Source organism: Oryx dammah, unplaced genomic scaffold (assembly GCF_014754425.2).
Source record: "Oryx dammah isolate SB20612 unplaced genomic scaffold, SCBI_Odam_1.1 HiC_scaffold_25, whole genome shotgun sequence".
NCBI lineage: Eukaryota > Metazoa > Chordata > Mammalia > Artiodactyla > Bovidae > Oryx > Oryx dammah.
Window position 1 is genome coordinate 87,581,720 of NW_024070209.1, and position 111,370 is coordinate 87,693,089.

The window sequence follows — 111,370 nt, forward strand, 5'->3', positions numbered from 1 at the left end:
TGGTCAAGGAAACTGTGAGTGGAAAAGCTGTCAATCACATTTGGCCGCAGGCAGGTCAGAGGTCCCTTGTGCGAAGGCCGGGGTGAGGCTGGGCTGCGGTATTGCTGAGGAGGGAAATAAGAAAGCGGTCAGGCGGTGGCTCTGGGCGCCAGGATTACAGACCCCGCAGGGGCTCTGGGTTCGGGAGGGATTTCAGCCGGCCTCCACCGGCAATGTGTTTTGAAGTTAAAGATTGCGGTTTATTTCCCTGCATGAGCTTTGATGATAATGGTGAGCAGGGATAATAAACTCGCCAAAATATGAAGAGTGACAGTGACGATGAGTTATATACTGCCTGAAGCGCTTGCCAAAATACATCTACTTGGAGGTTGGAGAGAATGTGCAGAGGGCGGCTTGCCTCTCCGGCGCCCGCAGCCCCGGCCTCCTTCAGGCTCCCGGGTCAGCTGGCAGGGGGCGTGGCCACCCGTCACCCCGCCCCGCAGCCTAGTGTCACGTGATCTGCCAGTTCTGGGCGATAGCTTGAAAATGGCCGCCGGGTGTGGTGAGGGGAACGCGCTGAAAGCCCCCGTCACCCCCTTTCTAGTCTTCTGACAGCACCTGCGGCAAAGCGGCTCCTTTACGCCTCAGCGGTGGGCGCCGTTCTGGGGCCAGGTTGTGAGACGGTCAGTGTGGTGGTCCGCGGGGAGGGGCGGTGTGTGTGTGTCTGTGTGTGTGTGTTGAGGGGAGCGAGGCCGGTAGGAAGGAAGCCCTGGTTTGTAGGGGGATGTTGCCGAGCGTGGAGAGACTGCGGCCGTCGGGCGGGGAGGGAGCGAAGGCCTGCTGAGGAAGGGTGAGGCCGGGTGTGGGGAAGGGAGGGTGGGCGGGTGAGGAGGGGGCGACGCAGGGCGCGCGGCTGGGTCGGGTAAGGTAGGGGGCGGGCAGGGGCGCGGGGCCTGGCTCTTGGGGCGGATCCGCGCCTGCCGCGGGCGCTGGGACGGTCTCGGACTTGCTGTCCCAAGTGGTCAGCCTCTCCCGGGCCTGCGATGGGGGATGTGTGTGACACAGGTGGGGTGGTTTTTTTTTTTTTTGGTTCGTTTTTCACCGGGCAGCCTCAGGCACACCCACCACCACCTCGAGAACCACCTTGGGCGGTCGCGCGAAGGCAGGCGTCCCAGGTTCCTTTTCCCTAGGCTTTCCAAGGGCGTGGTGGTTGGGTTTTCTCGTTTTTGTTTTCTCACCGGGCTCCATTACTCCATTGTCCATTGCAGGCCGTTATTTCAGCTAAGTATCAGCGAGCCATTGATTACGATGCTTCCATGATTTCTTTATAACGAAGCGACTTCTTTCTCAGCCACTGACGTTCGGTTAGTTTTCTTTCAGATTGTTTTGACACATATAAAGGTTTAAACCTATTATTATTTAAACCTCTTTTATTAATAACTATGGACCCGTCTTTGGTAGCCGCTAGGGGCACCGGTTAAAAATGTGGCTTTCTTAGCCTTACCCTCAGAATTCCCATTCAGCAGACCTGGGGTGTGGCTCAGAATTCCTACCCGCCATCTCCACCTTCCGACGGGTAATTCTAATGCGTTTTGTCAGTGCCTCAACTTGGAAGACACTGAGGGTGAGACGTCTAAATTTTTTTTAAGCTCCTGAGGTGATCTGATGCAGAGCCAAGGTTGAGAAATATGGCGGCAAGGTTGTTTTCTTTGTTCTCTAGCTTTACCAGCATGGAAACCTTCATCAGAATCATTTTGCGGTGCTTGTTAAAATTTCAGTTTCTGGGCGCCAGATCTACTGGTGGAAAAGCCCAAGGAATCTGTATATTGGCAAGCTTCCCCAGCAACTTTGCATACAAGTTTGAGAACCTTTGTTTTACACTCTGAGTGATTTCCAGATATGTTTTTCCTAATCCGACTGCAAGGAGATCCAACCAGTCCATTCTAAAGGAGATCAGTACTGAGTGTTCTTTGAAAGGAATGATGCTAAAGCTGAAGCTCCAGTACTTTGGCCACCTCATGCGAAGAGTTGACTCATTGGAAAAGACTCTAATGCTGGGAGGGATTGGGGGCAGGAGGAGAAGGGGATGACAGAGGATGAGATGGCTGGATAGCATCACCAACTCAATGGACGTGAGCCTGAGTGAACTCTGGGAGTTGGTGATCGACTGGGAGGCCTCCTCAGGGAGGCCTGGCGTGCTGCAATTCATGGGTTGCAGAGACTCGACCGAGTGATTGAACTGAATCCTAGGTGGATTCTCCCAATTGAGGTTTTTTGGAGCACCTCACATTCAGCCTGGTCTTGTTCATCTAGCAAGGGTGGTGGGGAAGGAGGAGGCAGTAACCAAGCAGAGGAAAGTCCTGAAACTTTCTCCTGATTTTGCTTTTTGTTAATGGACCACCATCTTCCCATCACCGGTGTTTGGTATCTAGTCATCTTTGACCTGGTCTTTCATTTCCAATCACATAATTTTAAAAATTTCTACATCCAGAATCTTTGTTCTAGATATTTTGGTAGGTCTAAGGGTCCAGTATGGGGGATTTTATCCTATTCAAGTTCCTGTCTCTCATTTCTCCATCCCTACTGCCTGTCCTCTCTCCTGTAGGCTGTTTTGGTGGTTCCCTGACTGTCTCTAGGGTTCTGATTCCAGGCAGCACATCCTACTGAGGGAAGCTTTTCCTGGGATCATGTGAGTGTCCATCCCCCTCTTCCCTGCTTTTGCTCAAGTTCTTTGTCAGTTTCTCTGTTACTGTGTTAGTCAGGGCTGTTTAGAAGGCAGGGAACAGAGATACACTCTTTTACCTCAGGGAAAAGGTAATTTATAGGACTGACTGAGAATCAGCAAGAAATTGGGATCTAAAGCAGCTCCCATCTTCTGTAGCTCCCTCAGCGGCCTCATTTGTTTTCTCTGGAGAAGTCTTTTTCTCAGTTCATACCTGTTGAGTCCTCTCTCTGCTGCCTGGCTGCCTCAAAACTGTAACATTTTGTTCTTGGCCTGTAATGACTGGGTATCTGGTTTCTAATTTCCAGGTTTAGAGAGAGGAATCTGATTGGCTAAGCTTATCTTTTTGAACAGTCACATGTCCTCATATGCTCATACCTGGATATGGCTGATGGTAGTAGAGAAAGGAGGGAGAGAGCAGGCCCTAAGCTGGTCTGGGAGGAGGGTGGGTGGTCAAGGAAACCTCCCTAGGGGAAGGGACTTTGAAATTGAGACGTCTAGGTTGTCTCTGGGCGGAGGCGGTGGAGGTGGGGGTGGTGGGATGAGTTGGGCAAAAGAATTTGCCTGGAGGAGGGGAAGATCCTGGTCTTCTAAAGGTGAAGGGGAGAATGGTTTGAAGCTGACAGTTAATTTCTGAGTGACAAGAGCAGAGGATGCTCTCATGGAGAATGGGGGTGTGTGTGTATGCTCTCATGTGGAGAATGGGGGTGTGTGTGTCTTGAGATAGGTGAGAATAGTGTGTATTTGAGATAGGTGAGAATAGAACCTGTTTAAAGGATTCATTTAAGAGGGAAAGCAGAGATGAAAGAAACCTCTGAGGGAGGGATGGGGCCCTTCCAAGAACATCATCTGATTTATGGGCACACTTGCGATCAAACTCTTGATTTGTTAGAAGTCTGGCTGATGGGAGTCATTTTATAACTGTCAGCTGTGGCAGATAGTTTTGTCCTGTTCAGTTAATAAAATGTGATGTGACTTGATCAAATTCAGTTCAGACAACATTTATCAGTTCTTTTCATCTGCACAAGAAACTGTTTTAGGTACTTCTGAATTTGTGAAGGTGAGGCTTGTGAAGTTACTCCTGTTAAGAAATTTAACAGTAAAGAAGCGACGTGTGGATGAATGCAGAGATTGCCAGATTTCAGGCATGTAATATTCAACGATCAGTAAGGTCTGCCCTAGTATCCGCTGTCCCCCTCCCCAATACACAAAGCAGAGCAGCATCTAATGCCCCGCTCCCCAACCTTTTTGGCACCAGGGACCAGTTTCATGGAAGACAGATTTTCCACGGACCCAGGGGGTGGGGGATGGTTTCGGGATGATTCTCATAGGGAGTCCACAACCTAGATCCCTTGTGAGCACGGTTCGCAGTAGGGTTCATGCTCCTGTCAGAATCTGATGCCCCTCCTGATCTGACGGAGGTGGAGCTCAAGTGGTAATACCAGTGCTGGGGAGTGGCCTCAAGTACAGATGAAGCTTCCTTCGCTCACCTCCTGCTGTGTGGCCTGGTTCCCAACAGGCCCCAGTATGGGGGTGAGGGACCCCTGACCTAATGAACCCTTATGTACCCACCCCCCAGGTCCAACAGTTATCAATATTTTACCAATTTTATTTTGGCTGTTTGTTCCCCCAATACCCCTTTTCTCCTCCAGTACTTTAAAGAGCGCTGAGACTCTGTAGGGCAGGAATAGTGTACTGTTCAACTTACCAGTGATAACCTGAAGCATAGTGCATTGCAGATTATAGCCTTTCAGCAGACTGCTGTTAGATCGGACTATTACTCAATTACAGTAGTGTAGAATTGCATGCATTTTCTCAGTTATATAACAAAGATCATCTTTCCTTACTAGATTTGTTTAAAGAGTATCTTTCTGATAGCTTAAGGGATGCAGCTTCAATTTCTAAGTTGGTTTTATAGAAAAATTTTATTACCATTTTCTCCTTAATCTTAGTCTGAAGGAATGTATGTCTGAAGTCTTAATCTTAGTCACTATCTATGATTGATGACTCTTTTATGTGTCTTAAAGTGATATACATGTAATCCACATAATGGATTGGGGAGAGAGGTAACAAGATTTGAAAATCTAAGATTTTCAATTTTTTAAATAATTGGTCAGTGTCTGTTACTACTTTTCTTTACTCATTCTAGTCTTGTGGGATTTTGTGCTGAGAAAAATCTTTGATCCAAATAAGGACTTTGTCAGGCATGTGTGTGTGTGTGTGTGTGTGTGTGTGTATGTGTGTTTACAAAGTAATTGCAAACTTACAGTCAACTTGTAAGAATAGTACAAAGAACTCTCTTCCATGCCTTAACCAGATTCACCAGGTGTAAAATTGAAAGTTAGGGTGCACATGGTCTCTGTAATTATATTCATATTAATTTCATGTGGGAGAAGCCTATGTGTGCAGGTCTGGTGGAGGAGGAATTTAGGCAGAAAAGCTAGCCAGAGGCCTGGACATGGCAGAGTGCTTGGTGTGTTCAAGCAGTGACGCGGTGAGGGAGAGGGGTAGGAGATGAGGTCAGCAGTGTTAACACCCTGTCACTTAAAGTCATCTAGGCCAAGGTCAGACATTTGATTTTTACCTTAAGGGCTCTAGGAAGCCACTGGAGGACTTTGAGCAAGAAAGGATGGAATCTGACTCAGTTCTGCTTAGGGTGTGGTTCTTCAGTCAGGAACCACAGTGGTAGCATCACCTGGGAGCTTGTTAAAGGTGCCGGGGCTGCATCTGGACCTACTTGTCCGAATCTCCGAGGGAAGGGCCCAAGGCGTCTGTTTCACAAGCTCTCCAGGTGATTCTGATGAATGTGATTTAAGAAGCTCTGGCCCAGCCTACATTTTCAAAAGGTATCTATGGTTGCCTTGTGGAGGACAGACCATCAGGAAGGCAAAAAGGGAGGTAGGGAGAGCAGTTGGGATTTAGGTGAGAGGTCACAGTGACTGGGCCAAGGTGGTTGTGATGGAGGTGGTGAGTAGGAATCAGATGTGAAATATATTTTATAAGTAGAACCAAAAGGTTTGCTCTTAGATTGAATGTAGAGTGTAAGAGGAGGTGATGAGTCATTCATAATTCCAAGGTTTTGGCCTTAGAAGGATGGAGCTGGAGTGGCCATTTACGGATTGGGGGAACAGTGTAGTGCTTTCTCTTGTTTGTGGGTGATGAGGGGTGGGTTTGGGGGTGTGAATGAGTTAAGGCAGGGAAGCCTGGTGTGCTGCAGTTCATGGGGTTTCAGAGTTGGACACAACTTAGTGACTGAACAGCAATAATGAGTTAAGAGTGAGATGAGTTTGAGTCTTGGGAAGAGGGGGTTGCACATTTTGACAGCTGAGCTTTGAGGTCTTGTTTTAACTCCTGCCAGTGGAGGTGTATTTGTACAAGCCTAAGGTTAGAAAAGATACAGTTAGTAGTATCTTTTTTTTTCCCAATCCCAAATTACATGTATTTTGTCTAATCTGCTTTAACAGGTATTGGAGTAAAGAAAACTATAGCTTTCTGTGAAAATGTCAGTTCTAATATCACAGAGTGTAATAAATTATGTAGAAGAAGAAAACATTCCTGCTTTGAAAGCTCTTCTTGAAAAATGCAAAGATGTTGATGAGAGAAATGAGGTAAGACCAAGATTCTAAAGTTTAATTCTTACAAATGTTTGTGGACTACCTACTAAGTAAGTACAAGGCACTGTGCTAAAAGGGTAAAGGTAAGTAAGAAATACATAGTTCTCACCCTCAGTAATATTGACATAGCTTCTCACAGTTAAAAGTACTTTGAATTCTGTACCTTTGAAATACATCTGAACTTCTATAAATGACTGAACATTGAATTAATGATTTAAATTTATGATCAAGAGTTGTGGTTGACTTTTTTTTCTGGATAGAATAATCACTGTTCAGAAATGATTCAAGAATTACTACTGAAATCAAAAGTATTTCTAGAAAACTTTAGAAGGGCTTCTAATAGCAATCTTTTTATAAAAGATGAACCAGAAAAAATAGATTAACCAGACACTATTAGGGCTTTTTGAAATATTTTCTTTATTGGAGCCTCAGCTGTCTTCCTTAGTTGTTTATTATACCCAGCTTGGGGTTTAAAAGACCTGCATCTTTAAGAGACAGCTAAATAGGTTGTGTGTTCTGTTTACTAAGATTGGGGAGTAAATATTTATTGTTTTCATTAACTTGTATTAGATATTTCTGTTCAACAATCCTAGCAGATAAAATGGTAATTTTATCATGAACAGCTGAGCTGCAACATTTTAGGGACTAATAAACTTTTTGTATGAATTTTTTAAGTGGCAAAGTATGTACGTTTTATAAAACTTAAGAAAAATAATTATTTTTATTAGAACTATAGTTTCAATACAGTATAATTTTTTTTTGCCTGTGAATAAGATGAATAAGGACTGATTTTATTTTTATAGAAATGTATATGTATGTATATATGTGACTTATGTGTTAGACCTGCAGGATTTTCTTTATGATTTTTTTTTTTACAGTGGGGAAAAAGTAAAATTTACTGTCTTAACCATAGTGTACTGTTCAGTAGTGTTTAGTAGTATTAAGTAATTCACATTGTTGTGAAATATCTCCAGAATTTTTTCAAATCTGAAACTCCATAACCATTATACAATTGCCTGTTCCCCCAACCTCAGCCCCTGGTAACCACTGTTATACTTTCTATCTCTGTGAATTTGACTATTCTAGGCACTGAATGTAAGTGGAACTGTACAGTGTTTGTCTTTTTGTGATTGAACTTCCCTCATAGCTCAGTTGGTTAAGAATCCGCTTGCAGTACAGGAGACCCCGGTTCGATTCCTGGGTTGGGAAGATCCACTGGAGAAGAGATAGGCTACACACTTCAGTATTCTTGGGCTTCCCTTGTGGCTCAGCTGGTAAAGAATCCGTCTGCAAAGTGGGAGACCTAGGTTCGATCCCTGGGTTGGGAAGATCCCCTGGAGAATGGAAAGTCTATCCACTCTAGTATTCTGGCCTGAGAAGTATAGTCCGTGGGGTCCCAAAGAGTTGGACACAGCTGAGTGACTTTCTTTTAGTATAACATCCTAAATGACATGTTGGTTCATCCATGTTGGAGTGTGTGACATGATTTCCTTCCATATTAAAGCTGAATACTATTCCATTATATGTAGAAGGGCTTCACTGATAGCTCAGTTTGTAAAGAATCTACCTGCAATGCGGAAGACCTGGGTTCAATCCCTGGGTTGGGAAGATCCTCTGGAGAAAGGAAGGGCTACCCATTCCTATAGTCTGGCTTAGAGAAGTCCATGAACTGTATAGTCTATGGGGTTGCAAAGAGTTGGACATGACTGAGCGACTTTCACTTTCATATGCAGATACCATGTTGTGTTTATACATTTATCCACTGATAGACATTCAGGTTGTTTCCTTTCCTTGGCTGTTGTGGATAGTGCTGCATGAACATGGATATGCAAATATTATAAATGTTTTCAAAGCTACTGAATCAACAGTTATTATGTTATTATTATTGACAGAGTACCTAATTTTATTAAATACTAGCTGTCATTGAAAAATCATGGTATAAAAATTTTATTAGAGTAATACAATTATGATAACTCATGTTTTATTCAGTATTATGTAAATATGGTAATGTTCTGTATACTTAGCTCATTTAATTTGCATAGCAGTTCTGTAAAGAATTATACTTACTTATCTCAACTTACAAATAAACTACTTAATCTCTCAGATTCTGCCTGAAGATACTTCCTGGTGAAATCCACATTAAATGCTGTTCTGTCTAACATCAAAGAGGCTATGATTTGTTTATGCCGTTTTGTCTTCCTTTGAGTCTTCAGAATAAGTTCATTTAATGATAATGTCTGTATTTTCAATGTTTGTATATTGCACAAATTGTATTTTGGTTAGTTTACATCATTATTCCCTTCTATGATTATGCATAGTTAACAGTTGTTACACATAAATGAGATTAAAATTTATAGTTGGAGATTGTTCATTGTTTTAAAAGAGCTGCTTATGGAAGTAGTCATTCTATTGGCATTAATTAATATATTTGGAATAATAAAATGATAGTTTAAAAAGATTAAGCTTTACCTCATAGATACTTTCTTTGGGAATAGTGAGAAAATAGCTTCACTTGCTGCTGCTACTGCTAAGTTGCTTCAGTCGTGTTCAACTCTGTGCGACCCCATAGACGGCAGCCCACCAGGCTCCCCCGTCCCTGGGATTCTCCAGGCAAGAACACTAGAGTGGGTTGCCATTTCCTTCTCCAATGCATAAAAGTGAAAAGTGAAAGTGAAGTCACTCAGTCGTATCCAACTCTTAGTGACCCCATGGACTGCAGCCCACCAGGCTCCTCCGTCCATGGGATCTTCCAGGCAAGAGTACTGGAGTGGGGTGCCATTGCCTTCTCCGAGCTTCACTTGGAAGGAGAAAAATAATATACAATAAGCACAAAATTGTATTGATCTTACACAAAGAATGAAGTGTATTTGGTAAAAAAAGTAACATGTTATCAGGCATGTAGTAACATTTAAGGAGTTTTAATGATATTTACCTCTAGTTTAGTATTATGTCAGTTAAAATTGGAGTTTTAAAACAATACTTTGAAGCAACCTGGCATTGTTAAATTATGGCTCAGTGTGAAGGTTATAGAGAAAGTAACTTTTTCAAGGCCTTTTTTTTTTTGTTTTTTAGCATTTTGCTTCTACAGCTTCTGATAAAATTTAATTTTTATAGAATTCTAAAGAGTTACTTAGACTTTCTTTCCTCCTTTCTCACCTTTAAAAAGTGAAGTACTTAATTACCTCATTTAATGTGTTTGGTTATCAGTTTTCTAAAGGTTTCTTAAATGTTATCAGTAAAAGATAATAATGTGGGGGAAATTGCCTGTTGCCGTCCTTAGCGTATAATCGGTTGCAATTAGTAAATACCAGTTTTCTCCCTTCTTTCCTTTCTACTTTATTTGTAAACTAGATAAAATTCTTGGCCTCTGAATATTGTCAATGATGGCAAGTCTTTGCCCTTTGTATGAATATTCTCTATGATGGCAAGTCTTTGCCTTTTGTAGAGTAGTGAAGGGCTTTAATTTAACTTTATTTTTGAAAAGAGCAAAAAGTCACTCTCAGCTCTTCTTGATAGGGTATAGTGTTGAGGTTGAACGTTATTCTCTTGTTGAAGAAAGTGAAATGGGACTCTTAAGTTCAAGAGATGAATTTTGTCACATGCTTATAAGTAGAGACCCTGAAGGAAAGTTCAAAGGAGATTTAAAAATGTTTTACTTTCACTATTATTATTGGAAGAAGTAGCTATCCTCAGAATGCCACCGCTTTAAAGAGCAATAGTTATTTAGGTCCAGAAAGGTGGCTAAGACAGTAAAGAATCTCCTTGCAATGTGGGAGACCTGGGTTCGATCCCTGGATTGGGAAGATCCCCTAGAGGAGGGCATGGCAACCCACTCCAATATTCTTGCTTGGAGAATCGCTGTGGCCAGAGGAGCCTGGCGGGCTACATACAGTCCATGGGGTCGCAGAGAGTTGGACATGAGTGAGCGACCGAGCACAACACAGCACAGCACACCTGAATACAAGTGGGGCTACCTAGGAACTGGGAAGACCAAAAAGATGCTGGATAGGCAATGTTTTTGCATGGTAGCTTCTCGGAAGCTGAGATAAAACATGGTACATGCTATGGGGAACTTCAGCTGGAATGGCAGTGTTCTGTTTTGGTGTGTTTTGGTTTGAGGTTCTTACCAGTAGGATAGGAGTTCTGTGAGTTATGTGATCCTATATTTTTTGGGAAAGAAATGGACTTGAGATTTGCTGAGATGTGTGTAGCGGGTTAGGTAGGGAAGGGGCTTTTAGTGATTCGCATTGAAGTAAAAGAATCAAGTTGTCATGACTGTTTGTTTCTAAGTCACCATCTCTACAACTGCAGTTACTAGATGGATTAAGCCAGAACTAATAGAATAAATATGTTTTGTGATAAGGCACAACTTACAAGGTAAATATCATTCTGTCTTTTCCAATTAATTTATGGCAGCCTTTCCTGAGAATCACTTATTTATTTGGATAGTGAAGCTACAAAAGGTTAAAGATTGCTTTTGAGTTCATATAATAGCTCCTCAAATAGTGGCTTAATCAAATTAAGGTCTTTTCTCATGTAATGACAAGCTGGAGGAGCCATTCCAAGGTCTCAGGATTCTTACCAGGCTCCTTCTGCCCTTCTGGTCACTCCACTGGGTGCCAGTTATTCCCATCAGTTGTTTTGATACAACTGCAGCATTGTGTCCACATACCAGGCAAGAAGGAAAAGGGCACAAGCCAGCTGAGTTGGTCTAATTACCAAGCTTTCCTGGGAGATCTCACTAGAGTGGTAGCCTGGATGGTTTCCAACTGCAAGTAAGGCTGAACAATGTAGGTTTTTTTCTCTGAGCAGACTGCCACCCCCAACAAAATCCTGTCGCTCTAGATATTGGGTAGACAAATGGTAGTTTCTGCAAGAGAAATTTATGACTATTCAAGTCTCATTTAGCTTGTTTATAATCACATTTATACCAACTTTTTTTTTTGTATTATGGTTTTTTAATACACATCTAATTTATTTTTTCCCTCATACTCGAAAAGCACCTTTCTTTGCAAACTATCTGAAATGTGCCTGTGACCACAGAAGGTGAACAGAAAGCACCCAAGTCTTTGGAATTGCAGTTTTGAAAACTGATGTGCAAGTCCTATATCCTTCAGTTCAGCTCAGTCGCTCAGTTGTGTCTGAATCTTTGTGACCCCATGAACTGCAGCACACCAGGCCTCCCTGTCTATCACCAACTCCTGGAGTTTACCAAAACTCATGTCCATTGAGTTGGTGATGCCATCCAACTATCATCCTCTGTCGTCCCCTTCTCCTACTGCCCTCAATCTTTCCGAGCATCAGGGTCTTTTCAAAAGAGTCAGCTTTTTGCGTCAGGTGGTCAAAGTATTGGAGTTTCAGTTTCAACATCAGTCCTTCCAATGAACACCCAGGACTGATCTCCTTTAGGATGGATTGGTTGGATCTCCTTGCAGTCCAAGGGACTCTCAAGAGTCTTCTCCAACACCACAGTTCAAAAGCATCAACTCTTCGGCACTCAGCTTTCTTTACAGTCCAACTCTCACATCCATACATGACTACTGGAAAAACCATAGCCTTGACTAGACAGACCTTTGTTGGCAAAGTAATGTCTCTGCTTTTTAATACGCTAACTAGATTGGTCATAACTTTCCTTCCAAGGAGTAAGCGTCTTTTAATTTCATGGCTGCAGTCACCATCTGCAGTGATTTTGGAGCCCCCCAAAATAAAGTCAGCCACTGTTTCCACTGTTTCCCCATCTATTTGCCATGAAGTGATGGGACCAGATGCCATGAGCTTTGTTTTCTGAATGTTGAGCTTTAAGCCAACTTTTTCACTCTCCTCTTTTACTTTCATCAGGAGGCTCTTTAGTTCTTCTTCACTTTCTGCCATAAGGGTGGTGTCATTTGCATATCTGAGGTTATTGATAGTTCTCCTGGCAGTCTTGATTCCAGCGTGTGCTTCCTCCAGCCCAGCTTTTCTCATGATGTACTCTGCATACAAGTTAAATAAGCAGGAAGACAATATATAGCCTTGACGTACTCCTTTTCCTGTTTGGAACCAGTCTGTTGTTCCATGTCCAGTTCTAACTGTTGCTTCCTGACCTGCATATAGGTTTCTCAAAAGGCAAGTCAGGTGGTCTGGTATTCCCATCTCTTTCAGAATTTTCCACAGTTTATTGTGATCCACACAATCAAAGGCTTTGGCATAGTCAATAAGGCAGAAATAGATGTTTTTCTGGAACTCTCTTGCTTTTTCCATGATCCAGCGGATGTTGGCAATTTGATCTCTGGTTCCTCTGCCTTTTCTAAAACCAGCTTGAACATCTAGAAGTTCACGGTTCACATATTGCTGAAGTCTGGCTTGGAGAAGTTTGAGCATTACTTCACTAGTGTGTGAGATGAGTGCAATTGTGTGGTAGTTTGAGCATTCTTTGGCTCAAACTAGTTTACCTTTCTTTGGGATTGGAATGAGAACTGACCTTTTCCAGTCCTGTGGCCACTGCTGAGATTTCCAAATTTGCTGACATACTGAGTGCAGCACTTTCACAGCATGATCTTTTAGGATTTGAAAGCGCTCAACTGGAATACCATCACCTCCACTAGCTTTGTTCATAATGATGCTTTCTAAGGCCCACTTGACTTCACATTCCAGGATGTCTAGCTCTAGGTGAGTGATCACACCATCCTGATTATCTGGGTCATGAAGATCTTTTTTATACAGTTCTTCTGTGTATTCTTGCCACCTCTTCTTAATACCTTCTGCTTCTGTTAATTCCATACCATTTCTGTCCTTTATTGAGCCCATCTTTGCATGAAATGTTCCCTTGGTATCTCCAGTTTTCTTGAAGAGATCTCTAGTCTTTCCCATTCTGTTGTTTTCCTCTATTTCTTTGCATTGATCACTGAGGAAGGCTTTCTTATCTCTCCTTGCTATTCTTGGGAACTCTGCATTCAAATGGTTATATCTTTCCTTTTCTCCTTTGCTTTTCGCTTCTCTTCTTTTCACAACTATTTGTAAGGACTCCTCAGACAGCCATTTTGCCTTTTTGCATTTCTTTTTCTTCAGGATGGTCTTGATCCCTGTCTCCTGTACAATGTCATGAACCTCCATACATAATTCATCAGGCACTCTATCAGATCTAGTCCCTTAAATCTATTTCTCACTTCTACTGTATAATCATAAGGGATTTGATATAGGTCATACCTGAATGGTCTAGTGGTTTTCCCTACTTTCTTCAGTTTACATCTGAATTTTGCAATAAGGAGTTCATGATCTGAGCCACAGTCAGCCTCCGGTCTTGTTTTTGCTGACTGTGTAGAGCTTCTCCGTCTTTGGCTGCAAAGAATATAATCAATCTGATTTCAGTGTTGACCATCTGGTTTGTCCATGTGTAGAGTCTTCTCTTGTGTTGTTGGTAGAGGGTGTTTGCTATGACCAGTGCGTTCTCTTGGCAAAACTCAACTAGCCTTTGCCCTGCTTCATTCTGTACTCCAAGGCCAAATTTGTCTACTACTCCAGGTGTTTCTTAACTTCCTACTTTTGCATTCCAGTCCCCTATAATGAAAAGGATATCTTTTTTGGGTGTTAGTTCTAAAAGGTCTTGTAGGTCTTCATAGAACTGTTCACCTTCAGCTTCTTCAGCGTTACTGGTTGGGGCATAGACTTGGTTCACTGTGTTATTGAATGGTTTGCCTTGGAAATGAACAGAGATCATTCTATATCCTTAGGGCCATAGATTTACCTAGTTGGCTTTAATTTATATATTATACCAATGAATTTTTTTATCCCAGTTAATTAGAAGGCAGAAACATGCTGTAGAAAGGAAGTCAGAGACATTAGCGCTGACAGAAGCAAGCCTGGTATAATGATTGATGTCGGTAGTTATGACTCAGAGTCATAAACATAATGTTTAAGTAAATCTGTTTAACAAGTAGCAATGTGCACATTACTTGAAGAAAAAAACGGCTATCATAAAGTTATAATAAAATATAATATTTAAAGGATAAACTTCTCGCCTGGAAAATCTACTTATGCATAATATCTCATTCTCTAGTGACTCTGGTTGAATGACATGTGACTACCACTTGTAATTTAGCATCCATCATTATATGAGTGTCTGTCTGTAACTCAGTTTACTTGTGTACCATAACTCAGTCTTTGTGTTTCTCTGTACTTGTATTCTTACAGTAGCATGTGTTGTTACTAGGATCATTTGCTTGTTCATATGTTGCCATTAGTAGATTTGTAAATTCTTCTGTACTTTGCTCACTCATTTACTCATTTACAAATACGTGAACACCTGTGTGGCAGTCACTGCGCCTTACGGGGGAGTTTCCATATTCAACAAAACAGGCATGCTTCCCACCCTCAGGGAGTTTAGGGCCTTTAGAGGAGAAACAATAATAGTTGTTTATCATGCAGAAATAAAAGTGTAAGTACAAACAAGGATTAGCATGGTACACGACATTAGAGTGGGTTAGCAAGGCTTCCCTGCTGGGTTGGTGTTTGACCCAAGAGATGCCAGGTGGGAAATAGTTAATTGGGTGGGGTAGAGGGATCTAGAGGTGCGAAAGAGCTTGCGTACAGTTTGAGGGCCCACGTGCGAGGAGGAAATGGCCTGGCTTAGGTTTCAAGGTAGACTTTCATGGACTGAGGCCATGTAAGGACTTCAGTTCTTACCCAGAAGAGTCTAGGAAACCATTAAGGATTTTAAGCAGTGGGATATTGTCAGATTAGCATTTAAAAAAATTACTGATGTTTTCCTGCACATTGATATACATTCAGTAAGTAGGTACTTAATCTGTCAAATGGAACTTCGGTTTTGGTGAAATTTTTTTCCTTATACCTTGGTATGTTTTGGCACCTTTAGTACTGTCACTGTTAGCCCAGAGCTTCTGGTCTGTTTCATGTCACGGCATGTACAGAAAATGATTGTGTGGGTCCCGGACTTGGGATAGACGAAGCTGACAGCTGGAGGGAACCTGTCCCAGGATCCAGCTGTCCAGGCCCTGCCCCACAGTCTAAAGGCTCGGAAGCCTGTGTCTTAACTGCCGTGACTCATTCTGGGGACAGGCTGGACAGCGCTGCTGTAGCTAGTAGGAACTTGAGTGTAATGAGTTAAGGTTATAAGGGAAGGCTTCAGAAAACTCCATGATATTGCAGCACCTGTATTGTTTTTACTGTTTTACTTTCCTCCCTCTTGTCCTGATAAAAATATCTTATACACATAGCAGAACTACATTGTGTATCATATTCTAACTGTATTGTTAGAGGATTTGGTTGCCATAGATATTCTGAGATTATTGTGGAAATTGCTTTTCAGTGCCTAGTATTATACATGTTGCTCATTTTGAATAAAATTGCAGTGCCCAAAACAGATTATGAATGCTGTTAAGGAAAAAAAAAAAGCATTTTCTCTTTGACTTTCATATTATTTGTAAACTGAAAAGTTGAATTCAGAGGTGTTTCTAAATTAAGTGCTGTAAATAGAGCTTAACATCATGGAAATGTATGGGTGGTATATTTAACTGGTGTTTCAATTAACATGCAGCATCCTGAATGTTCTCTGTGTCTCTTCTGTCTCTAGTGTGGCCAGACTCCATTGATGATAGCTGCTGAACAAGGCAATCTGGAAATAGTGAAAGAATTAATTAAGAATGGCGCTAATTGCAATCTGGAAGATTTGGTATATATTGACTTACTCATTTGCCTTTTTCGTTTCTTTAACTTTGCTGCTTGGTTTTACGAAGTGATTCAGAAGTAATAGATTACAGATTGTACTTCTGCTGTGTATCACCATTGCTCAGTAATATGCTAACTTGAGTTTTTAAAAAGGGTAATATAGAAGAGGAATTTTTACCTTCATTGAGAAGTCTCAGCTCTTTGTGTATTTTTTTATGTATAGATAGCACTCACTGAATAAGCAGCGCATGTAGCCACTCCAGTATTCTTACCTGAAAAATCCCATGTACAGAGGAGCCAGGTGGGCTACAGTCCATAGCGTTGGAAGGAGTCGGACACGACTGAGTGACTAAGCACGCACACATATACACACACTCAAAATTAAATGTCTGCCTAGAAGATATCCATGTAAGAGTCATACTGCTAAGTAACTCCCCTTAATGGTATCTTACTATTATAAACATCATTACCTAGGATAAGCCAGAAAGATGTGGTCCCTTCTGATACCATTTGTGAAGGATAAATCACTATTCGAGAGGCTTACTTCTCTGTTTTTGAGGAATTATTTTTCAGGGTCACATAGGCATATCTGTTTTTCTGTTGTCTTTATAATTCAAATTGATACTAAATTGCAATTGTAATTCAACAATCATTTAAATTAAATGACAGTACATGTGAATAAAAGGATAGGATAATTGCAGCCTTTAAAAAATAAAGGCTTTATCACATAGTTTCTGAACACATCACATGGGATGGTTTTAGTTTAATAGTTTGTAAATATGCTTTTTTATTTGATTACAGGCTCTTGAATTTCAGTTTATAATAGTGGTTGTAGCCACATGGATTAACTTTGAGGTTTTGATACTTATTTTTTCTCCTTTTTAAAAAACACAGTGATTAAAAGTCCAGTAAAAAGACTGCAAAGAGTTGTAAACCCATTTCTACATCATTATAGTCAATAGGTAGAGAAATTCTTTTTTTTTTTTTTTAAGATAAATTCTTAACAGAGCTTATGCTTCAGTGTTATTTCAGAGTGGCTTAGAGTGTGTCAGATCATGTCAATTTGGTATGATCATCTGTATGTAAATTCAAATTTTACTGACTTTGGAATGTTATTTGTTTTGAAACGATAACATTTGTGTCTGTATGTTTAAGGATAACTGGACAGCGCTTATATCAGCCTCAAAAGAAGGGCACCTGCACGTTGTGGATGAGCTGCTCAAGTGCGGGGCCAGCTTGGAGCACCGGGATATGGTACGGACTCGCTTTACAGTTGTCAGTCAGCTGCAGTCTTAGTAACAGTAATAGATATTTGTGAAGTCTTGTATTTTTGTGTGTCAGGTGACGTTGTTTTTAGGGTTGGGCATTGAAATGACCCTCAATTCAGTTCAGTTCAGTCACTCAGTTGCGTCCGACTCTTTGCGACCTATGAATTGCAGCACGCCAGACTGCAGCCGTGAAATTAAAAGGCGCTTACTCCTCAGAAGAAAAGTTATGACCAACCTAGATAGCATATTTAAAAGCAGGGACATTACTTTGCCAACAAAAGTCCATCTAGTCAAGGCTATGGTTTTTCCAGTGGTCATGTATGGATGTGAGAGTTGGACTGTGAAGAAAGCTGAGCACCGAAGAATTGATGCTTTTGAACTGTGGTGTTGAAGACTCTTGAGAATCCCTTGGACTGCAAGGAGATCCAACCAGTCCATTCTGAAGGAGATCAGCCCTGGGATTTCTTTGGAGGGAATGATGCTGAAGCTGAAATTCCAGTACTTTGGCCACTTCCTGTGAAGAGTTGACTCATTGGAAATGACTCTGATGCTGGGAGGGATTGGGGGCAAGAGGAGAAGGGGACAATAGAGGATGAGATGGCTGGATGGCATCACTGACTCAATGGACGTGAGTCTGAGTGAACTCCTGGTGTTGGTGATGAACATGGAGGCCTGGTGTGCTGTGATTCATGGGGTTGCAAAGAGTTGGACATGACTGAGCAACTGAACTGAGGACTCCCTGTTCATCACCAACTTCTGGAGTTCACTCAAACTCACTTCCATCGAGTCGGTGATGCCATCCAGCCACCTCATCCTCTGTCGTCTCCTTCTCCTCCTGCCCTCAATCTTTCCCAGCATCAGGGTCTTTTTCCAATGAGTCAGCTCTTCGCATGAGGTGGCCAAAATATTGGAATTTCACCTTCAACATCAGTCCTTTCAATGAACAATCAGGACTGATCTCCTTTAGGATGGACTGGTTGGATCTCCTTGCAGTCCAAGGGACTCTCAAGAGTTCTCCAATACCACAGTTCAAAAGCATCAATTCTTCGGCACTCAGCTTTCTTTATAGTACAACTCTCGCATCGATACATGACCATTGGAAAAACCATAGCCTTGACTAGATGGACCTTTGTTGGCAAAGTAATGTCTTTGCTTTTGAATATGCTATCTAAGTTGGTCATAACTTTCCTTCCAAGGAGTAAGTGTCTTTTAATTTCATGGCTGCAGTCACCATCTGCAGTGATTTTGGAGCCCCAAAAAATAAAGTCTGACACTGTTTCCACTGTTTCCCCATTTATTTCCCATGAAGTGATGGGACCGGATGCCATGAGCTTCGTTTTCTGAATGTTGAGCTTTAAGCCAACTTTTTCACTCTCCCCTTTCACTTTCATCAAGAAGCTTTTTAGTTCCTCTTCACTTTCTACCATAAGGGTGGTGTCATCTGCATATCTGAGGTGATTGATATTTCTCCCCTCAAGAATGCTTTAAATCCCAGGTGATATAATGTACCTCCTTAGAATACTCTTAATCACATTTTCTGTTTATTTCAGTTTAAAATTCTGAAATATTGTTAAGACAACACATTACTCTTTATAATGTATCAATGAGAGAATTGTTTTCTTTAAGGAGAACTTTAAGAGAGACATAGTGTAGTTTTGAAAATATTTTCACTGATTAAAGTTATGGTATTCAGAATAATATGTTTATTTTAAAAATGTAACTGTTCAGATATGCCATCTGTACACATTACAAGTTTTTCAAGATCTGATTCGTAATCATAGCTCTTGTTTGATCTTGGCATGTACCTAAAGCATAAAGATGAAGAAAAGGATCGTGAAGGCTTCTTACTCTACAAAATGTTGAAATTGAACGGCCTTGATAAAACATGTATTATTTTGCTGATGATGCTTTATGAAGTACAGGTGGTCTGAATTTTTAAGAAACTTCAGCATTCTACCACCTTTCATTTAATATTATACTGTACAATATAATTTACACAGTGTTCTTGCTTCTACAGTATTATACTTATTCTAAAACTCAGTGAAGGTATTGGTATACTTATTTTTATAGAAAGATACAGAACTATTTGTATCCTTCCTTTGGCTGAAAAGAAATGGAAGTACATCGCTATACAAGTTTAGGGAGAGAAGGTGATGATGCCAGTAACCTAGGCAAAGGATGGATGGATACCTGACAGGCAGGAGGAAGATGTAGTGTTCTTATCTTATTGGAATGTAAAGTAGAAGAGAAATTCATAGAATTACCTAGTTCCCAATATTTTATTAAAAGCACCATACCAGTTTATCAGGTGAATTAATATATTTTTCTGTTTTCATAATTCCATTACATTTAGTAATTGAAATTAAAAAAGAGTTCTCTCTGTCTCTCTAAATAAATATCTATATGTAGATATATATTTTAGCATTTCCTTTCCCTGATAGCTCAGTTGGTAAAGAATCTGCCTGCAATGCAAGAGACCCTGGTTCGATTCCTGGGTTGGGAAGATCTGCTGGAGAAGGGATAGGTTACCCAGTCTAGTATTCTTGGGCTTCCCTTGTGGCTTAGCGATAAAGAATCCGTCCACAATGCGGGAGACCTAGGTTCGATCCCTGGGTTGGGAAGATCCCCTGGAGAAGGGAAAGGCTACTCACTCCAGTGTTCTGGCCTGGAGAATTCCATGGACTACAGTGTCTGTGGCGTCGCAAAGAATCAGTCACGAGTGAGCGACTTTCATTTTCACTTTCTTGCATTACAGAATGCTTCAGGTTCAGATTCATCTTATATTTTCCCTGCCTTATTTCTGTGATTCTCCCTCCTGGAATCGGTCAGTTTCCCAAGGGGCCCTAGTTCTTGATATTCAAAAGTGATATTTCGAAACCAATAATCTAGTCAGGTATACTTATTGCTACTGGGATGTCTCTGCTGCTTGTCCTCCTCAGTAGATAGATGTAGAAAATACATAACTCTTGCATACACGTTACATACGTCTATTCTGTATATCTCTGTGTGTGTATATATATTAATAAAGAGACTCAGTTGATGTGTGTGGGTGTATCTTTTTTTAATGAAAAGACTTAGTTGATAACTGTGAACCCAGTCTACCGTAAGCCTTCTCCATTTTCTTAATTTGTAACACTCTTCTGACTGTGAGAAATCTGGCTCACACTATCTACACAGAATATTTATTTATTTGTTCAACTCTAGTAAACAAATAGTTTCAGAATTTCTAACCCATACCCTGAAACAGATTTGCCACTAAATATAGTGTTTGTATACAGTTCTTTTTGTCTGTTGCATTACAGAATTCAGTCAAAATACTGCTTTCTGCCATTACCTGGATCAGGTTCTAAGTAATTGTGTGATATACTTGTAATATAATTAATTCATCCTGGTCTGTATTCTGTCTGTCTTTCCTACATTCTAGTTGATTTTTTAAAGGTTTACATACAGTAAAATTCACTCTCTGGTGTTCAGTTCTGTGGGTTTTGACACGTTTGTGGCATCATTCATCCACCATCGCTCCGTGCAGAGCAGTTCCATTGCATCAACTCTACCCTCGTGCTGCTGCTTTATAACCTTCCCCTCCACCTACTCCCCAGCCTGTGGCTACCACTGTCTGTTTTCCCTTTCCATAGTTTTGCCTTTTTCAGGTTAGAGCAACTTATTTTATTTTACCTCTTTTAGTGATGATGAAACAGAATCAAGAGGATTAAGTGGTTTATATTCTTGCATCCAAATTTGGATTGGTCCAAATACTTTTCTTTTTTAAGCAAACAAAACATTCACTTGTTAGTATAATCTGCTTACATTTGTCTCTTTCATTGAATTGGATGATAGCTAAAGAGAACACTGCTAAAACTAAGAATGTTACTTTGTAGCTTAGAAAATAGGAAGTTACCATGCTGTTAATTCATACTTAATGACTATGCTTGCCCCTGGAAATCATGATCTATAGATCATTGCCTTTGTATCTTCTCTTTTTTAGCAAGAGGTGCGATACCGATCTGGAATTTATAGGATGGGTTTAGATGCAGGAGTTGAATGGGATGGCTGGAATCCATCGCTGGAAAAAATATAGACTCACACCAGGAGGAGAGTATCTAGGGACATAGAATGTTTGCTGAAGGAAAGTATTTAAACAGCCAAAATAAATCTTGGAAATTTAGAAGAGTCCAATATGAATGTTCCCTGTATCAATTTCCAAAAATATAATACAAACTTTGGAGTAATCATTACTGGACTTAAGATATTGGACTTTGTCCAGATATGATTGTGTATTTCCCTGGGGAGCTTGGGTATTTAGAACTACATAGTACTGATTTCATAAAACAGTGGTTTTATAGAGAATGTTCACAAAAGAAGCTTCATTGATGACATTTTTGTCCTTGGAGACAGTCCGGTGTTTTATTTCCCTGCTCTCCTCCCCCTTTTTTTTTCCCTGAAGGGAGGATGGACGGCTCTTATGTGGGCGTGTTATAAAGGCCGTACTGAAGTGGTCGAGCTGCTGCTTTCTCATGGTGCCAATCCAAGTGTTACTGGTCTGGTAAGCGTTAACAAAAAATTCATCTGTAATAGAAGTGGTAAGTTCTTTTAGGAAATACTTAAGATTGGTTGTACTTTGGACTTCATATTGGATAAAATGATCTAGATCTTACTAAAAATAATTCGCAATGTGATTTCAAAACACAAGGGAATTTTTTTTTTTCAAGCTAAGCTTTTTTTCTCAATTTTTATCAACAAAAAAAAGCAACTTAAATGTTAGTTACAGCTATATAACATTTCAAAAGGAGATTTTGAAATCCTTATGGCATCTTGCCTGTGTTCTGTGGGTATGTATTCTTAACCTAAGCTCTTTTAATGAAGAGAGACATTTACCAAATACTTATGCCAGTTTTCTATACATTGTTATTGGTCGTAATACATGTATTACTGCTTTGCATGAAGCTTGCTCTGACTGCAGATTAAGTAATCATTTTATTGATGAGGGGACTCCTTTCACAGTGCATATGTGTGTCAAGTCATCATGTATACTTCAGATACCTTACAGTTTTGTTTGTCAGTTATGCCTTAATATAGCTGGGAAAAAATCAGTTTTATTCAAGTTGATAGAAGGATTATAAAGAAAGGTTTCACATTCTTCTTCTTAGTCTTACCTGTTGGCTAGATAATTACATTAAGTGTGTTGAATTTATAAAAATAAATATGTTCATAATATATACTTATTTAAGGTTGAGTACATCTCAGTTCTCAGTTATATATTATGAGATTTATATGTGTTTTTAATGGTCTGTGACTTGACTTTTTATAAAAATACTTTGTATTGCTCCCTGTGTTATTTACTTTTCTTAGGAAATGTGTGCTATAGATATCAACCTAAAAGACTTTTTCTTTCCCTCCCTCCCTGTCTACCTCCCTGCCCGTCTGACTGTCTCCCAGCAGTACAGTGTCTACCCAATCATTTGGGCAGCAGGCAGAGGCCACGCTGATATAGTGCAACTTTTACTGCAAAATGGTGCCAAGGTCAACTGCTCTGACAAGGTAGGTCAACGGGATCTTCCAGGTTCAGTTCATGTTGTGTCCACTCTGTGTGTCTGACTTACCAGGATTTTTATATGATCTCATGAGGCTGCACTGATGTGTCGTATGTTTATATTTATTAATATATTTTATAAAGGCATACATGTCATAGATGGGTTCCCTATAGGTATTGAAAGTGTTAGTCACTCAGTTGTGTCTAATTCTTTGTGACTCCATGGACTGTAGCCTGCCAGGCTCCTCTGTCCATGAGATTCTCCAGACAAGAATACTGGAGTGAGTTGCCATTCCCTTCTCCAGAGGATCTTCCTGACCCAGGGATCGAACCTGGGTCTCCTGCATTGCAGGCAGATTCTTTATTGTCTGAGCCACCAGGGAAGCCCAAATTGGTACTCAGTATCTTTCCATTGTCTTTTATATTACATTCATCATTCTCAGGAAAGTAGAGTTGATTCCCTAGCTTCATTATTTGAAATTTTCTGTTGTAGCTCTTCTTTCTATCTTGGGTCCTATCTACCTTCTCTGTATTGTTGCCAGATTATCTTTTTAATATTTTTTTAATTAATTAATTTATGACTGTGCTGAGTCTTTACTGATGCTCGTGAGCTTTCTCTAGTTGTGGCGAGCGGGGGCTACTCTCTGTTGCGATGTGTGCACTTCTCATTGTGTTGGCTTTTCTTGTTGTAGAGCACGGACTCTAGAGCACAGGCTCAGTAGCTGTGGTGCACGGGTGCAGGTGCTCCACAGCATGTGGGATCTTCCTGGACCGGGGATCGAACTCACGTCTCCTGCACTGGCAGATGGATTCTTCACCATTAAGTCATCAGGGAAACCCCAGATGATCTTTAAAATTTAAGTTTTGTTCTTTCTCTCTCATACTTAAAATCCTGAGGATGTCAGTCCCTGTTATGATGCGTAAAGATAGTCTTTGCCTCCCTTTCTCCTGCCGTCTCTCCCACAGACTCCCTTTGCTCAGCTGTCAGCGATGCAGGTTCCTGAGTTCCTGGCAGGTGCTCTTTAACAGTGTGGAGCGCCCTCTCCTCCTCTTCTTTGACTTTTATTCATCCTTTGCTCTCAGTTCATGTGCCATCAGTTCAGAAAGCGCCCCAGGATTTTGTTCTATTCACTTTTTAAAAAATCCTTAATACCCCAAATGGAGCTTCTCACATGGCAATAGTGGTAAAGAATCTGCGTGCTGGTACAGGAAACACAAGAGATGCGGATTTGATCCCTAGGTTGGGGAGATCTCCTGGAGGAGGAGATCGCAACCTGCTTTAGTATTCTTGTCTGGAAAATTCTATGGACAGAAGGGCCTGGTGGGCTACAGTACATGGAGTTGGCAAAAGAGTTGAACATGACTGAGCACAGCCCATGTATTTGAGAAATGTTTAATTGTCTCATTCTTTTCTTGCTTTTGGGGAGCTTTTCTAGCATCTTTGGTTTCAAAGCCCAGATGTTTCAGTTTGACCCAGTCTGTCTTCCCAGGCTCACTTCTTGCCATTGCTCTCCAAATACACTGCACTTTTGGATGCAGAAGATGGTCTACCATTCTGTGAACTTTTATGAATTTCTGTGAAGTGCGTGTCTTTGTTTATTCTTTTCCCTCTGTTAAGAATGTACTACTTCCTCTGCCTGATGAACTCCTGTTTATTTTCTCAAGGCTCAGTTGGAATGTTATCTTCTCTGTTAAGTCTCCTTAACTTACCCAGTCAATGTGGATGCCTCTTCTTCTGTACTGTCAGTATTTATTCACTGTCCATACCTCCATTAGTACACAGAAGTTCTCTTAGTCAAGGCTGTTATAAACAGTAGGCATTCATTAAGCATTCACGTCAATCTCCCATGTAGTCAGATGTCACTGCAAGTGTTGCTGTGTCTCTTCATTGCCACATGAATCTCCCCAAAGGTCAAGCATTGCTTTTATGTATGATTTACATTCTCTGATACCTTTTGAGTCATGTTGCAGCAGAACATGCTTTTGAGTGCCGTTCCTCAGCTGATGTTTATTTTATCAGGCATAGAGGTGAATCTAGGGAGGTGGTGAAGTGCACAGGCTGAAGCCAGGCTTGTTGGGTTCATGGGTTTTGCTCCACCTCTTAGTAGCTTTGTGACATCGAGCCTGTAATTAGCTTCTTGGTATCTTGTCTGTTCATTTGTTTAAAATGTGATATTGTGATTTGTCCTTACTCTTGTGATGAGGATTACACAAGTTAACCTATGTCAACTAGTTAGAACTGTGTTTGGCACTTAGCTGTCACTATTTTTGACTATAGTCAAATTGTTTGACTTCATATGTCACAAGATATGGGAAGCAAAGAAAGTGTGTTGGAAATTAAGGGCTGTATGACTTTATGATGAAAAATTGTCAGTTATTATAAAACTTAAAGTTGGTTAAAACACATTTCATGCAGTGGTTAACCATCTATTTGGGAGAAATGAGAAAAATATGATTCATCTAGGCTTAAAATTATGATTGGTGTAAACTGTAATCTAAAATACTCGGTGTGATTTTTATCAAAATTCATATTGAGAGCCTAGTTTCTTTTAATATATCTTCAATAATAATTTAAAATTTTTTATTTCTTTTAATAGTATGGAACCACCCCTTTGGTTTGGGCTGCACGAAAAGGTCATTTGGAATGTGTAAAACATTTATTGGCCATGGGAGCTGATGTTGATCAAGAAGGAGCTGTAAGTTATCTTTTCTACTTAACTGCTGGTAGTAGAGAGATATTTTTAGTTTTGAGAGAGAATATTTTTTCCTTAGCATATGTCTAGAAAATTTTCCCTACAGTATCTAAATGATACTTAGAAAAACATATTATCCTGGTAAATTTAGATATTATGTATTACAGATATGTGCTCTTAAGGAGTTTTTGCCAATGCACATCAATTTTAGGAGGCTAAAGCTATAAGGAATATCTTTTAGTAATCTTAGTATAAAGTACTTCCCACATCAAATGATTTGAATTACTAATGTGGAAAGAATTGCTGTTCTTTCAAAATACCTTTTCTTTAAAATTTTAAAATAATGCCATAATTTTTTGATATTTTAAGCTGTAACTTGTTTTCCTTCTCTGATAGATTTTAAAATATCAGAAATCAGTGGTGAAAACCTAAATAGTTTAAAAATTGGTTCAGTATATTTTAGCAACTAGGAGTTATGGATTCATTATTGAGCCCCTCCTTGTACCTGGCCTGTGCCAGATGTGCTAGGGGTACTAGAGGAGACCATCACATCACTTTTCTCTTGAACTTCTAAGAATATAGTTAAAGGAGATGATATTTATGCACAAGAAACAATATAGTCTTCTGTTAACATAATTATTAGATTATGTGAGGTGGATCATGAGGGATTCTGAGAAGAGTTGCTAGCAAACCTGTGGCTGCAGTATAACAAGAGTGGGCTCTAAGTCATACTGACTTCTTGGCATAATACCAACCAGCTCCTCCTATTTTCCATGGTGGCAGAGCTGCTAATTGCCGACCCTCAAGGGGCGGGGAGTATATTACTGCTGTGTGGAGACAGAGCATGATTCTTACCCAACCCTGGAAGCCATACTGTTCACCTGCCTCTTTTCTGGGCAGTTTATCAAGTGAATAAGAGGCCTGTCTCTATGTTGACTGCTGAAGAATCTGAAAAGGCTATGTTATTTAATATTGAGAGTTATGGCTTAGATCCAGGGGCTGATATAATAACTAAAATATTTCTATAAGGGAATTGCATGTTATCTCAAACTAGATAAAAATCTCAAGAATAAATTTTAATATTTGTTTTGCAATGAGTCAGATTCTTGTATTAGGTGATTTATTTTTAATAAATTAAATGTGAAGTTTTTAAAAGAACCACTAAAAATAAGATAGTTTTGAAAATATGGTTTCTGGATCACTGTAAGAAAGAAGAATATATTATACTGTTATTGAAATATTCTATACTTTTTAATTCATTGTTTCACTTATGTTTTTCATATAGATTCTGTTATAGATTGTTACTTGTTTGAAGTCTGTTAACCTTACTTTGGATTACTTCATTTAGAATGTGTTTAATTTTGAATCATCCTGTCAGCTACTTTACCATTCAGTACTTTTGTGAGAGGATTTGTTCATTGTAAATGAGTCCAAATTTAGGTTATCATTTAAAGATTTTGATGTCAGAGAACTAACACATCTTCAAGAATGGAAAATATGCTTCCTGACCACTTTTGGTATGATCACTTCTGATTATTTATGTTGGCATTTTATTATCAGAAATAATTATTAATTATAGGTCACCTATTTGAAAACATAAGTTTTTGACTAGGGCATAAATTAAGTTGTCTGAAATGACTAATTTATTGGACATTTTTGTTTGTTCTTTAGAATTCAATGACTGCACTTATTGTGGCAGTAAAAGGAGGCTACACACAGTCGGTGAAAGAAATTTTGAAGCGAAATCCAAATGTAAATTTAACAGATAAGGATGGAAATACAGCCTTGATGATCGCATCGAAGGAGGGACATACAGAAATTGTACAGGATCTCCTTGATGCTGGGACATATGTGAACATACCTGATAGGGTAGGTTGTCTATTTAGAACTTGTCTTCCACTGGTGATGTTGATGGAAGGTACCTTAACTTCTCAACACCTTTCAAGATTCTTCCTGCATATTTAAGATGTTTTATTTCTACCTTTAAAACTAATAAGTTAAAACATATTTAATCTTTGTGAAGGGTGTTCTTTTCAGTTTAAAAAAAATAATAGTTATTGATAATGTGATCTTAAAATCATCCTTGCTGTAGGTCTTGTTCATGGCTGGTGGTGTTCGCTGTTCTAAGACTTCAGGTACCACCCTTACACTTAATAGAGTTTTCAAGTTTGTATCTCTTGCTCTGACCTCTTGTCAGAAGTATACACTTGCGTGTCCATTTTCACTTAAACTCTCCATGTGAGTGTCTAATGGTCCTCTTAATTTTCAGCAGAACAGATGTTTTGTTTGTTTGATTCCAAACCTGCTTTCCCCTCAGACTTCTCCATCTCAGATGGTTCCACCATCTACCCTGTGTTAAAAACCCGTACTGTACACGTTAGTCTTGAATTCTCAGTGACCAAAGTTACTCCCCAGTCACTTTCTATTGCATCACTCTCTTTTATTTGCATTACATTTATCTTGTTTTTTATTTTTGTTTATTATATGTTGTCTGTGAGTCTCCTCTAGACTATACATTCTCCCGGAGCTGGGACCTTGTCTGACTTATTTCCTAGAGCCTAGAATAGTGTGTGGCGCATAGTAAGCAATGGAATATTTTGAACCTTGTGTTAATATCCTAGTTTGAACCGACATTAATGCTAATAGTCTCAAAGTGTTTCTGCCATGGGTTTATACTTTTAATATAGTAGTTAAGATACTACATCGTGACTCAGTTCTCAAGGGCCTGCATCTTGAATTGCAGCCCACTGGGGCCCACTTAGGATTGACATGAGCCATCGCTCAAGGAATGACCCAATTCAAACCCATATAACTGATTTATAATTTAGCAGTTAAAAAAAAAGGCCATTTACAGTATTTGAAGTAGGGAAAGATATAATTAATAATGATTATTGCTTGGTGAATATAATTTTAGGGCAGAGCTATCCTTATGAAGTAATGAACTTCATCTAAACCTTGTATTGAGGAATGAGTCAGTCCTGGGCACTCTTGGCCTGTACTGCCAAGTAAAATATAGATTCTGTTCTGGGAACCAGCCTTCTCCCTTAATTAAACGTGGTTATAAACCCACAGATGGCTCTAGCTTTGCAGCTCCCTTTAGAGTCAGTGGCTTTTGTCAGATAGCATGATTCCAAGGGATTTGTGTTATGTAATTTGCAAAGGTTCATCTGGTTCATTGATAGTCATGGCATCATTTTATTTAATTTATATTTGTAATGAGAGGGTGCCTTCAAAATAGAATGGCTTGTTGTTCTGGGTGACTTACCTTCCTAAAGTTTTGTCCTGGAATTTCAGATATAAATGTCCTCATTTTGATGTATAGTTTTCTGTCCCTTATTCTATAGGCTATTAATATCAGGTATTAATACTAGTTACCTAAAAACTTTGTTGTTTATGGAAAGTATCTGAGATACTTTTTTTCCCAAGACATTTCCAAAAAAATTTATTGTATTAATATATGATTAATCTTCAAAACAGTATTTTTTGTTTTCCTCATCAATTATCTCTGGTTGTCTTTCTTTTGTCTTTTTAGAGTGGAGATACTGTCTTAATTGGTGCTGTCAGAGGTGGTCATGTGGAAATTGTTCGAGCACTTCTCCAAAAATATGCTGATATTGACATTAGAGGACAGGTGTGTGTGATTACAGACTGTTATCTGTGACTGTAATTGGTCATATATGTTGGTTGATCATAATGTCATTCTTTGAGTTTTCCTATGAAGTTAAACTTATAAACACTAACATTTAATGGATGCCTGTATAATTAAGTTTCACTGCCATTATTTTGAAATTTCTGTATTAATGTCAAGTTAGATAGAAATGAACCATAAATAAGCTCATGTTTTTCAAGTACACCTCCCTTATTAATGTCTAAATATATTCAATCCTGAAATTAATAGTTTATAATACTGAGAAATGGCAGCACTTTGAGTGTGTGTGACTTTTCTTTAGTGTTCTCCCTCTGTTTATCTTCTTCATCCGTGTAGTATTCTATTCCTGTTTGTTTTTTTTTTTCCAGTCTTTCATCTCCTTTCCCCCATTTGCTTGCCTTTCTCAGGACCACTTGGTAGTGCCTGTGGACTTTGTTTAAGGCAGTCACAGCTCACAGAGCTATAAAGGTTATTCATTTTAGGTAAAAGCACTCCTAAAGTTGTAAATTTATTCAGTATGTCAAAAGCTTTAGATTAAAAAAGAAAAATCTGTACTTTACAACCCATTTTGCTGTTGGACAGTCTGTATTTCTGCTCAGTTTTTTCCTTGTATACAAATCTATGTTTGAATCAAACTAATAAACATTACGCCAAATGCCATGAGAGTCTTTTAACATGTATCTCTTGCCTGTAAGAAACATGTATTTTAGTTTGGAAGGTTTTAGTTCATTTAGTTTATACTTAAACTTACGTTTTTATCTAAACATAAAAAGTGATGCCACTTTTGATATCAGATAGTGTATGGTTGATTGCCTAGTGAAGATTCAAATGTAAGAGTCTTGAGGTGGTGAAAGAGGGCATTAAGGAGAACTTTTGAGGGAAGGTAGAATTTGCTAGTTTGAAAAATCGGTCGAGTTTGGATAAAGAAAGGCTGAGTAATTCAGGCAAGGATAGTAGAATAATGGGATGAGAAAGTTCAGGAAACTGGGAAAGTGAGAGACTGTAGTCCTTAGCTAATGAATAAATCAGGTTGTTAAGGAGGGTGGGATGGGAGATAGTAAAGTACAAAGGGATGTAGGACCAGAGAGGTTAGAGTGTCAAACTCAGAAGGTTCAGAAGCTAGTGTGCAGTTTTGAGAAGGGAACTGTGTTGAGAAAATGTTGGTGTAGCAAACAGTGTGATAGTGGCCGAAAGTCATTCATTGAGGAAAAAATCATATTTTCACTAAAAGTAGGTGCCTTGATCACCTATTTTGACTTTTTATCTAACTCCTTTGTGTCTGTCAATTCTGTTTTCCAACATTTTAATCAGTTTTTGTTTTTCTTCTTTAGCTCTGCTTTCAAAATCCATTTGAATCTATTTTTGGTGTTTGAACTAGATAGGATTTTAAAGGATCTGATGAAAATCAGTTTATGGATATGGGTGGAGATTAAGAAAGCCGAGAATGACAGAAAACAATTCAGCTTATGTTTGTGTAGTACATTCTCATGCATTATCTTTTGAAAAGATTGGGCAGATGAAAAGCCACAGGCCAAGGTCAGAATATTTATGTGACTTCTCAAAGGACACAGCTCAAGTCCTGAAGATCTCCAACACAGTGTGGGGTCCTGAAACCTAATTGCATTCCAGAAGCATAGTTGACCCTATCAGCTGTGTGGGGTTGCTGCTTCCTAATCAAGAAGTGTTAAGTTTTCCTAGACTTCTTTTGTAAACAATTTCCCACAAATAAATGCAAGGTACAATAAGGATTAATATTATTTTCTATCATGCTGCTTCTTGGTAAAATATATTAATGCTTTCTGACAGAAATGTTAATACTGATGAATTTTTAATATTCTGTCTTATATGAAGTGATTGTTGATTTTTAAAATTAATACAGGACAATAAAACTGCTTTGTATTGGGCTGTTGAGAAAGGAAATGCAACAATGGTGAGAGACATCTTACAGTGCAATCCTGACACTGAAATATGCACGAAGGTATAAACGACATTTCTATCCTTTTAGCAATACCTAATGCTGAATGTTAGTAGTGCTTTTTTTTTTCTTTCAGTTTTACAACTGTTTGACATTAGAATGACAGGGATTTTACTGGTAGTGTTCTGTATTAGTTGAGGAATAGCTTTATATCCTTTTAGGAGTTGTGTATTGACAGCAGAATACACTGTGTAATTTGTTATTTTAATTAGATACTTTGAGAAAGTACAGTATCAGCTGTTCATAAACTGTGGCCAGATCATTTCTCCAGAATTATTTTATGCTCCTGTTGTTTGGAATGCCGAACATGTTTCTTTTTAAAAGATCAGTTTGTGTGGTTATTGGTTCCTCAAACCAACCACTTTAGTCTGTTTTACTCCATGTGAAAAATATAAAACTGTGTAAGACCTCAGTGATTATATTTGGCCTTCTGTGTAGTAGTTGTTCTTGGGGAAAATATATTTGAAATTCTGAAATGAAATGGCAGGAGTTCTTCCTGAATAAAGCAGACTTATGGAAGTACCCATAATACAGCCCTGTTTCATCTACCAGAGATTTGGAGCAGTGTTATCTGAACCAGTGATAGTGACTGCAGTGCCCTGGGATACCTTCTGGTTTGCAGGCTCCTTGGAATCTTTTTTCTTTTGGAACTATGTGTCGGCTGCTCTGACCACATGTGGCTTCTGCCCACATTTTGCTTCTTCCTAATTCAGTGCTGAACTATGGTCTCTTCTTCTTTCTCTTAATTTGGTTTTGAAAGCAATTAGGTCATTCTTTAATAAGCAAGTAGTGGGTACATCCCTTGCTTGGCTGAGTGACATACAAGTATTTTGATACAAGTGGTTGGTTATGGAAGGAAAAGCACTTTCTTGTTAGTTTTTGCAACTGTGTTTTCTTGAGAACATTTTCAATATAGACTGGGCAAATATTTGACTTCTTGACGTGTGTTTATGTGACTTTAAAGACTAAAGGTATTAATCTGGCAAACCTTTTTATCTGTACCCACAGGATGGTGAAACACCCCTTATAAAGGCTACCAAGATGAGAAACATAGAAGTGGTAGAGCTGCTGCTGGATAAAGGAGCCAAAGTGTCTGCTGTTGATAAGGTAGTAATAAAACATTTGTGCAGAGAGCATAGGGCAGTTGGTAAGACCAACCTGTATATCTGGTGGACTTAGGGGAGTCTCATGTTATTTTGTGGAAGGACAGATTACTGACTGGGGATATCTGTGTGGGATTTGAATGCTGTGAGATCTTGGCTGTTCACAGAGGTGCTGAGGAGTGGGCAGGCTCAGTTTAAGAAGTTCCTTCCTGTGTTCCCTCTGTGGCTCAGATAGGTTATGGGAAGCTGAGCTGCATTGAGCACCATGCAAGGATGATGTCATCAGGGTGGATCTTGTTTCAGAGAAACAAGAGGAAAGAATCAAGATAAGCCACAGGCAGAACGTGGCACATCATTTCCATTTAATGTTCTGGAGCGACCAGAGTGGGCGGGAACTGAGAATTTCATCTGTTAGGTTTTGGGTCATTGTCTTTAAGAGATGTTTGTAAAGTAAAAGGTGGAGAATAAATTTAGTCTTTGCAGACTAAATTTCTTTTTTACATGATAGTTTTCATTAGTGCTAGATATGAAGAGTAAAGTGATGAAGATAAGGGAAGAAGGCAGGTTGATGTTTGAGAGAGGTGAAAGCTGAGGGGATGAAGAGTGGTAAGTAGGCAGAGAACGTGGATACAACAGAGAGGACTCCAAGGGAGAGAGTGTAGAGAAAGACAACGATGGTGACCAAGGGCATGGGGAAAGACAAGTTCACTCGTGGTAGTGAAATACCAATATGGACTGAGATGCTGTGTAGACCGATGACGAGAGCATTGTGAAATAGAATATAAATTAATTGAGGAAGACGGTTGACATCGGTGGACAGTTAGTATCTGAATGGTAGATGGAAGTACCATTAACCTATGATGGAAATGGATCCAGGGCCTGTGGGAAGCTGCAGGGGAAACCTGTTCCTTGTGCTCTTTCATTCTGGAGGCTCTGGGAGAAAGAATACCCAAGAAAAGCTAGGGAAGGAACTAGACAAAGAAAATTGCAAGGAAGATAGAAATAAAAACTCATATGAAAAATACGGAGAGTTTGGGTATTCTCTTATTTTGTAGAAATATGAAAAATGTTATTCTGTATATACGTCCATGAGAAATGGGGAAGTTCAAGTGTCCCTTCACTGTTTACAGAAAGGAGACACCCCTCTGCACATTGCTATTCGTGGGAGGAGTCGGAAACTGGCAGAACTCCTTTTAAGAAACCCCAAAGATGGACGGTTACTGTATAGACCCAACAAAGCAGGCGAGACTCCCTACAATATTGACTGTAGCCATCAGAAAAGTATTTTAACTCAAATATTTGGAGCCAGTAAGTATTGGGTTTTGTATCTGCCTGAGGTTTTAAGAAATGAATGTCTATGAAAAAATTAAGAGAATGACAGCAGTTTTGTGTTTATCATTAACCAGAGATTATAAAAGGTGAAAATGTTATTACTTTGCTGTAGAAAAGTAACTTCTTCCTGTGTAGAGTTCATTTGCATTATATTGGAGCATTCTAAATTAAGTACATTCAGAGTCAACAGTAGCTTTTAAAACCTTCAAAAATCTAGCCTACTTTTCTAAAAATCTCTTCCCCCTGTTATTCTCTCAGGTAAACTTTGTTCTTTTATCAACATGCTCTGTTTTCAGTGAGTGGCTCTCTACCTCTGCTTGTGTTGTGCCCACTCCATTCCCATGAATGTTCTTGTTAAAATCCTCTTTCTCCAAGGCTGGGGTCACCCATCTCTTTCTCAGTGACATTTTGACTGATCTGCCTAACCAGATAAAATTTTTGCCTCATTTGAATACTTAAGCACTGTGTTAATAATCCTTTGTAAATACCTATTACATATGGCCTTTTATTTTGTTTCTTTTAGAATTTTCTCCCAGATTCCAAGTTATTCAGGGCAGGTTTTCTTTCTTCTTATCTTGTATCCTCCGTAACACCTAGCATAATGCCTTGATTATTGTACTAAAGTAGTTTTTGCTTGTAGAGGATGCACATGAGAATCTAATCATTTGCATGTGGTCTTTTGAAATATGGAGCAATTTTCTACTCAAATTAAAAAGAGACATGTTAGTCCTAGAAACCAACAGGAGAGAGTAGAATCCTGCCACCTTCCAGTTTCACTGTTTACTTACATCTTGTTTTTAAGTATGATTCTATTGTATTGAGTTTTGTATTTTAAAATATTTTTTCTGATGATAATAATACATACATTAAATTTTAAGGATGAAAACACAAATATAGCAGAAAAAAGTGCAATCTTCCCATTGTCCCTTATCTCCTAATTTGTCATTGTTTGGACAAATTGTAAATTCTTTACATTTCTATACTATATATATGGCCTTAAAAAAAACTTGAGATACCATATTATAAAGTTTTAAATGATTGTTGCATAATGTTTCAAAGTTTTAATAGTATGTTCAGTTCTTTATTGATAAATATTTGTTTGTTTTACAATTAAAAGCTAGTGCGTCAGTGAACATACTTGTACAAATATCCATTAACTCTTTATTTTTAGGATTATTTTCTTGGAATAAACTTCTAGAAGTAGAACTGGCAAGTCACTGGGTATTCAGTTTTGATAGACTTTCCAAAATGGTTGTAACAATCTCTTTTTCCTTAGGCCACGTTTATGCAATTCCCTACAACCTTGCTAACACTGGATATTTCCAGCTTCTTATTGACCTTTGCGAATCAGATTGATAATGAAAAAATTTGATTTAAATTTCCATTGTAAAATTATTAGTGAGATTGAGATCTTTTAATAACATTTATAGCCTATTTGCATTTTTACTATTTTCCTCTTTGTATCCTTTGTCCTCTTTTTTTTTTAAAGTATTTAATAAAATTGACTTTTGTGTTTTTAAGGATATTGATCCTGAATCCAGTTAAATATTGTATCTCTCTCCCCAGATTATTCTTTGTTTGTGGTGATGGGAGTTTTTTTATTCCCCATTCGAAAGGTATATAAATCTGTAGTTTGTTGACCTTTTCTTACAGCTCTGGCTTTAATATTATATTGAGAAGGAAAGCTCTTTTCCACACAAAGATTTTTAAAGGTTTTTCTCTTATATTTTCTTGTACTTTTATAGTTTTACTCTTTACGTTTAATTTTTTGTTTCAGAAACTTATTTTTGTTGAAGGATGAGATGTAGAGTTTTAATTTCATTAAAAAGAAGGAAAAAAAAAAAAAGAATGGCTTACTTCTCCCAACACCACCTACTAATTCATCCTTTCCCCACTGATTAGACATGCCACTTACATTAATATCCTGTGTGAGTTCTATGGTATTATAATTATTGTAGTTTTAGAATGTATTTTGATTCTTCTCCAAAGAGAGCTAATTGTTGGTAGTCTTAAAATTTTTTTCATAGCTATTCTTGCTTTTTAATTTTTTAGAATATTCTCATCGATTTTTATTGAGATTGCCTTAAAGTGATAGATTAATTTGGGGAGAATTGCTGTTTTTTAGTCATTGACCCTTTCTACTTGGAACCATAGAATATTTTTTTCTCTGCTTATCTCTTGTGTTTTTAACTAACATTTTATAGCTTTATTTTTATTTGTACTGTACATATTAAATTGATTCCTATGGACTAGTTTCTGTTTTAATCTTTTTATTGATTTTATAATACACTTTACTCCACATTTTAGTATCCTTGAAGTTGGACTTTGTCTTATAATTGATGGGTGAGAAAGCATTGTGTCATAATTTGGCAACATTTCTTCTCTCAGTTGAACATAATAATGATGCCTCTTGTAATTAGTAGGTATCTTAAGTTCTGTGAAATATGGTATTAACTTATTAACCTTTGAACCTATTTTTACACAGGTCTAACCTTGGTGGCTTAGATGTTAAAGAATCTGCCTGCAATGCAGGAGACTGGGGTTCATTCCCTGGATCAGGAAGATGCCCTGGAGAAGGGAATGGCAACCCACTCCATATTCTTGCCTGGAGAATCCCATGGACAGAGGAGCCTGATAGGCTACAGTCCATAGTGTCACAGAGAATCAGACACGACTGAGCAACTAACGCTTTCAACCTTTTTTTTCCTTTAATTGAGTAAACAGTTAATACTTGAGAATTGATGCTCCTTTATAATAATAATGTCTCTTTTTAATGTTAGGGTATCATGTGTTTATAATTACAGGACACTTGTCTCCTACCGAGACAGATGGTGACATGCTTGGTTATGATCTGTATAGCAGTGCCCTGGCAGATATTCTCAGTGAGCCTACCATGCAGCCGCCCATTTGTGTGGGCCTGTATGCACAGTGGGGAAGTGGTAAATCCTTCTTACTCAAGAAACTAGAAGGTAAAGGGCTTGTTTATAAAGTGTCTGCGTATATAACAAGGTTTTCTCGTGTGTTTTTTAAGTAAAAATAGAGTTTCATGTATGGGTATGTGGTTGATCCTCCACCCAATCATTTGAGTTCTCTTTCTAAAACAAACATCCCACTGCATTAGAACCCCTCTGTAGCAGATTTCCTGCCTGCACTGTTTATAGATATCTTAAACCTGTAGGTATCTTAAACCAGGGCCCTTCGCAGACATGTCAGCTTATGTGCTCCCACCTGCCAGCACTACCTCTTGTACATGCTCAGCACTGTACTTACAGATGGCTGTTTGCTCTGCTAGGTGCAGACCAGACACTTATGGAGTGGCTCCTCTGTAGGAGCTTCCTAGACATCTCCCCCGACCTCTGACCTGAGACCCTACTCCTTTTGCTTGGCAAAATCTTACTCGTTTCTTCAAGGACAGGTTTCAATATTGCCTGTAAATTTTTTTTTTTTTTTACTAAGTTTTGTAGTAGGAATGAATGACTTGTTCCAGGCTCATTTGGGCTCACCTTTAAGAGCAGTGATCCTCAAATGTAACTGGAGGGAGAAGTGTTGAGGAGGTACAGAGGAATGGTGATGCTATGTTTTCTGAAGACACATAGCAAAGTAATAATTTTTAGTTTTATATATGGAAATAATACTTTGTTGGTTGCTTAATACAAATCTCAAAATATCAACAAAACGTTGACAGATGGGAATATATGAGAGAGGATTTTGTACATTTTCAGTAGGAAGCAAGAGAGTGGGTAGGGCAAGGGTCAAGGGTAAATGTGCCCCTAAGGAATGAGATTCTTAGCAAAAGCGAACATTGGTTAGCATGGTTAAGTAGCAACATTCTAGTAGGTAAATGTTTATAGTGAAAATGTGAAATTTTCAAAATGTTTTATTTCTTAAATAATGTTTTCTTATTAATTTCTCTTTCAGATGAAATGAAAACTTTTGCAGGACAACAGATTGAACCTCTGTTTCAGTTTTCATGGCTTGTGGTGTTTCTGACCCTGCTCCTTTGTGGAGGGCTTGGTTTATTGTTTGCTTTTACAATAGACCCAAATCTTGGAATTGCAGTGTCATTGAGCTTCTTGGCTGTCTTGTATATATTTTTTAGTAAGTCTTTGCCTTTTATCTTTTTCAAAAATGTAGAGAATGTCAAAACTCATTGTTTTATTTAAAATTGTATCTGTGTCTGTTTTCTAAAGTCTCTAAGTGGTTTTCCTATTTAGGTGAAAATACTGATTTTTTGCTATTTTGTAAGTTGGCTTAGAGGAGCATTGTCCCTAGCCTGCCTGGCAAAACTTTAAAAGCTAGTGCACTACTTGTTAATATTGAAGCAGAACTTTAAATTACTTTCCCTTTTTTATGTTAATGATTTATATTTGAATCTTTTTTGAAAATAAGTCTTCATAGACATCATGGCATGCTCTTGATCATTTTGATCATGACTATAATTTTTATTTATCTAAAAGCAAAGTAATAAATATATATAATCCCTGTTTTTAGGAGTGTTCAGTTGCAAGAAAGGAAATAGGTTTACTGTTGGTAACTTCAGCAGTCACAAGTAGAGATAAAACTAGTCATTCTGACATTTGAATCTGAACTAAAGGATATGCTTTGGTTTAAGGCATTATCCTTCTGATTGTGTTTATTATGTCATATTTTAGTCAGCTTACTTTCTCTTTTTCACATACCTGATAATATGTTTTTGCTATTGCTGTTGCTCAGACGCCCAGTTGTGTCCAGTTCTTTGTGACCCCATAGACTGTAGCCCACCAGGCTCCTTCGTCCATGGGATTCTCCCAGCAAGAATACTGGAGTGGGTTGCCATTTCCTACTCCACGGGATCTTCCTGACCCAGGGATTAAACCCAGATCTCTTACGTCTCCTGCATTGACAGGTGGATTCTGGGAAGCTCCAGATGTATGTTGGGGGAGGTTAATTAGTTGAGGAATTCTTTGAGGACTAGTTAGGAAATAACAAGGGACCATGAAAAAGTATGTAAGCTTACCTGTCATTACTTGATACTTGACTGTTTGCAGAAAAGAGGCTGCTTGACTAATGATTGTTCTGGATAATTTTTTTTAAAACTTTGACTTTTAGTTGTCATTTACTTTGGTGGACGGAGGGAAGGAGAGAGTTGGAATTGGGCCTGGGTCCTCAGTACTAGATTGGCAAGACATATCGGCTATTTGGAGCTCCTCCTCAAATTGATGTTTGTGAACCCACCTGAGCTGCCAGAGCAAACCACTAAAGCTCTGCCTGTGAGGTGAGTTGGTTCCTTTGACAGAAGTAACTTTTAATAAAATGAAGCAAATGAAAGTTGATAATGCATCTTTTCTCATGTTTTTTTAAGAGACCAAAAAAAAAACTTTGCTCCCTTAAACTTTTTTAATGTGAGAAATAAACATGCCCTGGGAAAATACACTTGGAAAACTCTTCATATTACATCTCCCTCATGTACATTACAGGATCAGAGACACCTTTTCATAAAAAATTATATTTAACTTTGGTTTGCCAAATTTTATTTGAGTGAAGCCCCACATTGCCCCCTTACGATACTTGTTACCATCCTTTGGACAAATCAGTAAAGAGTACTGGGTCTAGGATGGAGTCCTGGAACCTCTTGACATCAGGGTGTGGCCTTGGCAACTCAGCATGTGCTCCAAGCTGTTCTTTCCTCACCTGTGGATATGTATTTACCCACTTCTCTAAAGTTATCATCATATCAAATGATAATGATATCATTAGGTATGATAATACCTGATAATAATGGGAAGGTATGAGCAAACAGTTCAGAAAAGATGAGAACCTTGTAAGTCAAAGAGTAAAGGCAATCTGGAGGGCCCCAGAGGAAAGTAAAATGGAAAAAAAAAAAGGTTAAAGACTGAAAGCAGAAGGAATTCAACAGAAATTAGTAAAATAATTAAATATACAAAGATTAAGAATTTAGAAATTATTGTAAGATAAAATATGTGTAAGTTAAGCTCAAAGTGAATGGACCAAACCTGGTAAGACATCAGAACTATGAGAGGAAGATAAAAATAAAACCTTACAGGTAAATAAATGGTATATAGGATTAAGTGTTAGGAAAAGGATTTAAAATGAGAAGTTAAAATGAAAAACATAAAAAGAAAACATACAGAATAGAATTTAAAAAGTTGGGGAAGATATTTTTACATAAATTAAAAGCATTTAAAATTAATGAGACCATTATCTTATAAAAAGTTAGAACAACTAAAATAGCATTAATGTAATTAAGACCAGGCATACATAGAGTACACTGTGATCCTGGATTGTATTTTGAAGGCAATGCTTGTCTATAGGATTAAGATGGGAGTTGAGCAGTAGAAAGAAATAAAGGAACTAATGCAGAAGTAATACCCATTCAGAGGCTCAAAATGCAAATAATTCAGTTATTTCACAGAACAACTAGGAAAAGAATATAATTCTTTCTCAACCACTGGTAGATGAGTAAGCTATAAATAGGACATTCTGAAGCTTGAGTTTTTAAATGGCATCAAGTTCTTAATTACTACACTATTTTCTCAAGGTTCTAATCTCTTCAGTTGGTGTTTACAAAATGTTCTTTGTGCAGCTCTTTCTGACTGATATGGGGCGCCACTGTTGAATTGTTGTGTCATGAGATCTGGGGAGATGTCTGGCTCCTTTGTCGAAGTTCTGTCGTAACCTTTTCCCTTTTCTGCTTTTAGTCAGAATTGCTTCATATAACTCTGCTAATTTAACTTTTGTTACTGTCTTTTCCTAAGAAAAGAATATAAGCTGTTAGAAATGGAAGATACCTAATTACAAATAGAATTTTAAAAACAGTGTTTTGACAGAGACATGAAGGAAACAGCTGCATGATAGACATAATGTATGTTGAACCTGTTGCTTTAGGTAGCGGCATAACATTTTCTTTCCCCTTTCCCCAAGGTTTTTGTTTACAGATTATAATAGACTGTCCAGCGTAGGCGGGGAAACTTCAATGGCTGAAATGATCGCCACCCTCTCAGATGCTTGTGAAAGGGAGTTTGGCTTTTTGGCAACCAGGCTTTTCCGAGTATTCAAGACTGAAGATACGCAGGGTAGGACCGTCTTCTCTTCTTTCTGTATATGGAGAGGTTGAGGATGGGATGGACAAAATGCATGGAAACATGAACATCAGGTTCGTCATATGCTGTCACTGTGATGATTGGGGTTTTCTGAATGTTTGCGATGTTAAAACCATTTGTCGTATTTTACAGGTAAAAAGAAATGGAAAAAAACGTGTTGTCTCCCATCTTTTGTCATCTTCCTTTTCATCTTTGGCTGCATTATTGCTGCGATTACTCTTCTGGCTGTATTCAGAGTTGACCCGAAGCACATGACAGTGAATGCTGTCCTCATAGCAGCTGCGTCCATAGTGGGGTTGGCGTTGGTGCTGAACTGTCGAACATGGTGGCAGGTGCTGGACTCACTTCTGAATTCTCAAAGGAAACGCCTCCATAATGCTGCCTCCAAACTGCACAAACTGAAAAGTGAAGGATTCATGAAAGTAAGCACACTTTGCTTGTTAGAAAATAATTCTGGGAATTCTCTGGAGGTCCAGTGGTTAGGACTCTGCTTTCACTGCCAAGGGCCCAGGTTTGAACCCTGGTCAGGGAACTAAGATCCCACAAGCTGTGTGGTGCAGCCAAAATAAAAAAAAAAAAAAAAAAGAAAATAGTCCTAATGTGAATATGTTCCCATGATCATCATCACTGTGGCTTTAGGGAGTCTATTTTCTGTTAGAGAATTGCATTTGTTTTTTGTTTTAATCCAGATTTTTCCTATGAAAAATGCATGTGTAGTGTGGAAAAAAAGATCCTCATAGAGTTAACTATAGCTTCAGTACTTTGGCCCCCAAAGGGCCAATTCATCTGGTGCTGGGAAAGATTGAAGGCAAAGGAGAAGGAGATGGCAGAGGATGAGATGGTTAGATAGCATCACCGACTCAATGGATATGAATTTGAGCAAACTTGAGATAGTGGAAGACAGAGGAGCCCGGTGTGCTGCAGTCTGTGGGGTCACATGGATACAACTTAGCAGCTAAACAGCAATAGCAAAGAGTTAGCACATTATCCTTCAGGTGGTAGTTATTACCTAATAGTTTAGGTTGCTCTGCAGCCTGATAGAGTAGACAAATTGAACCACCAAAACACAGAAGATAGGAATGTACTTTTTAGAGTAAAAAAGGACTTTATACAATTATCCGCAGCCCCTTCCTTTGATCAAGGTCACATGCCGTCAGGAAGCCAGTTGTGGTGTGGCATGTAGACCATTTGGATTTGCATTCTAATCTGTCTTCTGACCTTCAGAGCATGTGATCTTAGCATGTAAATCACTTCAGGCAAGTTTGTTCTTTTAAAATGGATATGACATTGTCTACCTCTTTGTAAGAAATGCTTTAATTTAGATGAAGACACTTTGTAAATGGTGATGCATTCAGTACAGTTCTACTAAGTGGAACCACAGCTGGCAGCAAGCACTTTGGGTTTCTTTTCTCCCAGTAGGCGACTTTCAGGCTCTTTAAGAGAGGTATTTAAGTTTCTCGTATCTTCAGCACAGTGTGTCCTTTCTTTTGCACAGGTACTTAAGTGTGAAGTGGAATTGATGGCCAGGATGGCAAAAACCATTGACAGCTTCACTCAGAATCAGACAAGGCTGGTGGTTATCATCGATGGGCTAGATGCCTGTGAGCAGGACAAAGTACTCCAGATGCTGGACACTGTACGTCTTAACCATCTTGAAACTTGTAACTGTCGCATATGTGGCAGCTGAGAGGAACAGCTTCATGAATATCTCAAGTGGAATTTGAATACTATTTTTTCTTTTATAAAAACAACTGTGTGTTTTATGCAGAAACAGCAGAAGTTTCATCCCAAGCAGATTTAACCAATCTTAGGTTAATGGCAGTGTGAGGGGAAATGTGAGTAGGGGGGTCTCTAAAGTCCAGGGTGTGAGTCCAGCGTTTCTCTACAGATGGTATGGTTAGAATGTAGATAGGGATGGGGAAACCACAGAATTTGTGGAGTTTTTGTTAAAAAGTAAGAAAGGTTCATGGCTTTCTGTAAGGTCTGGTATAAGCAGCGGTGTGTGCCTGTGGTCAGAGAGTGTGTGCAGTTCACCGTGTCAGCTCATGAGGACTTCATGAGTGTTTCTCATGTGTATTGCTCTTACTAGACCAGCGTGTACAGTGCATCGTGTCTCTCATGAGTATTTCATGAGTATTTCTCATGTTTGTGGATCTTACTTCTTACGTAGATCTGAGTGTCTCAAAGTAGGACAGGACCAGTTGTTTCCTTCGGAGATTCTATTACTGTCAAATGTTGAAAAATTGTCAGGTGGTGAAAAACCAGATTGAAACTTCAATAAAATTTGTTTTCACATAGAATAACATTTGAATGAAAAGGAAATGCTGTTTTTAAAATGTAGTCACAAAGGCTAACACAGATTTTGAAGAGAGGTTTTATTACTTTGGATAATTTTAAGTTTTTTATTGTGATTATACATTTCTTCTACCACAGGTCCGAGTTCTGTTTTCAAAAGGCCCATTCATTGCCATTTTTGCAAGTGATCCGCATATTATCATAAAGGCAATTAATCAGAACCTCAATAGTGTGCTTCGTGACTCAAACATCAATGGACATGACTATATGCGCAATATAGTTCATCTGCCCGTTTTCCTCAACAGTCGGGGACTAAGCAGTGCAAGAAAATTTCTTGTGACCTCAACAACTAATGGGGATGTTCCATGCTCAGATAATGCAGGTAAAGATCAAGTTCCTCGGGTACTTTGGATTTGAAGTGGTTTCACAGTTTTTCATTTTGCATCTCCTCTTACCTTGAAAAGTACTGTTCAAATTTCACAACTCTATCATTTACAGCAGAGTTTCAGGACAAATGGTGCTTTCTTGATAAACTCTTTTAGGGATGCAGGAAGATGCTGACAGAAGAGTTTCACAAAACAGCCTTGGAGAGATGACAAAACTTGGTAGCAAGACAGCCCTCAATAGACGGGTAAGATAGTGTATGTTTTGAGCCATTTGTTTGTATTGCTGTTGTTTAAGTAAAACCAAGGTAAGGCCGCTTATTTATTTTATAAATACTGCATTGAGCTCATAAAGTATATTTTATCATTGGTGGTTTTTCAGGGAATGTCTGAACCTAGAGCCATAATAACTGTAAATTATATAGGAGTGCCCGGTCTCTCCCAGCCTGCTCTCAGCCCAGGTCCCACTCCAGACCACTTGAATCAGAACCTCTGAGAGTGAGATTTGAAAGCTGCCTAGATGACATCACTGGGGACAGAGAACCGTTGGGTTCATCCCAGGTCAGGTTGTGCTTGTCCCAGGGGCCATTGTCAGCACAGCTGTAAGGGGGAGAGGCTTGTGGTGTGAGAACCAGTCTTTGCTGTGTTATCCTGTTGGCTGGCCTCCTGCCCTAATGTTTGTGAGGTGTGTGCTCTTTTTTCTAGCCCCACATAGTGACCTTGTGTGCCTTTCCCAGTCTGTTGGTTGTCTCCCGGGAGACACTGTAGTTTCCCTGCCCTGCCCTATCCTAGGAGCCTTTTGTAAAGAACTGGGGCTATTATAAGAAAGGAGATATACCTTTGCAGGTAAGTGATGGTAACAATGCTGCTTATGGATGGCGAGCTTGGGCCAGCATTGGTGATATTTTTCACTACCCACCCTGCCCCCCCCCCCGCCCCCCCAGTTTGCAGATCTTTAATTGGGACATTTTACATTTTAAAAACTGTCTTCAGGTATTTTGATTTTATGCCTTTACCATGTACAACTATGGATGCAGAAATAATGTATCAAGGATAATTGACAGCTCTAAATGAAGAGTGGGGTATGAGTTGCCATTTAGAATTTCTGTCCTGGGAGCCTGGACCCTTGGGTTCCCCTGTCTTATGACCTTAGATGAGAACCACCCTCATTGTGCCTGCTTCTCCTGATTGGATGGGACCCCCACCCACCCTGCCCTGTAGAGAGCCTTTCATTCTTACTAGACGTGAGGATACAGCAGCTGTGCCCTTTCGGTAACTGTCACGTTTGAAAATAACCTAAAAATCAAAATGCTGAATCCTTAAATCTGGGCAAGGGGTTATTTGCTTTATCAGAGTTCCTATAGATACTGAGCTCCCATAAGGGTTTGCATTGAATTTTCTTTATACGGTTCAGCTTATTTATAATTTTCAAGGCATTGGGCTTTCGCTGATTGTACAACTATAAATCAGGTACACCCAAAGCTAAACCATAGTCTCTGATGCATTTGCTGGAAATACTTTAGAGTTCGGTACATATGCTACTTCAGGGAGTAATAATACTTTTTGTTACTATTTCATCTTCCTCTTTGACTGAAATTTTGGATTGTTTTTGTTGACATAGACATGTATTAACTTCTCAAAAGAGCCTCAAGCTCTCAGGGTTGAAGTGAGGGTTCACGCTCACTGACGGTACCCCGTTTCAGGACACTTACCGAAGAAGGCAGATGCAGCGTACGATAACCCGGCAGATGTCCTTCGACCTCACAAAACTGCTGGTTACGGAGGACTGGTTCAGTGATATAAGCCCGCAGACCATGAGGAGACTGCTCAACATTGTTTCTGTGACAGGTGGGTTTCCTTGTTGTGTGGTAGACAGTAAGGTGCAACATCAACAGAGCAATTCCCTTCCAGAAACAAAAGGATGGACTGTGTTCATAGGTTTACACCACCGAACACCAGTTTTATTTTGCACTGTGTGTCTAATAAAACCAGTATTGGTTTTGATAGTGAAGATCGGCTGTCAGTTGTGTACTGTTATTTTAAAATTTGATGATTTAAAATGTTCACCTCAGGTTTAATTTTTCTCTTTGTATAAAAATAATTTTATGCTAATTTGTATAACTATAATTAATTTATAACTGAAAATGTTGAAGTTCAGATTTTTACATGCTGCTATTCTGCTTTAATTTTCAAATTACATTTTTTTTTCTTTTTTTTAATGTGTTAAATGATATACACATAAAATTTACCATCTTAACCAGGGTCCATTTGGGTGGTATTAAATACTTTGACTATTTGTGTAACCTTCACCACCATCCATCTCCATAATGCATTTCACCCCATTAAACTGAAACTCTATACTCATCCCCCTGGTCCTCTCCCAGCAGCCATATAAATATTAGGTGTGAATTTGTAGTGTAAGTTAAGTGGCAAATTAAAAAACAGTGGAAGTTGGTTATTTGTGAATATACAGAATGGTTGGCTTAACATTATGTTACATACCTATTAATTCTAAAATGTTTTTGTATTCTTTAAAGGACGATTACTGAGAGCCAATCAGATAAGTTTCAACTGGGATAGGCTTGCTAGCTGGATCAACCTAACTGAGCAGTGGCCGTACAGAACTTCATGGCTCATATTGTATTTGGAAGAGACTGAGGGTATCCCAGATCAAATGACATTAAAAACCATCTATGAAAGGTACTTTATCTGACCTTTTTATATTTAAATTTGTTTTAAATTGAGTTGACTCTTAAGAAAAAATGCATACATAGCAAAATGAATGCTAAATAATACGTATAAAATGTAGAGTTCCGAGTTTAATCATTCTCATTAGTAATTCTTCCATTATAATTTCAGAGTTGTATTAGCACAGGTATATATCCCATTGTGTAAAATTTACAGCTTTATTTGGATAGATTCTTTCTTTCTCAGTGTAACCTAATGATAAAAGATGTTTAATTAATAGCCCTATTAAATTTATGTATTTAAATATACGAAAGGCAAACGTTAAAACATTGTTTAATGTCCATTTTATTTTTTATTCTAAGTGTCTTGATAGAGTATTGAGGAGGTCACATTTTCCAAATCATTAGTGCAGGTGTTTTCATAGCTTTGTATCTGGAGGACCTGGGAAACTGTGAATACGGGATGGTAAACGTACTTTGCACTAAACAGTAAAGGAATTTATTGTTCTTTTATAGTCATTTGAAGTACTTTTAAAATCTACTTCTGATAAAGAAATTGATTACGTTTTTTCTGGGAAAACACAGTCAAAGCTCAGTGTAGTGTCAAGTATGTCAGCTTTTAAGAGTACCACTTTCTTGTCAAATTCACAAACAAAATTATAATCCTCTTTGTTTACCAAAATACTTAATACCTTTATAGCTTTCAATTATAACTCTAAATAAAAGTATCTCTTAGGAAAAAATGCGATTCAAGGGGGCTATGCAATTGTGTAAAACTTAGTATAATTGAAGCATTATTTTGAACATGTAAATAAAATGGTAAACCTGACCAACCATTCAGTGTAGAGTTTCTATATTAAACTTTTAAGATTGATCAGCATATGGTTTTCATTATTTTCCAATCCCCATTTTTCATGTACATGTTTTATCTAATATTTTTAGGTAAATAACTGATTTTAGAATATAGAGGATGGTTGTAGTATTTGTCTACACACTTGAGCTCTTGAGGTTATATGTTCCATTTATGCTACATTAATCATTGTAAACTGTGTGGGCTGTGTGAAGTAGGTGTTCCAGTAGATGGCAATGATCCACAGCTGCCAGGGGCCTGCAGAGCAGTGTTACTGGATGCATCTGCTTTTTGATAGCTTAGAAATCCTCTTTTTATTATGAGATACATGATTGGTGTTTTCCTTGGTTGTGTAGTAGACTGTTGTTTTGTTTCATGAATAAACATTTGCATCGTAACAGGTGCTGCATAATTAATATTTGCTGGATGAGCACAGTTTTAGGTTTTGGTGCAGAATAGGACTGAAGTCAGTCTCTTCACCTTCATATAATTGAACGTGATGCCTAGAAGTGTCCTGTGTCTCAGGAGTACAAAAACATTGACAGTGTTTCACATTTTACGGGCTGTATGCTTAGAGTTCAGCCCTTGGCCCCATGCATGCTCTGTGAAGAGGGTGAGACTTGGTGAGAGAGTCTGTGTCCTCAGGAAATAGAAGCAGGAGAGATGTAAAACTATCAAAAGGTTTTTAAAGCTCTCAGAAAAATTCATGATTCAGTTCAATCAAAAAAAGTTTGTTAAGTATCTGCTGGGCCCTGCCACCAATACTGGAGATATAATGGTGAACAAGTAAATATGTATTTACTTTTTCACCCAGCAATCCCACTGTGGAAATTTACTCTGAACACACACCTCCACAGTGATAAAACACTTATACATTATTGTGACCTTATTTATTTATTGTGTTATTTATTGTGACCTTATCTGTAGCACCATAACTGCATGTTTTTAGAAACATTAGTTGAATAAATTATGGCACATCTACCATAGTAGAGTGTTTTGTAACTGTAGAAAATGAGAAAAAAACTATGATTTGATATGGAGAAATTTTAAGGATACATTAGTAAGTGAAAACTGCAAAATGCGAGAGTATATAACATGCTCTATTTGTATAAGAAAGAAGGGGGAGTAAGGACATCTATGTATAAATATGTAAATATGTATTAATTTTTGTGAAAATATAAAACAACCCACAGGAAGGAAAAAACAAAGTAATAAAAATGTTTACTTGAAGAGGATGCTTAGATGGGGAATGAGAGGTACTCTGAATGTGTATTTTTATATGGTTTGCCTTTCATATATTAAAAAATCTAATTCAAAAAGGATAGAAAAACGCAAACCCTAATATTGAATACAAACAGGAAGAATTGATGCTAATGATATATGAAATTGATAGTATAACCACACAGAAAAATATTAATTCAAACACCTTGGAACTCAGTTTTCTCTTGACTCTTTATTCTTAGTAGAATATACTGAGGACAAAATTAGCTACAATGAAATCTTGAACTTAGTAGGTTTATGTTGCTAATTGTATTATTATACTCCTGAGGTCCTTTTGCGTGTATTGTAAGATAGAATAAATGAATAAATAAATTGCTATTCTTGGAAGCCAGTGTTTTCTCTGTGGGAGAAGGAAATACCAATATTGAATGGAAAAAATTAGGAAGAGTACTGTGGTATTAGATTGGATTTTGTTATTAGGTCGCTAAGTCATGTCTGACTCTGTGACCTCATGGACTGCAGTGCACCAGGGTTCCCTGTCCTTCACTATCTCCTAGAGTTTGCTCAGATTCATGTCCATTGAGTTGGTGATGTTGTCCAACCATCTCACCCTCTTTCGCCCCCTTCTCTTTTTGCCTTCAATCTTTCCCAGCATCAAGGTCTTTTCCAGTGAGTCGGATCTTCACATAAGGTGGCCAGAGTATTGGAGCTTCAGCTTCAACATCAGTCTTTCCAGTGAATATTCAGGGTTGATTTCCTTTAGGATTGACTGGTTGGATCTCCTTGCAGTTAAAGGGGACTTGAAGATTCTTCTCCAGCATCACTGTCCATGAGCTTTCCCAGGCAAGAATATTGGAATGGGTTGCCATTTCCTTCCTCCAGGGGATCATCCTGACCTAGGGATTGAACCCAGGTTGCCTGTGTCTCCTGCAGATTGGATTTGGAAATGTTAAATTATTAACTCATAATTTAAAATGAGATTTTCCCTTGCTTTACCCAGAGAAAGGGAGCAAAAATATCCCCAAACTGTGAGCCTACCTGGAGCTGGACTCCTTGGAGAAATGGCTAATTCCAGGTCAGAGGCAGGGAAAGCTCAAGGGGAGTCTGCATTGTTGTACCAGATACCAAAGAAGGATGTGTTCGAGGACAGCAGGGTTTGGCTACAGGATGTAGTCTGAAGGAGCACCTTTCAAACTTGGGCCCATTTTCACCAAGAAAAATGATACTAATGGGTTATAACATATCAAAAAAAAAAATCCATGAGTCCATAGTAATGCTTAGAAGAGAGCAAACAAGGAATAATTCTTTGTTTTAGAATGCCAGCTAATAAATGTAGAAGGAATGAGTAAAATAAAAAAATTATTATTTTTTTAATCCCCAGTATAATCATTGATTCAAGCAAGATCATCAGTGGTTGCAAAAACTACTGGGGGGAAGTTGTTGGGGAACACGAGGCACACATCATCTCAAAGTGTCACTCCCCAGGTTATGTGCAACCACAGAAGAAATGCCCTTGCTGGGAGAGACTTGTCACCAGTTTTAATCAAATAATCAAGTCTGACATCAGTAATGGGAGGCATAGCATTGTGTTGTTGTTTAGTCGCTGAGTTGTGTTTGACTCTTCACAACCCCATGGACTGCAGCACTCCAGGCTTCCCTGTCCTTCACCATCTCCTGGAGTTTGCGAAGATTCATGTTCATTGAGTCAGTGATGCTATCTAACCATCCCATCCTCTGGCACCCTCTTCTCATCTTGTCTTCAATCTTTCTCAGCATCAGGCTCATGTGACTCTAGGTAAAATGCAGTAGAAGGTACCACATCACCTGTGTGCTCCTGTTGCCAGCCGTGTTTTACTGTGATCCTAATTATGAGGAAACGGCCAGATGAATCTGAGATGTGGAACACGCCAGATGTGCAACTGGCTTAGGTTCCATATTGGCCACTGAGGGAGACTGAAGAGATCCCACAGCCCAAATGCAGCGTGTGCGCTGTGATTGGAATCTGTCATAAGAGTAGAGCACTGAAGGGCATTTTGTGGGCAGTTGGGGAATTTGAGTTTTTGAGTTAATGTTAATATCCTTCGGTGTGCTAAGGGTGTTTGGGGGACGGACATTCATGATGAAATATTTAGGTGTGAAATACACTTTCAGATGGTTTGGCAAAAGGAAAGTATGTATGTGTGTGTAGATGAACTACCTGGTTCTTATTAAAAAGTTTTCTTTTCCCATGCCTTTTGTTCTCCCCAGTGACTGTCCAGTAAATGTTGCTTTGTTAACATTTTTACTTAGGGACATAATTTGAATTAAATGAATCTAAGAGCTGTACTCCTTAGTGCACTCCTGTGATTTTAGTAACCTTTTCACACATGCCAAATTGAAAATCATTATGTATCTATACATGTGTCTTTTGAAAGCTCTAAAAAAAAAAAACCTACTATTTTGTTCTGTGGTGGTAGAATGAATCACAAACCACACTTTATTCACTGGTTGATTCTAATGTCAAAATCAGCCAGTACCTCTAAAGGTATGGAACAAGCAGGTACGAAAGGTGCAGTTTTCATTAGTGTACCCATTCTAGTTAATTTTTTTCATGTGATGTGTGTTTAGTGTGGGTCTTTACTGTAGGTTAGGGCTCAGATTGTGTCCTTTGTGCTTTTATGTGTTCCAGGGGCTGCCTGAGGAGGTAGGGTAGAGGGACAAACGTGCAAAGCATCTAATGCCCTTGAGGAACTTACAGACACGTTTCTACACACATACATACCCTTTTCTTTTGCCAAACCATCTGAAAGTGTATTTCACACCTAAATACTTCAGCATTCCCAAAGATACCATTACCACACGCCTGCCCACCGCCCCCCCCACACACGTTTTTTTCTAAACCATTAGAGGGTAAATTACATGCAACATATCTTCTGTCCCTCATCACTCAAGTATATGAGGAATATATATTCTGATTGAAAGTAAAATGTACACATTTGAAACAACTGGAATAAAGTAAAAATGTGATGGCTCAAACAATTAGCCAGTTAAGTTTTATCAATAATGGGCTGACACTGCTTTCTGGATATAGAAAGCTTTTCAGGCTAAAAGTAACTTTCTTTGCTAATAGACCTTTTAAAAGGTCTAATTAGTTACTTGCCCTTTTAAAACTTTCGCACTAATTTCTAGCACTTGGGCCTCAGCTTACTCGCCTTCCTAATGTTCGAGAAAGTTCTCAGAAATTTACATTTTAATTAGTTAAAATATATCATACAGACAAAAGAAAATATATTATCACCTGTAGTTTAAAAATAATGGTAAAATTTCACCCTGTTTATTAAATAGAACATTTGTCAAAGAAAAGTTTTGGGGGAAAGTGTATTTTTAATCATAAAAATAGCGTGGAGTGAATTTTTGTAGTGAGAATATTCTATGCTATAAATATAGACTTTTGTATATTGGAGGTATAATGAGGTAATGAGAACTTTGCTTTGGAATTAAGTTAATCTGTTATTTTAGACTTCAGCTCTTGGTGGGCCTGCCATCCGTGAATGGGTAGAATGCAGGGTGACTTTGAGATGTGTGTCTTTTTTTTAAAAAAAAGAAATGACTGTGTCCTATATGCCTGCAGATATACAAATAATGTTTTGTAGCTATTCTAAGGGAAAGAAAAAGACAATTTAGTAAGAATCTTTGAGAGTTCATTAAGGAATTGACTTAATTTAAGATGATCTCAAATGAAAAACTATAGGAAGACAGTTTGATCAGTATATCAAAAAATCATACTGGAATATGTTAGAATAACTCAGATGACTGTTCTAGTTAACCATAGTTGAGTTCTTTGGTGCTATTGCTTGTCATTTGAATAATAAAACGTTTTATTTATGGCAGACAGAAAGCAGCAGTATATAATTGATATTCATTTATTTTATTAAAGAAATCTGATTTGGTAAAAACAGAAAATAGTATTTTTAACACTAGTAGTAAAATTTTTTTAATCCATAAAAAGCCTCATTTATTTTTATAGCAATTTGATGACACATCTGCTTGCTTTATTCAGCTGAAAAAGAAAATGTTGGTTCTTGGTGTTTGGTAAAATTGCTTTGTTAAATTATTTTCTAAATTGTTCAACTTTTAACAAATGACATTTGATACTAACACTGGAAAGCAATTTCAGCTAATTAAGTAGATCCCTCTATAAACCATTGGAACATTAAGATGACATACTGTTCATTCAAGATTATTTTAATTGGTACAATTATTGTAATTTTCTTGCAATTATGTGTTGAGCTAAAAGCTTTTGTCTAGATCATTTGAGGGATTTTTTTTGTTAACATACATTTAGTAAGAAGAAAAGGAGTAAAATAAAAACTGTAGATAAAGATTTTGTCTACTTTTATTGTAGAGTTTTAGACCCCACTGAGATATTTTAGTATAAAACTTTATTTCTGGCATTTTTTAGTATTAAGCATTTTAAGCAATGATAGAGGCTTTTGAAAGATCAATTTAAATGGCTTCCATGAAGGTACTGCTTCAAATGTCTGTTTTGACACTACTCAGCCAGTCTTTTACTTAGAATGATGTGGTCAGAATTAGGGTTGTGGTAAGGATAATGTTGTACTTTGTTTTGGTGACTTCTTGTACTTGATTTTTTTCGAGCAATTGAGTAAGTTTTGAGAGAGCTTCAGAATGGTGGCCATTTCCATTTCCCTAAAATAACTATTTGCTGAGTAGACACTATAGACATCTAATTTATAAAATTCATCCAAAGTTCAGTATGTTTAAACTGTTCAAGGACATTTTTCATAATAAAACATCATGTTGGATGATACTTAGCCAAACTTTTCATAAGCTTAGTTTTATCACTTTTAGTTACTTCTCGCCTCTCTTCGCTCTCACTAACTACCTTCCTCTTTCCTTCAAGTTCTGGGTCATTACTGATACCCCTCCCCAACCCATCACGTGGCCCAGATTATGCACAGGCTTGTTTCCTTTTCATATGGATGGAAGTTATGAATCTGAATAACATAAAAAAGTGGACGCTAGATAGTTTAGATTTGTAAGGAAATTGTCTTATCTTCTTGGTGGTATGAAGTTCATTCTTGTACTGATGATTTTTTCCTTAATTTAGGTTTGAGATACTGTAAATATTTATTCCCAATACTGTTTCATGCATGTCCTTTTATTGTTTCTTGTAAGTAGTTGAGAAGCCTAATGAAATTCTGTATTTTTGATATGTGTTGGTGTTGTCACCATTCCACAGTTAATAATTTACTTTCTTGTGTGTAATTGTTATTTCCATTTTTATTCCCAGAACATTCTTGCCCTTAATGTATGTATAATGTAAACACTTTTTTCAGGAGTTCAATACTTTATCAATATCTTTATTGGCTCAGACAGTAAAGCATCTGCCTGCAATGTGGGAGACCAGGGTTCGATCCCTGGGTAAGGAAGATCCCCGGGTTAGGAAGATCCCCTGGAGAAGGAAATGGCAATCCACTCCAGTACTCTTGCCTGGAAAATTCCATGGACGGAGGAGCCTGTTAGGCTACAGCCTATGGGGTCGCAAAGAGCTGGACATGACTGAGCAACTTCACTATTTCTTTTCTACTTTCCTTTTTATCTTTAAAAAAGAAAACCCTCATCAAATTCTTTGCAAGCTCATGAAATAATTCTCCATATAGAAAAGGAAACTAAGCAGGTTTGTGTTGAAAAAAAAGATAACAATCTAAAACAGAAATCACATTTTAATAGGATAAATAAATAACAGTATATTTGCAAGGTTTCATGTGAAGATTGAGCCTTCCAAGAACCGTGAACAAAGATGCCTGTAAATAGATGTAGTGTTGACGGTTAAACATGCATTTCTTGTTGTGTGTTGTTTATTTTTACCCATTGTCTATGTGGAAATTACTTGGAAAACTCAGGTTCCTAAAGATAAAGATGAAGGTCAGAATTTTTTAGTTTATTTTGATAGGCCTGAAAAATATCTCTACTTTTGTTTGGAGAAAAAAAAAATGAAACAGAATGAGACATGTTTGACTGTTTTTTGAGTTTACTTATTTATATATTTTGCAACTTCTTTGTTTTATCATTGCTACCAGGCTCCTAGTAACATTCAGTATCTTTGATACTTGCATTGCAGTTGCTTTACTTTCTGTTTCCTGAGCTACTAGACTGATAACTCCATGAAGTGTAACTTCGTTAAACCTTGCTAAATTCCTTGTTTCTAGACATTCATGACATAGAGTAGGCGGTGGTGGGTATTTCTGAAAGAATAATGAAATATGATGATGACATTTGCTTTGGGGAAAGCATGGCATGGGGGAAGGTGGTAAGTGAGAAGTCACATTTTATCTTGAATACTATCCATACAGACTAGTCCTTCTTTGGTTCTAAATGTAGGTGAACATTTTCCTTTGTTATTACAACAGTGGATCCCTGGGTAAGGCACAGAGAGTTTTCAGAACACAAAGATTGAATGATGACATATTTCAGCTAACACCTAGTAGATTCTGCCTTTTGTCAGGTGATAGTAAAATCAAAGCACTGTTTTCGTAGGTGTTTCCCTGTAGGTGAGTTCAGCTGTATTTCTAGGGTTTCTTACACTCATGATTGTTTCATGAATCCCACAGTTTGGAGTTGCTTCGTATCAGCACACTTTTAGACAAGTTCCTCTCACTTCTGTTTCTGTTCACTGGCTGTTGTCAGTATTGTTCAAAAAGGCCCTTTGACTTAGCTGTACTCTGTTTTTGTTATGCTGAACGTTTTGATTGTGTTCATTCATTAAATATTTATAGAGTTTATTACATGCTGGGCACATGCTAATAAAAGCACTAGCTAGTGCTATTACTTGAGTCCTCAATATATGGATTTACCTAGATTATTTCATTTAATACCCATAACTCTGGGAGGCAGGGAGTGGGAGTTACCTAAGACCACACAGCTGTAGCTGCTGAAGCTTCCCCAGGCCTATTTCTGGAAGCCAGCAGGCTGTCTGTGACTACAGAGCTAGACAACTGGTCTGAGATTTTAGAAAGACAGAAGTGAACTAATTTTATTTTTATTTCCAGATATAATTTATTCATTTTCAAATGAATATTTAGAATCATTTATTGTGTATCAATGGGAATGTTATAGCAGACATTTTTTAAGAGGATGGAATTTATCTTAATTCCATTTAAAAAAGGCAGACTTCTTACCAACTTATGTAAAACCCCAAATCAATGCTTTATTCAGTTTTGATTGTGTCTGCTAACTGCAGTAGGTTTTGTATGGAAAGCTTAAGAAAACTCAGTTGTGATATTTGGCACTTAAACAGCTGGTACATCTGTGTGTTTAAGCCTTTAGACCATTTTTATGTACACTAAGTGGCTGTAATTTTTCCTTGGTAGCTTTTTAAATAACTTTTCTTTTGCTTTCAATAGGATAAAATTGATTTTTAAAATATTTTCTCATTTAAACTCATAATGCTGTTTTCAGTATTTTATACAAATGTAGAACAGAGAAAGAATTTTAGATGTTTCAAAGTTGTGTGTTTCTAACTTTAACATGAAAAACTAAAATATGTTAACTAAGGCTTTGATATTTGAAAGTAAATATTTGAAAACAGTATTTAAAAATCAGTTTTTCTAAAATATCTTTTAATATGTAAAATAAAATATTACCTGTGCAGACTTATAGTTTATTTTATAGTACAGCAAGAATATTATGCACATTTACATTAAAAGAAAAAAAAAAAAATAAAAAACATACTATTGAAGGATTCAGATTTGTCAAAAAGATTAAATATACCATTAGAGATCAGGTAGAGAGCAATTTTTTCCTGAAATTATTTCTTCAGTAGAGGTTTGTAATTTTGGCATTTCAAAGTGCGATACTTTTAAGACTCTTCAAAATGTAAGAATAAACAAAAGTAACATATAATAAAAATGGTGTGTTACGCTAAGCCGCTTCAGTTGTGTCCAACTCTTTGTGACCTATGGACTGTAGCCTGCCAGGCTCCTCTGTCTGTGGGATTCTCCAGGCAAGAATACTGGAGTGCGTTGCCATATCCTCCTCCAGGGGATCTTCTAATGTTAGAAGATGCTCCCAAGTGGAAATGGTAAAACGGTGAGATGCTGATGTAAAACCTTGAAGCATGTGGCCTTTGTTTGCAATGTCCGGAAAGTCCACGAGGGGGCAGTATTTCACCAGGAACATGGTTAACGTGGTTGACTGAGAAATAAGAGCTAATGCATTTTGCTTTCCCTTTTTCATAGCAGAAAAACAAGAAAGACACTGAGTTTAATGAATATGTTAGTCTCTGAAGTTCAGCTTTCATTCCTATTATTTAAAGAATGGCTTCAAAGGACACTAGTAAGCACCAAGAATTATGATCATAAACGAATGATTATCTGATTGAATAGTGTAGTTTTCATTAAGTTGATTGAGAAAAGGGTAGATATGAAGAATGAAGAATGTTTTAAATTAATCTTACAAATTTGTATTTCTATATCAAAATACTAATGTAGATCTTGGGTTCCATTCTAATTAAACATTAAACTTTTAAGATAACTTATATAATAGAAGTTTTGGTTTAACCTTAGACATATTTATAGGCAGACTTTGAGTGCAGAGCCTTCATTCTCTGCTTGTTATTGAAAGTTTTATTGCAGATTTTTTCAGTAAATCACTGTGTGATTAGTCACTTTTTAAGATTGCTTAAAGGCGAAAATAACATGAACGTTTTCTCTTTGCTTTCTAGCACCTCACAGTGTTCCTTAAAAGGTTATGAAAATTGGATCTCATTTACTTTTGTTGGAATATTTTAAAATATCATCGTATATACTTTTGATCTAAAACAATGAGCTTGCTTTTTTATGAGTGATAACTATTTCATTGAGCCTGTTGTGAAATATGTTGCCTCTCTCTTAACCTCTCAACTGAAGTTTTCTCTTCACTCTAGCTTGAAATCACCATTTTGTTGTCATCTGATCACTTACATGATTCAGGCTTTCCCCCTGCTAGTGGAAACCTTTCTGCAGATTCTGTCTTATGCTGAATCCCAATAAATAAAGCAGAATAAATAGAAATTAATTGAAATTATAACATTTCCTGATAAATTCATTTGGGAAAATGAGCTGTTTTGAAGATTATTAAAATTGAAGTGTATGGACGTTGGTTGCAGTTCTGCATTGGTTTACACGTCTATTTGTTTCTGTACTCAGTTTTGGCAATGTAATATCAAGAAAATTCTAAATCATGAGTAGATGCAGATGGTAACCAGTTTTTAAACTTGCTTTGCAATGATAGGGTATTTTCAATTAATGTAATTCAGAAATGTGAAAGTTTAATAGGGAATTTTACTTCTTAAGTGACTCATTAATATAACCTAACAGTTGCTCACATTTTTTTTTATAATAGATGAAGTGTTGGGTGCTGCTTCTCTGACGAGGTCCTAGCATTTGAAGCATGTCTTTATTATTGCTATTTTTTAACTGGCTTTTGCATTCTGTGCTCAGGCATGTGGGGTGGAGTAGTAGTAGTGTCTTGTTTGCATAATTTTGTTAGCAGAAAAGTGCTAGCCTGTATTTTAAAACCGTGAAGGAATTTAAATACATCCACAAAGATGGAAGATAAACTTTATTTCAAAAATCTGCAAAAAACTGAAACAAAAAGCCAATATAACCAGCCAACGTAGGCTTACGTGTTGGTCTTCTTCAGTGTGTATAATTTAATATGTAACAGCATTCTACTTTATATTTTTAAGGAGTTAAAAACATGTAAATCATTAATTTAAGAATCATGAGCCAGTGCAAGGAGCAGGGTACAGGCTTGTGAATCGGCAGACACACCCACCAGCTCTTCCCCTTACAGCCAGGCCATGTCAGGCCAGTTGCTTAACCTTTCTGAGCCTTAAGTTCCTCATTTTAAAAACTGAAATAATACTTCATGGGATGTTGGGAGATAGATAAAATACTAGTTTTTTAAAATTCTCTTTCTTTATAGCATTTAAATATCTTTTTTTTTTAGATTTTATATGAGAAAGGGATACCTTACTCAGAACATTTTACATAATGCCCATGCATGAAGTCAGTGCCTTATCAGGATTTTTGGTGCCATGGAGTGACTTGTGGGATCTTAGCTCCTCCGACCAAGGATTGAAGGTGTGCCCTCAGCAGTAAAAGTGCAGCATCTTAACCACTGGACCACCAGGGAAGTCCTTCAAGATACTCTTTATGAGAATTTTAGGGGTGATTAAATTTATGGGATGCAGCAAAGGCAGCACTCAGGAAAATTTATAGCTATAAATGCTTATATTTAAAAAGGAGACAAATCTTATATGAATAGCCCAACTTTACACATTGAGAAACTATAAAAAAAGGAGCAAATTTTAAAAATTTCAAAGTTAGCCAAAGAAAGGAAATAATAATGATTAGAGTAGAAATAAATAGAGAATAAAATAGCATTAGTGAGAACTGGTGAAAACGAAAATTCTTTGCAAACATCAACAAAATTTACAAGTCTTTCACTAGATTGACAGGAAAAAATAAAAGAGGAGACAGAATTAACTAAAATCAGAAATTGTGGATGTTACCACTCATTCTAAAGTAGTAAAAAGGATTTCAGAATACTCAAGGGAGACACAAAAGACATCTGACGAAATACAACACCCTTTTGGGATAAAAACAGAAAACTAGGAGTAGAAGGGAATTTACTCAACATGGTAAAGGGCACGTAGGGAACAGCCCACTGCCAACAGTCTCAGTGATGACAAAATTGCAAGCTTCCCCCTAAAGACAGGAATAAGACAAGGGCGCCTCCTGCTATGGGCAGAATGTGTCCCCCGCAAAATACCCCCAGTGTGATGGTACTTGGAGGTGAAACCTTTGGGAGGTTTAGTGAGGTCATGAGGGGCAAGTCCTTATGATGGAATTGATGTCATTATAAAAAGAATCAGAGAGCTAGCTGCAAATCAGAGAGAGGGTTCTCATCAGAACATGATCATGCTCTCAAACTGCATGAGGAATAAATGTTTAAGCCCCCAGTCTGTGAGATCCTGTTACAGAAATCTCAGTTGATTTAAGTCACCTGTTCTCAGCACTGCTGATCGGCATTATACTGGAAGTTCTGGCTAGCACAGTTAGACAAGAAACAGAAATAAATGGATCCATTTGGAAATAAGGAAGTGAAAATACCTCTGGTCACAAATGACGTGGTGCTGTATGTAGAAAATCCCAAAGAATTTCACAAGAAAGCTAATAGAGCTGGTAAATTTGGCAGTGTTTCAGGATACAGATCAGCACAAAAATTAGCTGAGAGTTTTTATACACCTGAAATGAACAATCTGAAAGGAAATTAAGAAAACAATTGTATTTACTATAGTGCCGGAAAGAATAAAATATCTAGGAAAAAATTTGCCCATTGAGGTAAAGACTTGTACACTGAAAACTACAAAACATTGCTTAATTAAAGTAGTTCTGAAGAAATGAAAAGATATGCCACAATATTGTCCATATTACCCAAAGTGAGCTATAGATTCAGTGTAATCCCTTTCAAAATTCCAGTAACCTTTTTTTTTCTTTAAGCTGAAACCTGATCCTTAGATTCATGATACTGGAGTGGGTAGCCTTTCTGTTCTCCAGGGGATCTTCCCAACCCAGGGATCGAATCCAGGTCTCCCACATTGCAGGTGGATTCTTTAGCACAGGAATGACCTGTATGAAATTGGAAGGGATCCCAAATAGCTAAAACAATCTTGAAAAGGAATAAAGTTGGAGAACTCTTTCTTGATTTTAAAACTTACTACAGGGACTTCCTGGGAGAAGGCAGTGGTACCCCACTCCAGTACTCTTGCCCGGAAAATCTCATGGATGGAGAAGCCTGGTGGGCTGCAGTCCATGGGGTCGCACAGAGTTGGACACGACTGAAGTGACTTAGCAGCAGCAGCAGCAACAGGGACTTCCTTGGTGGCCCAATGTTTAAGATTCTGCCTTCCAATGCATGGGGAGTGGGTTTGATCCCTGGTCGGGGGACTAAGGTTCCAAATTCTGTAGGGTACAGCCAAAAATTTAAAAAAAGAACTTACTACAAAGCTGTAGTCATCAGAACACTATGGCACTGACATAAGGATAGACATAATGGAATAGAACTGAGAGTCCACACGTAAAATAAATTCACACATCTGCAGCCAGTTAAGCTGTAGCAAAGTTGCCAAGTCTATTCATTGAGGGGAAGAATAGTCTACAAGAAATGGTGCTGGAACAGCTAGATTTCCACATGCGAAAGAATGAAGTTGGATCCTTATTTCACACCATGTACAAAAATTAACAGGAATGGGTCAATGTACTCTTTCCCAAGCACAAGGTTTTTTCCAATCAGAAAGGATAATTAAAGTGAAAATTATTTTAAAAGAATAGAGTTCTTTGGGAGCAATACTTTTTTGTGGGTAGTTTTTTCACCCTGCAAATTATTTATTAAGGAAAAGTGATATGTTGGCTCTTATGTGCTAAGCATTCGAAATACACAACCAAACTCGTCTTTAGCTTTAATGGAGTTTATCTTTTAGCAGGGTAGATAGGCATTAATAAAATTATTTCACTCTTGAATAACAACATTCTGATTGTGATATGTATATGCAAGGAAGCATATGTGATCTGAGCTTTGTAATAGAGGAATGCAGTGTAGTTTCACGGAGGACTCCCTGAAGAGGGGGAGCTGAGTGGAGAGACAGGATGAGTAGGAATTAACCTAGTTAAGACCAGGAAGGGGAAAGCATGGCTAGCTCCTGACGTGTTCTGGGGGTTTTGATTGTCTCCAGATAGTAATGGGCTTAATTTTATCTTTTTTTTTTTTTGTTTCTGACCCTTTGGCTGCAGTGCTGAGTGGCGGTTTTGTGTCTCTGTGTTTCATCTGTGTTCCAGGATCCCCAGAGTGCTCTGTGCACAGAGAGAATTTAGCAAATGTGCACTCACTGATAGAAAGTATTTGAGAATCTACTGGAAGTTAAATTGTGTCAAAGTAATAAGATTCTGAGGCAGTGAAGAGTTTTCCATTTTTAAATTTTTAAAGAAAATGTATCTTAATTTTTAACCTCTTATGATTAAATAATGACATTATCAAGCAACTACTTTTATTTTTTTATTTTTATTTTTTTTCAAGCAGCTACTTTTAGACAAAATATGGTAAATAACACCTTCTTCATAATGATGATCTTAGAACCTGTTTATATTTTGATTTAAAATAGAATTTTTTTCCATGTAATTTAAAACCTTATTTTGAATGGAATTGATATGAATGGCTTATGTGCTTTCTGCCAAGGAATTAATACGGACTTCCTAGAAACTACCGTCATTTATAATCAAAATGCTTTTGACTTACATTGACGTTGGCGTTAACAAGTTCTGCTAGATTGGTAGCATAGAAAGAAAGTGCATTTAAACTTACTGGGAGATCGTTAATGCCTGAGGCTTTATAATGCTTTCTGTGGGCCATTTAACTGCTGGCAACTTTAATTCACATGATTCATAATACTGGAAATTTAAATTCACTGTTAATTGAAAAGTGAAGTTACTTAAATTCTTTAAATACTAACCTTTGGGGAAAATATCTGAAAAATAAAAGCACATATGATTTTGGTGGCCTGCTGCCAAAAGATTATCATTTACATAAATATCTCTTTCAGTAGAAGAGTTTAATGTATTGAGCTCAAAAGGTTAGAATAGAGACTTCAATCTGGAAACCAGCAGTAGACTGTTGGCTTGTGAACAGCAGTATTGTTCATCATATTGAGAACACTGTTCACATTCAAGCTTAAGCAGAGCTGGCATTAAAATTCAGTTAATTTGTTTCATGTGACTTGTCAGCTGTGTGTTTTTATCTAAATCTTTCTAGCTTCTCTTCTTAGCATTTTGTGTCAAACTCCTGAAATAGACAAACTACCTTTTTAACTGTTTAAGCTCTGATACTGTGGCCACTTCTGCAAAGTGATTTGCAGAAATCTGGGGATTCCATGAAACCATTCTCTTAAGTTTTCCATTTCATTTTAAATATACTTAATAATTGGTTTGAAAGTCGGCTTAATTTATTGGCCTCCCAGGTGGTGCTACTGGTAAAGAACCCGCCTGCCAACGCAGGAGGCGTAAGAGACTCAGGTTCGATCTCTAGGTCAGGAAGATCCGCTGGAGAAGAAAATGGCAACCCACTCCAGTGTTTTTGCCTGAGCAAGCCCATGGACAGCAGAGCCTGGCGCGTTATAGTCCCTAGGGTAGCAAAGAGTTGGACACAACTGAAGCAACTTAGCACACATAGGATCCTATTTCAGAGGGCTATTCTGTTTTGTGCATATGTGCATGACCCTATAAAAGGGACTTCCTGAAATTCATTAAGATGCAATCGCTGTCCCTGTTTCCTCTCCAGCACCCTGTTCTGTTCTTATTTGCTGATTATGGTCTCTGGATTTCCCCTTAGATGGCTTTTAATAAATGGCTGCTAGTCAAATGGTGAGCCTGAGGAATAAAATGCTGGTCCCAGAGAAATCATGTTGCTGTAACCAGTATTAGAGTCAGATCCCATTTTACTTTTTTTGAAGGGCAGGAAAATCTTACTGTTTCTCTGAAACTAGGCTAACTATAATCTCACAGTTAATATTATTAGCTAATTGGGAATTGAGTGTTTTGAGGATATCTTCAAGTTTACAGTGATTTTAAAACAGCTTTTGAGGTGTAACCAACATACAAGAAATGGCCATAGTTAAATTGTCCAGTTCCTGAAGTTTCGATATCTCTATAGCCACTAAGTCATCACCACCACCAGGAGAGAAGACATGTGACTTCCAAAAGTCTCCTCCCATTCTTATGAAATCTCTCCTGTTGCCTCTCTCCCCCCATCCCTGACTTTACAGCAAACCCTTATCCTCTTTCTGTCACTATAGATTAGTTTTTATTTTCTAGTTTTGTATAAATGAAAAAAATACAGCTGTTCTTTATTTGCTATATTCTTTCACTCAACATAATTTACTATGAGATTTATCAACATTGTATATATATAAATAAGTCCATTCCTTTTTATCGCTAAGTAGTATTCCATTATATGGATATACTACAAATTATTTATCTCTTCATTGTTAACAGACATTGAGTTATATCCAGGTTTTCCATCCACCTCCTTGTGTTTTAAGTTCCTTCACATTTTCCATTCTTTTCTCTCTCTGTGATGTATTTTTACTTACTGCCTCAGATTATTGGCCCATGACCTTGCATGTAGTGGGTTGAAACCTATGGAATTGTCAGTAGTTTACCATTTTGACCTACAAAATTGGCAGTTTCATATAGTTCAACATAGAAGTGTTTTTAATTTTTAAAGTAGTTTTTAATGTCACTTTTTTTTACGTTTAAGACCTCTGCCTGATTTACTTATAAATTTAGCTATGTTAAAAGTTATGCATAATGAAAAATAGACTGATACTATATTAGTAGTTATTGTGTCTGGTTGGTAAAATTATGTGGTTTTTTAACTCCCTCTGTTCTTTTGTACTTCTTTGTCTTACATATATGCTTATATAGTAAGCACCAGAGAAGGCGATGGCACCCCACTCCAGTACTCTAGCCTGGAAAATCTCATGGGCGGAGGAGCCTGGTAGGCTGCAGTCCATGGGGTCTCGAAGAGTCAGATACGACTAAGCGACTTCACTTTCGCTTTTCACTTTCATGCATTGGAGAAGGAAATGGCAACCCACTCCAGCGTTCTTGCCTAGAGAATCTCGGGGACGGGGGAGCCTGGTGGGCTGCCGTCTGTGGGGTCGCACAGAGTTGAACACAACTGAAGCAACTTAGCAGCAGCAGCAGCAGCATAGTAAGCATAGATTACTTTCTATTTTCTAATAGAAAATAAAACCTTTTTTAAAAATGGAAAAATTATGCATTTTTCTGGGTTGCATAATTTATTTATAAATTATTCTTTATTTTTCTTTTCTTTGCAGGAATCATGGCAAGAATCAAGGCATTTTAGGGACTTCTCTGGTGGTCCAATGGTTGAGACTTCATGTTTCTGCCATAGGAGACAGGAAGAGACCCCTGGTCAGGGAACTGAAATCTCACATGCTGTGTGGTGCAGCCAAACAATAAATTTTTTTTTTTTAAAAAAAGAGCCATGACATTTTATCATAAAACATGATTTTTAGAGTTAGTTAGATTCTCTTTCATGTCACGTGACTTAGGCAGACTGTCGAGTTTGTCTGAGGCCACTGTTCACGTGTGTAAAGTGGTAACTCAGTCTTCACTGTGAGGTAATCATTAACATGTTACTGTCCTTTTTCTGTTTTCCCTGCCCAAATTCTGCCTTTGGTTGGGAAAGTCACTGAGTCGTGTCTGACTCTTTGTGACCCCCATGGACTGTAGCCCACCAGGCTCCTCTGTCTGTGGAATTCTCCAGCCAAGAATATTAGAGTAGGTTGCCATCCCCTTCTCCTTTGGTTAAGGCAATATAATTCTAACCTCACACTTGTCCCCTAGTAGTTTTGAAAATGTACCATTTATTTTGTTCCTTTGTCTTAAAAAAAAAAATTGAGAGCAAACTGAGTAATGTGTTATTTATTTTTATAAATAACACATTTTAAGTTCGATGCAGGATTTGCCTGTCTAATAATGACTTTAATGACCATTTTCATTTGTTTCTTGTTTGAAGAATATCAAAGAATATTCCAACAACTAAAGATGTTGAGCCACTGCTTGAGATAGATGGAGATATAAGAAATTTTGAAGTGTTTTTGTCTTCAAGGACCCCCGTTCTTGTGGCTCGAGATGTGAAAACCTTTTTGCCATGCACTGTAAATCTAGACCCCAAACTGCGGGAGATTATTGCAGGTACGTATCAGTAATAAATTTAATTTACCCTCTCTGAAGTGCTAAAAAATTTTCCCGTTTCTAACTTGGCTGTATAAGTTTCTCCTGCTCCATGAAAAAAATGGGAAATATTGAACCAAGCACCACCCAGGGGAGTTAATGAAACTGAAGATGGGGGTCTCAGCATCCTCTGGGAACGCTGGGAAAATGCTGTTTGTTAAACTGACCTTATTATGTTTCCCAGACTACACACCTGAAGGGCGTCACTGGAATCAAATTCCTTTTACTACACAGTTGCCACTTGAAGCTGTCAACCCACTATGATTTTTCTGTCACCAGTGTTCTGTTTTTAATAGGGATCTGTATCCAGAGCAGTAAGAAAGTTTATATTCCTTTCAAAGGTTAACTCTGTGGGCTAGAACTTGATGATAATGATGTGAAGGTTTTGGATAAGTTAAACTTGCTCTTGAGGCACTGCTGTATGCTCACGAAAACACACACTCAACCTTTATTGGAACACACACTCTTTTGTGTGATACAGTACTGCTGACCCACCTTTGCATTCTCCATGAATTATGGAGAGGGAGAGACTGTACTCTCATATGTTCTTTTTTAAAATACCCGTTATAAGGCTGTTGTCTGAGGTGTATTTTCTGACTGTGGAAGTGTTGGTGGTTGTTGTTCACAGGTGGACGTGTCATATGGTTTGCAAACCCACAGTCTTAGCTAACATTATACTTACTACACAATGATGAATTGCTAATATTTAGCAAAACTGTCAGAAGAATTGTTAGAATAGCACAAATACCTTGAAAAGTCAGAAAAAAAATTCAGAGTTCTGGTAACTGAAGAGAAGAATACAGACGTTGGTGACTTCACATGGTGAAAAAAACTTTTATGTGAAGTAGTTGAGTGCCTCTTACTAAGAATGTCTGTGGAGTATTCAGAGCTCCCTGTCTGCTTCTGTAAAGCCAGTTGGAATCTTTGGCAAGAGTGATATAATCAATTACGTTTTTTTTCTGTCTGGTAACTAAAGGAGGAAGTGGTACTTGGACTAGTTACTGATGTTCTATTTTCTTTGGTTACTAATGTTCTATTTTCTTTTGCCTTCTGGGGTATCATTTAATCTCTTAGACGTTCGTGCTGCAAGAGACCAGATTAATATCGGAGGACTTGCGTATCCCCCGCTACCTCTGCACGAGCCTCCCCCGCGACCGCCGTCCGGCTACAGTCAGCCAGCGTCCGTCTGCTCTTCGTCCACCTCCTTCAATGGGCCGTTCGGGGGAGGGGTTGTGTCACCGCAGCCTCATAGCAGCTACTACAGTGGTATGACAGGACCCCAGCACCCCTTCTACAACAGGGTAAGCAAGTGCCTGGCATCTTAAATTGAAGAATTTCTTCCAGGAAAAGGCTAGAAGTGTTCTGCTAATGGAGTCTGTTAACCATTTTGAAACTGTACTTTAGCTGTAAAGACAAAAAATGTTGTTTGAATGTAATATTTTTTTAAAATCAGAAGATTTTTGAATCTTAACAGGTTCTAGATCTCAATTGAGTCTGAATAGTAGAGACACTTATTGCTTTGATTTATTGTCCTGATAAGAAAGTGAACTCTGTGGGGTCAGCAGTGATTGTCCTGAGCTTCAAAGCGATCTGTTTTTCTCTTGGTTTCTAAACAGATTTTCCATTTGTTGTATCTTGTATAATAATTTATATTGGCATTCAAAACAATGGTAATTTTTATCTTAGTTCAGTAAACCTATATTCAATGTGATACAGCTTTTAAATGTGAGATAATGGTGGATCCTAGTGCTTGAAGGACTCAAATGCTATTGGCCAGATAGCATGTAGTCTATTTCTAGAGCTTTATTTCACACTACCTTCAGTCATGTATAATTATTTTCATACTATAAATATGATAATTTTCTACTTCAAATGATGAGAGCACAATTCATTATCAGCAGTATTCAGACCCTGTCGAGTTTAGTAGCTCCAAGCTATGCTCATTTTAATCGTCTTAAACACTAATATTTTCTGTAGGAAAACAGAACAACAGCCCTACTATTATATTGGGTTGCTTAAAAAGTTTGTTCAAGCTTTGCCATAAGATGGTATGGAAAGGCCTGAATGAACTTTTTGACCAACCCAATATTTTCTGCAACTGAACTCTAAAATCCATTGTTTCTTTATTTTTGTTGTCTCCCTCTTTAGTCTGAAGTGAGAAAACATAGGGGCTAGCATTCATAGATGGAGAAGGACGTGGCAGCCCACTCCAGGATTCTTGCCTGGAGAATCCCAGGGACGGAGGAGCCTGGTGGGCTGCTGTCTATGGGGTCGCAGAGAGTCGGACACGACTGAAGCGACTTAGCAGCAGCAGCAGCAGCAGCAGCATTCACAGAGCCAATGCATGCCTAAATAAACTTTCAGGAAGCTAGAAAGAGAAATTTGAATAAATGTGGCAAAGAAGAAATTCTAGACTTTAGAATTTTCAGTTTTTGAGAAACGTTTTAGCCATGTAAGTAATTAGGTATACCATCTTTAGAGGTCTTACGAATGTTATTCCATCCTTTTACTCAAATAAGGAGGGAAAGGTGGAATGATAGCATTTGATAACATACTTCATCTCTGTAAACTTTAACTGAGTGCTAGGCAGTGTGAAATTCAGGTTTTTATTTAGCAGTCTTGAAATCTGCTGTAATTTTACATAAGTGTCTCAACTAATAATTAGATGACAGTTGATGTTTTGAGACCAAGAAGTTTTTTTTGTAATTACCATACCATCTAGGTAGAGACTTTGTGTTCACTAATTTCTTGTGAATAACAATGATGTATAATGCTTTAGTAGTGTTTTATTATTTTTAAAACATTAAAAAATTCTTATGCTTTTAGATTTAGTTATTTTTTGTCTGAAAGTTAAAAGCTGAACAATTTTCTTAAAATGGCAGGAGTGAAAAAGGTAAGGGAAGATGTTACATCAGTGTAATGAAGTTTAATATGTTTTAATCTTTATTTTTAGCCCATATAATCTGATAGCTTATGTTTATATGAAGCTGGCTACAGATAAATCCTATAGTTATATATTTCCTCTAAACAGTGGATTCCCCTTTTAAATAATATCCTTGCTTATTTAGCAGATAGCATAAACTCCAGGGTATAAAGTAAAAACTAGCAACTTGGAGTAACAATATTCCTGAAATCCATGCTAGGAGGTTCTTAAATAATTCAGACTGGTTTTTTTTTTTTTGGTCTTACTTAAGGCTAATCTTTTTTTTGGTAAAGAATAATGCTCAATTAAGATTCTATTTTGCTTTTTTTTTGGTGAGATCATGAGTTATTTGTATTTGTAAATCACTTAGAACCTGACACATGGTAAACCACCGATAAAAGTGTTAAATGTAAAGAGAAACTCTGGTGTCAACTTGTAAAGTACAAAACTTTAGTTGCTTTATAAAAAGATTGTATTAAATCAACAATATACAAATTTAAATAATATGACTTAAGTTTGGGTTTGATATCTTATAGAATTGAGTGAGGCATTTTTTTCTTCTGTTTTGTCACTTGCATTTAAAAATTTGGAGTTGTATTTTGTTGGTTAGTTTCATTTGATAAAGCTCATTATACTTTGATTTCGGTAATTGTTTTGTCACGTGTTTTCTCCATAGCCATTCTTTGCCCCCTACCTTTACACGCCAAGGTACTGCCCTGGCGGCTCCCACCATCTCATCTCACGTCCATCAGTAAAAACGAATTTGCCCAGAGATCAGAGCAATGGCCTAGTAAGTATAAAAAAGGGTAACTAAAGTATTACAGTCAGCAATAGAAGTTTGCTTATTTCCTTTCTGTAGTAAAAGCACAACTTATTTTATAAATAGTTTCAAGAAACATAACCTATTACTAACACAAAATGTATTTTGTTTTCATTTTGGTCAGGATCTATGGAAGGAAAATGACTAGCAGCCTCAGGGAATGAATGACGAGTTTACAACCAGAGTTTCTGGCCTAGAATATATTGTTTCTTATCAAGCTTTTGCAACTAAACTTTTACATCTGCTAATATCTGGTTTCTTTTTAAAGGACATTCATATTTGGCATCTTTATCTAAATATATGCTAGCCCTATGTATAAAAATTAGCGCATATATTGGAGGAACACTTTGATTGAATAGCAGGAATTAAATAGGGCAGGGAAATTATCTAGATGTACTATTAACTCTAATCCAAAGCAAAATACATTTGGGCCTAAAATTCTAGGTGTTACTGATGATAAACTTAGTTTACCAATTTAAAGAAGACATTCCCTGCTAATTTTTTTTTTTTAATTAGGTAAAAGCTTTAGAACTTAAACTGTTATTTAAATTTAAAAATAATATCATTAAAGAAAAAAGTCTGATCACATCCAGGTGTCACTGTCACATATTATTTTAGCATCCTGTTCATTCATCATCCTTGTTTGGCTCAGCCTGTCACCTTTCACCCACACTCTTGTTTTGTGTTGCTAGGAAGTTATCAAGGAGGATGCTGCTGAGGGCCTTTCTTCACCCACAGACTCCTCGAGGGTAATGGAGTAGTCTTGTGGTGTGGACCGCGAGCCTCTCCTGCTTTTGCAGCAGTAACGACTCTTAATTGTGATGACAGCATTTCACTAACTCTGCATCTGTGGTGTGATGGGCTGCTAGTGTAGAGTAGCTGAGTACTAATAATTATAGCTCACGGATTAATTTAAAAAGCTAATGTTTAACTTTACCCTTCATTTCCTCCCGCTTTTCCCCTTTTTCAATGACGTGGGGTGGGTTTTGTCTTTTTTCTTTTTTGTTCGTTCAGTAAGGAAGGGGTTCTTCCAGCAACCATCAGGAGCATTCACTTGGTGGTATTTGTTCCTTAATGTTGGGCCTTATTTTCACATTTGCCTGTTTTTTTCCTGAAATTGGTACTGCACATGTAGAATATTTTTGAAAATATTCATACTTGACCTTGAGACTACAAAAAAGACATTGTGAGCTAGTTTGATGTAGCCTAGGAATGGATCCTCAGTGACCCATGCTTAATCTCGGTGCCCACACTTAGTGTAAATTCAGTGTTGCTACAGTGCTACTTTTCTTTACCTGTATACAGCTGGTCCTTAAACAGTACAGGAGTTGGGGGCACTGACCCTCCTACCAGCCTAAAATCCTAAGAGTCTAAATTAGAAACTAGAACTTATAGTCAGCCCTCCAGTGTAAATCTTTCATCCTGATCTGTGGTTCTGTGTCTCTGGATTCAGACAACCTCAGACTGTGTTTGTGTGTCAGTCGCTCAGTCATGTCTGACTGTTTGCAACCCCATGGACTGTAGCCCACCAGGCTCCTCTGTCCATGGAATTCTCCAGGTGAGAATAATGGAGAGATTTGCTATGCCCTTCTTCAGGGGATCTTTCCCAACCCAGGAATCGATAGAACCTGGGTCTACTGCATTGCAGGCAGATTCTTTGCTGTTAGTACTGTTATATTTGCCATTGAAAAAAATCTGCATGTAAGTGGACCTGCACAGTTCAAACCTGTTTTGTTCAAGGGTCAGCTGTATTTATTAAAATAAAATTTCCAGATAAACAAAGCTAGTCCAGCATGTAAAGGGGATTATTTAAAACTTTCCCCCCAACACTTTAGGATGGGTTTCTTTAAAAAAAATAACTTTTGTAGGAAGTCACTTTGTATATTTATTATTTAAGTCTTTGTACTTAATAAGTACATTTAATATGATGAGACTTACAATCTCCATTCAGTCAATGAGGAATTTTAAGAACCCAGTTTGTATTTTTCAGTTCTCTTGATTTATTTGCAGAATGTTATGCCCATGTAAACATCAATTTAATATAAAGAAATGTGGCATAGCAGTTGGAATTAATTTAGTGAAATAGTGCATCCTGAATTTATGCATAATTTTTAACTTAAAACATGTGCTTGAATAGGCAGTGGTTTTGCAACTTTAATTTTCTTTGAGTTAATATTAGTGAGATAGAAAGAGAACCATTTTGGTGTTTTCATTGAGGGGCTGATGATTCTTTTTTAAGTCATTAACATTTTAGCTGAAGTGTTTGAAAGACTTCATTATCCACGAATGATAGACACAATAAACCATAGTAATTTCATTTGGGTGTTAGGGGAATCTTTAGTCCATGGATCATTGCCACCATATGCAAGAATGAGTTTTAGTTTAGTCAGAGAGCCTTTAATACATAGATTCATGCATGCAATGCAATTGTCTGAGCTGAAATTCCTCAGCAAACTTTTGATGAAAGTTAGGTCCTGTGAAGAATTTGATGGTCTTAATGACAGAGACATACTGAAATAGCTATTCCCATCCTTAAGGACAAACACTTGTAAGTAAAAGGTGTCTGTAATTTCAGGGACCAGTGAAGGAGCATTAGGCAAATTTTAAAATTAGTTTTTGGGGAAGGGGAAATAACGCAATTCTTAAGTTGTGTGTGTAAGCCCAATAACAAAGAGTAAACATGCTCTGAATATATTAGTGCCTTTGTTTAGTGAAATAACTGTAGGATTTGCTGTTCTTTTAATATTAAGTGATAGTTTTATAATTTGCTTAGTGAATAATAGTTGCTTCCCAAGCCTTCTTTGCTTTTAAGAAATTAACAATGACAGTAGCATGTAGCATTTATTTTGCAGTAGACTAGTCCAAGTAGACACTTAGTTCAAAGCCATGTTAAAAAAAACAGTGGTGGAAATATGAAGAAGTATATATCCAGGGGAACATCTTATGGGATCTTTATAACTGAACCAGCATCAGTTCAGTTCAGTTCAGTTCAGTCACTCAGTTGTGTCCGACTCTTTGCAACCCCATGAATCGCAGCACACCAGGCCTCCCTGTCCATCACCAACTCCCGGAGTTCACCCAGACTCATGTCCATCGAGTCCGTGATGCCATCCAGCCATCTCATCCTGGGTCGTCCCCTTCTCCTCCTGCCCCCAATCTCTCCCAGCATCAGAGTCTTTTCCAATGAGTCAGCTCTTCGCATGAGGTGTCCAAAGTACTGGAGCTTCAGCTTTAGCATCATTCCTTCCAAAGAAATCCCAGGGTTGATCTCCTTCAGAATGGACTGGTTGGATCTCCTTGCATAGAAGTAGTTAATGTAAAATTTTTTAGCCCTTCATAGCTCCTGTGACTTAACAGGCCTGTAGTAAAAGGCTGTAATTCCTGAGATAAGAAGACTGCAGACTGAGTTCACATCTGCTCACTCAACAGTCCCGCTGTGGGCAGCCCTTGATGACCAGAGCTGCTTATGGATAAGCAGGAGCTGCATAAACATTTTTGGACAAATTGTCTTGTCAGTGTGGACACAGAATAATGAGGTAAAAAAATAACCCACCTGATCGCAGAGAGTTAACCAACCCTCTGTGATCTTTTCAATATAGATGGTCTCATCTTTTTTTTTAACCTCAAGAAATTTCTCATCAACCTTTATAAAGTGGATCCTTATGAAAAACAATTAGGTTTTCTCACATTCAGGAACACTGTAATGACTATGACTTTTGAAGGCCAGCCAAGACTTACCAGATAAATTACAGATATGTTCAGATGTTTCATGAAGGTGAAGATGCAAAATGTAAGCCTCTGTGCTGGCTTTCTTCCTCTGTGATTGTATAGTAGAGAAAATAAGTGCCAAATCTTAGAAAACTGACAAAGAATACATTAACATTGGGCCCAAGATAGGATCCCCAGAATATTAGAGATAGAAAGGACTCATGTTTTTCAGACTTTCAAAGCAGAAAAGACTTTTTAAGAAATGAAATCTCAATCAGAATTTCACTTTATGAAACCAGTAAAAACAAGAACTCTGGCTTGAGGGATTTGCATTGCCTCTGGGGGAGCCTCGTGCTCTGTGCTCAGTCATGTCTGACTCTGTACGACCCCACGGACCGTAGCCCAGCAGGCTCCTCTGTCCATAGGAGCCTCCAGGGAAGAATACTGGAGTGGGTTGCCATGCTTTCCTCCAGGGGATCTTCCCCTCCCCAGGGATCGAACCCACATCTCCTGCATTGGCAGGTACATTCTTTACCATTGAGCCACCTAGGAAGCCCGGAGAACACCAGTACCCATGGTCTAGTCCAGCACCATGCTGCAGGTGTACCTGACCTGAGGCTCACAGGAGGGAGCCCTCGGTGCAGAACTGGAATCCGCATGGCCAGTACCTGGAAGCGTTCTCACCATTGTGCTGCCCCCTTGCCTCCCTTAATACTAAGCCTGACTTGGTCAGGAGCTTGGTGTTCAAGGTGAATAGGTCCTGGTGATTAGCTCTCTACCTTGGAGAAATCACTTAAGCTCTCTGATACTCCCTCATCTGGAAAAAGCAGGCCTTACCTCATAGGTCTGATTTAAGGATTACTCAGCCTTCGCATACTTGAATTACTTAATAATTATTACTATTACTACCATCCCAGAGGCCAAATTCCATGGAACTTTAAAGACTCAGAAACTAAAACTGTGTTAAATAACCTCTCCTCAGGGATAGGAGCGGTGCACACACGCTCTAGTCCTTTTAGATTAACTCGGCCCTTTATCTGTTGATGCTTTTCTGGCCCCCAAAGGTGGTTTGATTTCCTAGAAGCAGTTTGTTTTCCTAGAATTGAGAAGGATTTCCAGGTTGTCTGAATGCTCCAAATACTTTACACTTTGAAAGCTTTCCAGGAGAATTTTACTTGGTGCCTTTACCTTCTTTCAGTCCAGGCCCCTCTAGGAAGTAGCAGCATTCAGATCACTCAGTAACCATGAAGGGATGAACCCAGCAAGGAGGGCCTTTCATGAGCCAGGTGTCCTCAGTGGCATTTTGTTGTGGTCTTTCAGAGAGTTGCCCTTTGAAAGAGTCATATTCGGTCTGTTTTTATTTATAGTGTGGCTACTCATTTTTCAAAGGAGGGAGTGTTTCCTTGAAGAGGATGTTTTCAAAGGAAAGAGTAATGGAGGATTTCTTTATCCTTGTATCTTTCGTTGTATTACTTACCATCAAGTCTTTCACGTGCCTGTGTGATCAGTCACTGTTTCACTACTGCAGTGGGATGGGTAGTGAACAAAACTGATGGAAACCCTGGCTTCCTCTAGCTGATAGGTTGGAGGGCTGCCAAGAGGGGGGATGATCAGTGCTACCAAGTCACTCTTTCTCGACCTTCTCTGCTGCAGGGTTTGTTCAGTACCTTTAGATCAGCTGCTTCACTGAAAAGGCATAAAACTGATTAGCACAACATTGGATGGTAAAGAACTTTAGAAGCATTATTAAGAGCAGTATCCTGCCTTCTGGTGTGCCATTACTTTTACTTTTAGAGATGGATGAAAATTACTGAATTAATATAAGTCCTAGAAATGAAGGCTTGGTTGTCATTAAATTGAATCCAGTTGGTGGAATAACCAAGTGAAAAAAATGATGGGACTCCACTGTAGATCATTTTATTTCCACCACTGGTTTAGAACTAGTAACCTGTTTGCAAACAAATGTATGTCCAAATCATGCCTGTCTGTTCATGGTTGTCTGTCGTCGTTCAGGAGCAAACTTGGACAAGAAAGCTAAAGATGCCGTGGGTAAGGCAGGGCACATTTCAGGTTTCCCTGGGCTGTAGTCATAGGGTGGGTGCTCTCTGCCAGCCCCCAGGACCTTCTCTGGAGATTCACTCACACTGTCTAAAGCAATTTAATAGTGCGTTTTTATTAACTGCTTTAGTTTGGAAAATTATTAACATTTTTTTCTTTCATAAATAGTGAAAAACTGTATTCACTTCCAGCTTCAAAGTCTTTGTGCCAGACTTCAGCTCAAGAAAACATTTTTCCTAAACACTAAACTACAACTAAATTGGTTTAGACACTATTGAAGAAATAAGATATTGTAATATCGATACCATTGAAATCCTAGAGTACAGTTAAGTTAAAAAAAATAACAAAATCATATTTTGAACTTGAGTTTTTTAAAAAGATTGCCCTTTGCATGTGGTATCAAACCTCATCTGTCAGCTTTAACCTACGTATTTTTTCTCATGTATTTTGAAGAGAAAGTTACATTTTCCGACTTGATAACAATAGCCTTCTTCTGTGTTTTGGTATCTTGTAGAAAACTGTAATCTCATCAGTGCTCCTTTTTGATATTTTTTCAAGTTTCCACAGATATTCGTAGTAACTTTCTAAAAAAAGTACCTATAGTAAGTTTAATATGTAAACTAGAAAGCAGAGTTCCCATGAAGTGCTCCAGATAGTGAACATGTTAAAAGAACATTGTAAATTGACCCAACATTATTGGTTATTTCTAGATTATTTGAACTATTTTGAGAATGTTTACCACCAGCCTAATCTGTGTAGAACAATAATAGATAGCAGTGTGTCAGCTTTGAATTAGGGATTTAAAGAGCTACATCGGAAATTTCCTACTGGCCCACTGTTCAGGATTCTGGACTTTCACTGACAGGGACCAGGTTCAATCCCTGGTTGGGGAACTAAGATCCCACAAGCCGTGCTGCGTGGCCAAAACAAAAAAAATTAAAAAAGAAAACTGCATCAGTAAAATAGTTACCTTACTGATAGTGTGCCAATATTTTTTCACTGTTGAATTTATGATTTCTTGAGCTGCTAGGCTCTTATGGCCTTTCTTTTCAAATAATACTTCAGTGCATGCCCAGTGAAACAAAACCTAAATCTGAAAAGTATATTTCTGAACATTAACTATTAGTGTGACTAGAAAATGTTTTATGAAGAGATCATGTGAATTCCAAGTATTTAAACCTTACTATTAAGGGTTGCAATTAATTGGTCTGAAATTAATAGTTGCAGTTTTTTAATCAGAATGTTAAAAATTAATTTTTAAAATAATTTTATATAGTAGGAATATTGACTTTTTATAGCAAATTTGATTTATCTGGTTTTCTTGTTAAATGTATGGCCCATGGCTTATTCTTCTAACAGGAAGAATATTAAATTTGAGAGTACAATTTTAAAATTGCCAAGCACATGTTAATGAAATTAAATTGTGTGTGTGTGTTGTGTGTGCACGGGTGTTCCTTTGTGTTGCTGCAGAGATGGTGTGTTCAGAGTTGTGGGAAAACAGAGTGTCAGAAGTGCTGCCTATGTTTATCACAAAAGTGTGTTTGATGTTTTCCTTTAAGCTCGTGTCCTTCATTCTGTTTTATTCCTTCCTTTAAGCCGTGTGACTCTGGGTTTAACAAACAGAGACAGGTACAGAAACTTTCAGTGAAATCTTCCTCATTTTTCTTATTTTAGTCTGTTAGAAGCAATCATTGGCAACTTCCTGCTGGGCTGTTTATAAACCTGTGCTCATTTCAGTGCCTTGGGTTTATTTTTAATAGCTGCTTTCAGCCTCTGCATGGCTCTCATTTCTGGCTAATCAATTCTAAGCTTGTTTGATAATTTACTGAAGATGATGATGTTACAGAGTATAGTTTTAATCTACTTACAATATAAAATAATATAATTACATCAAAGTAATTTAAATCTGTTTTGTTTTACCTTGACCTGGAGGAATTCTGATCTGTCTATATTTTGAAGTTTGTAAATATTTAACAGTCTTAAGCAAACTAACATCTTCTGCATTCAGTTTTCTGTGTTAGAAAAACAGTTTTTTAGTAGATTGTGATATATACTGAAATGATCTTTCCTTGACTTATAACAGGTAAATTTCAAGTAAGAATATGCATGATAAACTCTTTAAGTATTACCATTCTGTGTATTAAGTAATGTTTTCTATTAAGAACTTAACATATTGAATTATTGAGTATACCTTTTCCTTGTCAACTATTGTACTTTTTCTTCTTTTGTGAGGTTTCCATCCAAAGATTGTTGTTTCGATACTAAGGGTTATTTGGTTTCAAAATAATTTTATTGTATATGATTACTTTAGAAAAACTGGGCGAGTAGTTACCATTTCTCTTTTATTCAAAGAAGCATATTGTATTTTAATATATTGATAATCTACTCCTTATCTTGGTAAGATCCAACTCACAAATAATCAATATTCTGACTATAGCTTTGATGGAATTACAGGGTACCCTGTGTGTCTTTTTCTTAGAAAACTCCTAAAAGTCATTCAAAGATAATATGTATCTTCTACATAATCCCCAGTGAGGGGCAAAATATGTTTTCAAGTGATAAAATGTAGAAGTCTTGAAGGATCATGAAAGTAAAACAATGTGGAGTTTCCTGTTTTAGAGGAAAGAGTAGTGTCTTTATTAATGTGTCTGTCTTGCCAAATTCTCTTGAGTCCCTTCTTAAAGGGAATGTTACTCTCTAACATTTTACATTTCCCCTGCCCCCACACAGACAGAGTTAATCAGTTCTATGTCTGTTATACTTGTTCTTTTTAGCACAATTAAAAAGCTTTTTGTGATTAAAAACTTTTTTTACTTTAAAATAATTTTAGACTTCAAAGGTACAAAAATGTATTCCCCTAATATTAACATCTTTCCTAATTGTAGTGTATTTCTCCAGAACAGAAATGAAAATTTGTACAATACTCTTAATACAGGCTTTATTTTAATCTTACCAGTTTTTCCACTAATTTCATTTTTCTGGTCCAAGATCCAGTCCAGTTGTATTTTGTTATTTCTCCTTACAGTTTCCTGATCGGTGACAATTCCTCAGTCTTTCCTTGTCTCTTATGATCATAAAACTTTTGAAGAAAACTGATGAGATATTTTGTAGACTGCCCTTCTGTTTGGGTTTGTTTACCGTTTCCTAATGATTAGAAGGAGATTATACATCTTTGCAAGAGACCCATAGAAACACGATGCGTGTCCTTCTCCATGTGTCACATTTGAGGGTCTGTGAGGGCCTGCATCTTCCCAGTGGTCATATGGACCTCAGTCACATGGTTAGGGCAGCATCTGCTAGGTTTCAACACTGTGAGGTTGTGTCTTTCCCTTTGTAATGAATGAATATTTAGGGGGAGATACTTTGAAACACTGCAGATAATCCTGTTCCTCCTTATACTTTTCTCATGAGTTTCAGTGGTGTCTTGTGTACCGCCACTTTTGTTGTGCTTTCCAGGTGGTAATTTTCTTTTCCTTTCTACATTTATTAATTGGAATTCTATAAGTAAAAGCTGTCTCTTCTTCCTCACTTACTTACTCAACTTTTTATTTATATCAGTGTGGATTCATGGCATTTAATTCTGTGAATTATAATCCAGTATGATCATTATAATCCAGTATGATCAAACTGTGCATTTGTGATTTATCTAATCACGGAAATGTAGACAAGTATAAATGTACCCAGAAAGAAGAAATAGGTTGAGGAATGAAAATATTTGAAAAACAGTATTAAAGATCATTTAAAAGATAAATACTGTTCAGTGGTAAAAAAGAATGAAGTATGAATCCATGCCATAGCATAGATGAACCTTGAGAATATACTAAGTGGAAGAAGTGAGTTACGAAAGGTCACAGATTGTGTGGTTCTGTTTAGATATCCCAAATAGGCAAATCCGCAGAGACAGAAAGTAGGTCAGTGGTTGCTAGGGGTTGGGACTGGGTGTTGGGAGGCATGAAGGTTAACTGCTAATAGTGTAGAATTGCTTTTTAGGGCTCTGATAATGTCTTAAAGTTGAGTGCAGTGATGGTGTCACAGCTGTGAGAAGATACTCAGCATCACTGAATTGTGTACTTTAAATAGGAGAACTGTTTGTGAATTATATTTCACACAAACCTGTTTAAAAAGAAAGAAAAAACAAATATGGTTATTAAAAATTCATAGAAAGCATTTAAAGTTTCCATAACAGATAGTGGGTAATTAACACTTAAATATTGGCTGTTCTCATCCAGGCAGAAAATAGAACTATGTATAGAAATATGCAAACTAAATCGTGGAAATGCTAGTGTTGTGCTCTACTTAGTATTTTTGAAGTAATTGAACTTCAGACCATATAATATATGGCATATTTTAAATTTATATTTAATTAAAAACAAGCTATAAATAGTATATTCCAAATCATTAACTTACAAATTTTTATGGGACTGTTTTACACTTGTAAACTTGCTGAGGCTTCCTCTTATAAAATGACTACCTTACTGTCTGTTCAGTATGGTCTCATTTGCTAGCTATATTTATATGTAACTAGGTATATTTTGTTTATATACTATGTGTGTATATTTATCTATCAATTCATAATAGAGTATTATGTTATGCTTTCATGTTACAAATAATGTTTAACAAGTAGCTCCCAGGCAGTTTTGGCTGTCATAGTCTACTTCTTCCTTAATGATGACAAAAGAGGCAGGAGAAAGTTTAAATTGACACATCGTTGGGGATAGGATAAATGATATTTATCATTTTAAGACTAAATTGACTGGTACACAAGACAGATAATTTGTAACATTACCGTCTATACTCGTTGGCTTGTCTTCTCTTTATTTTGGTTATAGTTTCTATAAACTCTTTAAAAATAGACAGTGGCAACAAAGAAAATAGGAAGTTGTAAGACCTGTTAAGCTAGGGTTCCAATCTGAATCTACCACTAACTAGCTGTTTATTCTGTGAGTTTGAAGCCAAAACTTACCTCTTTGGACCCCAGTGACCACATCTGTAATTGAGGAGATTCATATGTAATTAGCCACAGGCAAATACTTCTTTAGTATGTCTCTGTATTCAGAAAATATTTTTCTTTTCAGTAAACACTAGGTGTATTATTTTGATTTTTATTTTAAATGAGACTGAATTTTGATGAATTATATTTACTTCCACATGTGTTAAGAAGTAATACTGTTGTTTTTATATTTACATGATTATTGTATAGATTCTTATCCAAGATCTCTTGGATATAAGATATGATCAAGTTCTGAAAACTTCAGCTGTTGTAGACTATTAAGGTAATCTGTGAAGGCATTTAAAGCTGCTGAGTGTCAGCACTTTTAAAATTATCTCGTAGGTTTACCTTTTGTATTTTTTTGTATGTTATAGGCATCAGTTATTCCCCCTATTCCTCTTATTTTTTAAAGGCCCTGTCTTTCTGTTATTAAGAGCTACACCTTTCTCTCTTGAGGTTTGAGGTTAGGCTTTCTTGAAGTTGGCCTTGGGTTGGCTCATGGAACTTATGTCTTCTTAGAAAAGTGGTTTTGATCAGGCTATATCTGCTGTAATAAAAGATACTCTTTAAGGTAAACAGTAGCTAAATCTGTTCTCTAATGGCATGTCCCATGCTGCGCACATTCACTGTTTTTACTTAAGTTTGAAAATGTATCTTTAATTGAAGTACTTTATAGTGTAATTTCATAAGTGTTTCTCTGTCACATGACTGCATATATCTAACATTAAATGCTGTTTATACATGTGTTTTTCCACGACTTACCTAGGGATCAGGCCCAACCTCGGGTACAATACCACTGAATTCAATGAACGTGGATGCAGTTTGTGAGAAACTGAAACAAATCGAAGGGCTGGACCAGAGCATGCTGCCTCAGTACTGTGCAACCATCAAAAAGGTGACCTGCACTTTTACCTGCTCACTCGAGGGCACGGGAGGCGGGCTCTGTGGACAGCGAGCATTAGGCTATCAAAGATGAGTTCTCTGCTGAGTTGGGAAAGCTCAGGTGGTAATAGGTTTCTTACTATTTGTATCCTAAAATTGCCCTTTTGTGCCTTAGTTTAGAGATGGATAAAAGAGAGTGCTGTGTTACAATGCTACTTCACAGTGATCTCATGTAAGTCAAAAGTGCTTTGATGAGAAATATTGATTGAAAGCTCTAAAGGATTTCAGATTAAGGTTGACAACTACTTACATTTCCAGTATGCAGCATAGAACATTTGAAAGCCTTTTCTTTTATGTTACACTTTCTTTAGTTGTAATATTTGTGATTTAACAATTATCCAAGTAAACCACGCTTGCTTCATTTCCCTCTAATTCTCACTTTCATGTCTTAGAGGACTCTGATCATGTCCCGTTTAACACTTCTGGGTTTGCAAGGCTGACACATTTGAAGAGGTTCTTTTCTTCCTAGATCTTTTATTACAATTCAGTAACTACCGTGAACCTGAGATTTCGAGGATGTCTTTCCATGTACAGGGCTAACTGAGTCCCAGTTTTAATAGATATTTCTACTAAGTTATACTTTTTCTATCAGAAATACAATGAAGTAGAACATTAACAACAGCATCTAGTATTTACATACTTTAAAGAATGGCATTTAAAAAGTTAATTATGGACATATATACTATCTTACTGCCCCAAATGAATGCACTGATCATAGCAAACACCCTCTTCTAAGTGATGACTCTACACATGGACATCACCAGATGGTCAGTACCGAAATTAGATTGATTATATTCTTTGCAGCCAAAGATGGAGAAGCTCTATACAGTCAGCAAAAACAAGACTAGGAGCTGACTGTGGCTCAGATCATGAACTCCTTATTATAAAATTCAGACTTCATTAAATTGAAGAAAGTTGGGAAAACCACTAGACCATTCAGGTATGACCTAAATCAGATTTCTTACGATTATACAGTGGAAGTGATAAATAGTTTCAAGGGATTAGATCTGATAGAGTGCTTGAAGAAATATGGATGGAGGTTCTTGACATTGTATAGGAGGCAGTGATCAAGACCATCCTCAAAAACAAATGCAAAAAGCCAAAATGGTTGTCTGAGGAGGCCTTACAAATAGCTGACAAAAGAAGAGGCTAAAGGCAAAGGATAAAAGGAAAGATATATCCATCTGAAAGCAGCATTGCAAAGAATAGCAAGGAGAGATAAGAAAGCCTTCCTCAGTGATCAATACAAAGAAATAGAGGAAAACAATAGAATTGGAAAGATGAGATCTCTTCAAGAAAATCAGAGACACCAAGGGAACGTTTCATACAAATAATGGGCACAATAAAGGACAAGAAATGGTAGGGACCTAACAGAAGCAGAAGATACTAAGAAGAGGTGGCGAGAATACACAGAACTACACAAAAAAGATCTTCATGACCCAGATAACCACGATGGTGTGATCACTCACCTAGAGCCAGACATCCTGGAATGCGAAGTCAAGTGGGCCTTAGGAAGCATCACTACGAACAAAGCTAGCGGAGGTGATGGAATTCCAGCTGAGCTATTTCAAATCCATCATCCAAGATGATGCTGTGAAAGTGCTGCACTCAATATGCCAGCAAATCTGTAAAACTCAGCAGTAGCCACAGGACTGGAAAATGTCAGTTTTCATTCCAATCCCAAAGAAAGGCAATGCCAAAGAATGCTCAAACTACCACACAATTGCCATCATCTCACAACGCTAGCAAAGTAATGCTCAGAATTTTCCAAGTCAAGTTGCGTGAACCATGAACTTCCAGATATTCAAGCTGGATTTAGAAAAGGCAGAGGAACCAGAAGTCAAGTTGCCAGCATCTACTGGATCATCAAAAAAAGCAAGAGAGTTCCAGAAAAACATCTACTTTATTGACTACACCAAAGCCTGTGACTCTGTGGATCTGAACAAACTGTGGAAAATTCTTCAAGAGATGGGAATGCCAGACCATCTTACCTGTCTCCTGTGAAACCTGTATGCAGGTCAAGAAGCAACAGTTAGAACCGGACATGGAACAAAAAACTGGTTCCAAATTGGGAAAGGAGTGCATCAAAGCTGTATATTGTCACCCTGCTTATTTACCTTACATGCAGAGTACATCATATGAAATGCCAGGCTGGATGAAGCACAAGCTGGAATCAAGATTGCTGGGAGAAATATCAGTAACCTTAGATACACAGATGACACCACCCTTGTGGCAGAAAGCAAAGAGGAACTAAAGAGCCTTTTGATGAAAGTGAAAGAGGCGAGTAAAAAGGCTGGCTTAAAACTCAACATTTAAAAACGAAGATTATGGCATCCAGTCCCATGTCTTCATGGCAAATAGATGGGGCAATAATGGAAACAGCAAGAGACTTTCTTTCATTGGGCTCCAAAATCACTGCAGACGGTGACTGCAGCCATGACATTAAAAGACGCTTGCTCCTTGGAAGGAAAGCTATGACCAACCTAGACAGCATATTAAGAGCAGAGACATTACTTGGCCAACAAAGGTCCGTTTAGTCAAAGCTATGGTTTTTCCAGTAGTCATGTGTGATATGAGAGTCATGTGTGGATGTGAGAGAAAGAAAGCTGAGTGCCAGAGAACTGATGCTTTTGAACTGTGGTGTTGGAGAAGACTCTTGAGAGTCTCTTGGACAGCAAGGAGATGGAACCAGTCAGTCCTAAAGGAAATCAGTCCTGAATATTCATTGGAAAGACTGATGCTGACTGAAGCTCCAATACTTCGGCCACCTGATGCAAAGAACTGACTCATTGGAAAAGACCCTGATGCTGGGAAAGATTGAAGGCAGGAGAAGGGGATGACAGAGGATGAAATGGTTAGATTGCATCACCGACTTGATGGACATGAGTTTGAGCAAGCTCTGGGAGTTGGTGATGGACAGGGAAGCCTGGAGTGCTGCAGTCCATGAGGTCCCAAAGAGTCGGAGACAACTGAGCAATTGAACTGACTGATACTATCTTAGTAACCATAACCTGCATTTGGTCAGAAATGCTCAGATAGCACCGGTTTTCTCACAGATGTAGTTAATTTCCATTTGCAAAAGTGTCCAGCACTGCCTTTCCAAGCTACTTACCTCACTCTCTCCTCTAGGCAGCTTGATTAGTCAGGAGAGAGTGAGACCTCCACATGAATCCTTTGTGGGGATTTTATTTCCCTCAGGACAGTGGTTTTCTCCCTGCTCAGCTCTTTGCTAACAGGCCCTTGCTGTTTAAAGCCCATCATGGCCGTTGGTTTCTTAAGAACTGCTAACCTCCTTGAATTTCCACAGAGGACTCCTGCCATAGGCTTGCTCTCTGTACAGTCTTTTCTTCATAATTAATTTGGAAACTGGGCATTCTGTCGATTTTAAACACAGGTATCTAATACTTTACCACAGTTAATAAAGTCAGGTTTGTATTTTTGTAAAATAAGTAAACTGCCTGTTTATTAAGAAAATTCTATCATTCCTCATCAGAGACCCAGTGGTGATAAGATTGTTTTTTGTGCATTTAATAGACTGGGAACCTTGTGGTAGACATTTGTGGTGGTTGAGGTTATCTGGTGTAGTTGATGAACATGTTTGTCAGTGCTTACTTTATTTAGAAGTAAATGAAGGCTTACCAGGGCTTCCCTGGTAACTCAGCTGGTAGGTCAGCTGGTAAAGAGTCCACCTGCAATGCAGGAGACCTCAGTTCGATTCCTGGGTTGGGAAGATTCACTGGAGAAAGGGATAGGTTACCCAGTCCAGTATTCTTGGGCTTCCCTCGTGGCTCAGCTGGTAAAGAATCTGTCTACAATGCGGGAGACCTGGGTTCAATCCCTGGGTTGGGAAGATCCTCTAGAGAAGAGAAAGGCTACCCACTCCAGTATTTTTACCTGGAGAATTCCATGGACTGTATAGTCATGGGGTCGCAGAGTCAGACACGACTGAGTGACTTTCACTTTCACTTCATTTAGAACTTTGTCAGTGAGTGACCAGCATGCTGACGGACATCTGTGTCCCCTCCCAGCAGTTTGCCTTTGTGCTCAGATTTCATAGGATTAGAAGGGAAAAGTTAACAGTTTTGTTATTGCTCATGGCAGGGTAGGTAGTTTCAGAAATAACCAGGTTTAACTCTGAGGTTGATCCTTGTGATTTATTTTACTTGAGCGCCCAAAACGCTTGGGAAAGCATGGAGTGACTTACGTTGTTCAGACTCTGCTTTTTTACTAATTATGTGGGATGATAACCTTCTTTAGGTCAGTGTATTCTAATCTCTAATATAAATGTGCTTTTTAATCACTGGAAATTCATAATTTCTCACATTTTGTTTATCTTGTGTTTGTTTTTATTCAGGCAAACATAAATGGCCGTGTGTTGGCTCAGTGTAACATTGATGAACTGAAGAAGGAAATGAATATGAATTTTGGAGACTGGCATCTTTTTAGAAGCACAGTAAGATATTTTTAATACTTGTAGATTTGCAGCATTTTATAAAAGAAGTGCCAGTAAGTACCCATCTAAACTGACATTTTCCTCTATTTTTAAAAGACATGTAAGCATGACACTTCACACTTGTGTGTAGGGATCCTGTATGCCCTGTTACGTAGAGTATTACAGCAGCTCTTAGCAAGATTTGCTTTTGGGCATTTCGCTTGGAAATATGGGAGCAAGGCCACCTGCCAATTCTCCACGCTTTCATTGACCAAGACACTCTCCTTGACCTCATTCAGTCAGGCTTCTCTAATCCTATAGGCCTTGACCTTGGTATCTGTTCTTGTTGGGCCTGTGTTCCCGAGTTGTAGCAAGATTCTGTTAAAGTCAGTTTAGAAAGAACCTCACCCTTAATGTCTGATCACCTTCGATATCCGATCAAATTCCTCATCGTCCCCCCCCACCCCCGGTGATGTGCTAGACCCCTGGCCTGCCTCCAGCATAAATCCCGTCAAGATGGTTCAGCCAGAAAACACCCCTCCCCACCCCGGTACTCCTGAGGCTTCCTCTTTGCATCTTCCCATCCACTGACCCCCTCACTCCTGGGCTGTAAATGCCCACGTGTCCATGCTACTTTTGGAATTGAGCGCAGTTCTGTCCTGAGCTCTCCTTGCCCCACTGCAGTAGCTCCTACTGCTTTAGCTGCCATCCAGCTCTGATGCTCAGTGACACGCTCCAGTTGTGCTTCATCTTAATGTTATGTTACACTAGTAACGTAATGGCCAAATTAGAGTGTACCGTACGTACGATGATTGTTGTCATTCCAGTCATCCTTTAGTATCTGGTGGGGGAGTGGTTCTGGGACCCCTGTGATTCCAAAGTCTTTGTATGCACAAGCCTTTTTTATAAAATGGCATGGTATTTGTACACTACACACATCTTCTTGTATACTTTAAATCACCTACAGATTACTTAGAATACGTCATACAGTGTAAATGCTGTGCAAATAGTTGCTGGTGCATGGCAAATTCAAGTGTTGATTTTTGGAACTTTCTGAAATCTTTTTTTCCAAATATTTTCAATCTGTGATTGGTTGATTCTGCAAATGCAAAACCACTGGATTCCGAGAGCCAGCTGTACTACTTTTAGTACAGATGACCCTTGAACAATTTGGAGGTTAATCCACTGACAACTTGGAGTCAGCCCTTCATATCCAGGGCTTCTCCACATCTGTGGATTCAGGCAGCCCTGGACCACGTAGTAAAAACTGCCATCTCCACTACTGAAAAACATCTGCGAGTAAGCGGACCTGCACAGTTCACACCTGTGTCATTCAAGGGTCAGTTGCATTGTTAATATGAAAGATAAGCAGATACAGGAGAAATTTATTTGACATTCACTTACAGGAAGTTTGCTTTCTCCTTTGTGTTTAATTTTTAAAATAATTTCGAAAGCTTCTAAAATGTGATTTGTCCGTGTGGATATTGATGACTTTGTTTACTGTTAAGATATTAGAAATGAGAAATGCAGAAAACCAAGTGGTCCCTGAAGACCCACGTTTACTGAGTGAAAACAGCAGCTCTGTTCCTCATGGTGAACCTGCTCGTCGCTCCGCACACAGCGAGCTGCCCCACACCGAGCTCTCCAGTCAGGCTCCCTACACCCTGAACTTCAGCTTTGAAGAGCTGAACACTCTCGGCCTGGACGAAGGGGCTCCTCGCCACAGCAACCTGAGTTGGCAGGTATTTACTGGAATGCTGTTATTTACATGAGCTGAAGAGGGAGGACGGGGTTGAATTAGCTGAGATTCTGTTGGTGCATTCAGAGAGTCATTTAGAAACTCTTCAGTGAGTCCCCAAGTGAACAGGGTGGAGGGAGGCGGCCCTATTCTCCAGGAGCTGTGTTCTTCTGGAGAGGACAGTCAGTAAAACAGAGACAATAACATTATTTCTGAAGTTGATAAGAATTGTGAAAACAGTAAAATAAGAGTAATGACATTGAAGGTAAATAGGAACTGGGCTCTCTAGGTAGTTAGCTGAATTCATCCTTCACTTGCTATTTTCTTGTTCAATTCAGTAAGCATTGGCTTAAGATACATCTTCACGGATATTCATTTCCTTTTTATTATCTGATGTTAGTCATGGAGGGGCTCTTTGGATGTTCTTAGAAGAGGGAGGACAGGCAAGGATCAGGATTAAAAACAAAAGTGAGAGAACATGAGAAGGAGAAAGGAAAAACAAACTAGGAAAAGATCAGAGCAGGGCACACAACAGAGAGAAGATGAGCAAGGGAGGAAAAACAGGAAGTAGTTACAAAGAACTCTAGGGAAAGGGAACTGTATTTAGAAAAAGCAATGCCTGTTAGGCCTGCTGTTTGTAAGGATGTTGTGTTTGGTTTGGTAGTAAAAATATTTTGTTGTTGTTACTTTTTTCTACCTACTATAAATCTTGTTTAAGTTGGAAAAGCATTTTATTATTGTGCATTAACTAAGATAAAATTTTCTATATTTTTCAGTAAATTAAGTCCACACTTGACCCTTTTATCTCTCTGTTTGAACAACAGTGATCCCTTTATTTTCTCTGGAATTCCTTTGAACATTTCCTGAGAAATCCTCATCCTCCATACTTGGTGTTCCCACCATGCCCTGGCAGCTCTCCCAGCCTCCCTCCAGTACCACTACTCTCAAACTTATTTCAAATCTTAGAACCCTTTTACACTCTTAAAAATTACTGAAGGACCTGTAAAGAGCTTTTGTTTTTATAAGTTTTCTCTTTCGGTATTTGCCATATTAGAAATAAAAACTGAGAAACTTAAAAATAAACCAGTTATCTTTTAAACCAATGTAAACCAACATAGATGACACTTTTATGAAAAATGACTATTTTTGAGAACAAAACATATTTACTGAAAATGATAATTGTGTTACCAATCTTTCATGCTTGGCTTAATAGTAGCTAGATTCCCTTAGCTGCTTCGGCATTCAGTCTCTTGGGAGGTCACACATGAGGGAACCTCTGGGGACTCCACTGTGCATTATTGTGAGAATGCAAGTGGAAAGGCAAAGGTCATCTTCATATGCTTAGGAAAACAGTTTGGCCCTCATGGATCCCTGGGAGGGGTACAAAGACTGCACTTGGTATGAGGGAGTGGCATCGTCCTCTCAGTGTTCACTGAGTCTAAGGGAAACTTCTTGCGAGCTGGGTTATTTCCTCCCTGTACAAGGAAGACTCTACCTTATTTCTGCTTTGTTTCAACCTTGGCTCTTTCCTTTCTAAAACTTCCTTGATTCTTTTCTCTCCATTTCCTTTTTTTCCCCTCATCTTTATTTCTTAATCCTTGTGTATTACCTTCTCTGGGATCTAAAGCAGTTCTCATCCTAAAACTTCACATTGGAGATCAGACGTCTAAAAATATTTTATTTCTCTGTTTACTTGGACCTCACTGTTGACCTCGTGGCTTCCATTTCTATTCATTTGGACCCAATATTCATCTTCTCCATTGCATTCTATGCTTTTGCTCTAAAATTTTTTGTTTTTGTTTTTGTTTTGCATTTTGAGTACATTTACTCTCTCTGAATTGAAATTTGACAGAAACTTCATGTTGTGCAAGTTGAGAAAGGTTCTTTTTAACATACGTTGAAGATGTGAGTATTTTGTTCTTGAGATCCTATCTTAACTCTCATTTTCTTTCTCTTTTCTAAGAGGCACTTTTATATTTTATCAATGAAGGTGACTTTTGCCTTAAATACATTTAAAAGTTTGAAATTATAAAAACATGTCCTAAGGTTGTTAATATAACCTTAAATTATACTTTTAAATATTAACAGTAAACTAATTTTATTAAAATTTATATAAAGCTTTCTAATAACACTAAAATTACTCATAAGTTCACAGCTTTTGTTAAACTGTGTTATACAGAATTCTTTTAAAAGAATTTGGTATTTTTAATAACTTTAACAATTCTTGTTGTCCATATATATATATTTTTTCTAAGCTCATGTTTATTGTTTTTTTTTGGTTTGTTTGAATTCTTAAATTATTATTGTTTTTGTTTTTTTTGTCTTCACAGTCACAAACTCGCAGAACCCCAAGTCTTTCCAGTCTCACTTCCCAGGATTCCAGTATTGAAATTTCAAAGCTTACTGATAAGGTGCAGGCTGAGTATAGAGACGCTTATAGAGAGTACATTGCTCAGATGTCGCAGTTAGAAGGGGGCACAGGTTCCACAACCATGAGTGGCAGGTCTTCTCCACACAGCACGTATTACATGGGTCAGAGTTCATCCGGGGGCTCCATTCACTCTAGTCTAGAACCCGAGAAAGGGAAGGATAGTGAACCAAAGCAAGATGATACACGGAAGTCATTTCTGATGAAGAGGGGAGATGTTATAGATTATTCCTCATCAGGAGTTTCCACCAATGATGCCTCACCCCTGGATCCTATTACCGAGGAAGATGAAAAATCAGATCAGTCAGGCAGTAAGCTTCTCCCAGGCAAGAAGTCCTCAGAAAGGTCAAGTCTCTTCCAGACAGACCTGAAGCTGAAGGGAGGTGGATTGCGCTATCAGAAACTCCCGAGTGACGAAGACGAATCTGGGACAGAAGAGTCAGACAACACTCCGCTGCTCAAAGACGACAAAGACAAGAAAGCTGAAGGGAAAGCAGAGAGAGCGTTGAAGTCTCCAGAGCACAGTGCAGAGCCCATTCGAACCTTCATCAAGGCCAAAGAGTACTTGTCAGATGCCCTCCTTGACAAAAAGGACTCCTCTGACTCGGGAGTGAGGTCCAATGAGAGCTCACCCAACCACTCCCTTCACAACGAAGCGGCAGATGACTCCCAGCTTGAAAAGGCCAACCTCATAGAGCTTGAAGATGACCCCCACAGTGGAAGACGGGGAGTCCCGCACAGCCTGAGTGGCCTGCCAGACCCCCTCGTAGCCCGGATGTCCATTTGCTCCGAGGACAAGAAGAGCCCTTCCGAATGCAGCTTGATAGCCAGCAGCCCCGAGGAAAACTGGCCAGCGTGCCACAAAGCCTACAACCTGAATCGCACCCCCAGCACTGTGACCCTGAACAACAACAGTGCCCCGGCTAACAGAGCCAACCAGAATTCTGATGAGACGGAGGGGCTGAGGGAGATGCCTCAAGTCCTCCTGAGGTCAGGCTCCAGTTCCCACTCCACTGCTCTGCAGAATGAGAATCTGAAGAGCATGGCGCACAAGCGAGGGCAGCGTTCCAGCTACACGAGGCTCTCAAAGGACTCCTCAGAGCTCCACGCAGTAGCTTCCTCCGATAGCACAGGCTTTGGAGAAGAAAGGGAGAGCATTCTTTAAGAAGAACAAGCACAAGTAGAATAGCATTACTGTGCCCCTGTGATAGGACTGACCTAAGTTTTTAGTGACTCCATCTGTGCACGTTATCTTTGTCTATTTCACTCAAAACCTTCACGGATGAGAAGATCTTGGGTAAAAGAGACACATACTATATAGCAGAGGGAAGTGTGAGAAAGCCTGGCTCATCCATCAGCCCCATTGTCTTTATACTTAGAAGCGTCAAATCCCACTGTTGTTATGACACCTTTCATTGGCATACAGCTGGAAGACAAGATCTGAGTATAAAGATAGGTCAGAAAGTTTATTAAATATAAGCTGAATTTGCCAACAAAAGTAACAAGCTAGAGACTCCTTTTGAGGAACATTCAATCACTAAATGTTTGAGGGAAGACATGATGCTGAGTGAACCAGAAGCACATTTTGCTCTTAAGGGGTGAAAAGTCATGGAATAGCCTCTAGAGACGAAAGGTTAATGCTCTGTAAGTTGAGAACTGTGTGCTATATAACAGATTGCTTATCAAAGAGTTTTAAAATTGTAAGTAGAAAATATAAAGAGGGCTTTAAAAGTTGATAAAAGAGTGAGTCAACAGTGTCCAGAGTAGAGCCCCAGAAACTGGGCCCTTGTGAGTGGCTAGTAGGTTGGCCCATGGGGCGAGGGGCATCACCTCCCTATGACCTAGACACTCTTCTTTCTAAATCAAGAGACCTGTCCCTATATCAGCATGTGAATGCTGGGAGAGGATCATATGAAACACTTACAGAAAAAAAGTTTAAAGACATGTAACAAAGCAAGGGTGAAAAGATGAATCTCGTGTGACTGTTCATTTACTGATAGAGTTAAGAGAACGGTCCCATTGAAGTGTGGTGTGGACTGGAGATGCCCCCTGCCATCATGTGTTGATATCTTTTTGGCCTTTTTAACATAACGTATCCATGTAGCACAATAATCTTCAGTCACAAATAGGATTGTAGATGTTGAGATCCTAGATGAGCAGTTACCTAAATGTGGTGTTACATTTTTGACGTTTTCCATTTAACCGGATTTTTCTTGACATGCTGAATAGTTTATTTGACCAGTCATTGCATTAAAAAGTTGCCTCTTGTGGGTTTCGTTGCCTTGCTGTTTGAGTGTAATCTAACATTTCCATGAAGCATTTATTTTGCATGACCTTAACAAATGTTTTAATCAATTAAAAAAGAAGGCAGAATGTTGTTGACGTTATATGTTGAAATGTTAACATTTTAGTATTTATAGTGTTTATTAGTTTGCAGTATTGTGTAATCAGCAGTTATTTCAGGGGCAATATTTTGTTCCTTTTCAGGTGAGTAGATGCAGCTTAATATCATTGTAGTGTATTCTTTATTCTGTTTGTGAAGTTAATACCAGAGTATTAAGTGTACAAATAGATTTAGAACACAATAAAAAAATTGCATGCTATTCTGAGTCATGAATTTTTATTCACTGCAGTGATGATTCACATTTTGATTAAAAATAAAGTAATTTGTGTGTTTGTTTTGTCAGAGGTCTAAAGTTCGTTGAAGACGTTCAGGTTCACGTAGCAGTCACGCAGCTGGCAGGAGTGTCCTGAGTGACTCTCCCTGGTCTTTTGGAGTGCATGGCTGTTAGGTCCAGCGTCTGAATGGTGCTTTTGTGAAGCATAGCGCCCAAGCGCTGCTCTGTACCGTGCGTTTCTGTAACCACAAGAAGTGGGTTTTCCAGATCCTGGGAGGATGTCAGTTTAATTTGTTGCATGAGCATCCTGGAAAAGTTTGCTTTTTCACAGTGCTTCAGAAATTGACAAACCAGATGGGTTATTGAGTCGCACCATGATCCTTTCAAGTCTGTGTGTCTGTATGTGTGTGTGTATCTGTATCTATTTATAACCTGTAGCCCAGCCTGACTCTCACATATGCAAAACTTTGCTGTAAACTGGGTGAAAAATGACAGAAAAGAATCGGTGCTCTAAATTTGCCAGTCCCTTAAGAGTCTGCCTCAGTTAGTGTCTTGCCGTGTTTTGTAAACTGTTTTACCTTTACTTTAAGCCACAGATAGTTCTGTCCACATAGCTAATCTTAAGGCAGATTCATTGACCACAGATGTGTGGGGTGGTGCCTGTGAGAATGGCCTTTCTGTAGAAAGAAGAGACTGGAAAAGAACCGATGGCTCTCTCAGTTGATACAGTTTTCATGATGCTGAGTGTTTAAGGATCAGCTCTCAAATTTGGGGAAACTTCAAATTCCTAACAACCATTTTCAATATTAACATGAAAACTTGTTTTTGTTTTATATTTTATTTATGTGAGTTTTACACAGCAGTCAGAATAAGTTTAATTGCCTAGCCAAATTTTAGAAACTTATTTGCTAAAATTCTTAAATTGAGAACTCTTTAGATCACCTGCATGCTATAGTTCTGAGTGAAATATATTTGTAATCATGACTTTTTTTCCTTATAAATGCTAAGTATTAGAAAGTATTTGTGAATGAAATTAAATCCCTTATCCTTCTGGCTAAAATACTAAATTTAAAAGGTTTTAAGATTACATAAGTATTGGCTATACCAGGAATTCTCAGCCTGTTTAGAAGTATCCTAGGTTAAAAATCCCTGAATTCCTGGTTAACTCGAGTAAAATCAATTCAGCTACCAGGAAAAGAGAACCAGAGGGCACTGTCCCCTCAACTTTATGGAGTGACATTGAGGGAATAAGCTGGTAAAAGAAAGGAGCCGTGAAATTAACTTCTTGACACTTGAGACTGAATATATCTAGGCTCCCTCACTGCTTGCCCTTCTGGAATTATGCTGACACTTGGCAGAAGGGAAGGGACAGCCGATGGGACTTTTTTGCTTGGGGTAGTGGTTGAGGGGTGACCAGCCTGGGTGGGCTACCTGAAATGATTGCATTTTTGATTTCCAGGTTCTGGTGCCCCTAACCCTTCCCTAACTCAGAATTCTAAGCATAGGCCATAATTTTGCAAATGAATTGAGAAACATAAATTAATCTATAACTGAGAGCCTCCCTTTGGATGGTCTTTTAATGGCTCATCACTTCAGAGAGGTTGAGAATCCTTGGTTGAGACTGATTAACTAGAAGGCAAATTTGAAATCTTACATATCTCAAACCCTTTCATGCCTAGGAAGAAAATGCTGCCTTTGAGATAGATAGATCTTCCGAGGGATCCAGTTTAAGCTAAGGTATGTAAAAAATTAGTTATCAAAGTCATTAGTTTTAAGCCACCACTGAAACAGTTCTTACCAAGAAGAGAATTAATATTTTCACCACTTTAAAAAGAATTATGGTTAAAAGTAAGAAATAGCTAAAACAGTTGGTAGAAATCAACAACCACTGTCACCGACATGGTCAGAGCTTTTTAGGTAGAATGGTAAAGCACAGCCTTGGTTAACACCATGCTGCTGTGCCCTTGTCTGGGGGTGAGAGGTTTCTTTAAAGGGCAAGAGCTCTTTGAACAGGTCTGGCTTGCTCTGTGGTGAGTTCTGAATCTCCAGTTACAGTGGCACATTAGAAAATACGGAATTAATAGGAATAAATGGGTCCATCAAGAAAGGCAAACAGTGATTTCCAGACTATTAGTAGAATGACTCCTCAAAGTCAGTAAAACTGCACGTGGTTTTACCTCACCGAAGTGAGAACCAACCAAAACTGGCCAGAACTGTGAATTATAGTGATACTGTACAAGAAAGGCAGTGGGGCTGTCTTGAGGTCCACAGAATGTTCTGACAATGTCTATACAGGGTGATCAGCTCGTTTACAGAGACTACGGTTAGGTCCTTAGTTTCCTGAGGTTAATATGTTTTGTGTAATGTTACTTCCCGCCTGCCTACGCAGGAGACGTAAGAGATGCAGGTTTGATTCCTGGGAGGATCTGGAGGAGGGCATGGCAACCACTCCAGTATTCTTGCCTGGAGAATCCCATGGACAGAGGAGCCTGGCGGGCTACAGCCCATAGGGTTGCAAAGAGTTGGACACAACTGAAGCAACTAAGCACGTACGGTGTTTTTTACACCAGTGACGTATAATATGAGCCCTTTTTTAGTTTTGCCCAGAGTTAACAAAACACAATCTATCAAATGATTATTAGAACTTGAATAAAATTTTACTTTAAAAAAGCATTGAACTCCATGCTCCCTGTTACTCAAACTGAGTTGCTTGAAATAAGATCATCTTGATTACCCACCATCGTTCTCTTAATTTTAACATGTGTTTTATACTTATTTACCTCATTTTCTTTCAAGGTGACAGGGGCTCTAGGTCTTAGCACCCTGCTCATAGACCATTCCTTCTGACAATTCGGTTACCTTCTCACAGTTGTTGGCTCCTCACCAAATACAAGGGGGTAAAGAAGAGACCACCTACTACTCAGTGATCCTGCTTCCGGTTGGTTGAAGAAGAGAGATTTGTCACTTCTGCCAGTTTCCTTTGTTCCACATAGTTGTAAAATTTGAATTCATTTTAATGAAGTGTTTCTTTTAGAAAATTTTAGATAAAAGCCTGAATGTATAGCAGAATGCATGTAAACTCATATATAACTTGACATTTCTTATATCATCATCTTGGTCAAGTGTCTAGAAAAAGTAGACTGTTATTTTCAAAATTACCAAACTTGCCCTTTTTAGTTGTGTTTCAGAGAATTTATAGACTGTATATTGTTATACTTAATGCAAATTAAACTTTTTATTTTCAAAGAATTTATTTTTTTTTAGTTCTTTGAGTTTTCCCCTCCCTCTATGTTTTACCTGAGTTCACTCTTTTTGTGTCTTAAGTTTTTTTTTGTCTTTTTGGTTGTCATGTGTTCATCCATTTTACCATAAAACTCTCCTTAGAGTATTAGAATGGGAAAGAACCTCAAGAATGCCTGGATTTCAGATGGCCAGGGGACACACAGTGAGTACTTGATAAGGGAGTGAATAAGGAATACCTGAACTAGGAGAGTTTGCCCACAAATCCTAAAAATACTGAATTTGAATGCCTTCAGACAGTATGTTTGTGCTGCAGTTCCTTACAGACCTTGCCCTCCCCTCCATTCAATACAATGAATGGTGTTGTCCTTTTAACAATATTAAGTTCTCCCCCACTTCCCTATCACCTTATACTTACCTGATATCTGTCTGACCATATAAACTTTTCTGCTTATGACTCTGGGAATCTTTCAGGACACGATATCACACATTGCTAAAAACTCTCAGGGAGGAAGACCCATGGCCCATCTTGATGAATGCTGTCATGGTAAAGTGCCAGGCTGTCTGCCCTATGTGGCTGTATTTTAAAGTCCTTGTGTGCCTTAGCCTTTTGTCTAGTACTTTGTGGAGATGCCCATCTTATAAATTAATCACAGAATCAAATTAAAATGGTTCAGTTCGACATTTTACTTAGGATACTGAAGATATTTTTATGTATAACTTGGCAACAATGAGCATGTTTTCCCTGAGCCCAAGTTGCCCACATCGTTAGGGGTAGATAACGTCAATACCATACCCCCCAGATCTGATACGTAGGTTTACCCTTTCTCCAGCTCAAATTTTCAACGTTCTCTTTTCCCCCCAGTAGGGACAGTTATTTTCATTGACCACTGCTCATTGCTGTCTCTCATTCCTTATCTCAGGCTTACCACTCTGATAAATTTGAACAAGAATACATAAATTATACTGGGATTCTGTGCTGAATGTTTTATATTTGAGTGGGCCATTATGTGTGGATTGAAAATTTCTTTATTAAGGTCAGCTAACCACGGTTCCAACCACCTCACAATCTCATGGACTTAATACATTTGAGGTTTGTTGATTGTTCCTGTAACAGTTCCGTGTTACCTAAGTTGACAAAGATAAAGGAGCCCAGGCTTCTTCACTTTTTGATTCCACCAGCTCCCAAAGCTGAATCCAGAGTTCTTTGTCTCATCTTCTGCGTTCTGTTGATACAAGGGGAGGAGAGAGGGGCGAGGCCCACACATGGGAAGTTTATATCATCCAGGTATGGAAGTGGTATTTGCCCATTCCACTGGTCTTTCTAAGGCCCCTGGTCATGCTGAGCTGCAAGGGTGGCTGCAGAATTAGTTGAACTGTATGCCCTAGAGAAAGGAGCAAGTGTTTTGGTAGCTCATGGGCATCTTCCCACATAGATACCTGATGTGGATGTTCCAGATTCAACACTGCGACTCACCTTGTTTTCAACTTTAATCAGTATTTTTTTTTTTAAGGCATCTCTTAATTTTTGCTTTGTATGCAGTTTTCATGCTGGTACGATTTCTATTAAAATTGTAACACCTAACCTGGAAGATTTTAGGATTTTAAGGGAAAGTAATTTTCAACTAGTTATTTCCATACATCTAAGGAACTTCACAAGTTTCTCATATCTAGCAGGCTGTAGGGAGAAATAGTTAAGAACGAAAAGAATCAAGTTTCACAATTTCTCTAGAATCCTTTTTTATCCAAAGACCCAGAGCATCCATAATCTTTCTGATTCTTAAAATTTGATTATAGAGCAAGACTGTCTGTTGCCAAGAATCTATCCTTTCAACGTGCTTCCTCCTAGAAGAGTGGCAACAGGACTTGGTTGCTTCTCCTTGTGCCAGGAAGACGTGGCAGGACGTGGTCCTGGGAGGCCCCTGCTCCTGGCACAGGGACTGGGAGTTAAACAGAAGGTAATCTTCTGTTAGTGGGCACTCCCATCTGGGAAATGCAGCTCCCACACTTACAAAGCAGTGTGAAAATAAGACTTTATGTCTACCATTTTGTTTTTAAGCAAATTCATCTGCAATCTAACTCGACCACTTTCCAGTTTTTTTTCCTATTGGTATTTCATCAGTTTCAAGGTGCAGTTTTTCACACCTTGACTTTTCTGAAATATCTTTCATAACATCAATGGGAATGTTGATATTCCCATTTTTCCTTCAATGTTTCCTAAACTAATGACACATCCCACAGTTGATGGAGTCTTGTTTGGATTGATGAGACATGATATTATTTTATGCCATGGTCACATTGAGTTGTATCTTTAGCAATAGTAATGGACTAGTGATGGTTTATAGTCAGCTGATCCCCCAAATTTAACATTTGATGTTGAATATTTGTTTTATCAGTTATTAGTTCTGTATTCATTTTGGATAATGTTATACATTTATTATAATTTAAAAGTTTACATTTATTGAACACATATGCCTCATATTGCTCTATAATCTCTATATGTAACTAATTTAATCTCCACAACTTCATGAATTAATTAGTTATCCTCAATTGACAAATGAAAAACGGAGTAATTTCCCAAGGTCATACAGCTTCTAAGTGGCAGAGCTAGAGTTCAAGCCCAGGCAGTGGACTTCAGAAGGCCCACTCTTATATTACATTTACCTGCATTGTTCTGTAGCTAATTGGGGATGAGTCAAATTTTACACTTCTTTCAAGATACACTTCAACTATAGCTTAATTTGCTGTACCATTACCATTGTCTACTTGTTTTAAAATAGGGTTTGGGATTTAAGAAAAAGTCTTTTAAAAAGCTATAGCCATGTAAATTACATATATAGGGAAAATTGCTGTGTTTTTTTTTTTAAACATCAAACATCTTTATTCCTACTAGTTATTTTGGAAAATGTTTAATTTTTGGTTTAAAAATCTTTAACTTTTTTTTTTTTAACATGCTTTACCCCATTATCATTCATGGATTAGACCATCACATTAAAGTTGTACATAGTGCTGGATATATTAATTTTATTTGCAGTCTTGTTATATGGCTCTCAAATAGTTGCCCTTCTATATGCCTATTGTTAGTATTCTGTGTTAGATTGCAATCTTAAATACCACTATATGTATTTTTCTTTATATCCTATCATTAAAAGTACTAATACTTAATAAATGTTAATAGATAAGTAATATATATATTGCCTATCTAAAAAAATCATTACTGCAGCAGTTTTTTTTTTTTTTAATGATTCTGGTCACTGTCTTCTCCTAAGAAGAAAAGAAAATAGGCAAAATGAGACTTTCTGTCTTTATTAATGTCAGTCACTAAAGGCAAGAAACCAATAGACACATCAATAACAGTGGGTTGACAGTGGATTGAGGTGGTGGTGGGTGACAATTTAGTTTTATATAATTACCTGCCTAATAATTTGAGTGCTTATTCAAGCCAGATACTGTTATAGGCATTTCACATGGATTAACTCATTAAATCCTAGTAAGTATATGCTGTCATTGTCCCCAGTGTAGAGATAAGGAGACTGAAACACAGATGTATAACTTTTACATGACAACAATGCATTAGATTTTTATAGCTGTTTCCTAAACTACTGACATCGTTATCTTAACTTTGAGAAAACCAAAGCCTTGGAGGTTTGAGACCCCTCTGTCCCCCTGCCCCCAAGGTCACTCAGCTAGTAAACAGGACCAAGACCCCAGCCCTGGTTTTCTGGCTCCAAATCTAATGATTCTTCCAGCCCACTCCATTTCTGCCAGTTAGCCATCACCTTGTCCTCCATGGGTCTGCAGTGCTTCTGTTTCCCATATTCCATTGCTGTAGAAAATGTTAGTGGAGAGTATTAAAAATGCCCATCTTCACACTCTGCAGGATGAATCCTGGTTTCCCCAGGAAGCTCTTCTTTCTCGGTCCTCTCTCCCTGAGCCCGGAAGCCTCAAAGCCAGCAGTAAAGGAGCACAGCTTTGTAGGCTACCTGGGCCTTTAAATCCTTGTGTATCTCAAAACGAACCCTCTGTCTGGTTCCACTGTTCTCATTGACTGGATCTCCTAAACTGGTGCTGGGGGGCGGGGTGGGGAGTGTGTCAGAGTGTGCCTGTGCAACTGTATATTTAAATGTGACCTTGCCAGACAGCTGACTTGATTAAGCTCATCACTAAAACCACATAGCATCAACAGAAGTATTTTTCCTTCAGTGTTTCCCAAAAAGTAATGAGACATTGACAGCTGATGGAAACACTATCTGTGAGGTCTGTCCCTGGTGATGTACACAGCTGTAAGTCATTACTTTTCACTGCAGAATAGTATTCTATTATATGAATATGTATAACTTATCTGTTTACCTCATTGGACATTGGGTTGTTGCCAATTTTCATTGCAAAGTTTGTATGACTATGCATTATTATATGTCTCCTGTTGTGCAAGAGTTGGGACTTTTTCTGACAAATTTCTGGATTTGAGTTATTTTTTAAAACGTGTACTTTTGTGATCACAAGAAAATCACAGGAAGAAAAGACTCTCTTGGTTTACTGAATCACTAAACCTCCCCAGGGACAGGTCTAATTGGAATTGCTGTGACAATCATGAAGCCTTTACTGAGGTCTCAGGGGCTGGGAGTGAGTGAACACAAGAGACTGATAATGAATACAAGGGGCCTTGTATTTTGAGACGATGCAGGAAGACAGCTATGATGGAGGCCCTGACGCTGTGGATGTGATGAGGAGAACGTGCGTGTGCCAAGCACGCCCTAGAATTCCAACCTCCCGTTCCTCTGTCACCAGCTGAATGTATCCCCTCAGATGTCGGCCGTCACTTCACGTGCCGCTTGTCTAAAACAAAGCTCAAGACCATCCGTCAGACCAATTCTCCCCACTGGGTTTTTCTCCTTGTCATGGGTGCCATAATGATCTCTGTTACTCAGGCTCAGAACTGGAGGTATCTTTGCCTCCGCTCTCTGCCACCCCCTCAATGCATCCATCACCAGGCTCTCAGGTCTCTGCAGTGTCTCTCCAGACCACCCCACTAGGGTCCCTCCACCTTGAATCCAGCCACCTCCATCACCTGCCTCTCCCTCTCCCCGCTTCATTCCAGACTGCACACAATGCTGATGGAGCCTCCAAAAGCACAGAGTTCATTTCCTCCTCGTTGTTGGTGATGACTCCCCTGTCACTCAACGTACCCAGTTTGAGTCATTTGGAGTTTATTCCTGTGCAAATTGATTTCTAAGCTAAAGTTGTTCATTTCCCTAGTTTTTCCTGAATATTACAAATGTCTTCAGGAAACTGAATTCACAGATGGTCCTTATTTTTGTGAGTTTGTTCTTATTTCCTCCCATGCCCAGGTGCATGCTCTTTTCTTCCTCACATGCTGTTCCTTCTTGGCACAACATCATCTCATGAAATGTAATTGTCTGGGGTGTCCATTAAAGCTTATCACAACCCAAGGAAGTGCCCATTTGTCACTGCCATATGCAAGGCACTGGGCCAAAGGTCAAACTTGAACTTGGTGTGTAGCAAGTTAATGGAATTTATGACTGTAAGAGTTGCCATAAGTTGAAAAATAACTGGCTCTCAAATATTTTAGAAAAATTTAATGAGTGATAAGTGATTAAGAGAGTTATTGTATAACTTATGGAAGCACAAGAGTCATGCTTAATGACATTCAGAGCATAAAGGTCTCCAAAGAGACCTTGAAAGATTCAAGTGCCCTTAATTTGTAAATTAAAAATGAGATTCCAAATGTTTTCCAACATGCTGCAACTTGTTTTGACTTGCAGCAGCTTTAATCTCGACATTGTCTAAATTAATCTTGTTCTAGCAGCCTTGAAAAATAGAAGAATGTATTATTATGCATTGACTTAAAAGGAATTTTCATTACTTGGAGAAGAGAATAGCAAAGGTTATGAGAAGTCAATTTTTATATGAAATATAAATATATAAAGAGTGATTTGATTGGAATGAAGTGACATCAAAAGTGAGCATGTGGCCTTGAAACTTAAACAAGATACAGATGATACTGATGATCAGAGTGCTGGTCATTTACATGATCGTGATAAAGGTGAGTGCTGTGACTCCAACGTGACAAGGGCTGGGAGAAGAGGTAACATTGGGAGCAAGTCACGTGTCCTGAAGGACAAACTGAACACAAGGTAAGACTTTAGAATCTGTACCATGACTCTGAATGGCAAATGGAGAAATCAAAGGCTTAGCATTTGTTCTGGTCTTTCAAAGGAAACTGGACGAAAATAGCGTGGATTTGAGGAAAACAGTAATTGGAGATGAAAGGTGCTGTTTTCTCTGTGACCCAGAAACAAAGCGTCAAAGTTTGCACTGGAAAATTACAACATTCCCAACATCCCCAAAAGCACACATGTCAAAATCTCAAATAGCAGGCCTGTTGCTTTGCCTGTCTGCCATCTGCAGGACGTTCAGACATGGAGGTCAAGAGTCCATCCAGCTCATCACATGCACACACACACATGCACAAGCACACACACACACGTGCTGACGGCCCACGAGATGCACAGCAGAGTTGCACAGTCAAGTCCATCCAGCTCATCACACACACACACGCACACACACGCACACGTGCTGACAGCCCATAGGATGCTCAGCAGAGTTGCACAGTCGAGTTCATCCAACTCATCACACACACACACATGCACACATGCTGACAGCCCAAGAGTTGCACTGTCGAGTTCATCCAACTCATCACACACACACATGCACACATACACACATGCACACGTGCTGACAGCCCATAGGATGCTCAGCAGAGTTGCACAGTCGAGTTCATCCAACTCATCACACACACACACACATGCACACACGTGCTGACAGCCCACAAGATGCTTACCAGAGTTGCACAGTCGAATCCATCCAGCTCATCACACATACACACACATGCACACATGTGCTGACAGCCCACAAGATGCTTACCAGAGTTGCATAGTTGAGTCCATCCAGCTCATCACACACACACACATGCACATGTACACACACACACACACACGTGCTGACGGCCCACAGGATGCTCACTAGAGTTGCACAGTTGAATCCATCCAGCTCAGCACACACACACACATGCAGGATGCTCAGCAGAGTTGCACAGTCAAGAGTCCATCCAGCTTTTCTCACACACACATACACACACACACACACACACACACACGTGCTGATGGCCCACAGGATGCTCAGAGTTGCACAGTTGAGTCCATCCAGCTCATCTCACACACACACACACAAACACGTGCAGGATGCTCAGCAGAGGTGCACAGTCAAGAGTCCATCCAGCTTTTCTCACACAAACACACACACGTGTGCTGATGGCCCACAGGATGCTCAGAGTTGCACAGTCGAGTCCATCCAGCTCATCTCACACACACGTGCTGACGCCCCATAGGATGCTCAGCAGAGCCGCACAGAGTCTGAGGCCTCACCACATCAGGACCAGCTGAAAGGGGCTTTAGGAGAAACAGCTTCTCTCCAAAAGCTATTACGAGATTTATCAGTTAGTTCAGCCTTTCTGAGAAGGTTCGGTGGAAGGCTCTTTAGGTGAGGGCCTTAGCAGGTGTTACACGAAAAACTGGATTTGTGGTCTCATTAGTCTTGAAAGTCCAATCAAACAGGTTTTTGTTACACAATTTCTTAGACCTTTCAATGTGTGCTTTGAAACTTCAAGAAGAGAAGATGATGTGCAGTCGCCTCTAAATATTGCTGTCGTTTAGTTGCTCAGTTGTGTCTTACTCTTCACTACCCCATGGACTCTAGCCTGCCAGACTCTTCTGTCCATGGCATTCTCCAGGCTAGAATACTGGAGTGGGTTGCCATTTCCTTCTCCAGGGGATCTTCCCCATCCAGGGATCAAACCCATGTCTCTTGTGTCTCCTTCGTTGACAGGTGGATTCTTTGCCGCTGAGCCACCAGGGAAGACCCTTCCGAATATATCCCACCCGGCTTTTTGTCCCCCTGAGCAATGTGTAGGACACTATTCCATGCAACAGCCTGTAAAGGGTCACTTCATTAAAGCCTTTCCTCCAAAGGACTTCCAGAAATATCAGTAAAGCAAATCGGCCATTGAGCACACTCAAAAAGCAATGATGTTCCTGTTTAAATGATCCCAGGAGGAGAACCATCTGAGGCTGGTCCTCAGAGTGTAGGATGCTCATGTGGCCAAGTCTAAGTCCTCGGGCTTTCTGTTAACTAGTTACTGACTTCATACCCATCAGGGCAGGAAGAATGAGCACATGCATCTCTCTTCTCCGTCCTGATGAATCAACCTGCAAGGTCAGAGAGCTCAGGAAAGGAGACACTGTTATCTAGAAAGCCTGGGGAGGTGTGAAGTGATTTAGAGAAGTGAGCTACATCCCGGGTGCCTGCCAACAGGCCCCTAAAGAGAAGAGACTTATGCGGGGCTCGCAAAGGCCCTCTAAGGCTCTGGGGCCACAGGGCTGCCCCCTAGAGGCCGAGCTGAAATGGGATGAAAAATGGACAGTGGGCGGTTTAAAGTCCCCTCCTCCTTTTGCTCTCTAGAACTGTTTCTAGCTGGTGATTTCCAGTTCTTTGGTACCAATAAAATGGAAGCTAGATGTAATCGAGTTGTCATGGGATAGAACACTAAAAATAAGGTTTGAGAGTGAATTGCTACATAATTTCTAGCATATAACTTGGAAGAAGTTGATGTTCTATCAAAAGAGCACCCAATTCCATCTACGTCTTTATATGAGGTTTCTTGGCACTTAAATCTATTCCAGTAAAAACACCAGTATTAAAATTCATGCTGAACTCTGGCTCATGCTATACAAAAGTAACCTTCATCCATGGATTCTTAAAATAACTGAAAAACAGTCTTACCTATATCATTAAAAAATGTGTTTCCTATAAAATATTATCTTAATACTTATAAAAATGTTTAAATGTTGAGTGATTTGTGATAACTGGAAACAAAAATGTTTATAACTTCAATATACATATGTGCATGTACATATATATATATATGTTCTTTTGCAGAAAGGCATAGTAGAATACTAAGTAAATGATTTTCAGATGCAAACACACATTACAGTAGAATAAAAATTTGTGGGTGAAGTGGGATAGTAACAGTAGTTCAGGGAGAAAAAGAAACCATACGAAATTCTTGACTTCTAAAGAAGAAATGGCTCTTGTACTTTAAATACGGGTGACCACTGCTATCAAATTGTGCTGGTACACTTAAGAGAATAATGTAATGAGTTTGTGTGTAAATGTATTTTGCAGGCATTTAAACTTATAACAAAAATGTTAGATGGCAACTGAAAACTATGTGAGTAGATAGATGGTTTTTCAAAAATCCTTTAAGGAAGTTTACCAAAATAGTATTTTGAGATTATAATTCTTTTTTTTTTTGTGGAAGCTGCATTTTATTTGAAAATCCACCCATTTTTGCTAACATACATTTTAAGACTGTAAACAAAAATAGAATCTGCAGAGACAATGCAATAAGTATGCTTAAACTCACGTACAGAATTGCTTTCCTATAACAAACTGTCCTTCCTAAGGCTCCTCTCAACCCAAACATTAAGATGTATTTACATAAAGAACCAATCAACAGTGCAGTTTAATTCTTTGTTAACTAAACTCTTGGCTAGACATTAACTTTAAAGATACTATTTCCCCTTATTTCAAAGGTACATGATCATAACATGGCATGAGCCAAATAAAAGGTTCAGTTCAGTTCAGTTCAGTCACTCAGTTGTGTCCGACTCTTTGCAATCCCATGAATTGCAGCATGCCAGGCCTCCCTGTCCATCACCAACTCCCGGAGTTCACTCAGACTCACCTCACGTCCATCGAGTCACTGATGCCATCCAGCCATCTCATCCTCTGTCGTCCCCTTCTCCTCCTGCCCCCAATCCCTCCCAGCATCAGAGTCTTTTCCTATGAGTCAACTCTTCGCATGAGGTGGCCAAAGTACTGGAGTTTCAGCTTTAGCATCATTCCTTCCAAAGAAATCCCAGGGCTGGTCTCCTTCAGAATGGACTGGTTGGATCTCCTTGCAGTCCAAGGGACTCTCAGGAGTCTTCTCCAACACCACAGTTCAAAAGCATCAATTCTTCGGTGCTTAGCCTTCTTCACAGTCCAACTCTCACATCCATACATGACCACAGGAAAAACCATAGCCTTGACTAGATGGACGTTAGTCGGTAAAGTAATGTCTCTGCTTTTCAATATGCTATCTAGGTTGGTCATAGCTTTTCTTCCAAGGAGTAAGCGTCTTTTAATTTCATGGCTGCAGTCACCATCTGCAGTGATTTTGGAGCCCCCCCAAAATAAAGTCTGACACTGTTTCCACTGTTTCCCCATATATTTCCCATGAAGTGATGGGACCGGATGCCATGATCTTCGTTTTCTGAATGTTGAGCTTTAAGCCAACTTTTTCACTCTCCACTTTCACTTTCATCAAGAGGCTTTTTAGTTCCTCTTCATGTGTTAGCTTTTCTGATGTTCAGGTTATCAAATACTGTGTAAGGAGTCCCCCCAAACTGATTGGCAAAACAATTTTATAAGCTGTTATTTATAAAGATTTAAAAATATTTTATTAAATATTTTATAAATATTTTAATATTTATCTTATAGTCCTAGGTTATAAGTATTATTCCAATCATCCTGGGGTTGACCTGGCTCAGCCAGGTGTTCCCACTTAGGGTCTTGATGCAGTAGTGGTCGGCCAGACGGTGGCAGGGCTGGAGGCCTCTCAGAGGCATTCTCACTCATGTGTCTGATGTGTGACGCAGTGGCAGCTGCAGGTGTCAACTCCCACACATGTTCTCTCTTTCTGCAGCTTGGGCTTCCTCACAAAATGGCAGTTACATTCCCAGGGTGAATGTCCTGAGATTGAGAGAGTGAGAACCAGGCAGCAGTTAAATCGCTTCTTATGACCTAGCCCTGGAATTCACAGAGCACCTTCTCCGTCACATTCACAAGGTTCAACCCTGTTTCAAGGGCAGGAGACAGCCTTCAGCTCTTGTTGCTGGAGCAACTAGGTTCTAGAAAACCATGTAGAAATATTTTTGCAGTTATTTTTGGAACATACAAACTGTCACAGATCACTACAGGGATTGTTGTTGTTGTTGTTCAGTAACTGAGTTATGTCTGACCCTCTGGGACACCATCGACTGCAGCATGCCAGGCTTCCCTGTCCTTTACGACCTCCCGGAGTTTGCTCAAGCTGGTGTTCATTGAGTCGGTGATGCCATCCAACCATCTCATCCTCTGTCGTCCTCTTCTCCTCCTGCCCCCAATCCCTCCCAGCATCAGGATCTTTTCCAATGAGTTGGCTCTTTGCATCAGCTGGCCAAAGTATTGGAGCTTCAGCTTCAGCCTCAGTCCTTCCAATGAATATTCAGGGTTGATTTCCTTTAGGATCTACAGGGATAAGGAAGACAAATAAACAGTCTGCTAGGAGAGTCCCTTGGACTGCAAGGAGATCCAACCAGTCCATTCTGAAGGAGATCAGCCCTGGGATTTCTTTGGAAGGAATGATGCTAAAGCTGAAACTCCAGTACCTTTGGCCACCTCATGCGAAGAGCTGACTCATTGGAAAAGACTCTGATGCTGGGAGGGATTGGGGGCAGGAGGAGAAGGGGACGACAGAGGATGAGATGGCTAGATGGCATCACTGACTCGATGGACGTGAGTCTGAGTGAACTCCGGGAGTTGGTGATGGACAGGGAGGCCTGGCGTGCTGCGATTCATGGGGTCTCAAAGAGTCGGACACAACTGAGCGACTGAACTGAACTGAAGGATGCTGTCATGGCAGAAAAATGGATGAAAACATAGCTCTGCTACATGCTAGATGCAGCCAGACTGATTTTAGAGAGCTGTTCATCTCCAGGGCAGAATTACAGACAGCACGATGGAGCTCAGAGGCTCTCTCGCTGAGCTTCTAGTGAGATTGAGAGCTGGCTGGGGCACGGGCTTGTCCACACCTCCCGAGGGTCAAATGCTTGTGACCTCCCTCCTTCCAGGGGCTGCACAGAAACTCTGTCTTGGCTGAAAATATTTGAAATCAAGCAGATCTTTTCCCTCAATGCTGAAGCCTTCCACATACTTCTGGTATGTGATTGCCTCCATTTTTTTCCCCTGCAGGATGATTTTCTTCGTTGGGAAATGTCAGTTAAAATTTACACCCTTACTGTAGTGAAAAAGATGTAAAAAATAGAAATGGCTTTCTTTTCAGACACTGTCACTATCTCTCTCTTGCATATGGCTTCCAGTAAGAGTTTTTTTTTTTTTTTTCTTCCTCTTCTTCTCCTACTTCACTGATGGTTTGGCTATGGAATCTCAGAAAACTTGGGCTCTTGCCTATAACTAAGAATGCAAAGTCCTGATACAGAAAATGTTGAAGTGTATAAAAATCGATACTTACTATTTTTAGATTGCATATCAACATAAGACTTAGAATTCAAGTCCCTTGTCTTTATCTATTAGTAGATGCTATGCAAAAGCGATCCCTTTCTTGTGAGTAAAGGTGTAGAAATAGCCCAAATACTGAAGTATTTCCAGTACTTCAGTGGGTCACTTGAACTTGAAGGGTGTCATTTTCAATGGTGAGATTAAAGAACACTATTAATGCTGTATAGTATGTTTCCAGTAATTAAAATATTTTCCCACAGACAAGCTGCATACATATGAAAGCCAGGTAAGGAAAAAGAAATGAATTTTATTCTTGGCTATTATACCTTGCCATTTTATTCTTTAATAGAATGATCATTTCAAGTCCAAAATATTTAATAGTATGATTTCATATCTATCTATCTATCTAGTCTTTGAGATATGTCAAAATTACCCCTCCCATTGTAGAAGTGAAAATATTATTTACTCCAGTTTGAGGTTCTGCATAGAGTCAGAATTAGGTATTGAATTAGGTGAAAGTAATATTTGGGAAAAGTAAAATGTAAACAGTAAAGGTAAAATGGTTGAATGAGTGATGATGTTCTATGATCTGAGGTTACTTGGTACTTTTTCTTGAGTTCAAAAACTAAGTTAATTGTGGTCTTATTAATAAGTTTAAAATGCACTGGCTACAACTAAAAAAAGACACATGTAAACTGGTGACATCTAGACATCGTATCAGCTGGAGGAAATGCCGGCAGAATTCCTAAACTGAGAGTTTAGTGATACAGCAAGACACGCCTGGAGGAGGCACACAGCCAAAATTATCGCTGCCATTTCCACCAAATGTTCCCAAGGAGCTTCTAAAATGGTGCCTGTGGTAGAAAGTTGGCCCTTTCCTCCTTGCGGGCCCTCTGGCTCCCTGCTCAGACCATGGGGTCCCTCCACTGTCACCAGCAGCAAAGGCATCAAGACCCCCAGGCAGGCCCTGATCCCACCGCACCCCCTCAGCCAAGGTTCTTCATAAAAAGACTGTGTGTAGCCATCCTCCAAGATGGCCCCAGAGACCTGTGCCTGCTGTGTGCACCTGCAGCCTGGTGGCCCCTGCCCTTGTGCCCAGGTTGGTCTGCATGGCCAATAGGGGAGGTCTGTCATCCCCGAGATCTGGTGAGTCAAGGCTGCAGCTTCTGTCCTGTACGTTCTGTTCCTGCCTCGCTCTGGGGGACACCAGCTGCCCTGCCCTGCTGTGATTGGCCCATAAGAGAGGCTCTGGGGTCTCTGGCTGACAGCTGGGGATGAACAGAGGTGACCACAAGATGGAATCTGGAAGCTGATTCTCCAGAGTCGTCAGCCTCGAGGTGAGAGAACAGACCATTGATCCAGAGTCACCCAACAAAGCCACTCTCGCTTCCCAACCCTCAGAAACCCAGCAAAGTGAGAAACATTCACTGCCTTAAGCTGCTAGTTCAGTTCAGTCACTCAGTGGTGTCCAACCCCATGGACTGCAGCACGCCAGGCCTCTGTGTCCTTCACCAACTCCTGGAGTTTGCTCAAACTCATGTCCGTGGAGTCGGTGATGCCATCCAACCATCTCATCCTCTGTCGTCTCCTTCTCCCGCCGTCAGTCTTTCCCAGCATCAGGGTCTTTTCCAGTGAGTCAGCTCTTCGCATCGGGTGGCCAAAGGATTGGAGCTTCAGCTTCAGCATCAGCCCTTGCAATGGGTATTCAGGACTGATTTCCTGTAGGATGGACTGGTTGGATCTCCTTGCAGTCCAAGGGGCTCTCAAGAGTCTTCTCCAACACTGCAGCTCAAAAGCATCAATTTTTCAGCACTCAGCTTTCTATATAGTCCAACTCTCACATCCATATAAATCACTGCAGATGGTGACTGCTGCCATGAAATTAAAAGATGGTTGCTCCTTGGAAGAAAAGCTCTGACCAACCTAGACAGCATATTAAAAAGAACAGGCATTACTTTGCCAACAAAGGTCTGTCTAGTCAAAGCTATGGTTTTCAAGCTGCTAAGTTTTATTTATTCATTCTTAGCTGCACTGGGTCTTTATTTCGGCTTTCTCTGGTTGTGGTGGGTGGGTTCTCACTTCGGTGGCTTCTCTTGCTGCAGAGCACTGGCTGTAGAGCCCGGTTTCAGGAGTTGAGGGGCACAGGCTTAGTTGCCCCTTGACATGAGGAATCTTCCCTGACCAGGGACTGAATCCATGTCCCCTGCATTGGCAGGTGGATTCTTAACCACTGCACCACCAGGGAAGTCCAAGCTGCTAGGTTTTAGAAAGCTTACTCACCCAGCAATATCGGATCAGTATAGCAGTAAAATTCTATTTTGTTGTTTTGCTATTTATTTAGTTTTATTTTATATTGGAATATAGCTGATTAATAATGTTGAGTTAATTTCAGGTGTACAGCAAAATGATTCAGTTCTACATATACACGCAGGTATCCTATTTCAAACTCTTTTTCCACTTAGGTTATTACAGAATATTAAGCACTATTCCCAGTACTATACAGGAGGTCCTTGTTGGTCATCTAATTTTAAACATAGCAGTGTGTACATATCAATCCTAAATTCCCAATCTATCCCACTCTCCCCACGTTCTTTCCCTGGTGGCCCTAAGTTCATTATCTAAGTCTGAAGAAAATCTGCCTTTGCCCATTTTTGAACTGGGCTGGTTTTTTACTTTTTTGGTGACTGTTGTTGGGTTTTAAAAGTCCTTTACATATTTTGCATATTAATACTGTATCAGTTATATGACTTGCAAATATTTTCTCCCATTCCATAGGTTGCTTTTTCACTCTGTTGATAATGCATCAATGGATGTACAAAGTTTTACATTTTCATGAAGTCCAATTTGTCTATTTTTATTTATCTATTTTGCCTGGGCCTTTGGTGTCATGCCTGAGAAGTCATTGCTACATCCAGTGTTGTGAAGCTCATGCCATATAAGAGTCTTTTAGTTTTGGGTCTTATATGTTATTGCCTGTAGTGCATTTTGAATTAATTTTTGTATATGGTATTAGGTAAGGGTCCAACTTCATTCTTTTGCACGTGACTATCCAATTTTTCTAGTACCTTTTGTTGTAAAGCCTGTCCTTTCCTATCGAAGGGTCTTGGTATTCTTGTTGATCATTTGACCACATATGTGAAGGTTTATTTCTGGATTCTCTAGTCTGCTCCATTGATCACTCTGCCTGTGGTCATAACAACACCACACTGCTTTGATGACTAGAGCTTTATAGCAAGTTTTGAAATCAGGAACCATTAGCTCTCCAATTTTGTTCTTTTTCAAGATTGTTTTAGTTTAAGGATCCCTTGAGATTCCATATGAACTTTAGGATGGATTTTTCTATTTCTGCAAAAAATATCATTTTGATTTGACATGGACTGGCCTCGAATCTAATAGACTGCTTTAGATGGGATTGTCATTTTAACAATATTAAGTTCTCTAATTCATGAGCATGGGAAATCTTTCCATTTCTAAATGTCTTCTTTAATATTTTCAGCAATGTTTTATACTTTTAATTGTACATGCCTTTTGCCTCTTTGGTTAATTCCTAAGTATTTTATTCTTTTTTGATGTTATTGTAAATGGAATTGTTTTCTTAATTTCCTTTTCAGATTGTTTGTTGTTAGTGTGTAGAAACGCTCCAGTGGTTTTTCATCTGGGTTTTAACTTTTGTATCAAGTTTTCAATTTCAATATCTTGGGATTGTCTTATGTTTTCAATTAGTTCTTTGATTTCTTTAATCATTTTAGTCATTCTCATTCTTTATAGTTCTTTGGTTCCTAATCTTTCTCTTTATTGTATCTATTGACTCTTTCTCCCATAGTAAATTGTTTTCCAGTGGTTTTTAAAAAATTTACTTTAAACTTACTTTCAGCGAGCCATTAAATATGAGAATTTTATGTGGTCTGTATGGAGGGCTTTTCTATCCAGAGAAGTTTTGCACTTGCTACTGCCAAACACCCCAGAAGCATCACTAGATAGGACCCCACTTTATATTAATTTATGGGCATTAGCACAGTGGCTGGAGAAGGAAATGGCAACCCACTCCAGTGTTCTTGCCTGGAGAATCCCAGGGACGGGGGAGCTTGGTGGGCTGCCGTCTATGGGTTGCACAGAGTTGGACACGAATGAAGTGACTTAGCAGCGCA

General features: G+C 38.7%; 1 protein-coding gene across 15 annotated transcripts; it reads left to right on the forward strand.

Moving 5' to 3' along the window:
- Positions 1–488: 488 nt before the first annotated feature.
- KIDINS220 (kinase D interacting substrate 220) lies at positions 489–94,836 on the forward strand. Of its 15 annotated transcripts, none has more exons than XM_040224977.1 (33): positions 489–662; positions 6,166–6,309; positions 15,884–15,982; positions 17,134–17,232; positions 21,691–21,789; positions 22,683–22,784; positions 25,374–25,472; positions 27,141–27,338; positions 29,002–29,100; positions 30,998–31,096; positions 32,102–32,200; positions 33,327–33,504; positions 36,333–36,497; positions 37,447–37,626; positions 38,617–38,782; positions 40,450–40,601; positions 40,761–41,050; positions 42,124–42,264; positions 43,062–43,305; positions 43,466–43,554; positions 45,010–45,154; positions 45,844–46,006; positions 64,709–64,887; positions 66,001–66,227; positions 68,526–68,639; positions 69,362–69,418; positions 76,032–76,064; positions 80,192–80,320; positions 84,722–84,820; positions 86,308–86,541; positions 88,868–88,948; positions 93,263–93,320; positions 94,380–94,836. In XM_040224977.1, the coding sequence occupies exons 2-32, from the start codon at positions 6,202–6,204 to the stop codon at positions 93,317–93,319; spliced, it is 4,224 nt and encodes a 1,407-aa protein (XP_040080911.1). In that variant the 5' UTR covers positions 489–662; positions 6,166–6,201; the 3' UTR covers position 93,320; positions 94,380–94,836. The 15 variants fall into 15 exon arrangements, with proteins under 15 accessions (XP_040080911.1, XP_040080912.1, XP_040080898.1 ...); XM_040224978.1 differs by having other exon boundaries at positions 94,453–94,836; XM_040224964.1 differs by having other exon boundaries at positions 88,868–93,320; positions 94,380–94,832.
- Positions 94,837–111,370: the final 16,534 nt, after the last annotated feature.

Bases quoted from the DNA above. Each gene is read 5' to 3' on its own strand.
- KIDINS220 (XM_040224964.1), top strand. From the start codon at position 6,202: ATGTCAGTTCTAATATCACAGAGTGTAATAAATTATGTAGAAGAAGAA. The intron at 31,097-32,101 runs GTATAAACGACA...CTGTACCCACAG, and splicing joins ACACTGAAATATGCACGAAG to GATGGTGAAACACCCCTTAT. The intron at 41,051-42,123 runs GTAAGCACACTT...TCTTTTGCACAG, and splicing joins AAAGTGAAGGATTCATGAAA to GTACTTAAGTGTGAAGTGGA.